The 144,179-nt window shown below is 42.9% G+C and overlaps 3 protein-coding genes and 1 non-coding gene across 11 annotated transcripts; 1 reads left to right on the plus strand and 3 right to left on the minus strand.

Moving 5' to 3' along the window:
• Positions 1-18,273: 18,273 nt before the first annotated feature.
• si:dkey-183c6.8 (protein O-GlcNAcase) lies at positions 18,274-78,610 on the minus strand. 2 transcript variants are annotated; one of them, XM_055938566.1, is made up of 18 exons: positions 78,521-78,610; positions 70,851-70,902; positions 68,618-68,715; positions 68,276-68,331; positions 68,013-68,184; positions 63,372-63,470; positions 41,450-41,564; positions 41,032-41,186; positions 39,526-39,612; positions 38,732-39,189; positions 37,977-38,151; positions 37,748-37,804; positions 37,485-37,570; positions 36,143-36,247; positions 35,913-36,004; positions 35,469-35,652; positions 35,110-35,269; positions 18,274-22,117 (listed from the first exon to the last, which is right to left on the minus strand). In XM_055938566.1, the coding sequence occupies exons 1-18, from the start codon at positions 78,558-78,560 to the stop codon at positions 21,981-21,983; spliced, it is 2,328 nt and encodes a 775-aa protein (XP_055794541.1). In that variant the 5' UTR covers positions 78,561-78,610; the 3' UTR covers positions 18,274-21,980. The 2 variants fall into 2 exon arrangements, with proteins under 2 accessions (XP_055794541.1, XP_055794540.1); XM_055938565.1 differs by having other exon boundaries at positions 68,276-68,406.
• Positions 23,420-23,472, minus strand: LOC129866110 (U7 small nuclear RNA). Its single transcript, XR_008761469.1, has one exon. It is a non-coding gene; the product is annotated as a U7 small nuclear RNA (small nuclear RNA).
• On the plus strand, positions 78,099-84,601 carry ccdc166 (coiled-coil domain containing 166). 4 transcript variants are annotated; one of them, XM_055938569.1, is made up of 11 exons: positions 79,018-79,101; positions 79,204-79,282; positions 79,753-79,871; positions 79,994-80,047; positions 80,746-80,800; positions 81,156-81,300; positions 81,377-81,456; positions 81,723-81,844; positions 81,927-81,981; positions 82,094-82,180; positions 82,302-84,601. In XM_055938569.1, the coding sequence occupies exons 3-11, from the start codon at positions 79,762-79,764 to the stop codon at positions 82,497-82,499; spliced, it is 906 nt and encodes a 301-aa protein (XP_055794544.1). In that variant the 5' UTR covers positions 79,018-79,101; positions 79,204-79,282; positions 79,753-79,761; the 3' UTR covers positions 82,500-84,601. The 4 variants fall into 4 exon arrangements, with proteins under 4 accessions (XP_055794542.1, XP_055794545.1, XP_055794543.1 ...); XM_055938567.1 differs by lacking the exons at positions 79,018-79,101; positions 79,204-79,282 and adding an exon at positions 78,099-78,788; XM_055938568.1 differs by lacking the exon at positions 79,204-79,282 and having other exon boundaries at positions 79,013-79,101.
• A 15,837-nt stretch (positions 84,602-100,438) lies between these two features.
• LOC129865640 (polyadenylate-binding protein-interacting protein 2B-like) lies at positions 100,439-128,152 on the minus strand. 4 transcript variants are annotated; one of them, XR_008761404.1, is made up of 5 exons: positions 127,380-127,528; positions 117,373-117,530; positions 113,533-113,709; positions 101,254-103,164; positions 100,439-101,168 (listed from the first exon to the last, which is right to left on the minus strand). XR_008761404.1 is itself a non-coding variant. In XM_055938573.1 (4 exons), exons 2-4 carry the CDS (start codon positions 117,517-117,519, stop codon positions 103,108-103,110), a joined length of 381 nt encoding a protein of 126 aa, XP_055794548.1. In that variant the 5' UTR covers positions 117,520-117,530; positions 127,925-128,152; the 3' UTR covers positions 100,439-103,107. The 4 variants fall into 4 exon arrangements, 3 of the variants coding, with proteins under 3 accessions (XP_055794548.1, XP_055794547.1, XP_055794546.1); XM_055938573.1 differs by lacking the exon at positions 127,380-127,528 and adding an exon at positions 127,925-128,152 and having other exon boundaries at positions 100,439-103,164; XM_055938572.1 differs by lacking the exon at positions 127,380-127,528 and adding an exon at positions 127,911-128,152 and having other exon boundaries at positions 100,439-103,164.
• Positions 128,153-144,179: the final 16,027 nt, after the last annotated feature.

Consider the following 144,179-nt stretch of genomic DNA (forward strand, 5'->3'; position numbering starts at 1 on the left):
TCACTGACGAGTTGCGGTTTGGTCTCACCAGGGGTGATGGTTCGATTTGCATTTATCGTTGAAGGAATGAGCGTTACACCGAGGCCTGTACTCTCGAGCGGGATCGATTTGGAGGTGGAGGGTCCGTCAAGGTCTGGGGCGTTGTGTCACAGCATCGTCGGACTGAGCTTGCTGTCATTGCAGGCAATCTCAACACTATGCCTTACAGGGAAGACATCCTCCTCCATCATGTGGTACTCTACCTGCATTCTGATCCTGACATGACCCTCCAGCATGACAATGCCACCAGCCATACTGCAGGTTCTGTGCATGATTTCCTGCAAGACGGGAATGTCAGTGTTCTGCCATGTCCAGCAAAAAGCCCGGATCTCAATCCCATTGAGCACGTCTGGGACCAGTTGGATCGGAGGGTGAGGGCTAGGGCCATTCCTCCCAGAAATGTCCGGGAACTTGATTGTGCCTTGGTGGAAGAGTGGGGTAACATCTCACAGCAAGATCCATGAGGAGTATACAGTGGGGCAAAAAAGTATTTAGTCAGCCACCAATTGTGCAAGTTCTCCCACTTAAAAATTTAATGAATTTATTTGCAAATTATGGTGGAAAATAAGTATTTGGTCAATAACAAAAGTTTCTCAATACTTTGTTATATACCCTTTGTTGGCAATGACAGAGGTCAAATGTTTTCTGTAAGTCTTCACAAGGTTTTCACACACTGTTAATGGTATTTTAGCCCATTCCTCCATGCAGATCTCCTCTAGAGCAGTGATGTTTTGGGGCTGTTGCTGGGCAACACGGACTTTCAACTCCCTCCAAAGATTTTCTATGGGGTTGAGATCTGGAAACTGGCTAGGCCACTCCAGGACCTTGAAATGCTTCTTACGAAGTCACTCCTTCGTTGCCCGGGCAGTGTGTTTGGGATCATTGTCATGCTGAAAGACCCAGCCTCGTTTCATCTTCAATGCCCTTGCTGATGGAAGGAGTTTTTCACTCAAAATCTCACGATACATGGCCCCATTCATTCTTTCCTTTACACGGATCAGTCGTCCTGGTCCCTTTGCAGAGAAACAGCCCCAAGCATGATGTTTTCACCCCCATGCTGCACAGTAGGTATGGTGTTCTTTGGATGCAACTCAGCATTCTTTGTCCTCCAAACACGACGAGTTGAGTTTTTACCAAAAAGTTATATTTTGGTTTCATCTGACCATATGACATTCTCCCAATCTTCTTCTGGATCATCCAAACGCTCTCTAGCAAACTTCAGATGGGCCTGGACATGTACTGGCTTAAGCAGGGGGACACATCTGGCACTGCAGGATTTGAGTCCCTGGCGGCGTAGTGTGTTACTGATGGTAGGCTTTGTTACTTTGGTCCCAGCTCTCTGCAGGTCATTCACTAGGTCCCCCCGTGTGGTTCTGGGATTTTTGCTCACCGTTCTTGTGATCATTTTGACCCCACGGGGTGAGATCTTGCGTGGAGCCCCAGATCGAGGGAGATTATCTGTCACGCCCTGGCCTTAGTATTCTTTGTTTTCTTTATTATTTTAGTTAGGTCAGGGTGTGACATGGGGAATGTTTGTGTTTTGGGTGGTTATATGGTAAAGGGGGTGTTGGGTGTAGTGTATGGGTTTGTGTTGAGTGAAGGTGTCTAGCTGTGTCTATGGTTGAGTGTAGGTTCTAGGAAAGTCTATGGTTGCCTGAATTGGGTCTCAATTAGAGACAGCTGGTTATTGTTGTCTCTGATTGGGAGCCATATTTAAGGCAACCATAGGCTTTAGCTGTTTGTGGGGAATTGTCTATGTCTAAGTGTTTAGTGTCAGCACTTATGTTTGTTTAGCTTCACGGTCGTCTGTTTTGTTGTATAGTGTTTGTGTCGTTTTCGTCTTCTTTCTTTAATAAAGAAGATGTACTTTCCACGCGCTGCGCCTTGGTCCTCTCTCAGTCCCGTTGACGATCGTGACATTATCAGTGGTCTTGTATGTCTTCCATTTCCTAATAATTGCTCCCACAGTTGATTTCTTCAAACCAAGCTGCTTACCTATTGCAGATTCAGTCTTCCCAGCCTGGTGCAGGTCTGCAATTTTGTTTCTGGTGTCCTTTGACAGCTCTTTGGTCTTGGCCATAGTGGAGTTTGGAGTGTGACTGTTTGAGGTTGTGGACAGGTGTCTTTTATACTGATAACAAGTTCAAACAAGTGCCATTAATACAGGTAACGAGTGGAGGACAGAGGAGCCTCTTAAAGAAGAAGTTACAGGTCTGTGAGAGCCAGAAATCTTGCTTGTTTGTAGGTGACCAAATACTTATTTTCCACCATAATTTGCAAATAAATGCATTAAAAATCCTACAATGTGATTTTCTGGAATTTTTTTTCTCATTTTGTCTGTCATAGTTTGAAGTGTACCTATATGAAAATTACAGGCCTCTGTCATCTTTTTAAGTGGGAGAACTTGACCAATTGGTGGCTGACTAAATGCTTTTTTGCCCCACTGTACATTTTCATATCTGTAATGTAAGTGATTTTAACTGTTAATTTTATTATGTATTGCTGTAATATCATTGATTTGTTTTCTGTGTCACTGATAGATTACTGATCTCTTTTGTCAAAAGGTTGATGTCCTTTCCGGCAGTATATGCCCAGCAAGCCAGCAAAGTATGGCATCAAGATATGGGTGGCCTGTGACGCACAATGCAGCTGCGCTTGGAAGATGCAAATCTACACAGGGAAGCCGACCAGTTGAGGCCTGGAGAAGAACCAGGGGATGCGGGTTGTGCTTGATGTGACAGATGGACTGAGGGGGGCACAATGTCACGTGTGACAATTTCTTAACCTCTTATGAACTCAGCAGCAGCTTCTGAAAAGGAAGATCACCATGGGTGGCACAGTTAGAAAGAACAAGTCTGAGCTCCCCCCTGCAATCCTCACAACAAGGGGGAGAGAGGCCTTCTCATCAAAGTTTTCTTTCACCCCCGCCACCATTGTAGCTTCTTACCTCCCAAAGAAGAAACACGAATGTGGTCCTCCTGAGCACACTGCACAAAATAGCTGAGATCAGTGATCGTGAGGACAGGAAGCCAGCCATCATCCTGGACTAGAACAAAGGAGGTGTGGACAACCTGGACAAGGTGATTGGAACTTACAGCTGCAGGTAGATGACTGCCCGCTGGCCCCTGGTCATCTTCCATAACAACATTGTGTCCTCATACAATGCCTTCGTGATATGGAACAAGATCAACCCTACCTTGATGCCTGATAAGAGCAAGAGGGTGTTCCTGGAGCAGCTGGGAAAGGCACTTGTAACCCTACACATTCAAAGGGAGCGCCTCCCCTGCAAAGTAGCCTCTGCAGCGCTTGGGAAAGCTGTTCAGGGGGCTGAATCTTGTCCTGATCCACCTGAGGCTGCAGCTGGGGCAGGCAAGAGGTGATGCCAATTCTGCCCCCCAAAGGACTGTAAAACAAATACTATGTGCTGCACATGTAAGAGATACATCTGCAAAGTCCATGCGCACACACACTTGCATACTGTCCTACATGTGCTAATTAGAGTTGATTGATTTTTGTTCTTCACGTTTTTGTTTTGTATCTATTATCTTATTCATTGTTGATGTTTATACACCTTGTGGGTGGGGGAAATGGTTAAAAAAATGGGAGAAGACTAGCATTTTGTAGTTGAATTCCTCATTGTACAGTATAGAAGAATATCAATACGTTGCCCAAAAAGTTCAAGACTGTTATTGTTTCCCTTCAAAACTACTTTCTGCACATTTCTGCTACTTTCTTAGGCTATACAAGTGCTATCTCTTGCTAAAAAAATTATGTTTACACCAATGCAGTACCTTTAGCAATAATAATAAACCTCTACTTTAGTAAAGAAAACAATTATGACAGGTGTGTTGTAATAAAAACGAGTGGTGTCCACTAATTAAATGAAGTCTTTCTGCATTGTGAAGAGGGAAAACCCAGATATTCAAAGTTTGTGATGACTGACAGGTTGTGTCTTCATGCAAAATATATTTGGGGTTTAAAATTCAATTAAGCTGCTTTATTTTAGGGGTTTAGTGAAGGCGTGTCATTTTTTACCCTTAGGACAAGAGGAGTCTACAGAATGTTAAGACTGCACAAAGGTTAACAATGTTGGTTATTAATACATGATTCCATATGTGTTATTTCATAGTTTTGATGTCTTTACTATTATTCTATAATGTAGTAAAAATAAAGAAAATCCCTTGAATAAGTAGGTGTGTCCAAACTCTTGACAGGTACTGTATGTGTACCTGTTCTATGATCATGACAGCAGTGAGTGTAGAGGCCAGTATTCCCAGGGTGTGTGTACACATTTTACTATAGTTGTGAGTACTAGAAGTCCTCACAAGTATATTAAGATGTGTGTGTGTTTGTAGTTGAAAACATGTACAGTTCCTCTGATCTGTTACCTTGAGACTCCTGTTTCCATGGATACCCAGCACCCTGAGCATCATCAGATGGAGAAAGAATGAGGGGATGAGATGGAAGGAGGTTGGAAGAGATGATGGGGGAAGGAGGCAGGAGAGTATGGAGAGAGAGGAATGGAAGAGGGTGGGAGGAGGGGATGGAGAGGGAGGGAGGGAGCGGTTGTGACAGTGAGAGTTTTCTAGAGTTCTCCTCTCACTCTGCTTCCCAAATGGCACCCTATTACATATGTAGTGCATTACTTTTAACCATGGCCCACAGGGCACTATATGTAGGGAATAGGGTACTATTTAGGATGTAGACACAGTTTTCTCCAGATGACATGACACAACACATGCACAGACCCAAACTGTAAGATCTTCAGTTGGTCCAGAAACCTATACACTACCCTGTAAGATGTTCCATTTAAGTGCTATTGATTCATACATCTGTCCCTAATCGATTATCTTAAAAGGGTGTTGTAGGTTTCTAAGAGGGAGAGAGAGATGATACACATGAATGAGGAGAACAAAGGAAACTACACAATGGAGGGGAATAACTTTCTCTCCCTCCATCCATCTCAGCGTTCACTCCTGTGCATCTACTTTTACAATTCCCCTCATTTACCACATCACTCTCCTCCAACACATCTCTGGTTACAACCATGCATCCCTCCACTCATTCTTTCTCCCCCCCATAGCTCCTCTCTGATACCATATCGACAGAATTCCCAGTGGAGCTGCAACCTCTTCCGAATACCCATTAGTCATTAGTGTTGGGGAACGTTACTTTTAAAAGTAACTCGTTACGTTACTGACTATGGAAATTAACTTGCTTCATGGCATTTTTTTATAGGGGGTAGATCAGCGTTAATATTGCAGATTGTGTCTTCTATCAATGTAATTGTCTGCATCCTTTCTAATCCCCCACATATTTTGGGGTAATATATTTTTTGTATATTTATAAATACTTTTTATGGACACACAAGTGATCTAATGATTCTGTGTAACTATGTGTGCCGAGAGTCAGGAAGCAAGCACATGGAGTGAGTGTTTTAATAAATTAATAAATTAACAAACAAACACGAAACACAATCAACGCACCAACATGAATCAGAGTCAATAACACCTGAGGAAAGCACCAAGGGGAGTGACAGATATAGGGAAGATAATCAAGGAGGTGATGGAGTCCAGGTGAGTGTCATGAGGCGCGGGTGCGCTTGACGATGGTGATAGGTGTGCAGGATAATCAGCAGACTGATGACCTAGAGCCCGGAGAGGGAGTATACATGACATTCTGTCTCGTCGTAGCAAAATCTGTAGAGGTGGGATGGTTGTATCCCCCATATATACAACATTTTATTGGTTGCAAGAATTTTGAATAATCATTTAAATTGAAATACTAAGTTTTGAATCCGGAGTCGTTTTGTATATCAGTTCATAAACCATGCATCACGTTGAAAGACAAGTTGCTTACCTTTTCCCCTTTCCACTTGCCTCCTCCATTTTTGCGGAAATGGCTCAATCAGTTGCTTGCAATTTTGGATAGAGCATACATTTCCATATATTTTTGTAAACTGCATGTGACATAGATCCTATTTATGTTTTTTAAACACTTCCCCACCCAAAAACATTTGTGTTTGGGTATCAATTAGTATATTTTAGCCATAATATTTGTTCTGTCTTTTCTGGTGTATTAAACTGAAATAGCAACAAACAATCTATTTCTTGTTTTAAAAATAGCAACATTTTGGAGATTATTTCATTTTCAAATGACCGAAAATGAGGTTGTAATCTGGATAAAGGTAAAAAGGCCATTCTTGAACATGGGGTGAGCCAATCTTACTAACCAGTTCAGATTTAAGTATAGTTTTTATATGACTGAAACCTTTAGTGAGAGGTCTAATGCTTTAATATTTATTAACTTCTGCCCACCCCGAATTCATATTCATAATATATACTGTAAAGTGCCAGTCAAAAGTTTGGACAAATCTACTCATTCAAAGGTTTTTCTTTATTTTTACTATTTTCTACATTGTAGAAAAATAGTGAAGACATCAAAACTATGAAATCATGTAGTAACCAAAAAAAAGTGTTCAACGATTCTTAAAAGTAGCCACCTTCTGCCTTGATGACAGCTTTACACACTGTTGGCATTCCCTCGACCAGCTTCATGAGGTACTCACCTGGAAACCATTTCAATTAACAGGTGTGCGTTGTTAAAAGTTAAATAGTGGAATTTTATTCCTTCTTAATGTGATTGAGCCAATCAGTAGTGTTGTGACAAGGTATGGGTGGTGTACAGATGATAGCCCTATTTGGCAAAATACCAAGTCAATATTATGGCAAGAACAGCTCAAATAAGCAGAGAGAAACGACAGTCATCATTACATTAATAAGATATAAAGGTCAGTCAATATGGAAAATTTGACATTTTCTTCAAGTGCAGTCGCAAAAACCATCCAGCGCTGTGATGAAACTGGTTCTCATGAGGCCCGCCACGGTAAAGCAAGACCCAGAGTCACCTATGCTGCAGAGGAGAAGTTCATTAGAGTTACCAGCTTCAGAAATTGCAGCCCAAATAAATGCTTCCCAGAGTTCAAGTAACAGACACATCACAACATCAACTGTTCAGAGGGGACTGCATGAATCAGGCATTCATGGTCGAATTGCTGCAAAGAAACCACTACAAAAGGACACCAATAATATTAAGAAGAGACTTGCTTGGGCCAAGAAACATGAACAATGGACATTAGACTGGTGAAAATCTGTCCTTTGGTCTGATGAGTCCAAATTTGAGATTTTTGGTTCCAACTGCTGTGTCTTTGTGAGACGCAGAGTAGGTGAAAGGATGATCTCTGCATGTGTGGTTCCCTCCGTGAAGCATAGAGGAGATGTGATGGTGTGGGGTGTTTTGCCAGTGACACTGTCAGTGATTTATTTAGAATTCAAGGCACACGTAACCTGCATGGCTACCACAGCATTCTGCAGCGATAAGCCATCATATCTGGTTTGCGCTTAGTGGGAATATCATTTGTCTTTCAACAGCAAAATGATCCAACAAACCTCTAGGCTGTGTAAGGGCTATTTGACCAAGAAGGAGAGTGATAGAGTGCTGCATCAGATGACCTGGCCTCCACAATCACCTGACCTCAACCCAATTGAGATGGTTTGGGATGAGTTGGAGTGCAGAGTGAAGGAAAAGCAGCCAACAAGTGCTCAGCATATGTGGGAACTCCTTCAAGACTGTTGGAAAAGCCATCCAGGTGACACTGGTTGAGAGAATGCAAAAGTGTGCAAGGCTGTCATCAAGGCAAAGGTTGGCTACTTTGAATAATCTCAAATATAACATATTTTTGGATTTGTTAAACACTTTTTTGATTACTACATGATTCCATATGTATTATTTCATAGTTTTGATGTCTTCACTATTATTCTACAATGTAGAGAATAGAAAACCCTGGAATGAGGTGTTTCCAAACTTTTGACGGGTACTGTATATAAAACCAACTGGGCACAGTAAAAGGAGGGAGCTCACATACAGGGACAAGTGGCTACCAATCTGTTTTACTCACAAAGATACGAACTGGGCAGATAGATTCTATATAAAACTATATGATCACATTGTGTAATTGTAGTGCCCTTTCCTTTATGTTTTTACGAAGACATAGCTGGAGAAATGTCAACTCTTATCAACTGAGCCCACAGTGGTTCCTCCTTTAAAAGTTGTGTCATACTGCAGCACACCTTGCGGGCTGCCGCAGAATTCTATGGCATGTTATTTTAATTGTCACCCATTGTTACCATTAACTCTAGTTAGTGCTAGTTTGACCCCCAGGGGGTATCTTGGAGAAGCATTTGACTTTTTGTAATATTGGTTGTACTAGAGAATGTAAAACCTTTTTTTGTAAGAACAGTAAATGGGATTGATTTTAAGAAATTTTGCTTAATTCATTTTTTTAATATTACAGTGTTTCTATTCCAAGAAAAACTTTAGGAAAATATGGCGCTGTACAACGTGACTGTTGGGAGTACGCTACAGTACTAAGACCATAACATTTCCACACCCTAATTGTAGTCTAACGAATACCCAAATGGACATTCAGTGAAAATAAAGAATCTTGTTGATTTATCAAGACCAGTCCCCATGCTTATCTCAGAACAGTCTTGAACTCTGAATTCCAATAATTCCATAAAATTCCATTCATTTTGAAAGAGCATTTTCCAGTAAGCAACAATTTGTTTACCTTCATTAGCCTACTTTGTTACAATATTTCTGTCATTCAGTGATATTTATTCCCATAATAATTTGTTACGGATCCATAACTAAATAAACATCTGCATTTTGAAAGAGTATTTTTATCATTATTATATTAACAAAAGCGTAAAGATGCGGATGAAGCAATACAGTACTGTACAGTATATGCTTTATCTGACATTTTGCAGATGCATGAGGTCGCCCACAAGCAATTTAAATATTTGGATAATAAAGCATTTAAAGCATTTTGAAGATAGAAGCTGCCTGCATTTCACCCCGTGCATAAAGCGAGGTCCCTACAGAAATGGTTTGTCGAGATCAGTGTGGAAGGACTTGACTGGTCTGCACAGAGCCCTGATCTCAACACCATCGAACACCTTTGGGATGAATTGGAATGCCGATTGCGAGCCAGGCCTAATCTCCCAACATCCGTGCCCGACCTTACTAAAATGCTCTTGTGGCTGAATGGAAGCAAGTCCCCGCTGCAATGTTCCAACCAACATATAGTGCAAAGACTTCGCAGAAGAGTGGAGGCTGTTATAGCAGCAAAGGGGGGACCGACTCCATATTAATGCCCATGATTTTGGAAAGAGATGTTCGACGTACAGCTGTCCGCATACCTCTGGTTATGTAGTGTATTTAGCTTACATTGACTGGACTAAATTTGTTTTTGGTATCTTTAAATTGTCACTGTAATAGACTAGCGTAGGTGATTTGATTATATGGAAATGTTGAAGTTGAAATGGTGCTGGAACAGCGGACGCAGCTCCTGTTTTCTTTGCGACTTTATACATTAACTTCAAGACGAACTCGCTTACCAAGCTGTAGGTCATAAAACAAATGTGTGGTTGAATTTATACCGCCACTGTTGTCTTCTTGTTGTCTCTGATTTTTATATCACAGTGGCGTATGAACGAACAGGTTATAGAGCAAACCATGCAATTGTAACAACACAGGCTGTAATATGTTTTTTTTCTTCCTGGGTTCCCCAGTGATTTTACTCACGCACTGCTGCTGGTTATGCTGCTGGTCCCCAATTAAGGTGCCAACAACCTCCTGTGGTGTGTCTGTGTGTTATAGTGAGGAGGAAGTCTCCATGGGTTCAATGGTATGCTGGTGGCTCTGTTGATGGGGGTGTTCAGCTCTGAAGGAGACTGGTACTGGTGGCTTCTACTGTCTGTGTCGGGGAAGCTGCCTGGTGAGACACATATGCACGTACGTACGCACGCGCAAGCAAGCACACACACCCACCCACATGAGAGCATGCACATGCAAGCACACACACGCACACACTTATTCTAATTTATAACAGATTCGCCTATATCCTCGGTATGTGTTAATGTTTCTCATCCTACTCCATCCTCTCCAACTTTCCTTCTCCAATCTCTTCTTTCTCTCTCTACCGCATCTGTCTGTTCTATTTTTCCTACATCCATTCATTTCTCTTTTCCTCTCTCTGTTATTTAACTCTCTATCCCTTTCTCCATCTCTCCCTCCTCTCCTCTCCCTCCTCCACCCCTATCCCCTCGGTGGCTTTCTCAAGTCTCCATCCGCCTCTCTCTTTTTCTATCTCTCTTTATGGAGGTGACGTGAATCCTATTTATATTTTATGTCTCCATCTCTGATTCTGCTGAACGAGTCTGGTGCACTGGGAGCTTGACGTGCTTAATCTTATTATAGACACACACACACGCACGCACGCACGCACGCACGCACGCACGCACGCACACACACACACACACACACACACACACACACATACACACACAGAGAGAAAGAAAGAAAGAGAGACAGCCTGCAGCAGTGAAATCATTAAGAGAAGTTCATGGCAGACACATTTATCACATCGCCACAGAAACAGCTTTTATCTCGCTGTCGGGGTGTGTGTGCCTGCCTATCTGTGTGTGTGCGTTGCTGCACTCTATTCCCTATATGGTGAACTACTTACCCTATGGTCCCTGATCAAAAGTAGAGTACTAAATAGGGGAATAGGGTGCCATTTGCGATGCTGACAAAATATTAATAAGATCGACATTATCATCCTTTCATCGCCTGGAGGAGAGGAGAGAAAATGAGAGGAGAAGGAGGGAAAATGGGAGGAGAGGAGGATAGGAGGAGGGAGAGGCTGATGAGGAAACAAGAGGAGATGAGAGGAGAGAATAGGGATGATATGAGAAGAGAAGAGAGGAGTGGACCAGAGAGGAGAAGGAGAGGTTGTGGATCAGATCTGTGTTTAGGAGCGTGTATGTGTGTTTCACTGTAGCACCTTTAGGGGGTGCTGTTGGGTGTGGGTCAGATTTATGACTGGGGAACTGGGCCCCACTATGCTCATCCTGGGGGCCACACTCTGCTGGGTTCTGGGGCCGGGACCCTCGCTGGTGAGTTGGCTAGTTTGTGTGTGTGTGTGTGTGTGTGTATGTGTGTGTGTGCGCCCCATCCCCCTAATATGGTATGCCTTATGATTAACGAGACGTGGTGTGATCATAACAACATACAGGAACTCAAGTCCTTCTGTTCACCTGACTTAGAATTCCTCACAATCAAATGTCAACCACATTATCTACCAAGAGAATTCTCTTGGATTATAATCACAGCCGGATATATTCCCCCCCAAGCAGACACATCGATGGCCCTGAACGAACTTTATTTGACTCTATGTAAACTGGAAACCACATATCCTGAGGCTGCATACATTGTAGCTGGGGATTTTAAAAAGGCCAATCTGAAAACAAGACTCCCTAAATTCTATCAGCATATCGATTGTGCAACCAGAGCTGGTAAAACCCTGGATCATTGTTATTCTAACATCCGCCACGCATATAAGGCCCTCCCTTCGGAAAAGCTGAAAACGACTCAATTTTGTTGCTTCCAGCTTATAGACAGAAACTAAAACAGGAAGCTCCCGCGCTCAGGTCTGTTCAACGCTGGTCCACCAATCTGATTCCACGCTTCAAGATTGCTTCGATCACGTGGACTGGGATATGTTCCACATTGCGTCAAACAACAACCTTGACGAATACGCTGATTTGGTGAGCGAGTTTATTAGCAAGTGCATTGGCAATGTCCCAAACCAGAAACCGTGGATTGATGGCAGCATTCGCCCGAAACTGAAAGCGCGAACCACTGCATTTAATCAGGGCAAGGTGACCGGAAACATGACCGAATACAAAAAATGTAGCTATTCCCTCCGCAAGGCAATCAAACAAGCTAAGCGTCAGTATAGAGACAAAGTAGAGTCGCAATTCGACGGCTCAGACACAAGAGGTATGTGGCAGGGTCTACAGTCAAAAACGGATTACAAAAAGAAAACCAGCCCCGTCGCGGACCAGGATGTCTTGCTTCCAGACAGACTAAACAACTTCTTTGCAAGCTTTGAGGACAATACAGTGCCACTGACACGGCCCGCTACCAAAACCTGCGGACTCTCCTTCACTGCAGCCGACGTGAGTAAAACATTTAAACGTGTTAACCCTCCGAAGGCTGCAGGCCCAGACGGCATCCCCAGCCGCATCCTTAGAGCATGCGCAGACCAGCTGGCTGGTGTGTTTACGGACATATTCAATCAATCCTTATCCCAGTCTGCTGTTCCCACATGCTTCAAGAGGGCCACCATTTTTCCTGTTCCCAAGAAAGCTAAGGTAACTGAGCTAAACGACTACCGCCCCGTAGCACTCACTTGCATCATCATGAAGTGCTTTGAGAGACTAGTCAAGGACCACATCACCTCCACCCTACCTGACAGTCCAATTTGCTTACCGCCCCAATAGGTGCACAGACGACGCAATCGCAACCACACTGCACACTGCCCTAAACCATCTGGACAAGAGGAATACCTATGTGAAAATGCTGTTCATCGACTACAGCTCAGCATTTAACACCATAGTACCCTCCAAACTCGTCATCAAGCTCGAGACCCTGGGTCTCGACCCCGCCCTGTGCAACTGGGTACTGGACCTCCTGACGGGCCCCCCCCAGGTGGTGAGGGTAGGTAACAACATCTCCACGCCGCTGATCCTCAGCACTGGAGCCTCACAAGGGTGCGTTCTGAGCCCTCTCCTGTACTCCCTGTTCACCCACGACTGCGTGGCCATGCACGCCTCCAACTCAATCATCAAGTTTGCAGACGACACTACAGTGGTAGGCTTGATTACCAACAACGACGAGACGGCCTACAGCGAGATGGTGAGGGCCCTCGGAGTGTGGTGTCAGTAAAATAACCTCACACTCAACGTCAACAAAACAAAGGAAATGATTTTGGACTTCAGGAAACAGCAGAGGGAGCACCCCCCTATCCACATCGACGGGACAGTAGTGGAGAGGGTAGTTAGTTTTAAGTTCCTCGGCATACACATCACGGATAAACTGAATTGGTCCACCCACACAGACAGCGTGGTGAAGAAGGCGCAGCAGCGCCTCTTCAACCTCAGGAGGCTGAAGAAACTCGGCGTGTCACCAAAAGCACTCACAAACTTTTACAGATTCACAATCGAGAGCATCCTGTCGGGCTGTATCACCGCCTGGTACGGCAACTGTTCCACCCACAACTGTAAGGCTCTCCAGAGGGTAGTTAGGTCTGAACAACGCATCACCGGTGGCAAACTACCTGCCCTCCAGGACACCTACACCACGCAATGTCACAGGAAGGCCAAAAAGATCATCAAGGACAACAACCACCCGCGCCACTGCCTGTTCACCTCGCTATCATCCAGAAGGCGAGGTCAGTACAGTTGCATCAAAGCAGGGAGCGAGAAACTGAAAAACAGCTTCTATCTCAAGGCCATCAGACTGTTAAACAGCCACCACCAACATTGAGTGGCTGCTGCCAGCATACTGACTCAACTCCAGCCACTTTAATAATGTAAACATTTATGAAAAAATGTGTCACTAGCCACTTTAAACAATGCCACTTCATATAATGTTTACATACCCTACATTACTCATCTCATATGTATATACTGTACTCGATACCATCTACTGCATCTTGCCTATGCCGTTCTGTACCATCACTCATTCATATATTTTTATGTACTTGTTCTTCATTCCTTTACACTTGTGTGTATAAGGTAGTTGTTGTGAAATTGTTAGGTTAGATTACTCGTTGGTTATTACTGCATTGCCGGAACTAGAAGCACAAGCATTTCGCTACACTCGCATTAACATCTGCTAACCATGTGTATGTGACGAATAATATTTGATTTGATATACAGAGAGAGGATGGTATGGCAGGGATGACACTGGTAAAGAGTGATAAAATGAACAGTTAAAACCAGCTGTCATGCTGGCACACAGGCATGTGGCTGATGGAGTAGAGCAGCATGGGCTCTCTGTCTCTTTCTCTCTCTCCCTCTTTCTATCTCTGTTTCTCTTTTTATGAGTAACAAGCACCTCAGAGGGAGGGAGAGAGATTTGTCTCCAGCCCTCAGCCCTCTCTCTTCCTCCCTCCCTTCCTTCATTCCTCCCTCTGTCCCTTCTCCCTCCCTCCCTCCATCTGTCCCTCCTCTACCTCCTCTCTCTCTCCATCAAATCATGCAGACGGATATAGAGACCCCTAATATTTGAAGACCTTCAGAACAGACGGGCAGGAAGGCGGATGGACAGACAGAGAGACAGAGAGTCTAGCTCAGCCTTGGTGGATCTGATGAGATTCTAAACATTCAGAGATCTGGTGAAACAAACACACAACTGTCTGACAACTTTATTGAGAGACTGGTCACCATATCTATATTACAAGGTCATATTCACAGCCTAACTCGGAGAGAGTGAGTGAGTGAATCATACTGGGCGACTTCAACCTCCTGATGTATGCCTTCGAGTAGCCCTTTCCTGCAGTCAAATGACCTAGTGGCCTCATGGGTGGAATGTTATTAATATTTTTCATAATTTAACAATGAACAAAAAAACATATTTTCACAGCTGAAAATTCAGTGTTTGTATGTCAAACAATTTTTTAAATATTTCAGTCTCTGCATATAAAGTCTAATATTGGGATGCAAACTCAAAATTAAATACAGTTCAACTTTATCTGACAAGGTGTCTTCTTTTTTGTAAGCCCAATGTGTGTGATGTGTATACTTATGTTTCAAAGTGGATTTGTTTAAGACTACCAAGACATACTCTTATTTAGCCCACTGCAGTAAAAGTTTAAATTCACACCTCTTTTTTTCCACTCCTTTTCTGGGGTGGAGGAAAGGAAGGATATGAATACACAGAGAGGATTCTACATTAGTTCCTACCCAGCTAGCACATTTGGTTCCTTGGAAGGTGATTGCTTCTGTGGACAGGTGTCTTTTATACAGGCAACAAACTGAGATTAGGAGCACTCCCTTTAAGAGCGTGCTCCTAATCTCAGCTCGTTACCTGTATAAAAGACACATGGGAGCCAGAAATCTTTCTGATTGAGAGGGGGTCAAATACTGATTTCCCTCATTAAAATGCAAATCAATTTATATTTTTTTTTACATGCATTTTTCTGGATTTTTTTGTTGTTATTCTGTCTCTCACTGTTCAAATAAACCTACCATTAAAATTATAGACTGATAATTTCTTTGTCAGTTGGCAAACGTACAAAATCAGCAGGGGATCAAATACTTTTTTCCCTCACTGTATATCCACAGTAAAAGGAGTCCTATATCGACATAACCTGAAAGGCCAATCAGCACGGAAGAAGCCACTGCTCCAAAACCACCATAAAAAAGCCAGACTATGGTTTGCAACTGCACATGGGGACAAAGAATGTCCCCTGGTCTGATGAAACAAAAATATAATTATTTGGCCATAATGTCCATCGTTATGTTTGGAGGAAAAAGGGGGAGCCTTGCAAGCCGAAGAACACCATCCCAACCGTGAAGCACGGGGGTGGCAGAATCATTTTGTGGGGGTGCTTTTCTGCAGGAGGGAGTGGTGCACTTCACAAAATAGATGGCATCATTAGGGAGGAAAATGATCACGCAAGGAGGCCTACATCTTCACTCAGTTACACCAGCTGTCAGGAGGAATTTGCCAAAATTCACCCAACTTATTGTGGGAAGCTTGTGGAAGGCTACCCGAAACATTTGACCCAAGTTAATCAATTTAAAGGCAATGCTACCAAATACTAAGTTTTTGTATGTAAACGTCCTGACCCAATGGGAATGTGAAGAAAGAAATAAAAGCTGAAATAAATCACTCTCTACTATTATTCTGACATTTCACATCCTTCAAATAAAGTGGTGGTTCTAACTGACCTATGACAGGGAACTTTTACTAGTATTAAGTGTGAGGATTTTTGAAAAACAGTTCAAATCAAATCAAATTTTATTTGTCACATACACATGGTTAGCAGATGTTAATGCTAGTGTATCGAAATGCTTGTGCTTCTAGTTCTGACTATGCAGTAATAACCAACGAGTAATCCAACCTAACAATTCCACAACTACTACCTTATACACACAAGTGTAAAGGGATAAAGAATGTACATAAAGACAAATGAATAAGTGATGGTACAGAACGGCATAGGCAAGATGCAATAGATGGTATCGAGTAGAGTATATACATATGAGATGAGTATGTAGGGTATGTAAACATAAAAGTGGCATAGTTTAAAGTGGCTAGTGATACATGTATTACATAAAGATGGCAAGATGCAGTAGATGATATAGAGTACAGTATATACATATACATTATATTAAGTGGCATTGTTTAAAGTGGCTAGTGATACATTTTTGATCAATTCCCACCAATGTCCATTATTAAAGTGAGCTGGAGTTGAGTCAGTATGTTGGCAGCAGCCACTCAATGTTAGTGGTGGCTGTTTAACAGTCTGATGGCCTTGAGATAGAAGCTGTTTTTCAGTCTCTCGGTCCCTGCTTTGATGCACCTGTACTGATCTCGCCTTCTGGATGATAGCGGGGTGAACAGGCAGTGGCTCGGGTGGTTGTTGTCCTTGATGATCTTTTTGGCCTTCCTGTGACATCGGGTGGTGTAGGTGTCCTGGAGGGCAGGTAGTTTGCCCCCAGTGATGCGTTGTGCAGACCTCACTACCCTCTCGAGAGCCTTACGGTTGTGGGCGGAACAGTTGCCGTACCAGGCGGTGATACAGCCCGACAGGATGCTCTCGATTGTGCATCTGTAGAAGTTTGAGAGTGCTTTTGGTGACAAGCCGAATTTCTTCAGCCTCCTGAGGCTGCGCCTTCTTCACAACGCTGTCTGTGTGGGTGGACCAATTCAGTTTGTCCGTGATTAGTACGCCGAGGAACTTAAATCTTACTACCCTCTCCATTACTGTCCCATCGATGTGGATAGGGGGGTGCTCCCTCTGCTGTTTCCTGAAGTCCACAATCATCTCCTTTGTTTTGTTGACGTTGAGTGTGAGGTTATTTTCCTGACACCACACTCCGAGGGCCCTCACCTCCTCCCTGTAGGCCGTCTCGTCGTTGTTGGTAATCAAGCCTACCACTGTCTACAATTTTTTTTCTGATGTCTTGGCTGATTTCTTTTGATTTTCTCATGATGTCAAGCAAAGAGGCACTGAGTTTGAAGGTAGGCCTTGAAATACATCCACAGGTACACCTCCAATTCACACAAATTATGTAAATTAGCCTGTCAGAAGCTTCTAAAGCCATGACATTGTTTTCTGGTATTTTTGAAGCAGTTTAAAGGCACAGTCAACTTAGTAAAAGTATTTGATGAAACATTTAATTTGGCCTTACTGCTATTAGCTCATTCAACCGCATTGAATAACAGATTCACTACACCGAACAACAGATAGACCCCCCAAAATAATCTAAAGGAAGTTTGTTCTGAAGTGTCTATCCTATATCTGAGAGATATAAGAAATATCAGGAAATAACTATTTATTTATATACAGTACCAGTCAAAAGTTTGGACACAGTTACTCATTGCTGTTTTTTTCTTTATTTTTACTATTTTCTACATTGTAGAATAATAGTGAAGACATCAAAACTATGAAATAACACATATGGAAGTAGATTCAGTAGATTTTAGGGGTTTCTGCCAACTTCTACTTTTACTTCACTACATTCCTAAAGAAAATAATGAACTTTTAACTTATTTTACATACATTTTCTCTGACACCCAAAGTACTTGTTACATTTTGACAGGAAAATGGTCCAATTCTCACACTTATCAAGAGGCCATCCCTGGTCATTCCTTCTGCCTCTGATCTGGCGGACTCACTAACCCCAAATGCTTCGCTTGTAAATTATGTGTTGAGTGTTGGAGTATGCCCCTGGCTATCCGTCACAAAAAAAACTAACGGAAATTGTGCCTTCTGGCTTGCTTAATATAAAGAATTTGAAATGGTTTATACTTTGATTCTTAAGTACATTTTAGCAATTCCATTTATTTTTTACACTTAAGTGTATTTAAAACGAAATACTTTTAGACTTTTACTCAAGTACTATTTTACCTGGTGACTTTCACTTGAGTCATTTTCTATTAAAGTATCTTTACTTTTACTCAAGTATGACAATTGATTCATACTTGAATATTCCTTTAAGAATAGGGAAGTTATTGGTATTTGAAAGGTGTGTCAATACACTCAGTCACTACAAAGAGGAAAGAAACTACTCAGAGATTTCACAATGAGGTCTATGGTGATTTTAAAACAGTTACAGAGTTTAATGGTTGTGATATGATACAACTGAGGATGGATCAACAACATTGTAGTTACTCCACAATACTAACCTAAATGACAGAGTGAAAAGAAAGAAGCCTGTACTGAATGAAAAATATTCCAAAACATGCATCCTGTTTGCAGCAAGTCACTTACATAATACTGCAAAAAATGTGGCAAAGAAATACACATTTGGTCCTGAATACAAAGCGTTATGTTTGGGGAAAATCCAAAACTACACATCACTGAATACCACTTCATATTTTCAAGCATGGTGGTGGCTGAATCATGTTATGGGTATGCTTGTCATCGGCGAGGACTAGGGTGTTTTTCAGGATAAAAAGAAACAGAATACAGCTATAAGCACATGCAAAATCTTAAGAGGAAAACCTGGTTCAGTCTGCTTTCCAGTTTTGACTTAAATTGGCTTGAACATCTATGGCAAGACTTGATAATTGCTGTCTGGCAATGATCAACAATCAATTTTAAAGAGCTTGAAGAATTTTTCAAAGAATAATGGGCAAATATTGTACAATCCAGGTGTGCAAAGCTCTTAGAGACTTACCCAAAGACTCATAGCTGTAATCACAGACAAAAGGTGCTTCTACAAAGTATTGACCCAGGGGTGTGAATACTGAAATATTTCTGCATTTCATTTTCAATACATTTGCAAAATGCTGTCACACAAAATGTGCAATAAGGGGTATGAAGAATTTGTGAAGGAACTGTAGATGTGAAAAAAATGAAGAATTTTTTTTTTTCTTAAAAAGATAACCTCATGACATGATGAAAGACAAACAGACACTGAAAGGCACAAGGAAAGGAGGAAAACATATTTTAATAGTGTCAACAACAAACAATATTTTTATAAAAAGTTACATTTTAAAACATTGGTATTACTGCAGTAATTTGTAAACACATAGACTTCTTTCTACACAGTAACATGGTAGTTTAACCCTCACACACCCTGAATGAACAGTTAGGCCGGGATTCAGTCCAAAACTGCGTTGTAGCACCCTTGACATTTAAAGGTAATTTTCCATTGAACCAACCTCTGCAGCTTTTACCGTGAATGTGATCTCTGGGAACATTGCCTTTAAAAGGAATGAACACTGGCTATATACATCTAACGACAGACCTCATTACAAAACAACCATTGTTCACTGAAGCAAGCATAGTGAGACAAAGACAAAGGCTCCGTCCCAATGGCCCCCTATTCCCTAAAAAGTACACTACTTTTGACCATAGTGCACTAAATATGGAATAGGGTGTCATTTGGGACAGAGACAGTGATTCAAGGACAATGAATAGTAAGCGCTGCTGTTCTAGAAAAGTAGTCACACAGATAGGAGACGAATGGTTAGGACGTGATCGAGAGAAAAAAACGGACATGTTTGTAGTTGTCACAACTTCCACCGAAGTTGTTCCCTCTCCTTGTTCGGGCGTTTGGCGGTCGACGTCACCAGCTTTCTAGCTACCACCGATCCATGTTTCATTTTTCCTTTTGTTTTGTCTGTTTACACACCTGGTTCCCATCGCATAATTATGTTTCTTATTTAACCATCTGGTTTCCCTTTCTGTTTTGTGCGTAATTGTCTTTCGTGTGTTGGAGTTCGATGTCCTGTTTTGTCCTTGTTTTAATACAGGATTTTTGTTACGCTCTTGTATTGAGTAAATACGGTGTTTTTTACTCTTACCTGTGTCCTGCGCCTGACTCCTTCGCTATCTTCTAGATAGACACTGACAGTAGTGTTCTCAAGCACTCACCTAGTCAAAGATTTTGATAACTAAATCCCTTCCATCTGTGACCTAACTCTATTCGATTTAATGAGAATAATACACTTTATTTATAAAGGTAAAAGACATAGACCGCTGATAGTCTTCTCAATCAAGGCCGGATTCAATCCGAAACCTTGTTGCAGCGTGGTTGTCATTTGAAAGTAATTTCCATGTTGCAGCTTTTTCCTCAAATTTTTGTCACGTGCACAAGTACAGTAATCAATATCAGCAGTACTATAAAAAAAAGTCAAGTAGAACACAAACACAAGAAAGTAATAAAGCTACATATATGGTCAGTTCCAGGGTCCGTGCAAATCCCTTGAATGCGATCTCCGCAAACGTGGGGATATTGCCTTTAAAAGCTGCATTGTCTACAAGCAGGATCGGATTGAATCCCAGCCCAAGTCTCCTCAATAGAAAAGGACATTCTTGGTTTCTAGTGAAGACATGTCTCAGGTATAAAACGTTTAACGGTTGCGTTGTTGTTCTTGTGCTTCTAGAAGATAGAAAGAAAAGGACGTGGTGAATGATGCTATATGTCCTACGCCGAGTAGGATTTATCGGTGTGTGTGTGTGTTTGGGTTTGTGGGCCATTTGATGCACATATTGGTTTTGTGCCCATCTTCATCATCCTTATAACCCTCAGCCTTGTGTATGTTCATATCTGTTTTCGCGTGTGTGTTATGTGTGTTCGTGTGAATGTTTGCCCTCTGTCTTTTCATGCGTTTTCGTGTGTGTATAGACAGCACTGTGTCATGCATTACCCTGTATCACCTGTGTGTGATTAAGCTTACAGTAGTTTTGTTCTATTGTTCCTTTTGTACTACACAGTGTTTATTAGTGCGCATATGAGTGTATGTGTGTTTTTGAGCATGTGCTGTGTGTGTGTGCGCGTGCATGCAAATGAATGTGTGTGTGCGTGCATGCAAATGAATGTGTGAGTGCATGCATGTACGGGTGTGTATTGGGGTGTAACGGTGGCAGTACAGGGACCTCGGGTCGTACTGTGAACTTTAATGAATACATTTATTTTTATATGCTTTGCCTACGCTGCGATGTATGCCTCGAGTAATTCTGTACTGAAAAAAAAAACAATTTCAGGCTATTCCCTTAAAACAACTACAGCGTATGCACACGTTGTAATCAAAATTGTGATCTTAATTGGTGCATTTAAAAACTGTCATTTTGTGAGGCGCAGCCGGTAACTAGTTCTGTACAATGGCGGGAGGTGAGGTCGACAAATTAATTTGCCAATTCACACTCTGTTATGCTTACCACAGATGAATGGACCTCCAGCTCTACAGAGCATATTATTATTCATATTGGATAGAAAACACTCTGTTTTAGAAAACTGTTTGAATGATGTCTGTGAGTATATTAGAACTCATATGGCAGGCAAAAACCTGAGAAAAATCTAAACAGGAAGTGGGAATTCTGAGGTTGGTCGATTTTCAACCAAGACCCTATTAAATACACAGTGACAGCCCATCACATTACCTCGGAGTGGGAGATGAGAAGTACTGTGCTACAGACATGCTCTCTTTATGAGAGTCACACAAGTGCACATCTTTTTCTCTTTGTAAGAAAAACATTATCAGCATAGGCCTATACAATGTCTGAGCCATTTTTACACATTGATTTCACACGCATATTGCACTTTATTTTAAATGTAGTTTTGATGAGTATTCGTGTGTTTTCCCAATCAAGAATACCAACACCTTGTATTTTCTTAAATAAACAAAAAGTAACTAGAATAGGCTAACTGTTGGCATTTCATTTTCCCGCTGCACCGTAACCGAACTGTGACCTCAAAACTGCAATACATACCGAACCCTGGGTTTGGTGAACCATCACACCTCTTGTGTGTACATTTCTGTGTGTGTGTGAGAGTGTATGCATGTGTGTGTGTTCAGAGCAGCCTGCCCAGTACCACTCCCTCTCTGTGTCGTGCCTCTCCTCTGATGATCTCCAAGAAGCCTAGTTTAGCCAGGAAGTCCAGCCTCATGCGATCTGTAGGCTGCACCTCACAGAACACACCATGAGCACCTGTAACACACACACACACCACACGTGCGCACACACAGAGAGAGAGACAAAAAGAGTGAATTAGATGATCGTTGATAGACATATGAGAGCGAGCAGAGAAGAGAAACAAGAACACGTGTCAAATTCATTCCACGGAGGAAAAAACAAAAACTTGCATCTCAGCCATCCGTGGAATGAGTTTGACACCCCTGAACTAGAACAACCAGAAAGACAAAGGTTACTTCCCAAATGGCATCCTATTCCCTACATAGTGCACTACTTTTAACCAGTGTGGTTACATTTGTCCTGTTTCACACATGTACAAGTGTGTAACCTGTACAAGTGTGTGGTGTGAAATGGAAATCTGAAATGGAAAGGAATCAGCCATTATTGACGCTGACCCTGGAGCAATTAGGGATAAGTGCCTTGCTCAAGGGCAGATCGGCATATTTTTCACCTAGTCGGCTCTGGGATTCAAAGTAGCAATCTTTCGGTTACTGTCCAACGGTCTAACCACTAGGCTACCTGCCGCCCTACACTCTAGGTTTTTCGGTTTGTCCCCATAGGGCACAGGTGTCAAACTCATTCCACGGAGGGCCTAGTGTCTGCGGGTTTTCGCTCCTCCCTTGTTCTTGATTGATGAATTAACATCACTAATTAGTTAGGAACTCCCCACACCTGGTTGTCTAGGGCTTTATTGAAAGGAAAAACCAAAAACCTGCAGACACTAGGCCCTCCGTGGAATGAGTTTGACACCCCTGCCATAGGGGAACCTTTTTTGGTGCGAGGTTGAACCTTTTGAAGAGTTCTTCCTAGAACCCTCTATAAACGATTCTACCAGGAACCATTTTATCATCTTACGTTTCTTCCTAGAACCTTCTATGAAGGGTTCTACCTAGAACCCTTTATGAACTGTTCGACCAAGAACCCTATAATCTTTGAAGGGTTCCTCCTAGAACCCTCTTTGAACGGTTCCACCAGCCTTAGCCTTAACTCTTTATTACAATACATTACATATATCATAAGGCCTTTCTTTGAGGGCCTAGTTATACCCTAACAACCCACATGAAAAAATACTATAGTATACTATGGTATAAATCATTGTAGTGTTTTTGATGACTATTGTAGTATACTGTAGTATTTACAGTGAACTATAGTATAAATATTGTAGTAAAATAAAACTGTAGTATATAATATAGTAATTAATGTAGTGTTTCTGCAGATTGTAGTATACTGTAGTATTTACTGAAGTGTGTTTGCGGATTGTAATATACTGTAGTATTTACTATAGTATTTTTGATTTATTATCTTTGACATAGAAGTGAAGGCTTTCTCCTTGAGGAAACCTACTGGAGAAATACTAAAAGAGCATATTTCCATAACTCGTAGGTAGGTAGGACTGGGGTCAATGAAAGATAGTTTGGGTATCTATTTGGTTAACTATTTAACTAAATATTTAGCAGGCTTATGGCTTGGGGGTAGAAGCTGTTCAGGGTCCTGTTGGTTCCTGACTTGGTGCATCGGTAACGCTTACCATGCAGTAACAGAGAAAACAGTCTATGACTTGGGTGGCTGGAGTAGGTCAATTTTTAAGCCCTTATATTTTTATTTGTTTAACACTTTTTTGGTTACTACATGATTCCATATGTGTTTTTTCATAGTTGTATGTCTTCACTATTATTCTACAATGTAGAAAATAGTACAAATAAAGAAAAACCCTTGAATGAGTAGGTGTGTCCAAACTTTTGACTGGTACTGTAGGTAAGATTAAAAATCTATTTAATCCATTTTGAATTCAGGTTTTAACAGAACAAAATGTGGAATAAGTTAAGGCATATGAATACTTTCTGAAGTCACTGTACCTAAAAGTAGGCAGATAGTAAAGTTAAAACACTTGAGAGCTTTCAACTACAAAAACAGAAAATAACATTTTAAAATGTGATCCTTGTCCTAGGACACAGAGGGGTTAAAATACCAAAGTTAAAGTCCATCCAGTGAAGATAGAACTAGCTAGCATCCGTCAACGAGAGGGCCAAGCATTCCATGGAATTTAACAGCTGGAAGAAACATTTACATTTTTTAATTTAAGTCATTTAGCAGACGCTCTTATCCAGAGCGACTTACAAATTGGAAAGTTCATACATATTCATCCTGGTCCCCCCGTGGGGAATGAACCCACAATCCTGGCGTTGCAAGCGCCATGCTCTACCAACTGAGCCACACGGGACCACTGGAGAAACAACCGGAGAGGTCAATCGGTGCCGAGCGGTAACTTGTAGGACTGCTGGCAGCCGGTGATGTAGTGGTAGGACGCTGCTGGTAGAGTAGCTAGCTAGCTAACATTAGCTAGCTGTACAGATGAAGCTTGGCTAGCAAATCAAGTGAACCACAAAATTAAAAGAATAGCGAGCGAAAAGGAGCTGGCTACACTCATACTGCCCCTGACTATTAAACAAAAAGCTAATTGAACAATAAACTTCAGTGTCTCACTCTTAGTGAACTCTGTCGTTGTTCCACAAGATCACCTCAGCCCAACCTACGTGTACCCTGCCAATATCCTTGGAGCCACACTATACGTGGATGCAGACAGTCCTGTATGGGGACGCGGGCAGTTCCAGAACACGGACATGAGCATTGTCACACATAATAAACTAAACCAACTCTTTACAGGGTGTTACATTCATCCCTCACTAGGAAAACCTGATGTCTGGGAAGTACATAAAACATAAGATTAAGCATCACAATGAATTAAACGCAAAACACAGTTTACAACACACATTGAGCTATAAGCTCACTTAACACTATGCAACAGTAAAGCACAGGCATATAAAAAAAAACTCAAACCAAAAAACTCAGAAATATGAGATGTGTCTGGTGCAAGAAAACACTCTATAATGAGGTGAAATTTGTTGCAAAAGAGACTCCTCTGTGTATGACTGATAGCTGAGTGTATTGAGGCATTCGTAGCTGGTCATAAGTGAGTCTAACCATTGGTTTCTCTGAGAGAACTGGGACTAAACTAATCTGAACTAGGGCCAAGGGATTGCAAGATTTCTGAACTGCGGCCAGGGACTACTGACTCGTCAGAGCTAGGGTTTGGGGTTAGTGACTACTCTAAACTAGGGCTTGACACAAGAGACTGTTGCACACTAGGGCCATTTAATTGTCCTCCAGAGGTAACTTCACTTTCCTCTTCAGAGGGGCACTCCGGTTCAACTTGCTGAGAGGGAAGGACTTGTGTACTGGCATTGCTCCAGGGAAATTCCAACACGAACTTCAGAGGATCCCATTTCCTCTTCCGAGCTTCCTTCATCCTCTCCTATAGCGAAGTCCAGAACTGTCTCCTCATCTTCATCAAATGCCAGGGCAGAAACTGAGACTGGCCATTTATGCTTTTGATGACGTATCTCCATCCTCTTTTTATGTTCTATGGTCTCACCAGTCAGCAGGCTAATGGGAAGCAAGTGGTCTCAGTGGAGCGTCCTCATAGGTCCTCCTCTCTTGGGATGTACTTGATATGTGAGCATTCCAGGTAGCCACTGCACTATCACATGAGGTTCAGGTTTCCACAGGTTGGCAATTTTGTGCTTTCCTGGGAGTCTCAAGTTCTGTACAAGGACACAATCACCAGGCTGTAGCTCTTGATGTCTCACCCTCTTGTCGTACCTTGTTTTGTTCATCTTGTTCCTGCTTGAAGCTGCGGTGGAGGCTAGTTGATAGGCTTCCTTTAGCTGTTCCCTTCATTTGGAGGTGTACTTCAGGTAGTCTTGGTCAGAGCTTACATCCTAAGCACAGATTAATGGGCAGTCTAGCCTCCCTCCCAAACATATTGTAGTAAGGGGAGAATCCAGTAGTACTTTTGGTAGACATGGACAAGGTACACCAACTGCTGAATCCATGTGGACATTGTTAGGATCCAAGAGTTCCTATTGAGCAGTGTGCGATTGCATCTCTGGCTGTGGGTTTTCTTGAGGATGGTATGGCAATGTGAATGACTTCTTCATCCCAGACAGCTGAAGGACCTCCCGGATGAGTCTACTTTCAAAGTCTCTGCCCTGATCAGAGTTGATGCAGGAATTCAGGCCATAATGGACATTTAACAAAGCACCTTGGCCACAGTGCTGGCTTTCTGGTCTTTAGTGGCATAAGCTTGGGCATAGCGAGTGAAGTGATCTGTCATTACAGTGATGTTACTAATGTTCTTCATGTCATTCTCCAGAGAGAGGAAGTCTATACACTCCAACTCTAGTGGGGCACAGTGGTCATTTCCTGTTTTCACAGCTCCCATGACACGAGATATCACAGGATCACTCTGCTTGGCTCTCTCAAGCTCTGCAACATACAGCTGAGGCAGGTAAGGACTGTGAGGTTCACGTAGGCATTAGGCAATGCTTCTGGGGTGACTCCTAACATCACGGCTGCACAGTTTTGGACGTCAGATGGTGACACCTCCATAGCAATGGCCCGACGGTTGGCTTTGACACCAAGAACTGGAACTTCAATCCAGTCATCCTCTTGATTGCTGCAGGGGTGCGGTCTTCTAGACAGTGCATCTGCATCAATGTTGACTCAACCAGGATGGTACTAGAGCTTGAAGTAATAGTTGACCAAAGCCACCAGCCATTTTTGTTATGTAGCATCCAACTTGGCAGTGGTCTGGATGTAGGTGAGAGGGTTGTTGTCGATGCGGTCAAGAATCTGTGCCCCATACAGATAGTTGTGGAACTTGTCTGCCACAGCCCATTTTAAGGCGAGGAATTCCAGCTTGTGTGCAGGTTAGTTATTCTCACTGTGTGACACACTCCTGCTGGCAAAGGCTACAGGTCTCCACTCCTCTTCGTGTTGTTGATAGAGCACTGCTCCCAGGCCAATTAAGCTGCCGTTAATGTGCAGCAGGTAAGGCTTGCTTGAGACTGCAAAGGCCAACACAGGAGAGGCTGTGAGGCAGTTCAGGATGTTACAGACGGTATCTTCACAAAGTGGGGTCCAGAGATCTCCAAACGGCTCTCATTCCTTGAAGTACGTAGATCCAGGAGGGGATTTGACTGGTTGAGCTCATGAAGAGGTCACACGATGGAGTAGTAGCCTTCGACAAACCATCTGTAATAACCACAGAACCCCATAAAAGACTGAAGGGTTTTGAGTTTGGTTGGATGAGGCCATGTGCACAGGGCTTCAATCTTGGATGGGTCAGTTGCAATGCCTTTGTCAGACACGATGTGGCCAAGGTATTTCACAGATGTCTGGCAGAACTGGCACTTGTCCACCAAGAGTGTCAACACAAAGGTATCCAGTCGGTCCAACAGCCTTATAAGCCTCTCCTCGTGCTCCTCAAAGGTCATCCGAAAGACTATCAGGTCATCAAGGTGCACAAGCAAATGTATATCCCCCATTACCTTCATCAAGCGCTGGAATGTTGTTGGGGCTCCAGTAACTCATTGTGGCATCTTTTAAAACTGATCAAAGTCGAGGGAACGAATCATTCTGTTTTTTATTTGTCCGCCTCGGTCATGGGGATTTGATAGTAGCCAATTCAGAGAGCCTGCACTGAAAACCATTTGCTTCCAGATAAGCAGTCCACACAGTCTATTCTGGGGTCAGTGTACTGGTCGGGGATGGTCCGTCTGTTCAGGGTGCGATAGTCAATGCATAACCGGATTTTGCATTTCTTCTTCCTCACCACAACTATGGGGGATGCATAAGTGCTCTGAAAGCCATAGACGATTCAAGGAGTAGGAGGGTGTCGTGACTTGACTTTCATTTATATGATGACTGTTATTTACTTAATTCGCTAACTATGTTTAATTGTTACCCGATTAAATTAATTATGTAACAATTAACTCATTAGGAATTTTGTGCACCACAGAAGAAGTTGTTTAACGATTTATTATCTCCAGAATTAAACTCCAGAACTTATCGAAGTTCTAAATCGATAACAGTCACTTATTAATCATTACCTTATATCAGTCTCATTCTGAACAGTCGTGACCTTCTTGGATCCGCAATAACCCCAGCCTTGCTCATCATTCAGTACTACACAAATTTGATTAATGATTTATTTACTAACTAAATAATAACACAGAATACAAATAGACACTTACATGAGAGAAAAGTCCCCAGTAGACTGACAAGATATGACAGCTTGTTACAACATAACTTTAGAGGGGGAGAGAGACAAAGGGAAAGAGACACTTATCGTACATTTGCAAACTACGCTCACAGTAACCATTTACTTTGCACACGAACTACCGCCCATTGGGAGTAAGAAATTAATGTATTTACGTGTTTGAATGGCATCTTTCATCATCTATTTCTGTTGAAACCAAACCTTCTTGAAAGGTGGTTTTGTTGGCTTTATGTGGGCCACTTGTACACCCTCTGATTGTCCACCAGGTGTCACAATGTCCTTCTCAGTTGTCCAGTCTCAAATGGGCTGTTTCCTCAGACAGCTACTTAGCTGTACTAGTGATTGTCTGAGAGGATTTTCTCCTTTCGTCCTCGAGTATATAGTCAAATTTCCAAACTCACTTTACACACGCAGCTGCAGACTGGCGGGGTCCTGATCTGTTACGTTAATTTTCTTCAGCTCGTGTTCAGAGTTTTCAGAGTTTCTAACCATTTCAACATGTGGACCACGGTCTCACATCTTTCTAGTCTAAAGGAAGGTGAGTTTATTCCTTCACCTCGTGTTGGTTCAACGTTTCAACCATTTCCCACATGGAGCTAACTCTCCACGCTTTTCTTGTCTCAAGGTGAGGTTATCTTCACCTCGTGTTGAAATTGAAAGTTTCAACCATTTAAGACGCGTAGCTCCCACCTCACGTTTCCTGGTCTAAACTCGCTGCCCTCACTCGGGGCGTGGCTACTTATTGTTAAAAGTATTCTCAAAATAATTATCTATTTAGAAAACTAAAATCACATTCCTAACAAAAATACGTTCATATTGTCTACACCACGTATTGGATGGAAACTTGACAAATACAGTGTGTACGTATTCCAAATTACGATATTTTCATTATACCATATTTATACATTTTTTAATGACATCACAAAATAAACATTTGTTTTCCACATCTACCTATTGACCATTTCCCACATTCGGATGTTAGAAATATTTGTTCCAAAGTTCCGAGTTTTTGGCTGGCAAAAGTCTCTCTAGACGAAGACAGTCCGATCAAAATACTGAAGGGTAGAGAGAGAACGTTTCTCCCACAGGACAGTCATGACAGAGGGCCTGTGACTTTGTGAATATGGTGCATGCTTTCAACAGAGTGCAGTTCCCCCATCTTCAGCCAAGGTTGTAGAGTCACGGGCTGCATTCCCTCATTTTTTATTTTGACAGTGACGCACCTGCATCCCTGGGAAGGCACTGGTCACTATTATTTGACTAGCCATTGCCCGTTTCGTCAAGGGCTCGACCAGGACAGTGAGGCCTTGCTGCCTTGGTGAACTCCATACAGACTTCAATCTTCAAATTCAAGGGCTTCACAGAGGTGTGTTTAATGAACCCCATGGGTCCCTCCTCCCTCAGAGTGTTCTCTTTCCCTCTGGTGGTAGACCTTTAGGCGATTGGAGCTCTGACGGGGTACACCCTCTTGTGTCGCACAGTCCAGCTTCTCACACAGCTTCTCTAGCACAGAGAACATGTTGTATTTTGTTCCCCAGAGCATGAAAGAGTGTGAATGAAAGAGTGTGTAAAGAGGAAAGTGTGTGTAAAGGCTTTTGGACACCCACCACTTCAGATGGAAATGTGATGGTGACGTCAATGTAGCTGTCGTAGGGGGAGCTGTTTTCACTCAAACCCCAGAGAGTTAAACCCTTGATACGCTGGAGACAAGTAACTGAGATCGGTCTCGTAGAATGAGTGGTGGATGATGGTCACTTGGGAGCCGCTGTCTAGGATGGCTTTACATGGCTCTCGACTCCTTCTTACATTCAGACTGGTCTCTGGGGAGGTGAGGTGGAGTTAATTGTGGGTGGGGTTACAGCTCGCTCATTTACTGCCCCCCTGTACCATTCACTGGTTCTTTGCGGAGGCGAATTAATCGCTGGGCTACTTCCTCTGCATTTAGGGGTGCTCGCACTGTATGGAGGAGTGGGAATCTTATCCACAGTTGTAGCAGAATAAGTTGTCTCTTGGGTGTTGGCCTCTGACCCCGTAACTCGAGAGAAGGTTGTCTCCGCCACTCTTGGGAATGCCGTCACCGCTCTGGGGAACGCCATCTCTGCCTCTCAGTGGTGAGTCGACAACACATCCGAGGTTCAGCGGGTAGGACACGGACTTTCCTCATGGCTGCCATGGACTGTAGATTACCCACTAGCTTCTGCAGCTCAGCGACGTGGCTGTCAGTCTTCACAGGAAAACCTTTCTGGGGGACAGGTTTCCAGTGCGAGTGCCTCTCAGCTTTTATATTCTCCTCCTCACGGATCTCTTGGAGTAGGGTGGGCAGGGATGGGGGGATTGTCCTTCCTCTCTCTCAGCATGAGGTGGATCAGGACCTCACAGCACTACTCTTATCACTCCTTTTCCACTCTGGCATGGTAGAATCTGGAACGGTCTATTCCTCCCTTCATCACAACCTTTTGCAGAAGCTTCTCCATGCGAAGTAGGAAATATTATCAGCTGGCTTCAGTCTCAGACCTCTAAACTCATAATACAGGTCCACACACCAGTGGTGGCAATGCCATAGGTGTGTTCCAGTATCTTCAGATAATCTATTTTTAGTAATAAATTCAGCGGTTGTTTAGGAAAATGATCCCGCTAAAGGGATCCGTAGCGCAGAGAGGTTAACTTCTACTTCATCACAATCCCGGATCTGGGAGCACCCCCATCAGTAAAAAAGCTGACTAGCATAGCGTCACAAGTAAATACTAGCATCTAAATATCATTAAATCACAAGTCCAAGACACCAGATGAAAGATACACATCTTGTGAATCCAGCCATCATTTCTGATTTTTAAAATGTTTTACAGGGAAGACACAATATGTAAATCTATTAGCTAACCACGATAGCAAAAGACACAACTTTTTTTCCCACCATTTTTTTCCTGCATAGGTAGCTATCACAATTTCGACCAAATAAAGATATAAATAGCCACTAACCAAGAAACAACTTAATCAGATGACTGATAACATATTTATTGTATAGGATATGTTTTGTTAGAAAAATGTGCATATTTCAGGTATAAATCATAGTTTACCATTGCCATCACAACTCTCACCAAAGCAACTAGAATAACTACAGAGACCATCGTGTATTACCTAAATACTCATCATAAAACATTTCTGAAAAATACACAGCGTACAGCAAATGAAAGACAAAGCTCTTGTGAATCCAGCCAATATTTCAGATTTTTTAAGTGTTTTACAGCGAAAACACAATATAGCATTATATTAGCTTACTACAATAGCCAACCACACAACAGCATTGATTCAGGCCAACAATAGCGATAACGAATAAACCAGCAAAAGATATAAATTTTTTCACTAACCTTCTCAAAGCTTCTTCAGATGACAGTCCTATAACATCATATTACACAATACATATAGAGTTTGTTCGAAAATGTGCATATTTAGCGGCACAAATCGTGGTTATACAATGAGAAAAGTAGCCAAACTGCCAACAATATGTCGGGAGAAATCTTGGGAGAGGCACCTAGTCTAATCAGTAACTAATCCTAAACTCGACTAAAAAATACAGGTTGGACAGCAAATGAAAGATACATTAGTTCTTAATGCAATCGCTGTGTTAGATTTATAAAATTAACGTTACTACGACATACGTTAACCTTTTCTCAATAGGGGGTGCTGTTGGCACTAAATCTGAAATCGATGCTCTGTTCTAGGGCCTGCCTATAAATGTCCTTGATATTTATTAGTATAGATGCACTTCATACGTCTTCCACTAGATGTCGACAGGCAGTGAGAGAAGAAATGGAGTGTATAACTTGATCTGGGGTCGAATAAAAGCTCTCGGCATGACGTGTCACCAGTTTCCTGTTTTCTGGAGAGCGCGTGAAGGGACCTGGTTTTGCCTTCTGAAAAGCTGCCGTTATAGACGACTAATATCTCCGGCTTTGATTTTATTTGATACATGTGACAATATCATCGTAAAGTATGTTTTTTCAATATAGTTTTATTAGATTATTGAAATTTATTCGGGACGTTACGCGTGTTGCGTTGTGTGCCTTTGTTCAGGAAGGAGAGCTTCGTGCCACTTTGCTACCTTTCCGTGCTAATTGACTGGAGAAGAGGACATTCTAAATCCAAACAACGATTGTTCCCGACAAAGGACCCCTTGTACAACATTCTGATGAAAGATCATCAAAAGTAGGACCCATTTTATGATGCTATTTCATATATCTGTCTAACATGTGAAATTGTCGTTTGCGCCCAGATTTTGGGTACTCTCTCGCTATAACTAAGCTGGATGTCGTAATGAAGTTATTTTTAGAATTCTAACATGGCGATTGCATTAAGAACTAGTGTATATATCATTTCCTATACAACATGTACACTGCTCAAAAAAATAAAGGGAACACTTAAACAACACAATGTAACTCCAAGTCAATCACACTTCTGTGAAATCTAACTGTCCACTTAGGAAGCAACACTGATTGACAATACATTTCACATGCTGTTGTGCATATGGAATAGACAAAAGGTGGAAATTATAGGCAATTAGCAAGACACCCCCCAAAACAGGAGTGATTCTGCAGGTGGTGACCACAGACCACTTCTCAGTTCCTATGCTTCCTGGCTGATGTTTTGGTCACTTTTGAATGCTGGCGGTGCTCTCACTCTCGTGGTAGCATGAGACGGAGTCTACAACCCACACAAGTGGCTCAGGTAGTGCAGTTCATCCAGGATGGCACATCAATGCGAGCTGTGGCAAAAAGGTTTGCTGTGTCTGTCAGCATAGTGTCCAGAGCTTGGAGGCGCTACCAGGAGACAGGCCAGTACATCAGGAGACGTGGAGGAGGCCGTAGGAGGGCAACAACCCAGCAGCAGGACCGCTACCTCCGCCTTTGTGCAAGGAGGTGCACTGCCAGAGCCCTGCAAAATGACCTCCAGCAGGCCACAAATGTGTGTCCAGCAGGCCACAAATGTGTCAGCATATGGTCTCACAAGGGGTCTGAGGATCTCATCTCGGTACCTAATGGCAGTCAGGCTACCTCTGGCGAGCACATGGAGGGCTGTGCGGCCCCACAAAGAAATGCCACCCCACACCATGACTGACCCATCGCCAAACCGGTCATGCTGGAGGATGTTGCAGGCAGCAGAACGTTCTCCACGGCGTCTCCAGACTCTGTCACGTCTGTCACATGTGCTCATGTGCTCAGTGTGAACCTGCTTTCATCTGTGAAGAGCACAGGGCGCCAGTGGCGAATTTGCCAATCTTGGTGTTCTCTGGCAAATGCCAAACGTCCTGCACGGTGTTGGGCTGTAAGCGCAACCCCCACCTGTGGACGTCGGGCCCTCATACCACCCTCATGGAGTCTGTTTCTGACCGTTTGAGCAGACACATGCACATTTGTGGCCTGCTGGAGGTCATTTTGCAGGGCTCTGGCAGTGCACCTCCTTGCACAAAGGCGGAGGTAGCGGTCCTGCTGCTGGGTTGTTGCCCTCCTACGGCCTCCTCCACATCTGCTAACCATGTGTATGTGACCAATAAAATTTGATTTGATTTGAAAAACGTAGCTAGCCAGCATTTATTTGTTTTTGAGCATCTGATGATCTAACATGGTGAGTGATGAACATGAATTTCTCTGGTCCCTACTGTTGCAGTCATGATGCAAGTGGCACTTTGCTGTCAAATTCCCAAATGTTTCTAGTTTGACCAGCTGTTTTCAGCAACTAGTATTTTTTTAAACATTTGGCAGTCATATTGGCAGTTTTGCTAGCAACAAACTATTTAGCTAGCTTCTAGCATAGTGTTTGATATGCAATGTGATCTCCTCATCATGAACAGTGTTAAGTGTCCTGACGAGAATTTAAAAAAATTATAGCTATGCCAGGCAAAATCAAGCATCATCAGCTCATTGTTATGGATGTATCCAAATTAATGTCAATAGGAAACAGCTTAAACAAACTCAAATGCAGCTACTTCGCTTTAATTCTGGCTGTAGAGGTGACTGTGTTAGCCGTAGCTAGTTGGCTAGCTAGGAGGCAAGGGACAAGAACGTTTCCACCAAGCATGGCAACAGAACATATAGAACGAACAACTGGGTTACGACCATAAATATCAAAAGACTGGGTCGCTTCTCTAGCAACCAAAATACGAAGTAGTATGAATTATCTTTTAAAAATGTAAATATCAACACAAAATGCTTATTTCTACCCCTAAATGTGTGCTTCAGTATTATTTTCTTTGCCAACTGTGGTATAAGCGGGACAAACGCCTCCGTTATGCACATTACCTTGGAAAAATTTACTCCGCAAAGGGACTCGCTGACCTTGTGCCGCTACGTCGTCCATTATTTCGTTCATTATTTCCAAGGTAATGTACAGAATATGTCTGCATTTATCCCTTACATAAGTGAATTTGAACTGATAACACCTTCAAATAGGGGGCCTAGATACATAAAGTGCTTTCATTTCTAAATAGTCAAACAGATTTGTATGAAAATATCCTAAAATAAAAAGGTGCTAATATGAAACATTTGATCTCAAATCCAAAATGCTGTAGTATAGAGCCAAATTATAAGTTTTAGCTTCACTGTGCAAATATATACGTGGGGGAGTTTATAACCAATAAATAATTTCATAAATCCTTGTAACTTTTTATACCTGGGCCTAAACCATCGAGGACAGACAGTTGTCCTCAAAAGGCAATGTCTGCATGCACCACACACATCACACTCACCCACACACGTGCACCTGCACACCACACACACACACACATCCCCCGTGGGCTTTCAGTGCAGTAAATAAAGCTGTCAGCGGTTCACACTGACGTCCACGTACACACACACCACACTCACTCAACCCATCGCCACACACACACTCTCACCATTGGCTTTAAGTGCAGTGAGGAGTGCGGTTAGCAGGCAGCGGGTCACACTGACGTCCACCAGGTCAGGCAAAGCGTCCAGGCGGAGCTGGGAGGGAAAGTGGTAGAGAAGAGAGTCTGGGTATTCCCCTTGGTCCTCCTCTATCTGCTGCAACACCTCCTACAGGACAGGAGGGGAACTGGAGTTAGATAATACATAAGAAAGAGGGATGGGGATGGGGTGGAGAGCGGGATGGAGTGAGAGATGGATTGAGTGAAGGGGAGAGGGATAGAGAGCGGGATGGGGGAGAGTGAGTGTGTGTGTGTGTTATGTGTGTGTTCTTACCTGCATGTGTGTGTGTGTGTTTGTTTGTTCTAACCTGTGACTTGGCATGTCCGGTGCGAGGTGGGTATTTATCTCTCATGGCGGGCATCCAGCAGGACTGGCAGCGCTTGGCGAAGGAACGAACATCTACGACGCCCAACACACACCCACACACACCCAGCTCATCCTCCAGCACCATGCTGTACTCAGGACACAAAGCCAAGCAGGGCCCCAGACACCTGCAGGGACACACACACATAGGCACAACATGCATATAAATACACAGGCACACAAACTGCTGATCATTTGTCCTCAAGCTCGCACACTCAGAGACACATACCCCTTTCACACTACTCTGCCGACCTGAACGATGCGTAACAAAGCCAGCTCAGTACAGCTTTGTTCAACTCATAACATAGGAACACACACACACACACACACACACACACACACACACACACACACACACACACACACACACACACACACACACACACACCTGTCTCCAATGAGGTCAGGATGTGCTGGGCTGGAATCAGGGCTCCCCTGGGCTCTCTGTTGAAGCTGGCGCACCATACAATACAGCTCCACCTAGGGGACAGGAGGTATAATACAATAATATATAACAAAAATAATGTATACACACAGAAAGAAACCATACAATACAGAGTCAGTCAGTTGACAGAACGACGTGTGTGTGTGTGTGTGTGTGTGAAAATGTCCTCTCACCTTGTCCTTGTTGTGGTAGGGTCGTATGTTGTAGAGTCGTGAGGTGGGGAAGAGAGGAGGAGGGTGGCTGAACAGTTCACTGTTACTGCCTATAGGGAGAAGCATCTGTAGGACAGACAGAAAATGTCAAACAAGCTGGTGAAAGTAAGCAAGACACAATATATGGAAAATAAATGTATTTTTAAATGAATATATTTTCTTATACATGCGCTTACATTAAACAACATAACACACACAGACTGGACTTTTTGCAAACTGGAAACCAGTTGTGCCAGGAAAATAACCTCTCACCCAACAGCAACAAAACTAAGGAGTGAATCGTGGACTTCGGGAAACAGCAGAAGGGGCACCCCCCCATCCACATCAACGGGACCACAGCATAGAAGGTGGAAAGCGTCAAGTTCCTCGGCATACACATCACTGACAAACTGAAATAGTCCACCCACACAGATAGTGTGGTGAAAAAGGCTGAATCACAACCGGCTGTGATTGAGAGTCCCATAGGGCGGCGCCTAATTGTCCCAGCGTCACCCGGTTTTGCCGGTGTAGGCCTCATTGTAAATATGAATTTGTTCTTAATGATTTGCCTACTTAAATAAAGGTTAAAAAAATGTATAAAATAAAACAGGAGGCTGAAGAATTTTGGCTTGGAACCTAAAACCCTCAAACTTTTACAGATGCACAATTGAGAGCATCCTGTCGGGCTGTATCACCGCCTGGTACGGCAACTGCAACGCACGCAACCGCAGGGCTCTCCAGAGGGTGGTGCAGTCTGCCTAACACATCACCGGGGGCAAGCTACCTGCCCTCCGGGACACCTACAGCACTCGATGTCACAGGAAGGCCAAAAAGATCATCAAGGACAACAACCACCTGAGCCACTGCCTGTTCAACCTGCTATCATCCAGAAGGCGAGGTCAGTACAGGCGCATCAAAGCTGGGACCGAGAGACTGAAAAACAGCTTCTATCTCAAGGCCATCAGAATGTTAAATAGCCATCACTAGCACATTAGAGGCTGCTGCCCTATATACATAGTCTTGAAATCAATGGCCACTTTAATAATGTTTACATATTTTGCATTAGTCATCTCATATGTATATACTGTATCCTATTTCACTATATCTTAGTCTATGCCGCTCTGACATTGCTCATCCAAATATTTATATATTCTTAATTCCATTCCTTTACATTGTGTGTATTGTTAGATATTACTTGTTAGATATTACTGCACTGTTGGAGCTAGAAACACAAGCATTTCGCTACACCCACAATAACATCTGCTAAACACGTTCATGTGACATATAAGATTTGTTTGAGACATACACACACACACTGTCCTACCTGCAACTCTCCGGACACTCCCCCTTTGAACACCCAGGGTTCTGACTCCACCCCCAGTAACTCTGCCCCCGTGGTCGTCCCGCACCCTATCAGAGATGAGAACCCGCCTGTCAATCACACAACATTTAAGGAAGACCATGCCCAATTTCATAACGACCCAATGAGGGATCAGGGTTGAAGGATCAGGGGTCAGAGACAGTGGAGGGGTCAGGGGTTGGGGGTGGAGGATCAGGGTTGAGGGGTCAGGGGTCGCCTCTACTCACAGTGGAAGCAGTTCCTCCAGGAACCCAACGGAGAGCTGTCACTTAACACACGCCCATCTTAGACAGAAAGAGAAAGAGGGGGGAGGACAGATAAAGGGAGAGGTGGAGAGAAAGAAGAGTATAGTAAATCTTACAGTGTATGCTTTATCCAAGTTTAAATGTTTTTTCTGTCCTTAGCCCCTCTCTCTCTCTCTCGCTCTCCTTCTCCCTCCCTCCCCCCTCTACTCACCGAGCCAGCAGATGAAGGCCTTGGCCACCAGTGCAGTGTTTCTGAGGTCCCATACGTAAGGGTAAAGGTCATACAGCACGGCCTTGCTCACTCCACTCACTACACTACTGTGCAGCGCTGCAATCTCCTCACACACACCTAGGAACCCGGCCGCTCGGCCACGCCACTCCTCCGCCTGCAACACACGCACTGACACATGAATTCACACACAAGCATGAAGGCACACACGCATGCGCACACACATTACCTCGTACCCTTGCACATCGACTCGGTACTGGTATACCGTGTATATAGCCATGTTGTCGTTACTCATTGTGTAGTTATTCCCAGTTATTATCTTTCTATTATTTTCTATTTTTCTCTCTGCATTGTTGGGAACGCCCCTTCAGTAAGCATCACTGTTAGTCTACACCTGTTGTTTGCGATGCATGTGACGCATAATTATTATTATTTTTTAAATATTTTTTTTTAACTAGGCAAGTCAGTTAAGAAGTTAGTTCTTATTTACAACGACGCTGGGCCAATTGTGCGCCGCCCTATGGGACTCCCAATCACGGAGAGTTGTAATACAGCCTGGATTCGAACCAGGGTGTCTGTAGTGACGCCTCTAGCACTGAGATGCAGTACCTTAGACCGCTGTGCCACAAATGCAATATATATATATTTTTTTACATATTGTACATACACACACATACATACAGTTGAGATGCCATCACAGATACAGTAAATGGGCACACACAAACACACACACAGACCTTCTGCGGCGGCCCCTTCTTGTCGTTAGCGCTGACCAGGTGGCAGTGTTCTTTGAGCCAGGTGAGGTCCTGTAACAGTCTCTGGGCTGACGGGCCGTGCTCATGGGGAAGGTAGTGGAGACCTACCAGCAGCCGGATTTGGGACTCGCTTAGAGGAGCCTTCCCAACACACAGCACCCCCCCTGGACCCATTGGCTGGCCTGGCCCTTGTTGGAACTGGTTGTTGTGGAGTTTCTTCTCTCTCTCCTCTCCGTCTCCTGCCTCACTCCTTCCTTCTTTCTCCCCCCTCCACACCCCTTCCTCTCCCTCAGGGCTGGAGGGGGGAGGGCTGTCCCCCTGCGGAGGTTCTCTAGGGGGTTTGGGGCGACCTTCTTTGGTGGTGGGGTGACAGTTTTCACTCTCTAGGGTCCCCGACTTTTGACCTGATGACCTCTGGTCTGCCTGTCTGCTCTGGCGACCTGTGGAGAAGTCACACATATAGAACTAGAATGAGTAGAACTTTAGAATTTGAATGATTCAAATTATAAAACTAGAATGAGTAGAATTATAGAATTACAATAAGAATAATTAAAATGAGAATTATAGAATTAGAATGAGAAGATTGATAGAATTAGAATTGACACAGATCTGAATCCACATCAACATCAGGATAAACAGTTGAGATCAAGCTTCTGTGTCTTTTCAGTACCTGACACACACACACACACACACACACACACACACACACACACACACACACACACACACACACACACACACACACACACACACACACACACACACACACACACTACCTGGCTGCAGTGGTTGGCTGAGCTCTCCCATCCAGTCGTGCAGTGCAGTAGACAGCGCCATCTCTGGACAGTACTGGTACTCCTCATCTACACACATACATGTACACACACCATGGTTAGGAACACAGAAAACCATGGTGAAGAATACACCACTCACACCATTGTTAGAAACACATACACACACACACACACTATGGTGAGAAATACACATTCACTCACACAAAACAACAAACACTAATGGATCACTAGTCACTTTCATAATGCCACTTAAATAATGTTTACATATCTTGCATTACTCATCTCATATGTATATACTGTATCTTATACCATATATTGCATCTTTCCTATGCTGCTCGGTCATTGCTCATCCATATATGATGATACACAAATCCTTTACTTAGATTTGTGTGTATTAGGTAGTTGTTGTGGAATTGTTAGATTACTTGTTAGATATTGCTGCACTGTCGGAACTAGAATCACAAGGATTTCGCTACACTGCTAACCATTTTGATTTGATATGACACACATGGTTTGTCAAAATGTATGTGAAAAGTAGTTCAGTCAGAACTTGAGTAAAATGTATATATGATGATGTCATACTATTTTTTGCAAAGCAAATATAATGAGCCAGTCAGATCATTTATCACACTGGCCTCACCCCCAACCTTCTATCGTAACCTTGGTGATAGCAGTTAACCTCCATGTAACCATGGTGATAGTGGTTACCCCTAGGCGTGTGGAGGCACTGAGTGTTCTGATTCTCAGCCCACTCACCCGCTCCAGTCCTCTCTTTATCTCTCACTCCTTCTTTCCCTCTCTCTCCCTCCCACTCCCTCTCTCCCTCCATTGTCTCTTTATCCGTTCTCTTTCTCCGTTATTGTCCATCACTCTTCTATCCTTCCTTTCTGACCTCACTCGGTTCATGTCTTCTTTTCTACACCCCTTACTTGTCTTTTTGATCTCATGCTTTTGAGCTTAATTTCTCTTTCCTCTCTTGAATGCCTCCGTCTTTCCTTCCCTCTCCCTTCCCTCTCTCTCTAATCCCTCTATGATGTTGTCACTGTGGATAACGTCAGTCTAAGGGTCTACTGCTCTGATAGTGTCAGTGGACCCTGTGTGTGTGTGTGTGTGTTTATCTATAACACCCTGTCGCTTATCTGTCCAAAAATATTTAGTTGACATCAACCTTCCTCCTCTCTCGCAACTATCCTTCCTCCTTGCCTCCTACCTCACTCATCCACTATCCATCCCTCTCCCTCCTCTCGCCCCCCTCCCTTCCTCCCCCCAATCCCTCTATGATGTTGTCACTGTGGATAACGCTAGTCTAAGGGTCTGCTGCTCTGATAGTGTCAGTGTACCCAGTGTGTGTGTGTGTGTTTTTCTTTAACACCCTGTCTGTCCAAAATTATCCTTCCTCCCTGCCTCCTCCCTCCCTCACCCATTATCATCCCTCTCCCTCCTTCCCCCTCCTCTCTTCCATCTCCCTTCCCTCACCCCTTTTCTTACCCTTCTTCTCCTCCCTCCCAGTGCGGTACCAAGTCCCCAGCGTGTGCAGGGGTATGTAGTTGGCCTCGAACTCGCAGTTGGGGTTAAGCAGCAAGCCCCGGAGTTGGGTGGCAAGCTGGGGGTAGCGACCCTTGAAGGGACCCAGGAAGAGACGTCTGGAATCAGAGTCACAATAAGAGTCAACCTTATTCACCAAGTACCAAGAAAAGGGGTGAGGGAAGGGAGAGGGAAGAGAGGAGGGGGAAGGAGGGAGAGGGATGATAGTGGGTGAGAGAGGGAGGAGGCAGGGAGGAAGGATAATGCACCAATAATTTGATCTGGTGAAATGGTGCTGACAATGTCTTACAATAAACAAAATATACCGACAAAATATCGAAGACCTTATATTATCTTCCCATCTCAATTTATCTTATCCTACCTGGAGTCGTAGTCATTTGCGTGCAGGTTGTCCCACACCAGAGGAGGGCGCTGTAGGACAGACTGTACTTCAGACAGACCCTCTACACTCAGCTCTCTAGAGATTACCTTACTACCTGAGGGGAGAGAAGCAAAATGACATATATTATATATTATAATATATATTACATATACAGCCTGGTCCATAATTAGTGGCACCCTTGATAAAGATTAGCAAAAAAGATGATACAATAAATAATACAAATAGTGAGCTATATTCTATGCCCCCCAAAATTGATAAACAATAAAAAGTTATATTTTTTATAAAAAAGATGGTCAAAAGTATTGACACCTCAGTTTCAATACATTTCAGTACCTTTCAATACCCCACCTTGCGAGGATAATGGCACTTTTTCTAAAATGTTTTTTGAGATTGGAGAACACACTGTGAGCGATCTAAGAGGTCAGACACACCAAAAAATCTCAATGCTGATAGGTACTTAGCACAGTAGGAGGCCGTTCCTTCTCTTGTTAGAACAAAAGACGTACTGTGCTGCGTACCAACCTGGTACCGACGAACCTGTCGTTTCTACTTGCAGAATCGCAATGCTCGTCAGTGGCGGATAAATTGACTTTGAGCCAATCAAAGAGCAAAAACCTCCACGTGAGAGAGTCGACAGGAGTGACAACAAAAAGGGGAAAAAAGGACACTTTTCTCAGTGTAATCCCACTCATTTCATCAGAAGGATAGGTAGTTAATGAACATCCCCAAAGTATAAATATACTGTAGAACAGCTAATGTAATGAAGCAGAGCCAGACGGAATACCTGCCTAGCGCAGGGATGCGAGTGCATCATTGCACCTAATTGAGTGGTTTTGCACACCCGTGACCCATTATTTGCTCTTATGATTCAGAGGCATATTAAAACACTGAAACTGGAAATGCATCTCTCAGTAACATATTCAAACAACAAAGAAAATCTTTCTATTTCAAGCCCAGATTGAAGTAGAATTCATTTAACTGTGATCAATCCATGATAAGGACATGCGCATTAATAAATTGAGGGAACACATTTTTATATTGAGGGCCTGGTTTTTATATTGGGGGAAAAAAGGGAACAGAAGAAAAATAACGAAGGAATGGATTAGCCTGGCCTGTTTTTTTTCTCTCACCGACGGGGCTCTGTACAATTGCTAAAACTAAAACAATAAATCTGCATAATACATATATTTTTTCTAGAGCAAGTCTTTACATCTAACTAAGGATTTTAGTGCTTGAAGAAGGATTTTTTTGTCAGGTGTGATAAATGTGCACTAGTTCATTAGTTAGCTAGCAAGCCACACCTCAAATGAAACGAATGGGGTGGCAAATCCAGCACAATGCACACAACCAGTTTGCTTGCTAGCTAATGTTAGCATCGCCATTTGCCAGTTAGCACAACATAGCTAGCTAGGACCGACAACTGCTTCATTCAAAAACGAATGATCGTTCCTGTATATTTCCCCTCAAGCAGACACAGTGATGGCTCTCAAGGAACTACACTGTAAATGCTAACTGAAAACTGTATATCCTGAGGCTCCATTTATTGTAGCTGGAGATTTTAATAAAGAAAATCTGAGGGAAAAAAATGCTACCAAAATTGTATCAATATCTCCTGTGCTAATCGCTCATCAAGCACTCTTGACCATTGCTACACCCGCTTCCGGGATGGCTACAAGGCAAATCAGATCATGCCTCCCTTTTCCTCCTCCCCTCCTATAAGCAGAAGCTTAACCTTTTCACGTGAATTCCAAATATCTCTAACCGTCACCCCTGCGTGAGTTTTTTCATGCGCGTGATGTCAGAATGCTCTCACTGTTCCAAAATGTGATTGTTACGCAACAGGACAGTTACCCGCGCTGCCTTCAAACCAAGGTACACTGCCTGCTAACTATCAATAGGCTATGTTTCAACTTGTCAATTTCAAATGATTTTCGAACAAGTTTTATTTTCTAACCACAGTTTGAATTGAGGTGTGATTCACCTCCTCATTAATTCGCATAAGTAGCCCATTTCACTCTTGCAACAATTTATGTTTGAGGCTTTACTGAGCGGACAAACTTCTCTCTTCAACGTGAGCCCAAGCACTTCGCCAGTGTTTCCCCAGATCAAGTATGAAGACATTACGCATCTCTAGTCAGAACAGGCCTTGCACAAACATTTTCCCCCAGCAAATTTTCTGGCTGGTGCCCACAATGCCTTCTTAGTTTTTTGTCTTACAAATTGGACTTTGGACATGTGTGCGTTCATATCAAAGTAAGTGGCTTATTATCTGTATATCGTGTTGTCGTTTCTGCTGTAGCACACCATATGTATATATGGATCATAATGTATTTACTGTTTTATTAACATGTTTTCTAGTTTTGGTGACAAATCATGCATTCCGATTCTTGCATAGATTGTAATGGACACATATGACGTGTGCAAAATACTTGAATGTTGTACTGATTAGAATGAGATAATGCTAAGCTATTTGCCGGATATGTGTGGCACCATGTTTGTTGACATACAATGCATTGTGTTTGTCACGTTAGCGTCTGTCAGACCAAAGATGTTATAACAAGGGATAGTTCACTCGTCTGACTTATGGTGCTTTCAAGACAACTGTGAACTCGGGAAAAAAATACTAGGTAAAATCATGACAGGTCGGAAAGGTCGGAAAGTCGGAGCTCTAGAAAGAGGCCAGAGTTCCCGAGTTGGAATTCCGAATTGGATGACCGTTTCTCCCCCTACGGTTAGGCTAGGCAGTAAGCTTGTATTTGATGTGATGATCTGTAAGGTGAAAACATTTGATTTGCTTTGTGATTTGTCAAAAACGGTAACAACAATGGTGTTTAGCCGTGTTTGTTGTGTTATACGTTCTGTTGCTACTGTTCCAAATCCCGTATTTGAGATTGTACGCTGCAGGGACCACTCAACAATGATCACAAATATGTGATTGTACGCATCAAAGGGTTAAACAGCAGGTACCCATGGTAAGGACTGTTCGAAGTTGGTCTGACCAATTGGAATCTATGCTTCAAGATTGTTTTGATCACGCGGACTGGGATATGTTCCGGTTTGCCTCTGGGAATAGTAAACTGAAAGCGCGAACCACCACATTTAACCACAGCTAGGTGACTGGGAGCATGGACGTCGTGTACAGTACAAACAGCCCAGCTATGCCCTCCGTAATGCAATCAAACAAGCAAAATGACAGTACAGGGACAAAGTGTAGTCGCAATTCAACAACTTAGACATGAAAAGTATGTGGCAGGGACTCCAGACAATCACAGATTATAAAGGGAAAGCCAGTCACATTGAAGACATCATCCCCTTGGTCCCGGACAAGCTAAACACCTTCTACGCCTACTTCAAAAGAAAACAGTGGCCCCAACGCAGGCCACTGCCGCTCATGAGGACTGTGAGCTCTCGTTCTCCATGACCAATGTGAGTAAGATATTTAAACATGTTAGTCCTCGCAATGCTGCTGGTCCAGACGGCATCCCAAGCCATGTCCTCAAAGCTTGTGCAGACCAGCTGGCTGGCTGGAGTGTTCAAACATATTCAATCTTTTTTGATTATGGACATATTCAATCTATACCAGGCCGTTGTCCCCACTTGCTTGGTATTTATATTTAGGCAGCGATTACTCTTCCCGGGGTCCAAACAGGAAACAAAACACAACAAATAAAATACATAATACAATATATAATACAGTGCAAAACAAAATGTATAAAAATGTCTCTCCACAGACCCCGTCGTCCCATAAGGTGTTCTTTGATCTGTGTTTTGAATCTGGTTTATTGCTAGCTTGAGTTACCTGGGGTGGCAGAGAGTTCCATGTAGTCATGGCTCTATTTAATACTGTGCGTTTCCCAGCCTCTGTTCTGGACCTGGGGACTGTGAAGAGACCTCTGGCTGCATGTCTTGTGTGGTACTGATGAGTGTCCGGACTGTGTGCCAACTGCTTGAACAGACAGTTTGGTAGCTTTAACCTATCAACACCTAGCACACAAGACCAATAGTGATGCAGTCAATCTCTCCTCAACTTTGAGCCAGGAGAGATTGACATGCATACCACTGACATTCACCCTCCATGTACATCTAAGTGCAATACGTGATGCTCTGTTCTGGACCAACGGCAATTTTACTATGTCCTTCTTTGCCGCACATGACCACACAACTGGACAGTAGTCCATGTGTGACAAAACTAGGTCCTGTAGGACATGCCTGGTTGATTTAGATGTTAAGAAAGCAGAGCAAAGCATTATCATGGACAGACCTCTTCCCATTTTAGTAACCATTGAGTCTATATGTTTTGACCATGGTAGCTTGCTATCTAGGGTTACACTCAGGAGTTTAGTCTCCTCAACTTGCTCAATAGCCACAGGTCAGTGGAAGGTCATTAGTAAAAACAGAAAACAATAATGGGCCAAGCCGGCTGCCCTGCGGTACACCCCACTCAACCGAATTTGCAATAGAGAAGCTTTTTTCAAAAAGTTTTCCAAGCACCGGCAAGAGGCTGTTTGGTTGGCTGTTTGAACTATTAAAGGGTGCTTTGCTATTCTTGGGCAGCGCAATGACCTTTGCCTTCCCCCAGGCCTGAGGTCACACACCGTATTCTAGGCTTAAATTGAAGATGTGGCAAAAAGGAGTCGCAATGTATTCCACTACCAACTTCAGAAATGTACCATCCAGATTGTCGGTACTAGGTGGCTTGTAAGTATTTATAGATAACAACAATTTCTTCACGTCTTCCACACCAACTTCGCAGAACTCAAAACTACAGTGCTTGTATTTCATTATTTTGTTCGTTTTGCATGAATATGAAGGATCAGCTTTTTTTGCTTGCATGTCATGCTTAAGTCCGCAAATCTTGTCAACAAATAAAGTTATTAAAGTGGTTGGCAATATCAAAGGGTTTTGTTATGAACAAGTCTGCCTCAATGGAAGACGGAACCAAGTTCGCTTATTTGCTTAGAATTTAATTTAAGGTACTCCAAAGCTTTATACTATCATTCTTTATATAATTTCTTTGTTCCATAGAATACTTTCTTCTTCTTTTTGTTTAGTTACAATGCCATCAGAAACTATTCATACCCTTTGACTTACAGCGCATTCGGAAAGTATTCAGATCCCTTCCCCTTTTCCACATTTTGTTGTGTTACAGCCATTTTTCAACATGAAAACATGTTTAGACATTTTTGCATATGGCCTCCCGAGTGGTGCAGCGGTCTAAGTCATTGCATCGCAGTGCTTGAGGCGTCACTACAGACCCCTGGTTTGTCCCCAGGCTGTGTCACAACTGACAGTGACCGGGAGTCCCATAGGCATTGTGAGGGTTTGGCCGGGGGGGGGGGCTTTACTTGGCTCATCGTGCTCTAGCAACTCCTTGTGGTGGGCTGGGCATCTGCGGGCTGACTTTGGTCGTCAGTTGAATGATGTTTCGTCCGACACATTGGTGCCGCTGGCTTCCGGGTTTAGTGGGCGTGTGTTAAGAAGCGCAGTTTGGCGGGTGATGTTTTGGAGGATGCATGACTCAACCGTCGCCTCTCCCAAGCCTGTTGGGGAGTTGCAGCGATGAGACAGGATTGCAATTGGACATCACAAAATTGGGTAAAAAAATTAATAAAAACTAGTTTTATTAAATTTAAAAAAATGTTGCCACGTTTATGAGAAATTAAATACAGAAATCGAATTTACATAAGTATTCACACCTGAGTCAATACTTTGCAGAAGCACCTTTGGCATCGATTACAGCTGTGACTCTTTCTGGTTAAATCTCAAAGAGCTTTCCACACTTGGTTTGTGCAACATTTGCCAATTATTATTTTCAAATTCTTCAAGCTATGTCAAATGAGTTTTTAACCATTGCTAGACAACCATTTTCAGGTCTTGCCATAGATCTTTAAGTAGATTTAAGTCAAAACTAACTCGGCCACACAGGAACATTCACCGTCTTCTTGGTATGCAACTCCAGTGTATATTTGGCCTTGTGTTTTAGGTTATTGTCCTTGTGTCTAGTGGAAAGCAGACTGAACCAGTTCTTCCTCTATGATTTTGCCTGTACTTAGTTCCATTTCTTTTTTATCCTGAAAAACTCCCCAGTCCTTAACGATTACAAGCATACCCATAACATGATGCAGCCACTACTATGCTTGAAAATATGGAGAGTGGTAGTCAGTAACATGTTGTATTGGATTAGCCCCAAACATAACACTTTATATTCACAACAAAAAGTGAATTGCTTTGTCACATTGTTTTGCAGTTTTACTTTAGTGCCTTGTTACAAATAGGATGCATATTTTGGAATAATTGTATTTTCTACAGGCTTCCTTCTTTTCACTCAATTAGGTTAGTATTGTGGAGTAACTACAATGTTGTTGATCCATCCTCAGTTTTCTCCTATCACAGCCATTAAACGCGATGGTGAAATCCCTGAGCGGTGTCCTTCCTCTCCGGCAACTGAGTTAGGAAGGACACCTGTATCGTTGTAGTGACTGGTGTATTGATACACCATCCAATGTGTAATTAATAACCACCATGCTCAAAGGGATATTCAATATCTGCTTTTTTATTTTTACCCATCTACCAATAGGTGCCCTTCTTTGCGAGACATTGGAAAACCTCCCTGGTCTTTGTGGTTTAATCAGTGTTTCAAATTCACTGCTCGACTTAAGGACCTTACAGATAATTGTATGTGTTGGGTACAGAGATGAGGTAGTCATTCAAAATCATGTGAAACACTATTATTGCACAGTTTGCGTCCATGTATCTTATTTTTTTACTTAATCAAATGTTTACTCCTGAACTTAAGGCTTGCCATAACACAGGAGTTGAATACTTATTGACTCAAGATTATTTCAGCTTTTCATTTTTTATTTAATTACATTTGTAAAAACCTTCTGAAGATACTGTATATTTTTTCAATTTACTGTATGTTTGCCAATCTGCTGTGTTGTCAGACTTATTTGCTATTCCCTTTGCCTCATTCCTCTCAGCCATACAGTTTTAAAATTCTTCACCTATGCATGGGGATTTGGTAGTTCTAACAGTCTTGATGGGCACATGCCTATAAGTAACCAGAAGAACCAATTTCCTAAATACTTCAATTGTGGCGTCAGGTTGTTCCTCATTACACACATCAGACCAACAAATATTTTTCACAACTTTGACATCGCAAAACCTCTTGTATGATCGCTTATACACCACTTCAGGTCCAGACTTTGGAACTTAGTTTTTTCTAGATATGGCTATTATATTATGAATCACTATCCGATGGGTCTGGATAGTGCTTTAGGGAAGATTTTGGTCGCATTGGTAAAGATGTGGTCAATACACGTGGATGATTTAGTTCCAGTTCTGTTTGTAAATACCCTGGTATGTTGACTGATAACCTGAACCAGATTGCAAGTATTATTTACAGCTTGAAGCTTATTTTTGAGTGGACAACTTGGTGACAACCGGTCACCCAGACAATATACCTCTCTGTTGATATCACATACATTATCGAGTATTTCACACACAGTCCAAATACTGACGTTTAGCATTCAGTGGTCTATAGCAACTTCCTATGAGAATAGGCTTTAGGGGAGGCAGATTAACCTGTAGACATCTGACATGAGATCCTCTCTCAGCCTAACACGGAACCTAAACCGGCTGCGCACGTGCGCCATCGTGCATACATTTATTTTGTCCCCCTACACCAAACACGATCACGACACACAAATTAAAATATCAAAAGCTCTGAACCAATTATATTTATTTTTGGGACAAGTCGAAAAGCATTAAACATGTATGGCAATTTAGCTATCTAGCTTGCACTTGCTAGCTAATTTGTCCTATTTAGCTAGCTTGCTGTTGATAGCTAATTTGTCCTGGGATATAAACATCGAGTTGTTATTTTACCTGAAATGCACAAAATAGTTTAATCTTGGCTTCATCAGACCAGAAAATCTTGTTTCTCATGGTCTGAGAGTCCTTTAGAGTCCATAACTCCAAGCGGGCTGTCATGTGCCTTTTACTGTGGAGTGGATCCATCTGGCCACTCTACCATAAAGGCCTGATTGGTGGAGTGCTGCAGAGATGGTTGTCCTTCTGGAAGGTTCTCGAATCTCCACAGAGGAACACTGGAGCCCTGTCAGAGGGACCATCGGGTTCTTGGTCACCTCCCTGACCAAGGCCCTTCTCCCCCGATTGTTCAATTTCTTTAACCTCATGGCTTGGTGCTGACATGCACTGTCAACTGTGGGACCTTATATAGACAGGTGTGTGCCTTTCCAAATCATGTCCAATCAATTGAATTTACCACAGGTGGACTCCAATCAAGTTGTAGAAACATCTAAAGGATAATCAATTGAAACAGGATGCACCTGAGCTCAATTTTTCGAGTCTCATAGCAAAGGGTCTGAATACCTCTGTAAATAAGGTTCTGCTTTAATTTTTTCTAAATTGACAAAATATATATATTTTTAACTGTATTTACTTTGTCATTATGGGGTATTGTGTGTAGATTGATGATGATTTTTTTTTATTGAATCCATTTTAGAATAAGGCTGAAAAAGCTGTGGGGTCTGAATACTTTCTGAATGCACTGTATTAATATGGGATTTTTTTTGTATATTTCTGGTTTCCTTGTTTGTTTTTAGTACCCTTCGGAGAGGCTGATCCAAGGTAAACATGTGTGATAGAAAAATTACCCGATTTGTTTGATATTAATAATTAGCTATTAATACAAATAGGAGGATATTTCTGTCCTGTTACACCGTACCTAAACCGGCCGCGCGCCATCGTGAGCAAATTGATTTTGTCCCCCTACACCAAACGCGATCAAGACACGCAGGTTAAAATACCAAAACAAACTCCGAAACAATTATATTAATTTGGGGACAGATAGCATTAAACATCTATGGCAATTTAGCTAGCTAGCTTGCAGTTGCTAGCTAATTCGTCCTATTTAGGTAGCTTGTTGTGGCTAGCTAATTTGTCCTGGGATATAAATGTTGAGTTGTTATTTTAACTGAAATGCACAAGGTCCTCTACTCCGACAATTAATCCACACATAAAACGGTCAACCGAATCGTTTCTAGTCATCTCTCCTCCTTCCAGGCTTTTTCTTCTTTGGACTTATATGGCGATTGGCAACTAACTTTCATAAAAGGTCTATTACCACCACCAACCTCCGTTTGTCTTTGTCACCCACGTGGGTATAACCAATGAGGAGATGGCACGTGGGTATCTGCTTCAATAAACCAATGAGGAGATGGGAGAGGCAGGAATTGCAGCGCGATCAGCGTCAGAAATAGAACTGACTTCTATTTTAGCCCTCAGGCAACGCAGATGCTCGTGGGTGCAATAATTAAATAACATGTAAGTCTAAATGTATTTTGCAGCGCACGCGACGCGAGCGGTGTAGTCAGCATGCTAGTGTCTGTGTTTTTATGGTCTCCACTCTAGTTCCCTGCAGCTAATCTGGGCGTATGGTCATAAGAGATGGCTTGAGCTGACAAATGAGTTAAAGACTGCATTACATAGACAAGATGTGGTGGGTGTAACCGAGATAGCCAGGAGTTTAGAACAATTCCTCATTGTCTCTAAATTATCCTTGCATCTGGGAAACTAAACCAGGGTGGGGTTAAGACAACCCATGTGCAGATAACAACATGATGAACCCAGAGTGGCTTATGATGCTCCTTGGTCTGCATGAGGGGGGTTGAACCAACCATGACTGAGCATTGTTAGTGTCAGCTTTATATTAGTACTCTACATTTGTGTAAAGGTTTGGTTACTCGGTCCAACACTCAAGGGTGGGAGGTGGGGTGGGTCAACCAGCCTCATTATTGCAATAATTAAATTGATATTAAATAAAGATGATTGTTTGAAGAAATGACCAAATCTTTTTCGGTCCTGAATTTCCACGACACGTCAGTGACATTTACATTTGAGCCAATGGTACTGAGTGGGCTGCTCACATTGGACCTCTTCATAAGGCAGATAGTTTCCACTGTGCAAACAGTGGAATTAAATTCTATGGGCATATGATTATTGCTGACAATACCCTTTGAGCTCACAGTTAAAATAACATAGATTAGGTTACTTACATTTACTGCAGTTCCAATTCTCCAGGATATAATATGATTTCCATGTCCTCTGCTGCTTATTATGACAGGGAGGACTGGAGCGCTACCAAACCCAGACAGTTAGTCTCTTGAGCAGTTCGCTATGTTGATGTTAAAATCTGGGAACCCCTTCGTTTAGGATGAATCCTGACTCTTTTAAAATAGTGTTGGTTGCCCCCACAGCAAGTCACTGGAGTGTTTATGGACATATTCAGTATTTTTGGTTAATGGACATATTCAATCTCTCCCTATCCTTGTCTGTTTTCCTCACTTGCTTCGTTGTACACCACTATTCCTGTACGAATGTATGGCAACGCACATCTCCAACTCAATCATCAAGTTTGCAGACGACACAAAAGTGGTAGGCCTGATTACAAAAAACGATGAGACAGCCTACAGGGAGGAGGTGAGGGCCCTGGCAGAACGGTGCCAGGAAAAAACCCTCCCCTTCAACGTCAACAAAACGAAATAACTGATTGTGGACCTCAGGAGAGAGCAGAGAGAGCACGCTCCACCCACATTGATGAGGCCGCAGTGGAGAGGTGAAACGCTTCAAGTTCCTTGGTGTGCACATAAGACAACCTGAAATGGTCCATCCACACATTGTGGTGAAGAAGGTGCAACAGTGCCTATTCAACCTCAAGAGGCTTAAGAAATTTGGCTTGACCCCTAAGACCCTCAAAAAGTTCTACTTATCCACCATTGAGAGCATTCTGTCAGGCTGTATCACCGCCTGGTACACAGGGTGGTGCGGTCAGCCCAAAGAATCACCAGGGGTACACTGCCTGCCCTCCAGGACATCTACAGCACCCGGTGTCACAGGAAGGCCAAGAAGATGATCAAGGACCTCAGTCACCCGAGCCACGGCCTGTTCACCCTGCTACCATCTAGAAAGCGGAGACAGTACAGGTGCATCAAAGCTGGGTAGAAAAGACTGAAAAACATGTACAGTACATAATCATTGAACACTGGTATCTTCAGTAATGTTTATATACTGTTTAACCCACTTTATATGTATATTCTGTATTCTAGTCAAGGCTCATCCTAGACAACTACCACTGTACACACCTTTTCTATTCATATGCTGTCCATACTGTTGTCATGACGTTGGCCTGGGGGTAGGTTTATGACAGTCATAAATACCTCTTTCCCCCCTCCCCCGTTCCTCTTCCCTACTGATGTGACATAAGAAAACCCCTTGGTTAACATAGAGATTCTGGGAACATCAGAAGTTGGGGGAAATGAACTATATTCTGGTAATCCGACCAACTGAACATATGCGGTGGTACAGAAGGTATATTATGTCAGTTCGGTTGCCCTCTGACACATTCTCATCAATGATAGAATGACATAAACTCTACTGTGGAAAGTCTAAACGTCAGAGGTATCGGATTCACATGGAATTGTTGTTTAATTCAAATGTTTGAATATGAAATCATTTGTGAAGAGATGAAATGTAATATTAGCTTCCAAATGAGAGATTTGGGTTTTCATAAGTTTGGCCTCTACTCAACCAGTGGCCCGCCCCTGTGAAGAGACATGGGTTACAAACTTTTCAGACACACCCCTCTCCCTCCACTATAAAAGCCATTGACAAAAATATAACTTCCTGTTCCGGGGACACTAGGATGACGATCCGATGTCAGAATGGTTCAGATAATAACTACAGAACTAAGCCAACATCAGCATGGACTTTGGTTGTAAATGGTATGAACTTTGAACTCGTATTCACTACAGAAGTGATACCTCCTAGCCGTTGAGTTAGCAACAGCTGCTACAAACGCAGGTTAGGAAGGACAGTCAGAGTATCCCGTTTACTCCACAACAACGTTACCACATATCCAGTGACCACCAGAGACATTCTTCAAAGGACAGAGGACTCGGGTTGGCGATATGGTCTTCATCTACCACCAACCTACTGAAGCGCAGCTCAGAGTAAATATTTATTGCATTTTCCTTTTTCAAATGGGCGGTAATTTAGAATGCATAAGATACTGTATTTACGATAGCACAGCTCGCCTATGTTCCAGTCTCCCGCTCTTTCACTAAAATCCCGCCCCTTTTCTTTGTGTAACAAGCTGTCATATATATTCCGCCCCCGCTAGGGACGTTTGCCTTTATGACGGCAATTTGTTCTCAAGTTAAGATTTAATTGTGTATGTGTGATTCTGTGTGATTAGTTAAGTATTTAGTAAATAAATAATTAAACCCAATTTTGTATTGCTGATTCAACTTGTTAGCCAGGATTCTTGCAGATAACCAAGGATTTACAACTTTCAGATGAGACTGAATAAAATGACGATTAATGTGACTGCTATGGATGTAAAATATTACTAAATCTTTAAGAGTTTATTCGGAAGATAACAGCTCTATAAATATTATTTCGTGGTGTCCCTCTCTAGTTAATTACATTTACATGATTAGTTCAATCAGGTAATATTAATTACGGAGAAATTATTTTATAGAATAGCATGTCATAGCAATTAATCTGGCATAGCCAAAGACACGACCCTGTCTATACACACAATCATATACTGTTGAAGTCGGAAGTTTATATACACTCTGGCCAAATACATTTAAATTCCTGTAACGGCATTCCTCCTCCTCTTCATCTTCGGAAGAGGAGGAGTATTGAGGGAACCAAGGCGCAGCGTAGGGAACAGACATATTTTATTAACGAAACACGAACTTGATTAAACTAACAAAAACAACAAACGGTGTAGACAGACCTAGACGACGTACTTACATAAAACAAGAAAACGCACGAATAGGAACATAGGCTACACAAACCGTAAACAGTCCCGCGTGGTGTACAGACACAGACACGGAAGACAATCACCCAAAACGAACACTGTGACAACGCCTACCTAAATATGACTCTTAATTAGAGGAACGCCAAACACCTGCCTCTAATTAAGAGCCATACCAGGCAACCCAAAAAACCAACACAGAAACAGAAAACATAGAATGCCCACCCAAACTCACGTCCTGACCAACTAACACATATAACAAACTAACAGAAATAGGTCAGGAACGTGACATAACCCCCCCCATAAGGTGCGAACTCTGGGCGCACCAGCACAAAGTCTAGGGGAGGGTCTGGGTGGGCATCTGACCACGGTGGTGGCTCAGGCTCCGGGCGAGGTCCCCACCCCACCATAATCAATCCTAGCCTCCATCTCCCCCTAAAAATGTCCACCCTCATTTTACCCCCACAAAATCCTCTTAGTAACATCAATGACAGGGACAGCACCGGGACAGAGAGATAGATCAAGACAGAGGGATAGCACAAGACAGAGGGATAGATCAGAATATAGAGGTAGCTCAAGATAGAGAGGGAGATCAGGATAGAGGGGCAACTCCGGACTGAAAGGCAGCTCCGGACAGAGAGACAGCTCTGGACTGAGGGGCAGTTCTGGGTATATAGCCGTTTCTGGCTGAAGGGCAGCTCATGGCTGACTGACGGATCTGGACGCTCATGGCAGGCTGACGGCTCTCGACGCTCATGGCTGGCTGACGGCTCTCGACGCTCATGGCTGGCTGAAGGCTCTGGACGCTCATGGCTGGCTGACGGCTCTGGACGCTCATGGCTCTCTGGCGGCTCTGGACGCTCATGGCTCGCTGGCGGCTCTGGCAGATCCTGTCTGGTTGGCGGCTCTGGCAGATCCTGTCTGGTTGGCGGCTCTGGCAGATCCTGTCTGGTTGGCGGCTCTGGCAGATCCTGTCTGGTTGGCGGCTCTGGCAGATCCTGTCTGGTTGGCGGCTCTGGCAGATCCTGTCTGGTTGGCGGCTCTGGCAGATCCTGTCTGGTTGGCGGCTCTGGCAGATCCTGTCTGGTTGGCGGCTCTGGCAGATCCTGTCTGGTTGGCGGCTCTGGCAGATCCTGTCTGGTTGGCGGCTCTGGCGGATCCTGTCTGGTTGGCGGCTCTGGCGGATCCTGTCTGGTTGGCGGCTCTGGCGGATCCTGTCTGGTTGGCGGCTCTGGCGGATCCTGTCTGGTTGGCGGCTCTGGCGGATCCTGTCTGGTTGGCGGCTCTGGCGGATCCTGTCTGGTTGGCGGCTCTGGCGGATCCTGTCTGGTTGGCGGCTCTGGCGGATCCTGTCTGGTTGGCGGCTCTGGCGGATCCTGTCTGGTTGGCGGCTCTGGCGGATCCTGTCTGGTTGGCGGCTCTGGCGGATCCTGTCTGGTTGACGGCTCTGGCGGATCCTGTCTGGCGGGCGGCACTAGCGGCTCCTGTCTGGCGGGCGGCACTAGCGGCTCCTGTCTGGCGGGCGGCTCTAGCGGCTCCTGTCTGGCGGGCGGCTCTAGCGGCTCCTGTCTGGCGGGCGGCTCTAGCGGCTCCTGTCTGGCGGACGGCTCTGTAGGCTCATGGCAGACGGGCGGCTTTGCAGGCTCATGGCAGACGGGCGGCTCAGACGGTGCTGGGGAGACGGATGGCTCAGATGGCGCTGGGAAGACGGATGGCTCAGATGGCGCTGGGGAGACGGATGGCTCAGATGGCGCTGGGGAGACGGATGGCTCAGATGGCGCTGGGGAGACGGATGGCTCTGGCCGGATAAGGCGCACTGTAGACCTGGTGCGTGGTGCCGGAACTGGAGGCACCGGGCTAAGGACACGCACCTTCATGCTAGTGCGGGGAGCAGGGACAGGGCACACTGGACTCTCAAAGCCCACTCTATACCTGGTGCGTGGTACCGGCACTGGTGGCACCGGGCTGAGGGCAAGCACATCAGGATTAGTAGGGGGAGAAGAAACAGTGTGTACAGGGCTCTGGAGACGCACAGGAGGCTTAGTGCGTGGTGCCGGAACTGGAGGCCCCGAACTGGATACACGCACTACAGGGAGAGTGCGTGGAGGAGGAACAGGGCTCTGGAAACACACTGGTAGCCTAGTGCGTAGTGTAGGCACTGTAGGTACTAGGCTGGGGCGGGGAGGTGGCGCCGGAAATACCGGACCGTGCAGGCGTACTGGCTCTCTTGAGCATTGAGCCTGCCCAACCTTACCTGGTTGAATGCTCCCGGTCGCCCGACCAGTGCGGGGAGGTGGAATAACCCGCACCGGGTTATGTAGGCGAACCGGGGAAACCATGCGTAAGGCAGGTGCCATGTATGCCGGCCCGAGGAGACGCACTGGAGACCAGACGCGTTGAGCCGGCCTCATGACACCTGGCTCAATACCCAATCTAGCCCTACCAGTGCGGGGAGGTGGAATAACCCGCACTGGGCTATGCACTCGTACAGGAGACACCGTGCGCTCTACTGCGTAACACGGCGCCTGCCCGTACTCCCGCTCTCCACGGTAAGCCTGGGAATTGGGCGCAGATCTCCTACTTGCCCTTGGCCCACTACCTCTTAGCCCCCCCCAAGAAATTTTTGGGCTTCCGTGCAAGACGCGTTCCCTCATAACTCCGGTTCCTCTCTCTCTTTTCCTCCACTCTCCGAGCTGCCTCCAGCTGTTCCCATGGACGGTGATTCACTTTAGCCCATGGTCCTTCTCCGTTAAATATTTGCTCCCAACTCCACAAGTCCTGTATACTCTCCTGTTGGTCGAAATTCCGCTGCTTGGCTCTGGATTGGTGGGTGATTCTGTAACGGCATTCCTCCTCTTCATCTTCGGAAGAGGAGGAGTATTGAGGGAACCAAGGCGCAGCGTAGAGAACAGACATATTTTATTAACGAAACATGAACTTGATTAAACTAACAAAAACAACAAACGGTGTAGACAGACCTAGACGACGTACTTACATAAAACAAGAAAACGCACGAATAGGAACATAGGCTACACAAACCGTAAACAGTCCCGCGTGGTGTACAGACACAGACACGGAAGACAATCACCCAAAACGAACACTGTGACAACGCCTACCTAAATATGACTCTTAATTAGAGGAACGCCAAACACCTGCCTCTAATTAAGAGCCATACCAGGCAACCCAAAAAACCAACACAGAAACAGAAAACATAGAATGCCCACCCAAACTCACGTCCTGACCAACTAACACATATAACAAACTAACAGAAATAGGTCAGGAACGTGACAATTCCGTTTTTCACAATTCCTGACATTTAATCCTAGTAACAATTCCCTGTCTTAGGTCAGTTAGCATCACCACTTTATTTTAAGAATGTGAAATGTCAGAATAATAGTAGAGAGAATGATTTATTTCAGCTTTTATTTCTATCATCACATTCCCAGTTGGTCAGAAGTTTACATACACTCAATTAGTATTTGGTAGCATTGCCTTTAAATTGTTGAACTTGGGTCAAACAAGTTGGGTAGCCTTCCACAAGCTTCCCACAATAAGTTGGGTGAATTTTGGCCCATTCCTCCTGACAGAGCTGGGGTAACTGAGTCAGGTTTGTAGGCCTCCATGCTAGCAAACACTTTTTCAGTTCTGCCCACAAATTTTCTATAGGATTGAGGTCAGGGCTTTGTGATGGCCACTCCAATACCTTGACTTTGTTGTCCTCAAGCCATTTGCCACAACTTTGGAAGTATGCTTGGGGCCATTGTCCATTTGGAAGACCCATTTGCGACCAAGCTTTAACTTCCGGACTGATGTCGCTTCAATATATCCACATAATTTTCCTCCCTCATGATGCCATCTATTTTGGGAAGTGCACCAGTCCCTCCTGCAGCATAGCACCCCCACAACATGATGCTGCCACCCCCGTGCTTCACGGTTGGGATGGTGTTCTTCGGCTTGCAAGCCTCCCCTTTATCCTCTAAACATAACGATGGGCATTATGGCCAAACAGTTCTATTTTTGTTTCATCAGACCGGAGGACATTTCTCCAAAAAGTACAATCTTTGTCCTCATGTGCAGTTGCAAACCGTAGTCTGGCTTTTTTAATGGGAGTTTTGGAGCAGTGGCTTCTTCCTTGCTGAGCGGCCTTTCAGGTTATGCTGATAACGGACTTGTTTTACTGTGGACATAGATACTTTGTACCGGTTTCCTCCAGCATCTTCACAAAGTCCTTTGCTGCTGTTTCTTGGATTGATTTACTTTTTGAACCAAAGTACGTTCATCTCTAGGAGACAGAACGCGTCTCCTTCCTGAGCAGTATGACGGCTGTGTGGTCCCATGGTGTTTATACTTGCGTACTATTGTTTGTAAAGATGAACGTGGTACCTTCAGGCGTTTGGAAATAGCTCCCAATGATGAACCAGACTTGTGGAGGTCTACAATTTTTTTCTGAGGTCTTGGCTGATTTCTTTTGATTTTCCCATGATGTCAAGCAAAGAGGCACTGAGTTTGAAGGTAGGCCTTGACATACATCAACAGGTACACCTCCAATTGACTCAAATGATGTGAATTAGCCTATCAGAAGCGTATAAAGCCATGACATCATGTTCTGGAATTTTACAAGCTGTTTAAAGGCACAGTCAGCTTAGTGCATGTAAACTTCTGACCCACTGGAATTGTGATACAGTGAATTATAAGTGAAATAATCTGTCTGTAAACAATTGTTGGAAAAATTCCTTGTGTCATGCACAAAGTAGATGTCCTAACCGACTTGCCAAAACTATAGTTTGTTAACAAGACATTTGTGGAGTGGTTGAAAAACAAGTTTTAATGACTCCAATTTAAGTGTATGTAAACTTCTGACTTCAACTGTTTGTGATGAGTCAAAAAAGTTTTTAAAAAGGGTTAATGCAGACAGTTAAATAGTTAACCAAATAGCTACTGACCAACTATTTAGCAGGCTTATGACTTGGGGGTAGAAGCTTTTCAGGGTCCTGTTGTTTCCAGACTTTGTGCATCAGTACCACTTGCTGTGTGGTAGCAAAGAGAACAGTCTATGACTTGGGTGGCTGGAGTCTGACAATTTTTATGGCCTTCCTCTGACACAGCCTTTGTATAGAGGTCATGAAGGGCAGGGAGCTCGGCCCAGTACGCACTACCCTCTGTAGCGCCTTGAAGACGGACATCAAGCGGTTGCCATACCAAGCGGTGAACCATCCAGTCAAGATGCTTTCAATTGTGCAGTTGTAGAACTTTGAGGATATGAGTGCCCATGACAAATATTTTTAGCCTCATTAGGGGGAAGAGGAATTGTCATGCCCTCTTCACAACTGTGTTGGTGTGTATGGAACATGATAGATCCTTAGTTATGTGGACACCGAAGATCTGGAAGCTCTCGACCCGCTCAACTTCAGCTCCGTCAATGTAGATTGGGGTGTGCTCGGGCCTCCGTTACCTGTAGTCCATGATCAGCTCCTTTGCCTTGCTGACGTTGAGGGTGAGGTTGTTTTTTTGGCACCACACTGCCAGGCCTCCTCCCTATAGGCTGTCCATCGTAGTCGGTGATCAGGCCTAGCATTGTCGTGTATTCGGCAAACTTAATGATGGTGTTGGAGTCATGCTCGGCCACGCAGTGATGGGTGAACAGGAAGTACAGGAGTGGACTAAGTATCGAGGGTCAGCGTGGTGAATGTGTTGTTACCTACACTCACAACATGGGGGCGTTGCATTAGGAATTACAGGATCCTGTTGCCGAGGGAGGTGTTCAGTCCCAGGGTCCTTAGCTTAGTGATGAGCTGGGAGGGCACTATGGTGTTGAAAGCTGAGCTGTAGTCAATGAACAGCATTCTCACATAGGTGTTCCTTTTGTCCAAGGAAAGGACAGTGTGGAATGCAATAGAGATTGTGTTATCTGTGGTTCTGTAGGGGCAGTATGCGAATTGGAGTGGGTCTAGGGTATCCGGGAGGTTACTGCTGATGTGAGCCATGACCAGCCTTTCAAAGCCCTTCATGGCTACCGATGTGAGTGCTACGGGGCTGTAATCATTTAGGCAGGTTACCTTCGCTTCCTTAGGCACAGGGACTATGGTGGTCTGCTTGAAACATGTCGGTATTACAGACTCGGTCAGGGAGAGGTTGAAAATGACAGTGAAGACACTTGCCAGTTGGTCCGAGGCATGCTTTGAGTACACGTCTTGGTAATCCGTCTGGCTTTGTGAATGTTGACCTGTTTAAAGGTCTTGCTCACATCAGCTACAGAAAGCGTTATCACACAGTCGTCCAGAACAGCTGGTGCTCTCGTGCATGCTTCAGTGGTGCTTGCCTCGAAGCGAGCATAAAAAGGCATTTAGCTCGTCTGGTAGGCTTGCATCCCTGGGCAGCTTGTGGCTGGGTTTCCCTTTGTAATTCGTAATAGCCCTGCTACATCCGATGAGCGTCAGAGCCGGTGTAGTAGGATTCAATTTTAATCCTGTATTGACGCTTTGTTTGTTTGATGGTTCGTCTGAGGGCACAGCAATATTTCTTATAAGCGTCTGGATTAGTGTCCCGCTCCTTGAAAGAGGCAGCTCTAGCCTTTAGCTCGATGCGGATGTTGCCTGTAATCCATGGTTTCTGGTTGGGATATGTATGTACGGTCATTGTGGGGATGATGACGTCGATGCACTTATTGATGAAGCCGGTGACTGAGATGGTATACTCCTCAATGCCATTGGATGAATCCCAGAACATATTCCAGTCTGTGCTAGCAAAACAGTCCTGTAGCATAGCATCCGCGTCATCTGACCACTTCCGTATTGAGCAAGTCACTGGTACCTCCTGCTTTAGTTTTTGCTTGTAAGCAGGAATCAGGAGGATAGCATTTCGGTCAGATTTGCCATGGAGGGCGGGGGAGAGCTTTGTATGCATCTCTGTGTGTGGAGTAAGGGTGGTCTCAAGTTTGTTTTTCTCCTCTGGTTGCACATGTGACATGCTGGTAGAAATGAGGCAAAACGGATTTAAGTTTGCCTACATTAAAGTCCCCGGCCACTAGGAGTGACGCTTCTGGATGAGCATTTTCTTGTTTGCTTATGGCCTTATAGAGTTGGTCGAGTGGGGTCTTAGTGCTAGTATCGGTTTGTGGTGGTAAATAGGTGGCTACAAATAATATAGATGGACTCGGACTCATGGACTCATTAAAGAAAAAAGCTTCTTCCAGTTCAAGGTGAGTAGTCGCTGTTCTGAAGTCCAGAAGTTATTTTCGGTCATAAGAGACAGTAGCAGCAACATGATGTACAAAATAAGTAAAGAAATAAGTTACAAACAACGCAAAAAAAAAACGAACAAAATAGCACAGTTGGTTAGGAGCATGTAAAACGTCATCCTTCCTCGCCGGTGTGATTTTGCTGCTAGCTTACAGCTGAAGCCATCATCAACTCACTACCCTGGGCTACAATTCACTACCCAGTAATGACGTCATTCCTCATTAAAGAGACAGCGCACACGTTTATAAAATAAGCTACTTCTCTGCAGCCAAAACAAGCTCAATAATGCAATGCATGCACACACTCATGTGTGCAGTCATGTGAATACGCCGAGGCTACATCTTGATTTACCCACTTTATCAGTAGAGATTTATCATTACATTTTAGTCATGTAGCAAACACTTATGTAGAGCGACTTCCAGTTAGTGCATTCATCTGAAGACAGCTAGGTGAGACAACCACCTACCACAGTCATAGTAAGTAAATTGTTCCTCAATAAGGTAGCTATCAGCAAAGTCAGAGCTAGCAAGAAGGAAAAGATTCAAGTGCGAGTGTTAGTTCACGAAAGGCTTTTATTTAAAAAAAATCATAAATGATTACCATTATGTTGTTATATAGTTAGATTTGTACAATCAGACTTTTTTTTTACCATTGTATAATTGATTCATTAATGCATACATGGCTGTCTCTGAAGAATGTTGACGTAAAAAATGCCAAATGTAATGATAATGAACTCATTAGCTGCCCAACGATTGAACAGAGCAGTAGCTGAGTTTCTGTTTGGATCAATTGCCATTCTGTGACTTTGGTTAATGTGCCTTCTTGCAGTGGTACCGTTTCGGTATCATTTTGGTATCGAGTATCGTTATGGTAACAAGAATCACGATACTAATCCTGGTATCGGTATCCAAGTCTAAATTTTGGTATCGTGACAAGACTACATCTAAGTTCCTCTCGGCATTCAGTATCCTTGGTATGTCTGATCCTTTAGATCATTCCTCCATAAAGATTATTTCCTGCCCACGACTGGAGTTTGCTAAATGGCATTGGCACTTGGATTTTAACCGGTGCTATGGTCAGATCACATGAATATAGAGCTCTTTGGCCACGCACACCAGTGGTGGGTTTAGCGTTGAAATAAGGATGCATAAGTAAAGAGGAAGCCCATTTTTACTGTCAAATATGGTGGAGGATCTTTTATGTTATGCAGCCTTTTTGCTTCCACTTTGTGTAAAATGTGTAGAGCACGTTGTGAGGGATCTTAGACTATTCCTCCAAACAGATTCTTTCCAGATCCTTGATATCCTTTGTCTGCTCTTATGCAATTCAAAACACAGGGTTTCAATGGGGTTCATGTCTGGAGACTGAGTGGTCAATTAACAATTTCTTTGCGGATTTTGATTAATGCTTGGGGATATTGTCTTGCTGGAAGATACAACTGCAGCCAAGTGCCAGCCACATGCCAGAGGAAACCAGGTTTTTGGGCTAAAATGTCCTGCTACTTGGTAAAGTTAATGACACCGTTGACCTTAACAAGCGCCCCAGGACCAGTGGAAGCAAAATAGCCCCATAACATCAAAGATCCACCACCATATTTTACCATAGGTATGAGGTACTTTTCTGCATATGCTTCTGTTTTTCAACGCCAAACCCACCACTGGTGAAAAAGGGCTTTGGCCATGCACATGTCATCTGACCATAGAGGGAGGGATAGCGAGAGAGGAAAGGTATCATTGTAATTGCCATATCATTGTAATTTACAGAATATAATATATATTTTTTTTAATCTAAAGAATAGAAAGCCTGTCTGTCTCACCGGTCCATATGATAGAGATGTTAGGCAGCAGGTCCTCTCCAACAGTCATCAAATATGGAGACTTAGATACACTGGGAGAACATAGAGATCCACAGTACTCTAGAGAGAGGAGTGGAGAGAGAAAGGGAGGAGGGAGGGTGAGCGAGGGAAAGAGGAGAGTAACATAATATCATTATGCAATTACTTAATTAGAAGAGAAGCAGTGGAGACTCCTCAGAGGATGTCAGCAAATAATTGATTAAAACACTATGTTTTGCAATGAAAGTCTACAGTAGCCTCAACAGCACTCTGTAGGGTAGCACCATGGTGTATCCTCCTCTGGGTACATTGACTTCAATACAAAACCTAGGAGGCTCATGGTTCTCACCCACTTCCATAGACTTCCATAGTAATTATGATAACTTCCCGAGGACATCCTCCAACCTATCAGAGCTCTTGCAACATGAACTGAGATGTTGTCCATCCAATCAAAGGTTCAGAGAATGAATCTAGTACTGAAAGAATAATTTCTTTCAAAATGAAGGAAAAGCAAGAGATTGTCATTTTTTTCACGTTCAGTTTCACTTACTTAGCTAGCAAATGCAGCAAGCTAATTTAGCCTACTCAAACACCCTGATCAAACAGAGGGATACTATGTTAGCTAGCTGGCTATGACTATCCAACACAACACTGGAACCCTTCCAAGTCAAGGTAACCTTTTGGTTTTAATAACTTATTGCCACAGGGCCCGCCGGTGTAAGTGCAAAACTGCTTACTGACTGTACACTAACGTTACTGCATGATTATAGCGGTTTTACTAACGTGTTAGTTCTATTAGCTATGTTAACTATGATGTTGCTTCAGCTAATGTGGTGACAATGATGTAGGCTGTGTGTAGCGGTTATGATACGGTTTGGCTTCGAAAGGTTTTTTCGCCTGGTCACATACAGCTAATGAGTTGTGCATTGAAGTCTAAAAGTGAAGGGAAAAGGTAAGAGGAGAAAAGTGTATAGATGCGAGAAGGAATACAAAGAGATTTGGAGTTAGATAAACTTGGATTCTTAGGCAGGGACATATTTAGGATGCTACCCTCCACAGCATGGCCTTCGCTCCAGATCAAAACACCAAACCTACAACCTAATTTTGGCCGAAAATACCCAGAGGGATTACTGCTACCAAGGTTTCCTTTTTCCAAGCTTGTTCTAGCAAACAAACAGCAGAGACCCGAGGACACCATCCAACCTGGAACTGAGTGAGTAATGTTTGGTCTGATGCTATTTTGAAAGCAAAGAAAAATACAAAAATAAATGAAAAATAAAAGTACATTACAATTATATATTTTACTTTATGGGGATGGGATGCTGAGTTAAGGCTGCCAGGCTTGCTAGGACAGACCAGATACAACTTCAATTAGCACTGGGGTTTGAAGTGAGAGGTGTTAAGGCCTTTGGGCCCAACAAGTGGCCGGAGTCTTTGAAGCCCCCTCCCGCTGTTCAAAGACCATCCACTGGCATTTTCTATAAGAAATATGCCTCCAGAAATGACTCATGACTCCTTCATGACTTTCAGCCTCCCATCCTATTCTAACCACCTCTCGCTGGCTTTGTATTCATGTTACCTGATGAAATTGCTGCACAATATGATCTTGTTGCCATCTAGTGCACATTCAGATGTCATAAATCAGCAATGCAGAGCTCTCCCTGTCCTATGCCATTCCTTGATTGTATTACTGTTGATAATATCTGGAAATGTGCATGTACATCATCTACTGTTGCTAGCCCCAATTCTGACTTGTGCTCTGATATCTGCTTCAATGATTTCTTCTCTCGTAAAATACTGGGTTTTCTGCACGTTAACACTAGAAGCGTATTACCTAAAATGGATCATTTGAAAGTGTGGGTTCACAGCTCCAATTCGGATGTGTTGGTCATTACTGAGACGTGGTTAAGAAAGAGTGTTTGGAATACTGATGTTAACCTTTCTGCTGATAACATTTTTTTTCAGCAAGACAGATCTTCCAAAGGTGGGGGATTGGCAATCTTTACCAAGGATCACCTTCAGTGCTCAGTTGTCTCCACCAAGTCTGTCACAAACCATTTGATTTGCTGGTTTTAAGCATTAAACTTTCAAATAGATCTTTGTTGACTGTTGCTGGGTGCTATCGTCCTCCATCAGTACCGGCTTGTACCCTACCTGCCCTAAGCTCTCTCCTGGCCCCTTACACTAAGTCTGAACTGCTAGGTGACCTAAACTGGGACATGCTTAAACCACCTGACCAAGTCCTAAAGCAATGGGACTCCCTAAATCTTTCTCAGAGTATTACCAATCCCACAAGGTATGACTCCAAACTTCCAGAAAAGGCTACTCTGCTTGATGTTATCCTCACAAATAATCCTGATAAGTATTAGTCTGTTTTTTTCTGTAATGACCTTAGTGATCACTGTTTCACAACCTGTGTTCATAATGGCTGCTCAGTGAAATGCCCTGCCCTGATTTGTCATAGACTCTTGCTAAAAAACTTTAATGAGCAAGTCTTCCTTCATGAACTGGCCTCTAAAATGGTAGCGAATCAGCATGATCCCCTCTGTCGTAGACGCTTGGACCTTCTTTTTTGATATTTTCAGTGGTATTGTTAACAAACACACTGTGTTGTTGTATGTGTCGAACTGCTTTGCTTTATCTTGGCCAGGTCGCAGTTGCAAATGAGAACTTGTTCTCAACTAGCCTACCTGGTTAAATAAAGGTCAAATAATAATTATTATTATTTATTTTTTAATCTCTGTATACCCGTCGCAAGACGCACTGGTTGATGCTTATTTATAAAACCCTCTTAGGCCTCACTCCCCCCTATCTGAGATATCTACTACAACCCTTATCATCCGCATACAACACCAGTTCTGCCAGTCACATTCTGCTAAAGGTCCCTAAAGCACACACATCCCTAGGTCGCTCCTCTTCTCAGTTCGCTGCAGCTAGCGACTGGAACGAGCTGCAACAAACACTCAAAATTGAGAGTTTTATCTCAATCTCTACATTCAAAGACTCAATCATGGACACTCTTACTGACAGTTGTGGCTGATGTATTGTTGTCTCTACCTTCTTGCCCTTTGTGCTGTTGTCTGTGCCCAATAATGTTTGTACCTTGTTTTGTGCTGCTACCATGTTGTCATGTGTTGCTGCCTTGCTATGTTGTGGTCTTAGGTCTCTATGTAGTGTTGTCTCTTGTCGTGATGTGTGTTTTGTCATAAACAAACACACGTTCAAAAGTTTGGTGTCACTTAGAAATGCCCTTGTTTTTGAAAGAAAAGCAAAAAAAATTGTCCATTAATCTAACATCAAATTGGTCAGAAATACAGCGTAGACATTGTTAATGTTGTAAATTACTATTGTAGCTGGAAATGTCCATTTTTTTTATGGAATATCTACATAGTCGTACAGAGGCCCATTATCAGCAACCATCACTCCTGTGTTCCAATGGCACGTTGTGTTGGCTAATCCAAGTTTATAATTTTTAAAGGCTAATTGATCATTAGAAAACCATTTTGCAATTATGTTAGCACAGCTGAAAACAGTTGTGCTTTTAAAGAAGCAATAAATCTGGCCTTCATTAGACTAGTTGAGAATCTGGAGCATCAGCATTCGATTACAGGTTCAAAATGGGCAGAAACAAAGTACTTTCTTCTGAAACTCATCAGTCTATTCTTGTTCTGAGAAATGACAGCTATTCCATGTGAGAAATTGCCAAGAAAGTGAACATCTTGTACAACGCTGTGTACTACTCCCTTCACAGAACTGCGCAAACTGGCTCTAACCAGAATAGAAAGAGGAGTGGGAGGCCCCGGTGCACAACTGAGCAAGAGGACAAGTACATTAGAGTGTCTAGTTTGAGAAACAGATGCCTCACAAGTCCTCAACTGGCAGCTTCATTAAATAGTACCCGCAAAACACCAGTCTCAACGTCAACAGTAAAGAGGCGACTCTGAGATGCGGGCCAGTTTCTTGGCAATTTCTTGCTTGGAATAGCCTTCATTTCTCAGAACAAGAATAGACTGACGAGTTTCATAAAAAAGTTATTTGTTTCTGCCCATTTTGAGCCTGTAATGGAACCCACAAATGCTAATACTCCAGATACTCAACTAGTCTAAAGGCCAGTTCTATTGCTTCTTTAAATCAGGACAACAGTTTTCAGCTGTGCTAACATAATTGCAAAAGGGTTTTCTAATGATCAATTAGCCTTTTAAAATTATAAACTTGGATTAGCTAACACAACGTGCCATTGGAACACAGGAGTGATGGTTGCCGATAAATGGGCCTCTGTACGCCTATGTAGATATTCAATAAAAATGAAAAAATAAAAATAAAAATCAGCCGTGTCCAGCTACAATAGTCATTTACAACATGAACAATGTCTACACTGTATTTCTGATCAATTTGATGTTATTTTAATGGACAATTTTATTTATTTTTTCTTTCAAAAACAAGGACATTTCTAAGTGACCACACACTTTTGAACGGTAGGCTGTCATTTACAATTTACCAAAAGGCCTCCTGCGGGAATCCCCGCAGTTCCTTTGGAACTTTTGTTTATTTGTTTGTTTGTTTGTTTGTTTATGTGAGAAAGTGAAAGTGAGAGAGGATACTACACACATATCAACTACACACCTGTTGGACAAAACAGGAAGATGGGCGGCTCTCCCAGGAATCGGTAGATCTCATTGGCAACTGAAACCTGGGCGTGAGCGAATGAGGAGAAGGCTTGACTGTCAGCCTGACACAGGGAGTGGTCGATGTCATCAAAAAGGATCGCAAATGCCTGGCAACCCAACTTTGACACCTACAGAGAGGAGAGATAGTAAGGCAGGGGTGTAGGTATGCATGCGCATGCCTGTGTGCGCATGCAATTGTGTGTAGGTGCGTGTATGTACCTGTCGTAGCTTGCGTTTAAGCAGGGAGAGGTCGCAGGAAGAAGAGAAGACAATGTCTTGACCAGGAGAGAGAGAGTACACAAACCTCAGACCTCTCTTCTCTGACTCTACTATCAAAGTACGCAACTGACCTGCAAGAGAGGAGCGAGGAGGAGTGGAGAGAACAAGGACAGCACCAGGAGAGATACATTTAGTTTAAAGCAAAAGTGAAAGATGGAGGGAAAAGGGATGAGATGAGGGTATGGGGAGATGAAGGGGTGGGAAGGTGGACTAAAAGAGAGATGTAAACAAATAAATGAAGGGATGAAAGATGGATGAGTGAGGGATGGGGAATTCCCTTACCCTCCTCTTCAGGGGAGTAGACCTCTCTCCAGAGTAGTCTGTGTTTCAGATCATCTTTAGGACCGTACAGATAGGTGTTCAACTCCCACCTCTGCATCCTAACAGAGAGAAAGGGAGAGAGTCCTTTACAGTGATAATGATCCAGTATCCGTTTCTGGAAATCTTTTGATATCATGGACGGTCAAGTCCTTGCACGAGTAGCTCCGTCTATACATTTGAGAGTTGATACATTTCTCCAGGCCCATCCCTCAGCTTTTTACCAAAATAAAGTCAACCACCGCTTTGTTTTTGTTTCAACTGCGGATCATACTCACTCCCTCCTTATCCCTTTCCATGTCCTCCTATGTCAACTATACAGATTTAGGATCTTACTTTGAGACAGTTTGCTACAGAAGGAAAATAATCCTGCAGCAACCGGGAATGTTAATTACAGTGGGGCAAAAAAGTATTTAGTCAGCCACCAATTGTGCAAGTTCTCCCACTTAAAAAGATGAGAGGCCTGTAATTTTCATCATAGGTACACTTCAACTATGACAGACAAAATGAGAATAATTTCTTTTCTCCAGAAAATCACATTGTAGGATTTTTTATGAATTTATTTGCAAATTATGGTGGAAAATAAGTATTTGGTCAATAACAAAAGTTTCTCAATACTTTGTTATATACCCTTTGTTGGCAATGACAGAGGTAAAACGTTTTCTGTAAGTCTTCACAAGGTTTTCACACACTGTCGCTGGTATTTTGGCCCATTCCTCCATGCAGATCTCCTCTAGAGCAGTGATGTTTTGGGGCTGTTGCTGGGCAACACGGACTTTCAACTCCCTCCAAAGATTTTCTATGGGGTTGAGATCTGGAAACTGGCTAGGCCACTCCAGGACCTTGAAATGCTTCTTACGAAGCCACTCCTTCGTTGCCCGGGCGGTGTGTTTGGGATCATTGTCATGCTGAAAGACCCAGCCTCGTTTCATCTTCAATGCCCTTGCTGATGGAAGGAGGTTATCACTCAAAATCTCACGATACATGGCCCCATTCATTCTTTCCTTTACACAGATCAGTCGTCCTGGTCCCTTTGCAGAAAAACAGCCCCAAAGCATGATGTTTCCACCCCCATGCTTCACAGTAGGTATGGTGTTCTTTGGATGCAACTCAGCATTCTTTGTCCTCCAAACACGACGAGTTGAGTTTTTACCAAAAAGTTATATTTTGGTTTCATCTGACCATATGACATTCTCCCAATCTTCTTCTGTATTATCCAAATGCTCTCTAGCAAACTTCACACGGGCCTGGACATGTACTGGCTTAAGCAGGGGGACACGTCTGGCACTGCAGGATTTGAGTCCCTGGCGGCGTAGTGTGTTACTGATGGTAGGCTTTGTTACTTTGGTCCCAGCTCTCTGCAGGTCATTCACTAGGTCCCCCCGTGTGGTTCTGAGATTTTTGCTCACCGTTCTTGTGATCATTTTGACCCCACGGGGTGAGATCTTGCGTGGAGCCCCAGATCGAGGGAGATTATCAGTGGTCTTGTATGTCTTCCATTTCCTAATAATTGCTCCCACAATTGATTTCTTCAAACCAAGCTGCTTACCTTTTGCAGATTCAGTCTTCCCACCCTGGTGGAGGTCTACAATTGTAATTCTGGTGTCCTTTGACAGCTCTTTGGTCTTGGCCATAGTGGAGTTTGGAGTGTGACTGTTTGAGGTTGTGGACAGGTGTCTTTTATACTGATAACAAGTTCAAACAGGTGCCATTGATACAGGTAATGAGTGGAGGACAGAGGAGCCTCTTAAAGAAGAAGTTACATGTCTGTGAGAGCCAGAAATCTTGCTTGTTTGTAGGTGACCAAATACTTATTTTCCACGATAATTTGCAAATAAATTCATTAAAAATCCTACAATGTGATTTTCTGGATTTCTTTTCTCATTTTGTCTGTCATAGTTGAAGTGTACCTATGATGAAAATTACAGGCCTCTCTCATCTTTTTAAGTGGTAGAACTTGCACAATTGGTGGCTGACAAAATACTTTTTTGCCCCACTATGTGGATAAAATTCAAATTGACATTTTTGTATAGGTTGATAAAAGTCTGACATTACAATCTTCAGAAACCTTTTTAAACCTCTAGTACACAGCACGTTTAAAATGGCATGCATTGCAGGAAAGTTCTCCTGCAATAGGGTGATCAAATTAAGATCCTACATCTGTATGTTACCTTTCTGTTTGTCACCAAGTACTCACCACTGGAAAAGGACCTTCCTCTGCTCCATAGACCAGGGCCTCCCATAGAACCCTGAGACACAGACAAGCACACGAAAGAGAGAGAAATGAATGCTAGTGTACATTTAAGCAGTTTTGCCATTCAGACCTATATTCATATTAGTACATGCACAGTATTTGTTCGAGGACACGCATTGGTGAAGTGGCCATATAGATTCTTACCCTGGTGGAACCACCCTGATCGCTGCATTCACCATTCTATTTCACTTGACGTATCTATCTGGCCTTTCTCCAATAGATGGGGGTTTGGAATAAGTTAGAAAATGACCGGTCCAATCAGCATCCTCAGAAACAATGGGTTTAGGACAAAATCCCACATGGCCAATCACTGTGCTTTGAATTAGGTTATTCATCCTGTGATTGGTTAAAGGTGATCCGATCGCAGATAAGTTGGTTTTGAATAGTGTCCCTCATTACAGACCGTTTCAATGAGGAGGAATGCCAGACTGGTGAAGTGAAATGGAATGATGAACACAGCGTTCATGCCAGTTCCACCACACTAACAAATTCCTGCCTATGAGGTAACCCCTCATCTGCAAATACAGCACAGAGCATGCCATACAATTGTTCATATAGAAATGGGAGCATCACCATTGTCCATAGCAAGCTAGCACATAACATTCTGAGAACCTCCGGTGTCAACTAATACAGTTGCTTTTTCTGGCGAGTGGGAGTAACTTATCGTCGTCACATAAACCACCAAAAGCACACCCATTTCTGTTTCAAAATTGAGAAAGAGGCGGAATTTGACAGTTTTTCATGCCTAAAGTTGCCCTTAAAGTTATTTGTTAATTTTCTTGGTATCTCATTACTTTAACAGAACGTTTCCTAAAAGTTCAAGTATGGATACATTTCATTTCTATGTTGGTAATGTTCTAAGAACGTTCTCCAACTGGTTTGACATTGGGAATGTTCTCAAATAGTTCAGAGAATGTTAAGAAACAACGTTCTTCTCTGGGAATTGCAGTACTTCATGATAAAAGGTTCCTACTGGTACGTCATGGTTCTTATTAAGGTCATGTTCTCAAATTGTTCAGAGAACATTAAGAAACAACATTCTTCGTGGGAATTTCAGTACTTCCACAAGTTCCCATGTGGTTCTTATTTAATGTCACATTCTGGGAACGTTAAAAAAAAAAAAAAAAGTGTGACTTGATCGATGTTCTCAGAATGTATGGTTCTCTTTAATATTCTGTGAATAATTTTTTTTTTTTTTTTTAATTGTACACATTACATCAACAAGCTCTAAAATACCTTCTAATAACATGAAGAAAACATTCCATGAACATTCTAAGACTGTGACGTATACATTCCGTTCTCAGCGTCAACAAAACTCTCTCTATCCTCTGTCTTGTTCAAATGAAAAACTCACAAGAAGCGGGCGAGCGGAGCAAGCAGAGTCAGGCAGGGGGAAAGGACCAGCCAGGCGGAGCAGTAACTTTTTGCTAGCAGGATAGTCCATATCTCCAATCATTTTTGCTGATAGCGATGTTGTGTTTCCATAAGTGGATGAATTGGTTCATTTTAGCATGTATGTAAAGCCTCAACCCATAGCTACCTCTTCCAATTCAAATGAGCTAGAAATAAAAATAAATATGACAACATTTAGATTATTTTGTGTGACTACAGCGCCAGCAGTAAAATGCAAAAATAGAAACATGTTCTAATTGAACGATAGGTAAAAGCGGACAACCCTCCGCCCAGCTTCGGTTGGGACATTATAATTCAAAACAATGTATTCTAAAAATAAAAAAAAATCACTTGCACGCTCGCCTATGGTGAGTTTAGGCCATAAGTGTGTTCATCTGTGTTGGTCACGCCCACTATTTAGCCATACCTGATCTTAAGGAGTGCTTGTTTCTTTGAAATGGGGTCTGTGAATAGACTAAAATTAACAGCTTTGTATGCATGAAAACCTGGTGGCGCAGTGGACTAATTCCATGGATAGTGAACAGAAGATCAGGGGCTCGAATCTCACTGATGCCATGTCAAAATAAAAAAGACATGTGTTCGAATGAATAATGTTTCCCATCTGTGCTTGGAGATTAAAAAAGTTAATCCATATTAAGATAGTAACATGCTAAAAGTCTTACTGAAACGTTCAGTTAATGTTAAGAAAGCATTAAAAGTAACCTATATTTTCCGTAGTCAGAGCGTTAATAAAACCTCCCAGGAAAACGTAAGGAACCGGAGTAAAACGGTCTCAGAACCTCCCTGCAACCTAAAAATAAACGTTTCCAGAACAGACAAAATTTTCACTTCTGTTCTCGTAACATTTTTAAAAAGTTACGTTTTACCGGTCAGGAAATGTATGACTTCGTTCTCACAACAAATGTGAAACCAAAAACATACCTTCACATATCTTCAAAATAACCAAATGTGCTAGCTGGGTAGTGTGATTATAAGAGCCAATTTATGCTTGATCCAAAATTGTGGTCGGAGGCGCCATATGGATGGTGTGACGCAATTGCGGAGCCTCCGGAGGTATGCAGAGGCCAAATTAAGCTCAGTAACGCATTGCCCTGCGCCTCTCAAATATTGTAACAATGCTGAGGGCGCCGTATAGCTCAGCATGAACATGATTGGTTGATGGTAGGTGAGGGCGGGAAGTCCTGTATAAACACAAACTCACTTCCTTGACAAGTTTCTTCACAACAGCCATGCGCTGCTCTGCGAAGTGAAAGAAGTAGGAATGCCCTGACTTCTGCAGAGGCCATATCACAGTAAATGCTGCAAGGACAATGCAGATGGCGGATTGACCATGCAGCACCTTTAATAAGAGTGCATGCTGTGTGTAAGAAGGTAAGTGGGTCAGTAGCAGTGGCGTGTATGCATGTATGCCAAGGGAAGCCAGGCTTCCCAAAAACATTTACCAAGAAGATTTTTTTTTTAAACATATCTTTCATCACTCTGTGTTTCAGAATTTTCATTAAATTCGCAAGAGGCTGAATGTATCTCACAGGAGAAAGCATCCAAGCGAGCAAAATAGCGGCCCTCTGTCTCTCTACGTGTAGGCCATCTATCTGAAGCTGTCTGGTCCAAACGAGTATGTTACCACCTGTTGTATTGAAGGGAAGCTAGCGAGCATCTGGACTCCCTTGACAATTTTTTTATTTTTATTTTTTTGCCAATCAGCGTTGAGTTCGACTGTGAAAAATCCTGGTGCACCAAAAAATAGTGTCAAGGGAAGCCATCTTGGATTTGGCGTCACTCCTATCAAATCTCAAAACTTGCAACAATTCAAGTTTTTCTGTCAATGACGTATGCTCTCAAACAAATCTCATTGTGTTGTCTTCGGGTGGCTAGCTAGCCAGCTAGCTAAAAGTAGCCCTTTCCTAAATTAGCCATGGACGGATATAGGGATTTGGACTTGGACTTATCCGTACTGGCCAATGATTATAACGGCGATTCTGATCCAACCATTAATTCATACATTGTTCTGCTGCTGGCCTGAGAGGATGGACGTACAATATGTAGCTATATGTAGAATGCCAGTGTTAACTAGCTAATGTTTCCCATGAATGGAAGTTGGCTTAGCAAGCATTTTAGCCAGGTAGCCTAGGACAACAAAATGCAAGCTTGTACTGTATGACAGTCTGCCGTTTGGTCAAAATGAAAGAGCGGAGGATGGCATTGGTGTTTCCATACAAGTAGGGTGAGTCAACATGTTTTCTACTTGTACGCACACAGAAATCAGAACCATGGACAGCCACATCATATTTAGCTTACATTGATTGGACTAAATTGTTTTTGGTATATTTTAGTTATCACTGTATTAGAGTAAGCAAAATCCAAGATGGCGTAGCAGTGAGGCGTCTTTGTCTTGTCGTGTCGTGTCCCGTGTATATATCTTTTTAGATATTTTTTCTTCGCATATATTTTTTTCTATTTTTCTTAACCTCAACTTCAACATACTCTCCTGCAACCCGCCTCACCCAATGTGGTATGGATCTGCTATTTTCTTTACTTTAGAACCGGAACCCCGAAAAGAAGCTAGCCAGCTAACAAGCTACTAGCTAGTAGTCAGCTAGCCACTGCTAGCGGTCATCAGCTAACCTTTAGCCCGGACAACTTCTGCCAGTCTGCACAGTGCGATTCAACCCATAGGACTTCTTCTCCATATCTCCGGATTCCTACCGCAAGCTCTGAACCTTTCCTCCTGGATCATCGCAGCTAGCTAGCTGCTATCCGATTGACTACCCCTGGCTAACGTCTCTGTTCCGAAGCAAGCACCAACGCATGCCTCTCCCTAATGTCAATATGCCTTGTACATTGCTGTTTTGGTAAGTGATTATTGTCTTATTTCACTGTAGAGCCTCCAGCCCTGCTCAATATGCCTTAGCTAACCCTTTTGTTCCACCTCCCACACATGCGGTGACCTCACCTGGTTCAAATGGTGTCTCTAGAGACAATACCTCTCTCATCGTCACTCAATGCCTAGGTTTACCTCCGCTGTATTCACATCCTACCATACCTTTGTCTGTACATTATGCCTTGAATCTATTCTACTGCGCACAGAAACCTTCTCCTTTTACTCTCTGCTCTGAACGTACTAGAAGACTAGTTCTTATAGCCTTTAGCCATACCCTTATCCTCCTCCTCCTCTGGTAATGTAGAGGTTTATCCAGGCCCTGCAGTGCCTAGCTCCACTCCCATTCCCCAGGCGCTCTCATTTGTTGACTTCTGTAACCGTAAAAGCCTTGGTTTCATGCATGGTAACATTAGAAGCCTCCTCCCTAAGTTTGCTTTATTCACTGCTTTAGCACACTCTGCCAACACGGATGTCCTAGCCGTGTCTGAATCCTGGCTTAGGAAGGCCACCAAAAACCCTGAAATTTCCATCCTTAACTATAACATTTTCCGACAAGATAGAACTGCCAAAGGCGGCGGAGTTGCAATCTAATGCAGAGATAGCCTGCAGAGTCCTGTCTTATCATCCAGGTCTGTTCCCAAACAATGAGCTTCTACTTTTAAAAATCCACCTTTCCAGAAACAAGTCTCTCACCGTTGCAGCTTGCTATAGACCACCTTCTGCCCCCAGCTGTGCTCTGGACACCATATGTGAATCGATTGCCCCCCCTGGCTACCCCTACCCTGATCAACAGCCCTGTACCCCCCACAGCAAGTTACCCAAGCCTCCCCCATTTCTCCTTCACTCAAATCCAGAAAGCTGATGTTCTGAAAGAGCTGCAAAATCTGAACCCCTACAAATCAGCCGGGCTAGACAATCTGGTCCCTCTCTTACTAAAATGATCCTCCAAAATTGTTGCAACCCCTATTACTAGCCTGTTCAACCTCACTTTCGTATCGTCTGAGATCCCCAAAGATTGGAAATCTGCCGCGGTCATCCCCCTCTTCAAAAGGGGGTGACACTCTAGACCCAAACTGCTACAAACCTATATCTATCCTACCCTGCCTTTCTAAGGTCTTCGAAAGCCAGGTTAACAAACAGATCACCGACCATTTCGAATCCCACTGTACCTTCTCCACTATGCAATCTGGTTTCAGAGCTGGTCATGGGTGCACTTCAGCCACACTCAAGGTCCTAAACGATATCATAACCACCATCGATAAGAGACAATACTGTGCAGCTGTATTCATTGACCCAGCCAAGGCTTTCGACTCTGTCAATCACCACATTCTTATTGGCAGACTAAACAACCGTGGTTTCTCAAATGACTGCCTCACCTGGTTCACCAACTACTTCTCTGATAGAGTTCAGTGTGTCAAATCGGAGGGCCTGTTGTCCGGACCTCTGGCAGTCTCTATGGGGGTGCCACAGGGTTCAATTCTCGGGCCGACTTTCTTCTCTGTATACATCAATGATGTCGCTCTCGCTGCTGGTGATTCTTTGATCCACCTCTATGTAGACGACACCATTCTGTATATCTCAGGCCCTTCTTTGGACACTGTGTTAACTAACCTCCAAATGAGCTTCAATGCCATTCAACTCTCCTTCCGTGGCCTCCAACTGCTCTTAAATGCTACTAAAACTAAAATGCATGCTCTTCAACCGATTGCTGCCCGCACCCGCCCGCCCGTCCAGCATCATCTACTCTGGACGGTTCTGACTTAGAATATGTGGACAACTACAAATACCTTGGACAACTACAAATACCTAGGTGTTTGCTGCCAATGACTGGAACGAACTGCAAAAATCACTAAAGCTGGAGACTTATCTCCCTCACAAGCTTTAAGCACCAGCTGTCAGAGCAGCTCACAGATCACTGCACCTGTACATAGCCCATCAGTAAATAGCCCATCCAAATACCTCATCCCCATACTGTTATTTAGTTATTTAATTTTTTGCTCCTTTGCACCCCAGTATCTCTACTTGTACATTTATCTTCTGTACATCTATCACTCCAGTGTTTAATTGCTACATTGTAATTATTGTGCCATTATGGCCCATTTATTGCCTTACCTCCCTTATCTTACCTCATTTGCACCGCACCCACTGTATATAGACTTTTTCTATTGGGTTATTGACTGTATGTTTGCTTATTCCATGTGTAACTCTGTTGTTGTTTGTCGCACTGCTTTGCTTAATCTTGACCAGGTCGCAGTTGTAAATGAGAACTTGTTTTAAAACTAGCCTACCTGGTTAAATAAAGGTGAAATAAATTAAAAGCAGAGGTTATATTAATGAAATGTTGTGAAATGTTGAAATTGAAATGGTGCTGGAATAGTGGAAGCAGGTCCTGTTTTTCTTTGCGACTTGAAGTAACTGTGGTTCTAAATCTCTGTGGTTCCACAGTGATTTTACCCACGCACCTCTAATGGTCAGTAGTGAGGAGGGGGTATTCTGGATCCAGCTGTGTGTGCAGTCACATCATTATCTTTTCTATCAATGTTTTTCTCCATGCTCCTTTCAGATTGTCTCGTTATCTCTCGCCTTAGAACCAAAGAGAGAGACTGACTGACTAGTGGTTCCCAACTCCAGTCCTCAAGTACCCCCAACAGTACATCTTTTTAACCCTGGACAAGCACACCCGATTCAACTTGTCAAAAAATCATTAGGCCCACAATGAATTGAATCAGGGCTGCGTTCAGTACGTTTTTAGGTTATGGAAGATTCAATTGAATGGAAAAGGTGCTGTACTGACTGATCAATTGACAATTGGGGAGGAGTTGGTTTGTGGGTTGAGGTAGGCTGTCAGCATGGCCACTGCCTTTTAAATACGTCACTCATTGCTTTAAGACACACCCACCAAACGGGAGCAAACGTACCTCAAAGTCTGTTCAAGAACGTTTTGGATAAACGTGTCTGTCAGTACAAACCGTTCTGCAAGGTAGCAAACGTTCAAGTGAACTGAACGCACCTCGGGTGTTTTTTTTGTCAGAGGCTACAACAAAAATGTGTGCTTTTGGTGATACTCGAGGACTGGAGTTGTAAACCACTGGACTAGCAGGCTTGATAGATGGCAAACTAACTGGGACACCAATGATGAGAACATTATGAGAATAAATATGAATGTGAGGTTATGCCTGATTGATCATAGGGCTACAATACCTACCACATCTCAAAGCTTTACAAACAATTAATATATTGTGTTTTTATGCATGGTATTTCATATGAACTTCTCCATGAAAATTACAAGATCAGATAACCAGACGACCGTTGTCCTTACCTTCCACAACCCCGCAAAGGAACTCGCTTCTCCCGTCCATCTTCTCTGTCGCCAGCTGCTTTCACCGTGCGCCTTGCCTCTCTCCAGCAATCCAACCGACCGGAGCAGTAGCCTAGCCTACCGAACGTTTCCTAGTACAGTCTCAGGTCAGACGCCGGAGTGGTTCTCCATTTCCATCCTTTCCATCGGTGCCACCACGGCTGGCTCTCCCTGCTCAGCTAGCTCAACCCTCGCACAGGCGCACTCACCTCCTGCACGCAAATGCAAGGTGTGAGGAATGGAGGATACTATTTCCTCGTCTGTGTCGATATGAAACGTGTACTTTTCAAAATACCGCGCTATTTGTTATTTATATGAGATATGTTTAATTTATACAAACGAGCTATATGTAATACAAATTGCGACGTCTATTGCCTAAGTAAACGGCTGTCAGGCAAGGCAAAGCCGCCCGCTGGAGACTTGATAGTAGGGCGATTGTCTGTCCGTTGCCCTTTTGAGTGGATCTTTACGGTAATGCAATGTGAAATCAGATCACCGAACGGTGGTAATGATGGTTCATGTTCGGCAGCAGGGCAAATGCGGTCAGTGGAACATTTGTAACATTGTAACTCCAGGCTCGGACTGATCCGTGTTTTTATATTATATAATGCGGTCTTTACGACCTTGATTATTTTCTTTTTTAGGGAACGTGATTACCCTGTAGAAATGTGTTGTCTGTGTAGTTGTCTTGGCAACAAGGGAGCGTTTTAAACAAACGTGGAGGTGAGACATAACTAGATGTTTGCTACTTTTGGAGCTATCAAATTACACTTTATAACTAGAGATGTATTCAAAGCTATATTTACACCCAATGGAAAGTTGATAGAGAGCTGAGACAACAAATGCGAACAACACAGCCAGCGTTGAGTGTAGTCTGATCAGTGATCATTACTGAGGCGGTTAACTAGTTAACTAACTTGCAACGCTTTCGGTGACCCAGTGCTCTCTTGTAACGGGTTTGTTAACGGGCGTGGGCGGCGGTATGGTGGGCTCATGCTTGGCTAAGGTTACATAGGCTACTGGTGAGATGTGGTGGGCGGTAAAGCAGCGATATGGAACATGATGATGCCATTCAATCAAATGTCACTGTTTCTGCAAAGAATGGTCCCTATAGATGACGTGTGTGTGTGTGTGTGTGTGTGTGTGTGTGTGTGTGTGTGTGTGTGTGTGTGTGTGTGTGTGTGTGTGTGTAGGCTACTAGAATGCCCCCTAAGAAGAAAGGAGAGTCTGCCCTTAAGCAGGATACATCTGGACAAGGAGTAGAGGACTCAGAACACCCTGGGTCTGACAAAGAGGCTCTGCTACAGAGAGAGTGAGACCTGTCTGTCTGTCTGCTAGCCTATCTGCCTGTCTCTTTCTCTCTCTCTATGCCTACCTGTCTGTCTGCTTGCCTGTCATCATGTGACTCTGTACTTCACTTCCTGTAACCTACAGGTACGACAAGCTAACCGACACCTTGAACAACCTCAAGAGGAAGGTGGAAAAGTTGTATCCTTTAAATCCCAGACTTCACAACAGTGACAGAGTGGAACCAGAAATCGGCCCAGGCATTACTAACACATCTGACAATTCAATTTAGATAGGCCCACTGGGCAAATGATAACCAGAACATGTGGCATTTGCTTGAACTGCATTTGCCTTTATGGCCAGTCTGTTTCTGCCTAACTAGAACAGGCACTGATAAAGCCACATAATGAACACTATTCCTGGAAGTTGTCCGCACAAGACCACCTGTTCAGAAAGTCTGGCAGATGGCGTCCCAGTCCAGGATGATTCCCAAAGCTTTCACTTTGCACACTGCAGGTAGACAGCCAGGATTGAGTTGTCACAGTCACACACAGGACCGCTAAATTGTAAACTGTTGTGGATTAATCTGCATCCATTTTTGTTTAAGTGAAGGGCCCTTTAAAATAGTTACCCTCCGTTCCAGGATTTGGGTCAATTTGAATTGAAATCATTTAAAAATCAGGAAGTAGTCTGAATTAAAAACGTTTTAAATAAATAGCTTCTACATTTCAGTTATCATTGAAAATAATTGTAAAAAGGCCCTTCTTTAATAATGGAATTGGAATTTAATTTTACTTCCTGAATTAACTGCCTTCAATTAGAGTTGACCCACCCCTGTTTATGTGATAGCTTCTCAAGAATACTTTCCTCACTTCCCTTAACTGCGGCTGCTGTACCAGACGGCGTGAGAATGAGTTCCTACAGAATGAGGCCAACCAGACTCGCATGGAGAGCGTGAGTGACAGTAAAGGCTGACACTCTTTCTCCCATCTCTCTCTTTCCCATCTCCCTCCCTATAAAATCTAATCAAATTGTATTTGTCACATGTGCCGAATACCACAGGTGTAGACCTTACTGTGAAATTCTTACTTACAAGCCCTTAACCAACAATGCAGTTCAAGAAATAGAGTTAAGAAAATATTTACTAAATAAACTAAACTAAAAAGTAACACAATAAAATTAAAATAACGAGGCTATATACAGGGGGTACCGGTTAGTTGAGGTAATTTGTACATGTAGGTAGGGGTAAAGTGACAATGCATATAATTCCTTATCCCTCTCCTCCTGACCCCATCTCTCGCCTTCTCAGCAAGAGTACATGTCGTACATGTCCAAGCGGACCCAGAAGCGTCAGAGTGCCATCGTCACCCTTAGCGACCAAAACCACCAGGCGCTGGAGGCCCTGAAGAGGCAGAGGGAGGAGACTGTGGACAAATACCAGGAACAGGCCAATGGTGAGTCAGCAGGAAGTGCCAGGGGCCAATGGGGGAGAGAGCAGGAAGCTAACTCTAATCTAACCTATCCTAACAGAGCTGAAAAAGGAGATTCTGGAGAAGGAGAATGAACTGGCGCTGTTAAATATTGAGATTGCTGAGCTCCGAGAATTTAAAGTATGACACTTCCTCACCCTTTCCTCCTACCCCCCACCCCTCTTCTCATTCTCTGCTCTGCCTTCTCATCTCCTCTTACTTCTCCTTTCCTCTCCTCACACACCACCACTTAGTGTGCCGAATATATGATCTACTAATATTACACATCTTATTATAATCTTATTTTAGATTAGTACCCTTTGCATGGCTGTAAGCATATGTGTGTGTGTGTATACTGTATAGACATGGCTGTTCATGTGTGTGCTTTAATATTGTGTGTGTAACAGAGCCTGCAGCAGCAGCAGCTGGGGCGTATAGCAGAGCTAGAGAGGGAGGTGACCAGTATGCACTGTCGTCACTCTGAATCCCTGCAGGCCCTGAAGGCTGGCTTCCTCAGTGAGAAGGAGAGGTAAATGGGAAAAGTGTGTGTGCATGACTGTAAATTCCTTTGTTTAAATTTATTATTATTATTATTATTATTATTATTATAGGTACGAAGCACAGGCCAAACAAAAAATACAGGCCCTGGCCCTCGCCGCTAATAGGGTGAGTAACACAAACATGCACGCATGCATACGCACATCCACAAGAACACGTGTATACAAACACACACCTCCATACCCACCTCTACCCACCCCCTCTCCTCTCCTCCCCCTAGGAGGCATCTCGCTGCCTACTGGCCCACACTAGAGCTGTGTCCCTGGAAAATCAGCATCTGAGGGAAGAGCTGCAGCAGCTGATCCAGGTATAGCCAAACGATGGATGCATTGATTCATTGATGAATTGATTGATTGGTTTGATTCATTGATGGATTGATTGATTGGTTTGATTCATTGGTTGATTGGTTGGTTGGTTGGTTGATCCAGAGAGCCCACTCCCTGAGGGGCCTCCAGGACCAGCTCCAGGCCCAGAGGCAGCAGCTCCTACTGGAGAGGGAGTACGTCAGGGAGCTGAGGCGCCTCCGAGCCACCCCGGGGCCGACCCCACCAGGGTCCCACACTCGGCCACTGGGGGTAGACAGAGGGAGAGAAGACACAAGACACCACCGCACGGCAGATACCTGAGAGATAATACATATGGAATCATATAGTAACCAAAAAAGTTTTACATCAAAATATATTTGAGATTCTTCAAAGTAGCCACCCTTTGCCTTGATGACAGCTTTGCACACGCTTGGCATTCTCTTAACCAGCACCTGGAATGCATTTCAATTAACAGGTGTGCCTTGTTAAAAGTTAATTTGTGGAATTTCTTTCCTTATTGCTTTTGAAGGTGCCTTCAAACCTGTTAATTGAAATGCATTCCTCATGATGCTGGCTGAGAGAATGCCAATAGTGCAAAGCTGTCATCAAGGCAAAGTGTGGCTACTTTGAATATATTTTGATTTGTTTAACACACTTTTGGTTACTACGTGATTCCACATGTGTTATTTCATAGTTTTGATGTCTTCACTATTATTCTACAATGTAGAAAATAGTAAAAATTAAGAAAAACCCTTGAACGAGTAGGTGTGTCCAAACTTTTGACTGGTACTGTATATAGATAGATAGATAGATCTGTGTGTATGTATGGATGTATGAAGGCAACATGTAAATTGTTGGTTCCATGTTTCATGAGCTGAATTAAAGGATCCCAGAAATGTTCCATAAGCACAAAAGCTTATTTCTCTCAAACGTTGTGCACAAATTTGTTTACATCCCTGTTAGTAAATATTTCTCCTTTGCCAAGAAAATGCATCCACATGACAGGAGTGGCATATCAACAAGCTTATTTAAACAGTATGATCAGTGCACATTGTGCTGGGGACAATAAAAGGCCTTTCTAAAATGTGGAGTTTTGTCAGACAACACATTGCCACAGTGAGAGTGCAATTGGCATGCTGACTGCTGGAATATCCCCCACCATAAGCCGCTTCCAATGTAATTTTAGAGAATTTGGCAGTAAGTCCAACAGGCTTCACAACCGCAGATGACTTACGTGTATGGTGTTGTGTGGGCGAGCAGTTTGCTGATGCCAACGTTGTGAACAAAGTGCACCATGGTGGCGGTATGGTTAAGGTATGGGCAGGCATAAGCTACGGACAACGAACATAATTGCATTTTATTGATGGCAATTTGAATGTACAGAGACCTTGAGATCCCCCATTGTCGTGCCATTCATCCGCCGCCATTACCTCATGTTTCAGCATGATAATGCATGATGATAATATACAGCAAATTCGAACCTATTTCTTCCAACATTTTATTATTGTGATCTACTCCTGTTTTTAAGGCCTCAACCTCCCCCAGTAGCCCAGGCTATAGATCCATTTTTTTTAACTGCTCGCTCATGCTTGTAAGCCATGCTCTATCTTCTGGAGACATAGATATAAAAACGTCCCCCTTCAATGTTACATTTGGAATTTTAGTCGGCGGCTTCCCTCCCGTTTCGCTTGCAGAACTCGAGGAAAGGTCTTCTCTTGTTCACTTCGATGTATCCGTTTCTTTTTCGAGCGTATCAAAATGCTGATCAATAAATAGTTCCAGATTCTCTATATTATCCAGAATGTTTGTTTCGTAGTTATCAGCTAATCTTCAATTTTGTGATTAATTCATGGGACAAGCTGTGCCTACCTTTCAGGTGTTTGTGTGAGTGTATGTTTATTCTGTACAAGCTTCCTTCTTTTCACTCTGTCAATTAGGTTAGTAATGTGGATTACAATGTTGTTGTTGATCCATCCTCAGTTTTCTCCAATCACAGCCATTAAACTCTGTGACTGTTTAAAGTCACCATTGGCCTCATGGTGAAATCCCTGAGCGGTTTCCTTCCTCTCCAGCAACTGAGTTAGGAAGGTTGCACTGATAATACAGTTTTGTATAGAATTGCCATGAAAAAAAAATACAGTTTTGTATTGAATTGACATTAATTATTTTTTTTACCAAAGTGTAACTAATAAGTTCACCATGCTCAAAGGGATGTTCAATGTCTGCTTTCTTTTATTTTTCCCCATCTACCAAGAGGTGCCCTTCTTTGCGAGGCATTGGAAAACCTTCCTGGTCTGTGGTTGAATCTGTGTTTGAAATTCATTGCTCGACTGAGGGGCCTTACAGAAAATTGTATATATGGGGTACAGAGATGAGGTAGTCATTCAAAAATGATATTAAACACTATTATTGTACGCAATTTATGTGACCTGTTTAGTACATTTTTAATCCTGAACTTATTTAGGCTTGCCATAACAAAACGGTTGAATACGTACTGACTCCAGACATTTCAGCTTATAATTTGTTATTATTTAACTTTGAAGTTATGGGGTATTATGTGCAGGCCAGTGACAAAAAAACTACATTTAATCAATTTTAAATTTGGCTGTAACAAAACAAAATATGGAAAAAGTCCAGGGATGTGAATACTTTCTGAAGGCATAGGCATTCCTTTTGTCCAGGTGGGTGAGGACAGTGTGGAGTGCAATAGAGTTTGGGTGATCTGTGGATCTGTTGGGTCGGTATGCAAATTAAGTGGGTCTAGGGTGTTTGGGATAATGGTGTTGATATGAACCCTGACTAGCCTTTCAAAGCATTTCATGGCTATAGATGTGAGTGCTATGAGGAAATAGTCATTTAGGCATGTTACCTTGGCATTATTGGGCACGGGAACTATGGTGGTGGTCTGCATGAAACAAGTTGGTATTACAGACAGGTTGAAAATGTCAGTGAAGACACTTGTAGATTTTGAGTCTGATAAAGCCTCATACTGACCCCTGGTGGTAAAAATGAAGGATTTACTTAATTTTATACTCCTTTTTCTAGTTTATATTTTATTTTATGCACTTTTAGATTATTTTCGTAGGAAAAGTGCTAGTACTACTACTACTCTCTGCTTACGGACGGCAAGCGGTAATGGTGCATCAAGTTTGACACCAACAGAATCCTGAACAGCTTCTATTCCCATGGCATAAGACTGCTAAATAGCTAACAAAATGGCTACATGGACTATCTGAGTTGACCTTCATATTTTATTCTTAATTTTGCATTGGCTTTATGCACACTCACAGAGCCCTACACACTACACACACTGATACTCTAACACACATATAAACACTGACTCCATAATTTGCTCACATACACATGTAATATGCACATACATTTATACTGACTCCATATCTACCTCTATCGATCCAGTATCCCTGCACATTGTATGGTACTGGAACTGACCCTGTATATAGTATCCTTACCTACTTTATTGTGGTGTTCATGTTTTTATATATTGTGTGTTTTTGTTCTACCTTGTTATTTTAGTATTACATTGTTATTGATTACTGCATTGTTGGGGTTAGAGCTTGCATGAAAGGCATTTATTTCACTGTACTTGTGCATGTGACATTAAAATGTGAAACTTGAGTAGTAACTATTTATTACCAAGAGAAGAACAAAAACAAAGGATGAAAATGAAAAGCTATTTGTTGTCTATGTCGATCGAACATGGCGTCAATCAGTGACAAATCTTTTTTTTTTTTTTTGTAAAAATACAGAGAACATTTATGACAATTCTTCTGTACTTTGACTTCGGTCGGGTAAGTACATCACTGAAGTAAAAGTTAAGTGGAGAAAGCATCCTTCAGTTTGTTGAACCTGCTCCTCGATCCACACCATTCCACTGACTCTCCTATTCTTGTGAGCCGGATTAATCCTAAAAACAACCAGGTGAGCACACACACACACACACACACACACACAACTCCTATGGACATATTTTGCCATTGGAAATGTGTTTTTTAAAGAAAATATTCCTGACGTTTGCTGAGATCACATTCATGGTATTTAATGCCAGCTCAAACTTAAATTACCTTTGAAAGTCAAGTGCAGTGCACTTTTCAACGATGCACCTTTGATTGAATACCAGCCTAGGGATCCTTTGAAATCTAGGGGTGGATTGCAGACATCACAACAACAATACATTTTGTCTTTGTTCCCAGATACGGCTGCCACCAGAAGCCTCCTGTCTGAAGATTAGTTTCAGTGCTCCATCTGTCTGGATGTGTTCACTGAGCCAGTCACCATCCCATGTGGACACACCTTTCGCAAGAACTGTATCAGTGAAAACTGGGACAGCAATGACCAGTACAAATGTTCACTGTGTCGGGACTCAAATTGCATGTCAACATATCATTCAGAGATGTTGTTGATCAATTGAAAGCAAGACACATTGCTCAATACCCAGACCTGGTCCCTGTCCCCACCCTGCCCCCAGGGGGTGTGATGTGTACTGAACAAAAATATAAACCCAACAGGAAACAATTTCAAAGATTTTACAGAGTTACAGTTCATCGAAGGAAATCAGTCAATTGAAATAAATTCATCAGGCCCTAATCTATGGATTTCACATAACTGGGCAGGCGCACAGCCATGGGTGAGCCTGGGAGGGCATAGGCCCACCCACTGGGGACCCAGGCCCAACCAATCAGAATTCGTTTTTCCACATAAAAGGGCTTCATTACGAACAGAAATACTCCTCAGGAAAATTGATCTTTTATTTCAGCTCATGAAACATGGGACCAACACTTGTCATGTTGTGTTAATATTTTTGTTCAGTGTACTTTGCCTTGCCTTATATTCTCACAATACACTGTGGAGTGATTCGATTGAACACCTTTGGATAGCATTGTTTGTCGCTCAAAAGTAGCCGACCAATGGCTGTTTCTAACTGAGTGCTGCTGCAGCCGGTACTGTACTACTGCACCGCCATAGCTCTGCGTGTGATTGATTGAGACTGATCACGTGGACTTCGGAGATCAGTCTGTTTTAATGTATCAGAGTCCTCTGATGAACAAAACACTGTGTCATGACTTTTGTTTATTACATCTAACTTGTCTGAAGACAACCGAAAAAGCATGCCTACCTCTCACAGTGCATCAAAATGATTTGAGCATGAGCACGCAGGGTGAAAACGTAAGTATGCGCTCCCCTATTGGGGCTGCATACTATCTAATCAACATTCTATATGAATATATGAACCTGGTGAAATTCAAAGTATTTTAACAACTGTTACATTAACCGCTCTTGAATTTCACCAACCTTCTAAAACAAAACATAAAGAGTCTACCAGGCTGAAGGCGTAAATCTGAATTCAGCTCAAAGCTACCCATAGGGTTCAGGGCAAGTGAAAGATGGTCCTCAATTGCCCCTATATGCATAGTGCCTCTTACACTATATCTACATGTAAAAGGTCAAAAGGTATTTCTGTACTATGTTAAACTTGCACCTTCTGTGGGGATTAACTCAATTAGTCTTTTGACTGGTTTAACTACCTCCCCGCCCTTGTGTGATCCCCTGCCACTAGACTGCTTTATCAGGTGCATTACAGTGGACTGGACTAGGAGCCATGGTGACTAATGGTGGTGCTGGGCATAGATTAGTACTCAATAGAGGGTTTGAAGGAGTCAGCCCCAGGATCTCGGAGGTGCTTTCCAAGTTATCTTCCTCAGGCATGGGAGATTCCTCTGGTCCTGTATTTCCATCTGATGTCCAGAGCTCGGAGAAGTCACTCTACTACATCTACGTTGACCAAAGGTACAGCAGAATCACTGTCATCGAAGTGCGCTCTAATTATTGATTTCAAATGGCAGGAAGTTCACCTGCAGCAGTAAATTTCTTTGAACACCTTCTCTCTGCCATCGTGGTCTTGGATTCTATACGTGTGAGTTTGTGGATTGACTCAAGTCACTGTGAATATCTCAGGATTCCACTTGTCAGCCAACTTGCGGCGGCCCCTTTCACCCTTGTTGTCGATGAGGACACGATCCCCAATGGACAAGCTGATGCCTCTAACACTCTTATCGTACTCTCCAGCTTGTCGTCTCTGTTGCTCGTTAGTGTGTCTTTAGGCAACACTCATAGCTTCATCCCATTGATCAGAGTCTCTGTATACTGTTGCAATCCACAACAATGGAGTCGTCCAAAACATTGCGAAACATCACATCCACTGGTAACCGAGGGGCCCCACCAAACATGAGAAAGAATGGAGTAAAACTGTAGTCTCGTGAACAGCGGCATTTTAGGCAAATGTCAATGACTGCATTTTTTCAGGCCAGCCTTCTTTGGCTTTAAGGGATAGACTGCTGAGCATGCGGCCTAGTCCTGTTGAAGCATTCGTGGGGTGATACGCCATGGTTCTTGACTTTTGGACATCGGAGAGCTTAAGTAGTTCTGATTTTAGCTCGCTCTCGAAGTTCGCGCCCTTATCTAGGCATAAATAACAGCATATCGAATGCGTGACCCGGGCTGGCAAATCCTGGATCATTGTTACATTAACTTCCGCGACGCATACAAAGCCCTCCCCCGCTTTCCTTTCGGCAAATCTGACCACGACTCCATTTTGTTGCTCCCAGCCTATAGACAGAAACTAAAACGTGCTCAGGTCTGTTCAACGCTGGTCCGACCAATCTGATTCCATGCTTCAAGATTGATTCGATCACGTGGACTGGGATATGTTCCGGATAGCGTCGAACAACAACATGGATGTATGCGCTGATTCGGTGAGCGAATTTATTAGCAAGTGCATCGGTGGTGTTGTACCTACTGCGACTATTAAAACCTTCCCCAACCAAAAACCGTGGATTGATGGCAGCATTCGCGCAAAACTGAAAGCACGAACCACTGCTTTTAATCAGGGCAAGGCGACCGGAAACATGACCGAATACAAACAGTGTAGCTATTCCCTCCGCAAGGCAATCAAACAAGCTAAGCGTCAGTATAGAGACAAAGTAGAGCCGCAATTCAATGGCTCAGACACGAGCGGTATGTGGCAGGGTCTACAGTCAATCACGGACTACAAAAAGAAAACCAGCCTAGTCGCGAACCCCAATGTCTTGCTCCCAGACAAACTAAACAGCTTCTTTGCTCGCTTTGAGGACAATACAGTGCCACCGACAAGGCCCGCTACCAAAACCTGTGGGCTCTCCTTCACCGCAGCAAACGTGAGTAAAACATTTAAACGTGTTAACCCTCGCAAGGCTGCCGGCCCAGACGGCATTCCTAGCCGCATCCTCAGAGCATGTGCAGACCAGCTGGCTAGTGTGTTTACAGACATATTCAATCAATCCCTATCCCAGTCTGCTGTTCCCACATGCTTCAAGAGGGCCACCATTGTTCCTGTTCCCAAGAAAGCTTAGGTAACTGAGCTAAACGACTATCGCCCCACCTCCTCATCTCCTCGCCTCACCTCCATCATCATGGATTGCTTTAAGGGTGCATTCACAAGGGTGAATTCTCAGCCCTCTCCTGTACTCCCTGTTCACCCATGACTGCATGGCCATGCACGCCTCCAACTCAATCATCACGTTTGCAGACGACACTACAGTGGTAGGCTTGATTACCAACAACGACGAGACGGCCTACGGGGTGGAGGTGAGGGCCCTCAGAGTGTGGCGTCAGGAAAATAACCTCACACTCAATATCAACAAAACAAAGGAGATGATCGTGGACATCAGGAAACAGCAGAGGGAACACCCCCCTATCCACATCGACGGGACAGTAGTGGAGAAGGTGGAAAATTGTATGTTCCTCAGGGTACACATTACGGACAAACTGAAATGTTCCACACACAGAGACAGCGTGGGGAAGAAGGCGCAACAGCGCCCCTTCAACTTCAGGAGGCTGAAGAAATTTGGCTTGTCACCTAAAACACTCACAAACTTTTACAGATGCACAATCGAGAGCATCCTGTCGGGCAGTATCACCGCCTGGTATGGCAACTGCTCTGCCCACAACTGTAAGGCTCTCCAGAGGGTAGTGAGGTCTGCAAAACGCATCACCGGGGGCAAACTACCTGCCCTCCATGACACCTACACCTCCCGATGTCACAGGAAGGCCAAAATGATCATCAAGGACAACAACCACCCGAGCCACTGCCTGTTCACCCCGCTATCATCCAGAAGGCGAGGTCAGTACAGGTGCATCAAAGCTGGGACCGAGAGACTGAAAAACAGCTTCAATCTCAAGGCCATCAGACTGTTGAACAGCAATCACTAACATTGAGTGGCTGCTGCTGAAGTGATAGCTATACTGTATGTCAGCACCGACTGGGAATGCTCAACTGAGATGCAAACAATCCAGCTTTGTTCCATCATCCAACAGCTGCTTCCTCCTGGTATTGATACTTTGCCTGAACATGAGGAACTTTGAGATCTCCAGCTGCACGACCCTGTGATATAAGATAACCTCTTTCATCTTCAACAAAAAACGGCCCACTAGACGAGACCGATATGCTGTTTCTTCCAAAGTATTGTTACTGATGAAGCAGTGGGACCGCTTGATCCTAAGAGAGGGGGCTCTGCACCGTGTCATTAGGGAGAGCCACACAACCGGATACATTTCCAGTACATCTTAACAGAGGCATTGAGACTCAAAGCAACCTTGCAGAACATCAAGGCCAAGCTAGAACTCTAGCCCAAGCCAGACAGACGTTTTTCTGGCCTGCAATGGAGAGAGACATCGAGGAGTATGTACGATGCTGCCAGAGATGCGTTCTAACACAGACTCCAGAGCCAGCGGCCAGACCCCGTCAGAGATCATCAATAACTGCTCTCCCATGGAGTTGGTGTGTTTGGATTTTTGGACAGTGGAAGACAGTAAGAAGAACTCAGTTTATGTTCTGGTGGTGACTGACCGCTTCACTAAACTTGCCCAGCAGTGGTCAAGGAGGCTATCTCCTGGGGATATGAAACTCACCAGAAGGCATCTTTTACCTCATCATTCACCATTCCAACAGCCTCACGCAGAAGTGCTTGGTAAGACTCCCTCATCAGTCTCTGGGCGACCGTTATTGCGACGAGGTCGCGGCTCAGAGCATCTGCTACTGTATTCTTGCTGCCTGGGATGCGCTTCAGATCAAAGTTTGCTCAAAAGCATCCAGTTTGGGTTTTTTCATCATGATATATGTTAACAAGTTACTATCTGTCCAGACAGTGAACTCGTGCCCCTTAAGCCAGTGACTGAATATCTCACACACACTACATTTCAGTGCTAGAAATTCAAGTCTGTGTACTGGATAACTCCTCTGCTACTTGCTCAGGGTCTTGCTAACGAATGGTACTGTATGGGACTTGCTTTATCTTCAGCTCCAGGCACTTGACAAAGCACAGCTTCGAGACCACCCAAAGAGGTGTCCCTGAAGAGAATGAACAGCCTCTCAAAATCAGGGTGAAGCAGCATGACAGTTCAGAAGAGCATCCTTCAGCTTCTGGAATGCAACAACACACTCCTGTCCAATCCGATTGTTAACTTGCGGAAAATCCCACTGTTGCCCTTCTTCCCATCTCTTCTGCTTCTCTTTTGACCCCCATTGAGTGCAAACAAGGGCATGGCTATGGCAGAACAGTTAGGAATAAAATGCTGGTAATATAATACTATACTCAAGAAGGATTTCAGGCTCCGCGCAGAGTGAGTGCATCAGTCCACTTTCATCAGCTGAGCTTGGCTCATCTTGGTAATGGCCTCCACCTTTTCAGGGTCCACCGGCACACGGTTCTCGTTAATGATATGTCCAAGTAATTTCACTGTGGAATTTCTTGGGTGTTAGTTTGAGAAACACAACTTCAAGATGCTGCAGAGCCTTTTCCTCAGTGGGTGCAAAGACCAAGTTGGCCAGGTAGCAAAGAAGACTTGAGAAATGTAGACACTGAACAAAAACAAAAACAGTCAACAATTTCAAAGATTTAGCTGAGTTACAGTTCATATAAGAATACATTGCAAGTTGAGGGATTTTCACAACAGTAGCCTGGTTATAAAAAGTCTATTGTCCTGCTAATAGGAAATGTAGACAATAGTAAAAATATCCTTGAATGAGTAGATGTCCAAACTTTTGACTGGTACTTGCTTAATTAATTTGATTAATATTATCATGTTTCTATTCCATGAATAACCAAAAACCCTCTGAGTTTCTGCTAGGATGGAACGGAAAATGTGGAGCTGTACAATGTGATGTCCGGCAGTACAGTACTGGGCTATTTAGCTAAAGAATCAGAGTGTCGTGCTTGTCTCAGAGCAGCACGAAACAGTGCTAAAATAGTTGTAGGCTTTTGCTTCTAACTTCAATATTCTCCTTAAATAAATAAGACCTACACCATTTTTAACAGTATATCTAAAAATAGTTGATGTGACTCTCCGCCAATAATTACATTTAGAGGATTGGAGGACTATATGAATATCTAAGGGACATTTTCCATTAGATATTCTCAGATATTTTCACAGATCCTAAGGGGCTTTTATATCATTCTAAATTAATAATAATAAATCGCTTTGTTCAAAAAGTAACACCATTTTGGAGATTTCGTTTTCATTTAACCTAGTGTGAGAGAAAAAGGCAATTCTTGAACATGGGGTGAGACATTCTCACTAATTTGTAAATAAAGCCTAGCTCTGCTATTATACAATTCTTTAGTAAAGGTTGAATAGTCTATTGTTCAGCTAATAGCCCATCCTGCTATGCTTGTGAAAAACTAATAATAATACTTTTTCCTCTTTCCACGTTAAAGATTCCAATAGACAAAGTGTTTTTAGCCATAATCGGCCCCAACCCCAATTAATACATTTGGGCACAGTCGATAGCGTGCTGAACTTTGGGCTAGAATAACTACATACATTTGCTTCCCCGTAATGTTTTATTAGCCATCTTTGCTGAAGTCACCAGGGACGGGTGGCCCGCGTCAAATTTGTCATTGGAACCACTTGATATGATTGGTCATATAAACACCTTGAGACACAAATGCATAATGAGTGCTCTAACTCCCCCTTGTGGTGGTCTGGAGCAATGAAGCTGGGTACCTCTATGTCGCGGGGTGTAAATTCGCAACTTTTACAGGATGAACCACTGTAGAACGCTTCTGTCTATTTCAGCTGGTCAATATATGTAGGTAATCCTGTCTAACGTGGCTTTAAAAGAAAATATGTATTGGATAGTAAAACATAAGACTCTATGCAAGTATCCATTTCAATAGAATGTTACCACAACAACTGTTTCAGAGCACCCGTCTGAATGTGCCAGAGCGCAGAATAACTGATGAATTTATGAAAGTTCAACACCCGTTGAATATGGCCGGTGTCAGTAAATGTCAGCAAAAAAGCACAATTCAATTGTTGCCAGGAGCACAGTTACAGTCACCAACGCTCTAGATAACATGAAAACAGCCTAACCAGCTCTGCTAGGGTGTGTAAAATGGTCAGAGTTTGTGTGGGGGCTAAAGCTTAAGTTGATTCTTATGGCATTACACACAGTCAGTGTGAACCAGAGTGACTTGACACAACGGGTCAAGCAAGCTGTACAAACAAAACGGTTACGACACAGAACTTCTTATCTCATGAAAGGGGTTGCAGTCTGTCGTGAAGCATTCATCCATGTATATGGGAAAGAGTATAGCTACAGTTTCAGATATTATATGTTTCTAATTTTGCCAAAGTTGTTTTCATTTCAAGTTGAAGCTTACTGTTAGCTAGCTAGCTAAGCAGAGAAATGTGAATTCCTTCGTTCCACCATCCCCTTCCTTAGTTACATCATCGCTGCAGGGAATGTACAGATGGATCCCGGAAAGGTGAGAGTGGTGGGTGGATTGGCCTCAGCCTATGTCCAGAGTGCAGCTGCAACTTTTCCTGGGATTTGTCAACTTCTATCGCCACTTTATCCGGGGTTACAGCACCCTGGCTTCCCCCGTCTGTACTGACCTCTCCAAAGATTCAGTTCACAATGTCCCCAGCTGCTGACCGGGTGTTCCAGGACCTCAAGCACTGCTTCACCATTGCTCCCATATTGGTTCATTCTGACCCGTCCCGTCAGTTCGTGGTAGAGGCCGATGCTTTGGATGTCGGAGTGGGGGCTGTCCTGTCCCAGCGTTCTGCCCTGGAACTCAATTTACATCCCTGCGCCTTCTTCTCCCATCACCTCAACGCCCCGGAGAGGAACTACGATGTAGGGAATCGTGAGCTTCTCGCGGTGACGATAGCGTTGGAGGAGTGGAGACACTGGTTGGAGGGGGCGGAACATAAGTTCATTGTGTGGATGGACCACAAGAACCTGGAATATCTCCGCACCGCCAAGCATCTCAATTCCAGGCAAGCTAGATGGGCCCTGCTTTCCACCTGGTTTAACTTCTCCCTCTCCTACCGACCAGGATCCAAGTACATCAAGCTGGATGGCTGTCAGGCCGCTATATCCCTGCAACTTCACCCTCGGATCCGAGACCATCCGTCCAAACTCATTTCTGGCGACGGCACTCATCTGGGGAATAGGGAAGCAGGACTGTGAGGCACAGCGTTCCCAGCCGAATCCCGAGTGGGGGCCCATATAACCGGATGTTTGTGCCTGACGCTGTCCACTTCTCGGCCCTGGAGTGGGCCCGTCTCCGCATTCGTCACCGCCTGCACGGTCTGTGTGCAGAACAAGACTCCTTGGCAAGCTCCGGCTGGTCTTCTTCAACCACTGCCTGTCCCTCACTGTCCCTGGTCTCACATATCCCTAGACTTCATCACTGGTCTTGCCCAGTCTGAGGGCAACACTGCCATCCTGACAATAGTGGACCGGTTTTCCAAAGCCGCCCACCTCATTCCTCTCCCCAAGCTACCCTCCACCAAAGAGACTTCCAGCTCATGGTGCCGCATGTCTTCCGGATCTATGGACACCCGGTGCACATGGTCTCAGACCGAGGCCCTCAGTTTTCGTAATGGTTCTGGAAGGCGTTATGCACGCTCATTTGGTCGTCGGGCAGCCTGTCCTCCGGGTCCCACCCTCAGTCGGAGCGAGCCAATCAAGACCTGGACACGACTCTTCGATGCCTTGTCTCCTCCAACCCCACCTCCTGCAGCCAGCAACTCATGTGGGTTGAATACGCCCGCAACACCTCCCCTGCTCTGCCACTGAGCTCTCGGCTTTTGAGTGTTCCCTGGGTTATCAGCCCCTGTTCTACCCGGAGCAAGAGGAAGAGGTCGGAATACCCTTGGCCCAGATGTTTGTCCACCGCTGTTGCGGGACCTGGAAGAGAGCCCGGTCGGCTCTTCTCAAGACCACCTCCAGGTATCGATGACAAATGGACCACCACCGGATCCCGGCTCCCCTGTATCGTCTCGGGCAAAGGGTATGGCTGTCCAGTCATGACCTGCCCCTTCCGGTGTAGTCCCGCAAACTTTCCGTTTTCCATTTCTTTTTACCCTAAAAAACTCCCCAGTCCTTGCCGATGACAAGCATAACCTGATAACCTCATAACCTCATAACATGATGCAGCCACCACCATGCTTGAAAATATGAAGAGTGGTACTCAGTGATGTGTTGGATTTGCCCCTACATAATGCTTTGTATTCAGGAAAAAAAGTGTATTTCTTTGCCACATCTTTTGCAGTATTACTTGTGTTATTTTACCTGAAATGCACAAGGTCCTCTACTCCAACAATTAATCCACAGATAAAAGGGTAAACTGAGTTTGTTTTTAGTAATCTCTCCTCCAGGCTTCTTCTTCTTCTTCTTTGGACTTTATATGGCAGTTGGCAACCAACTTTAAGGTGCATTACCACTAACAACTGGACTGGAGTATGGATCTCAGTTCATCTTTCAATCACCCACGTGGGTATATGCTCCTAAAACACAATTAGGAGATGGGAGAGGCGGGACTTGCACCGCCTCAAGCATCACAAATAGAACCACGCGAGCGGTGTGGTCAGCATGTGAGTATTGTGGAGCAAATACAATGTTGTTAATACATCCTCAATTCTCCTATAACAACCATTAAACTGCCGTCAGAGCTTCAGGGAGAGGAGATGGACACACAGGGATCAGTCATGTTTTACAACACAAGTATTTTTTATTTTTTTTACACTTGATCATTCTAAGACTGACATTCTAAGTTATTGTGTGTGAGTCATGTGTTAGTATCCAAGATGGCGTAGCAGCGCAGATGTGGTTTGTTGTCCTCTCGTTTACTTTTTGTATTTTGCGTCTTTTTTGTATATATTCCAACTTATTTTTCAATCTGTTTTTCCATTTTTTTATTAAATATACCTTCCGGTAACCCGCCTCACTCAATGTGACACGGATCCGCTATTTTTTTAAGACCCTATAGCCAAAACTTTCATCAGAAGGTAGCCAGCTAATTAGCTAAGTTACTAGCCATTTAGTCATTGTTAGCCACTGCTAGCGACCTTTACCCTCTGCTCAGGTACCAGCCATTTTTTTTGCCTGGATAATACCTGCCAGCCTCGGACTGTTTTTCTCCACTACAACGCCAGATTCCTGCCGTAAACCCCGGACCATTGATCATCACAGCTAGCTATCTTCAACTGAGTGACCCAGCCCCGAAGCTAGCCCTGAGCCAGGCGCATCTCCTGGCTAGTAAACGAAATTCCCACAACTACAATAGCTCTTTCGCCATCTGGCCCGGTACCTTCGTCGACACAGCGCCCCGCCGTACCACCACGACCGGTCCGCATTCCATCAGCTGTGCCTTCAACCAGTCTTTGCCTGACGACGGAGCAGACGCTTCTACTTACCCCGGACTGCTAACTTTAAACGCTGTGTCTCCTGCATGCTAGCGTAGTAACGACTACCTAGCGGTTTCCTTGTTTCATCTATTGCTGTACACTGGACCCTATGATCACTTGGCTACATAGCTGATGCCTGCTGGACTGTTCATTTATCACGGCACACCACTTTGTTTACCTTTGTTTATCTGTCGCCCTAGCCCTGAACTCAGGCCCTGTGTGTAGTTAACCGACCCTCCCTGCCCATTCATCGCCATTTTACTTGTTGTTGTTGACTTAGCTGATTAGCTGTTGTTGTCTTACCCGTTGTTGACTTAGCTAGCTCTCCCAATCAACACCTGTGATTGCGTTATGCCTCAATTTATGTGTCTCTCAAATGTCAATATGCCTTGTATACTGTTTAGGATAGTTATCATTGTTTTAGTTTACTGCGGAGCCCCTAGTACCACTGTACATGCCTTAGATACCTCCTTTGTCCCACCTCCCACACATGCGGTGACCTCATCCAGTATAACCAGCATGTCCAGAGATGCAACCTCTCTTATCACTCAGTGCCTGGGCTTACCTCCACTGTACCCGCACCCCACCATACCCCTGTCTGCACATTATGCCCTGAATCTATTCTACCACGCCCAGAAATCTTCTCCTTTTATTCTCTGTCCCCAACGCACTAGACGACCAGTTTTGTTAGCCTTTAGCCATACCCTCATCCTACTCCTCCTCTGTTCCTCAGGTGATGTGGAGGGTAACCCAGGCCCTGCGTGTCCCCAGGCACGCTCATTATTTGACTTCTGTAATCGAAAAAGCCTTGGTTTCATGCATTTTAACATCAGAAGCCTCCTCCCTAAGTTTGTTTTACTCATTGCTTTAGCACACTCCGCCAACCCCGATGTCCTTGCCGTGTCTGAATCCTGGTTTAGGAAGGCCACCAAAAATTCTGAGATTTCCATACCCAACTACAACATTTTCCATCAAGATAGAACTGCCAAAGGGGGAGGAGTTGCAATCTACTGCAGAGATAGCTTGCAAAGTTCTGTCATACTTTCCAGGTCTATGCCCAAAAAGTTCAAGCTTCTAATTTAAAAAATTAATCTCTCCAGAAATAAGTCTCTCACTGTTGCCACCTGTTATAGACCCCCCTCAGTTCCAGCTGTGCCCTGGACACCATATGTGAATTGATTGCCCCCCATCTATCTTCAGAGTTCATTATGTTAGGTGACCTAAACTGGGATATGCTTAACACCCCAGCAGTCCTACAATCTAAACTAGATGCCCTCAATCTCACACAAATTATCAAGGAAACCACCAGGTACAACCCTAAATCCGTAAACCTCATAGATATTATAATGATCAACTTGTCCTACAAATACACCTCTGCTGTTTTCAATCAGGATCTCAGTGATCACTGCCTCATTGCCTGCATCCGCTATGGGTCTGCGGTCAAACGACCACCCCTCATCACTGTCAAACGCTCCCTTAAACACTTCTGCGAGCAGGCCTTTCTAATCAATCTGGCCCAGGTATCCTGGAAGGATATTGACCTCATCCCGTCTGTCGAGGATGCCTGGTCGTTCTTTAAAAGTAATTTCCTCACCACCTTAAATAAGCATGGAGAGTGATGGAGTGCTGCATCAGATGACCTGGCCTCCACAATCACCCAACCTCTACCCAACTGAGATGGTTTGGAATGAGTTGAATTGCAGAGTGAAGGAAAAGCAGCCAGAAAGTGCTCAGCAGATGTGGGAACTCCTTCAACACTGTTGGAAAAGCATTCCAGGTGAAGCTAGTTGAGAGAATGCCAAGAGTGTGCAAAGCTGTCATCGAGGCAAAGGGTGGCTTCTTTGAAGAATCTAAAATCAATAAAACACTTTTTTGGTTACTACATGATTCCATGTGTGTTATTTTATAGTTTATGTCTTCACTATTATTCTACAATGTAGAAAATAGTAAAAATAAAGAAAAACCCCTGAATGAGTAGGTGTGTCCAAACTTTTGACTGGTACTGTATGTGGAGTCCCAAAAACCAAGGCATTAACGTTATAGGGAATGGGGAGAGCGGAATGGAATGTGACTGGAGCGGAGATCTGTGTGGTTCATAAATTAAGGAAGGGGGTAGTAGAATCTGGGGAACAATACCACTCCGCTGTGTAGTGATATCAGGAAATAGCTAGTTGGAGAGGAAGGACAGCTAACTGTGTACAATATAGAGACTACTATGAAGTTAAATTGAACGTCACACACCCAGATCATGGTGGTAGTAGCAGAGATAGTCTGGTCATTTCAGACACTATTGTGAACTTTCAGTGAGGGGTTCATCAAAGAAGGTACGATTGAAGGATGCTATAGTAACAGCATGGAACTGGACTAGAGCGCAAATTAGGGGATTTTGAGGTATGCATCATGGGCAGTGTTAGTAGTAGCAGGGGTTACCTTAGTAACATTGTTGGGGTATCATCTTCTGAGGGCATTGATGTGAAACGTATTTACAGTGCTGAGTTACCTCAAGATGTAAATAAGAATTTGTTCTTAAGTGACTTGCTAGTTACATTGCAATGTCTGAATACCAAATAATGAGAAGTGCATAGGAAAGATGTGCGTAGGAAATGGGTACATTTCCTTAGTCTGAGTCGGCCCCATGTTGAACAGGGTTGTAGTAAATAGCCACATAGGTAGTATTATACCCTGTTCCCAATAACACACCATGGCTGCGTTTGAAATGGCACCCTATTCCCTACATAGTGCACAAACATATGTGGTCCAAAGTAGTGCACAAAAACATGTGGTCCAAAGTAGTGCACTATCTAGTGAATAAGGTGCCTTTTCAGAGGCAGCCCATCAGTTTCTTATTCATCCTCTTCCTCACCAGCCACTCATGTCCCGCCCAGTGTAACAGTCGCTGACTAGCCACCATCATCATAATTAAATTTATTATCATCTTTCAAGTTAAATCTATATTGTATATTTATTTTTTATCTTCTATTGCAAATTAAAAACATCTAGATACACCCTTCATGTCATTTCAAATTCCACAATTTTGCTGAAGTTATACATGCATTATTTCAATACACTGCACTTTCTGAATAAAAAAATATATATAACTATGCTAATGAGGGCTGTTCTACAATACATTTCTCCATAAACCTTAGGAATAGTAACTTCTTAACCTTCTCTCAAGTAGGGCGTAGAAGGTCCATGTATCCAATGATGTGATAATAGCAGTGATGATGTAGAACAGAGCAGCCTCATATAAACCAATCTCACTGAAAGACATTCAAGGAAACCTTCCCACTGTGTGCGCGTGGGTCTCAGATGAATGGGAAGGTCAAAGCAACTTAAGACTATTTTTGACGTTGGTCCTGGTTGAGATCTGCATACCTTTTTTTCCCCAATACCTCTTTTCCCCACTCCCTTCTTTACCTCCATCCTTTCATTGAGATTAACAACCTTATTCTATCAAATCACTGATTTTAACAAGTTCACATTTTATTAAGACCACCAGACATAACTGCAGTTTCACATTTTTATTCATCTTTTTGTATTGAAATTCGTACTTTGGGTCGTTAGGACTTTTTCCAACGCAAAATCCATTATTTTCATGTAAATCCAACTGGCAGACAATTCCTATTGGTTGACTCAGGGTGCACGTGGCCTGTGGTTGGTCAACCCTAGCTCAAGTCCCACCCATTCATTTTAAACCTCCGAGACACTAACCTAGCGTTTCCCCCCCCCCCATAAATGGTACCCAACTGCCTATGTAGTGCACCACTTTTAACCAGGACCCTTTGAGAGCTCATAGGGAGTGCTATGGGCCCTAGTTAAAAGTAGGGCACTATGACAGAAGAACAAGAGGCTGCACTGCAGTACCTGGTTCGAATCCAGGCTGCATCACATCCGGCCGTGATTGGGAGTCCCATAGGGCGGCGCACAATTGGCTCAGCGTCGTCCGGGTTTGGCCATGGTAGGACGCCATTGTAAATAAGAATTTGTTCTTAACTGACTTGCCTACTTAAATAAAGGTTCAATTTAAAAAAATAAGGGCATAGGGTGCTATTTGGGGGACACATCCATTCCCGTTTTGACCACAGGCTACGGAAACCCAAGAGACAAACACCTTGCTCCTCTAAAAACGAGATTGATTAACAGATAAACCTGATAATGTATTGATCAACATTATTGATCCAACAAAGTTAAACATGATGCTTCCATTCCTTCAGTACTGCGAGAGGCAATGGCACCCTATTCCCCATTGAGTGAACTACTTTTGACCAGAGCACAGGTCAAAAGTAGTGCACTATAAAGGGAATAGGGTGCCATTTGAGACCCATTCCAGGGAACGGCCTAGTTACAAACCAAACACCAATACCCTAACCCATGCACTCTGGTTCCCCATCACGTGACACCTCAAATTATGCACTTCTTTAGATCAGGACGCCAGGTTCTGATTAAAAGTAGGACTATATTGCGGCGTTTAGCAGCCCAATTCTGATAATTTTCACTAATTGGTCTTCTGACCAATCAGAACAGCTCAAAAATATTTGATTGGAAAAGATCTGATGTAATTGGTCAAAAGACCAATTAGTGGGAAAAAAATATCCGAACTTGAGTGACTGTGTAAGCGCAGCCTACGGGGAATAAAACTTCAACCTTTTCACCCACAAGGAGGTAGTGAACAATGGTGTAGGGCAGGGGTATTCAACTCTTACCATACAAGGGTCAGAGCCTGCTGGTTTTCTGTTCTACCTGATAATTAATTGCACTCACCTGGTGTCCCAGTACTAAAATCAGTTCCTGATTAGAGGGAAAGATAAAAAAATGCAGCGGAACTGGCTTCGAGGTCAGGAGTTGAGTTTAAAGGGTGTAGGGGATAGGAAAGATGAGTAATTGGTTTGGAACCGGGCTCATGAGAAATAAAAACAGCTCTACACAGAGTGAGTCTGTATGATGATGATGTGATAACAGGAAATGAGACAGAAGAGTAATGTCATATTGTGACCAGAGGTCCGTCGTAACAGAAATCTAGAACGGCCAACTGTGTCGTCCACGTTGGCTCCAGTCGTCGTTCATCAACAATAATTACATTCGTAGTTGGATTCCAATTAGAATGGTAACGTTGTGGAACATTCTGGCGCCAACAAAGCTGCCATGAAACGTATAAATGCAGATCTCAAAATGGCACCCTATTTTTACTAGGTAGTGCACTGTATGGTGGAACAGGGTATCATTTGCAATTCGCTTGTTGTATTAGCATGGAACTTTTAGGTGCCAACATGGCAACCATGAAAAGTAAAAAATAAAGTCGGAAAATCAAGAGTTTGCAATTTCTCTGTATATGTATGCCTTTATATGCGTCCGAAAAAGCACCCGTTTTCCTATGGAGTGCACTACTTTAGATCAGGGCCCACAATGGTAGGGCCCTGGGCCCAGATTCACAAAACATTAAATCTATATTTAAGAAGAAATGTCTTAAGGGGAAAAAAAGTTAAGAAAGTTAAGCAAAGTTGCGATTCCTCAAAAAGGTTATTGGAAATGTTATTGCACATTTTCTCCCTAAGTAAAAATTAAAGACTTTATTTTTAAGTATCTAATTTCATTAATTTCATCATAAATAATATTTAAAGCAATTGAACATGTTTATTTCACAAACTTAATCTAAAAGTTTCAGTATTGATAATTTTAAACCCAAGTTTTAGAACAGTAATAAATATGCGAACATGATTGCCATTGCTTGCTAAAACGGTTGCCTAGCAACAAACATCTTAAGAAGATTGAGAAGTTCATAAGAAAATCATTAAATCTTAAGATAATGCACTTAAGAATAAAAACAAGCTAGTTTGTAAGTTTTTACGTTTAGAAGTGTTTTGTGAATCTGGGCCCTGGTCAAAAGTAGTGCACTACATAGGGAATAGGGTACTATTTGGGATATATCCCTTGAATGCAGCAGCAGCGCCCTCTATAGGGCTCTGTTGATACTGATACCCCGCCCCTGTCCTTTAACCTTTTAAACAAGTTGAAACAAATAAAATAAAAATCTTAAAGAAAATAAGTTCCCCCACCCCCTTACAGGTTTCTACCTACACACCCTGGACCTGTGTGTGTTTTGCGGTCAAGGCCGCCAGAGTCTCTGCAAGGTTATGTGAACGTGAGTGTTTGTGCTCCCTGGGGTTGAGGGGGACTCCTAGTATTTCACTCCCGGAACGAACTCCTTCGCATCAGGGTTCAAGTTGCTTTTCCTCTGCAGAGATAGATAGATGGAGTGGGGGGGGTTGAGGGATGGAGGAGTGGAGTGATTAAGGAGAGAGAGAGAGAGAAAGTGTGAGAACCCACAAATTGTACAAACTAATTTACATTTTACAACGACAAGACCATTGTTGTACAGAATATGGTGTGTGTAAGTGAATGGGTTTTCCTTAAAGTGTGTGTGTTCCATGCAGAAGCATCACCACAACGCATAATATTGTGGAGAATTTGGTAGTATGTCCAACAGGCCTCACAACCGCAGAGCGGTTTGCTGATGTCAACGTTGTGAACAGAGTGCCCCATGGTGGAGGTGGGGTTATGGTATGGGCGGGCATAAGCTACAGACAACAAACACAATTGCATGTTATTAATGGCAATTTGAATGCAGAGATACCATGACGAGTTCTTGAGGCCCATTGTCGTGCCATTTATCCGCCGCGATCACCTCAGGTTTCAGCATGATAATGCATTGCTCCATGTCGCAAGGAACTGTACACAATTCCTGGAAGCTGAAAATGTCCCAGTTTTTCCATGGCCTGCATACTCAGACATGTCACCTATTGAACATGTTTGGGATGCTCTGGATCAACATGTACGACAGCGTGTTCCTGAGAGAGGAGTGGGACAACATTCCACAATCAACAGCCTGATCAACTATGTGAAGATGTCGTGCTGCATAAGGCAAATGGTGGTCAAATCAGATAATTCTTCTGATCCACGCACCTACCTTTAAAAAAAATGGGCCGAAATTCGCCCAACTTATTGTGGGAAGCTTGTGGAAGGCTACCTGAAACGTTTGACCCAAGTTAAACAATTTAAAGGCAATGCTACCAAATACTAATTGTGTGTATGTAAACTTCTGACCCACTGGGAATGTGATGAAAGAAATAAAAGCTGAAATAAAGCATTCTCTACTATTATTCTGACAATTCACATTCCTAAAAAAAAAATGCTGATCCTAACTGCCCTAAAACAGGGAATTTTTACTAGGATTAAATGTCAGGAATTGTAAAAATGTATTTGGCTAAGGTGTATGTAAACTTCCAACTTCAACTGTCCATACACATACAAAATATCGATATGCATGTATATCTTACAGAAATTGGTTCAAATATCGCCAAAAATATATTCGCAGAATACTGTAGCCTAGGCCTATATAAATAATTGCTCATATGGGCAGAATATTTTATATAAATTCATTCATATGGTTATATAAAAGGCTGAAGGCTAAAAACAGACTATACTATATCTATACAAAAGGAGGGGGGGGGGGGGGGGGGGGGGTGTCTTGAATATTCCATCTGTAAACCAGTACTTAAGAGTTGCATGTGGTTGTAAAGATCTGAATTTTGGCTTGCTGGAGGAACAGCTCTCCATTGTAGCCCTTACAGCTGTCAGGGATGACGAGTTCAGAGAGGGATGTAGCTACAGGGGCCATGCCGGTTAGTTCTTTTGTAGGTGCGTCAACTTCATGTTTTTCCAGAGAGAGCATTTCTCCCCAAATAGACACAGGCCATCCATGTGTACCACAGTCCACAACTTGGTTGGTTTCTTCTTGGGTCTCCATGCTTCTCTCCTTCAGGACATTCACCTTTCGGATCTGAAGCCGAGCACTCTAGATAACCATCAGTGAGGATTAGGCAACTTCGGCATAGGAAAGCATCATACTCGGTGCACTTCCAAAAGGACATGTATATACACAAAAGTATGTGGATACCCCTTCAAATTAGTGGATTCTGCAATTTCAGCAATACCAGTTGCTGACAAATGTATAAAATCGAGCACATAGCCATGCAATCTCCATAGCTAAACATTGGCAGTACAATGACCTTACTGAAGCGCTCAGGGACTTTAAAACGTGGTAGTCATAGGATGCCACCTTTCCAAAAAGTCGGTTCAAGTCAAATTTCTGCTAGAGCTGCGCCGGTCAACTGTAAGTGCTGTTATTGTGTAGTGGAAACGTCGAGGAGCAACAACAGCTCAGACGCAAAGTGGTAGACCACACAAGCTCACAGAACGGGACCGCCGAGGGATGTAGTGCGTAAAAATAGTCTGTCCTCAGTCACAACTCACTACAGAGTTCCAAACTGCCTCTGGAAGCAACAACTGTTCGTCTGTAGAATCATGAAAAACGGGTTTCCATGACCAATTAGCCGCACAAAAGCCAAAGACTACCATGCAATGTCAAGCGTCGGCTGGAGTGGTGTAAAGCTCATCCCAATTGGAACAGAGCAGTGGAAACTCGTTCTATGGAGTGAGGAATCACGCTTCACCATCTGGCAGTCCGATGGACTAATCTGGGTTTGGCGGATGACAGGAGAACGCTACCTTCCCCAACGTAGAGTGCCGAAAATAAAGTTTGGTGGAGGAGGAATGATGTGTGGGGCTGTTTTTCATGGTTCGGACTAGGCCCCTTAGTTCCCAGTGAAGGGAAATCTTTACACTACAGCATACAATGACATTCTAAACCTTTTTCAGGTCTGTGCTTCCAACTTTGTGGCAACAGTCTGGGAAAGGCTCTTTCCTATTTCAGCATGACCATTCCCCCGTGCACAAAGCAAGGTCTATACAGAAATGGTTTGTCGAGATCGGTGTGGAAGAACTTGACTGGCCTGCAAAGAGCCCTGACCTCAACACCATCAAACACCTTTGGAATGTATTGGAACGCCGACTGCGAGCCAGGCCTACAGCCCACAATCAGTGCCCGACCTCCTTAAAGCTCTAGTAGCTGAATGGAAGGAAGTCCCACAGCAATGTTCTACTGGAAAGCCTTCCCAGAAGAGTAGAGGCTGTTATAGCAGCAAAAGGGGGACTAATGCCATATTTAATGCCCAGGATTTTTAAATGAGATTTGACGAGCAGGTGTCCACATACTTTTGGTCATGTCTGTCGGTGTCCCCCTTCATGCACCAGGATATTTTTTTCCAAGCACAGAGGAAGAATTCAGGTTCCATTGCTTGTTCTGACCTCCTCTAAAAATAATAAATGCTGAGGGTAGTAGTGCAAGATCTTTTAAAGCACACTATATGGATTATTAACATGAACAACTTGCAATTCAATTGCTGGACTATTCAAAGCCATCTATCCAACCCCCTATCCAACTCAGATCCGGCAGTTCAGAGGATAGTTTCAAAGGTAATCAACTAGGCCTAATTATTGTTCATTAGCAGCATACTTTAGTTTGTGTGCCTATTATTTTACATTTAAGTATGACCTAAAGAGAAACGTATTCTGTTGTCATGGGAATGTAACACATTCCCCCCCAAAATGTACTTATCCAAAATCGTGCATAAAAAAATGTGCACCTTGTATTAATGGCAGTGTTTTGTCTATCAATATAAAGCATTTATCCGTGAAATTAGACAATCAACTTGAACCCTGTTTCAACAAATTTTATTACAATGTTATAGTCTTGTGAATCTCATGCATATTTTTTGATTAAAAATGGGAGAAATTGACAAATACTGATTTCAAAACAAATGGACTACATTCTCATTCATATTATCAAGACATGAGGTGAGAATCAAAACGTTTTTAAAAGATGCCCTTGCCTTCAAAGTTAAACCTCAGATAGAGCTTTAGTATAATAGCCGTTAAGGTCAACTCATTAAGGGATTCTGTTCTTTTGAAATAGCCTACATTTTCCGTATCATAATGAAACGACATAGGCCATTACAAAATCCATTTGACCTATGGGTCATTCTTGGGCTGCGGAAATATATTTTAGAAGTATACTATTTTTTTAAAAGCTAAAATGCATTTTCTGAACACCCCACAACATTAACTACATATTAAACCTTCAAGAAAACATATTCCCCAACTCCGACATTAAAGCCCTTTTATTGTCAATTTGTCTGATATGGACACATTTATCTTCAACCCTGTCACAGACAATATGGACGTCGTCTGAATATAATTATAAAAAGATACTTGTTATAAAAGCAACATTTACCTAATGCTCATGTGTTCCCCAAACCAACTATTATAATATACAATTCATGTAAAACCTCAAATTTACTATATTAAACCCTGAAATACACAGTCAGCGAGCTCATTTAAATAAAAAAATGCTTTCAATTCAGAATTAACTAATCTTCTTCAGATTGTGCTTAACATTTCAGACTGAGCTCAGAAAGCATTAAATTCATATTCTTCTTTGCCATTTTATTTACCAAATATTGTCATTTGACGGGGTTGAGACTAGGGTTGAAAACTGTGAAAGGGTTAAAGAGACATCAGTTTCCATATAAATTAGTTTACTATCAAAATCCCTCTAAGATTTACCCCAAAACATTGCATTTCATTGTATGCAACCACGTAATAAGGACATTAGATATATTTAGAATACTCTGGGTTTTATTAACCAAACTGCAGTAAATATCTAAACAAATAAAAACCATCACGCATTAGAGTTATCAAAAAAGTTCGTGTCAAACTGTAGGAACATTTTCCAAGGGCGTTTAGAAATGCTAGAACAGCTAACTACAGCACTACTGTCAGCATGACTATCCTTCTCTGGAGCACCATATTCATTAATTCATGGTTTTCTTCCTGAGAGTCTGGCCCACACATCTCTCTCAACGAGGCGGGATGTCACACGCTGCGGGGGTGGAATCGTCGACACCGGTGCCGCCACCCATTGACTCTACCGGCAACCCCTGTATATATATTCCCGTTATTATGATTTACTGCTGCTCTTCAAATTATTTTTCCTCACCTCTTTTTTTTTTTTATTTAGGGGGGGGCATTTTCTTAACTGCATTGTTGGTTAAGGGCTTGTAAGTAAGCAATTCACTGTAAGGCCTACACTTGTTGTATTCGGCGCATGTGACAAATTTGATCAAGGACTTCATCCAATTGACACCAGTGGATGTCGTCTTGAGAAGGCCAGAAAAATTTGTTTGGTCCTACATGACGCAAACATTTCACTTATATACACTCATTCCATCCGTGCCGAGGATGATGCGTGCCTGAATACAGGTCATCATATTCCACTACACACACCACTAACCAAAAAGACTTGGATTTGTCTACAGCTTGTGGATTTTCCTCATTGGCTGGCTGTTCTGGAGCAGCCAGGACCTTCTGCCTGAAATTGAAGTGATGTGTGTTAAAGCATGTACAGCTTAGGTCCTTCTTTGTTGAACAAAGGCAGCTGACATCACGAGACATCAGCTCACCAGGAGCAAGGATGATGACCTGGTGTATTCTCATGGTGGAGGGCAACGCTTTCAATCGGGCTTGGCATCATCTCCATCGCACATGCTCATTTCCTCTCCTTGCTTCTTTTGTATGCTGTTCCACTGGTCTCGTTCACTTAAAACACTGATACTTATCTTTTTCCCTGCCTCAACATTTCTTTCCCATCTGACACGCTCTCTCAAGATATTGTTCCCTTTTTTCTGGGTCAGCATTTTGACGTGCTCGACACTGCCTTTGTCTTTCTGCTGCTGATGTGGGTGCCATCATTCCCTAGACGTTTCAATGGATAATGTTAAAGCAAAGATTCTTAGAATATATACACTATAATCCTTGAGTAATTTAGGATCTAGAGTGACTTAAAAAGGAACAACCGAAGTTAAGTCTTGCCCAACTCTCCTACCACCAGGCTATTTGCCTTAAAATATATTTTGTTCACATGGAACACATTACAGCATGTTTATAAGTGAATATAAACAATATGTATAATTCATTTGTTTAGATGCAATATCCATAAATAACACAACCCTGTTACAATGAAACGTGACGGTTGAGTTTTTTTGGCTCAAATGGCCTCTGCTCCTCAAGTGGAGAAAAACAAGATACCCCATGTGTGCATGATATTGATAGATTTATACTTCAACCCATGAATAGACATTGATAAGTACTAGTTTTCCATCTTTATTTCATCTAACATGGTTGAGTTGGTCAGCTCGACGATCCCCACCGGACTTAAAAAAAACACATGTGATTACTTGCCCGTTTCTGTACCATTCAGTTGAAAAAAATGTCACTTCCTGTTAATGATTGCACATAAGGGTGAATTGACCATTTTTATTGGTGGAGTTTGGTTGGCATGACGGGGTTGAGTGTAGACTGAGGGACAGAGCTAAAATTGTGTGATTTTAAATCAATAATCATGAAAGTATTTTTTTATCAAATAAATGCAACAAAACAAATGTTTGCATTAATGGCAAAAGTTAATTATGTGCACATTTAAATATTAATTTCCCAAGTAAAAATTAAGTGAACCGCTTAGGGGACATGACAATTGTCAATTGTTAAATCCACTTCAAAGCAGTGTAGATCAGTGATTCCCAAACAGTCCTCAGGACCCCAATGTGATAATTAGTTGATTATTTGAGTCAGCTGTGTAGTGATAGTTTTTTTCCCCTAAAAGCTGCACCCCTTGTGGTCCCGAGGATCGAGTTTGGGAAACACTGATGTAGATAAAAGGGGATGAAAATTATTTTTAAAACCACGGATTGTGTGCCAGAGGGTGAATGGGCAAGACAAAATATTTAACCTGTTGAGGACAGAGGGCGCTGTTTTCACTTTGGGGGAAAACGCGCCCAATTTAAAACGGCCTCGTACTCAATTCTTGCTCGTACAATATGCATATTATTATTACTATTGGATAGAAAACTCTAGTTTCTAAAACAGTTTGAATTATATCTGTGAGTAAAACAGAACTCATTTGGCACAAACTTCCTGACCAGGAAGCGGAAAATCTGAAATCGATGCTCTCTTCTAGGTCCTGCCTATAAATGGGCATGATACGTATTAGTATACATGCATGTCATACACCTTCCCCTGGATGTCAAGACGCAGTGAGAGAAGAAATGGAGTGTTTATCTTGGTCTGAAGTGGAATGAATCCTCTTGGAATGACGTGTCACCCATTTCCTGTTTTCAGGAAGGCGCGAGGTTGGACCTGGAATTGCCTTCTGAAAAGCTTTCGTTACAGGCGACTACTATCTCCGGCTTTGATTTTATTTGATACATGTGACAATATCATCGTAAAGTATGTTTTTTCAATATAGTTTTATTAGATTTTTGAAATTTATTCGGGACGTTAGGCGTGTTGCGTTGTGTGCCTTTGTTCAGAAAGGAGAGCTTCGCGCCACTTGGCTAGTGCGCTTGCTAATTCGAGAGGGAAAGAGGACGTTCTAAATCCAAACAACGATTGTTCTTGACAAAGGACACCTTGTACAATATTCTGATGGAAAATCAGCAAAAGTAGGACCCATTTTATGAACTAGTCGTTTGCGCCCAGCTTTTGGGTACTCTCGCCATACCTAAGCTGGATGTCGTAATGAAGTTATTTTTAGAATTCTAACACGGCGATTGCATTAAGAACTAGTATAGGAAATGATAGATGCACAACATGTATTTTTTAGTTATGTTTATGAATAGCTAGTTGGTCAGAATATGTGTGTCAGAAAAAAAATCTGGACGTTGTGGGAAAAAGTAGCTACGTTAGCACAATGTATAACCACTGATTTCAGCTCTAAATATGCACATTTTCAAACAAAACATAAGTGTATGTATAACCTGACGTTATAGGACTGTCATCTGATGAACCTTATCAAGGTTAGTCAAATTATATATCCTTTACTGGTTTGTTACGATCTCTAACTTTTACTGCTGGGAAACGGCTTGTGTTTTTGGCTATTGTGGTAAGCTAATATAACGCTATATTGTGTTTTCGCTGTAAAACACTTAATAAATTGGAAATATTGTCTGGAATCACAAGATGCCTGTCTTTCATTTGCTGTACACTATGCATTTTTCAGAAATGTTTTATTTTGAGTATTTAGGTATTTGGCGTTGGTGTCTAATTATTCTGTCTGCTTTCAGTGCAATTTCTGATTATAGCTGCAATGTAAACTATGATTTATACCTGAAATATGCACATTTTTCGAACAAAACATGGATTTATTGAACAACATGTTATAAGACTGTCATCTTATGAAGTTGTTTGTTGGTTAGTTAGGTTGGCTTTGTGCATGCTACCTGTGCTGTGAAAAATGTCTGTCCTTTTTTGTATTTGGTGGTGAGCTAACAAATATACGTGCTGTTTCCGCTGTAAAACATTTTAAAAAAAATCGGACATGTTGGCTGGATTCACAAGATGTGTACCTTTCATTTGCTGTATTGGACTTGTTAAGTGCCTTTGAATAGGGTATAGTACAAGGTGCCATGCGCACCAGTTTGAGTGTTTCAAAAACTGCAACGCTGCTGGGTTTATCCACAGTTACTTGTGTGTATCAAGAATGGTACACCACCCAAAGTACATCGAGACAACTTGAGAACTGTGGGAAGCATTGGAGTCAAAATGGGCCAGTATCCCTTTGGAACGCTTTTGACACCTTGTAGAGTCCATGCCCCTACGAAATTGCGTCTGTGCTGGGGGCAGAAGGGGGTGCATTAGGTGGTCGAATGTTTAGAGTAGATAATATTCTGCCCATATGAACACATTTATTTTAAGCAATATAAACAGAGTATGACTCAAGTTTTAGTGAAACCTCTCATGTCTCAAAGAAAGCTTAGGCTATCTGTTACTGCACTCCAAGTGGACAGTATGTTGGAGGAAGATTGAAGCTTTCTATTGTGTGGAAATGGACCTGAAGTTGATTTTGTCATCCTTTTTTTATGACCAGATGTTGTATGTTAGTCTGTTTAACCACATTCTTTTTTATCTGTTTAACAATTATGTTTTTTTACACGTGTCAAGCGTTATAATTGTTTTCCTTCACTCCATTCTGTATGTCTGGTCATGCATACATGATTTAACGGAAAGCAGCAAAGAGAAACATTGTTTAACATGCTTTAACTTCTTTGGGACAGGGGCAGTATTGAGTAGCTTGGATTAAAAAGGTGCCCATAGTAAACTGCCTGCTACTATGTCCTAAAAGCCAGAATATGCATATAATTAGTAGATTTAGATCGTTTTAGAAACTTCAGAGTGTTTTCTGTTTGAATGATGTATGTGAGTATAACAGAACTCATATGGCAGGCTTTTTTAGTGTTTCAACTCTTTGCCTATCCAAGATACAGTGGAAATGGGGTCATGTTGCACTTCCTAGAGCTTCTACTAGATGTCAACAGTCTATAGAACCTTGTTTGATGCTTCTACTATAAAGGAGATTGAATCAGAGGTCTGGCAGAGGGCCACAAGCTTGTCACACGCATTCACATGAGGTCACTTGCGTTTCATAGCATTTCTGAAGACAAAGGAATTCTCCGGTTGGAAACTTATTGAAGATTTATGATAAAAACATCCTAAAGATTGATTCTATACTTAGTTTGACATGTTTCTACAGACTGTAATATGACTTTGTCTGAACTTTCACCTGGACCTGCCAGCGCGTCGTCAGTTTGGATTGTGTACTAAACGAGCGAACAAAAAGGAGGTGTTTGGACATAAATGATGGACTTTATGGAACAAATCAAACATTTATTGTGAAACTGGGATTCCTGGGAGTGCATTATGATTAAGATCAAAGGTAAGTAAATATTTATAATGCTATTTCTGTCTTCTGTTGACTCCAACATGGAGGATCTCTCTTTGGGTTGATTGGGCTCTGAGCGCTGTACTCAGATTATTGCATGGTGTGCTTTTTCGAAATCTGACACAGCGGTTGCATTAAGGAGAAGTGCATCTAAAGTTCCATACATAACACCTGTATTTATCAACAATTATAATGAGTATTTCTGTAAATTGATGTGGCTCTGCAAAATCACTGGATGTCTTGGAAGCAAAACATTACTGAACGTAACGCGCCAATGTTAACTGAGATTTTTGGATATAAATATGAACTTTATAGTCCTGTGAGTGTCATCTGATGAAGATCAAATGTTAGTGATTAATTTTCTCTCTATTTATGCTTTTTGTGACTCCTCTCTTTGGCTGGAAAAATGGCTGTGTTTTTCTGTGGCTATGTACGAACATAATCGTTGTGTGCTTTCGTCGTAAAGCCTTTTTGAAATCAGACACGTTGGCTGGACTCACAAGTGTAGCTTTAATTTGGTGTATTGCATGTGTGATTTCATGAAAGTTAAATTTTTATTGCTAGCGTCCCACATATCCCAGAGAGGTTAATAAAAGACTCAGACAGGATATAAAGCTGGCTTCACATTTTATAACGCTACAAGGAAACTCAACACATCTTGGCGAAGTTGATTGCGTGAGGAGGGTCTGTAAGCTGTGTTTCCACAGAAAATTTTCCTCGACAAAAAAGACACGTAAAATGCTGTGCGTGTGTTCAGCACTTCCCTCTACCGCCATATTGTCTGCGTTTCCCCCATTACCAACTGACAGGCCTTTAAGCTGTTGCTGGATCTGGCTGACGTGTGTGTGTGTGTGTGTGTTCCATGCTCACCGCCATATCCTCTGCGTTTCCTCTGTCACTGACTGACAAGCCATTGAGCTGTTGCTGGATCTGCCCCACCCCTGAGGGGAGGTCTCTGGCCGGGATGAACCAATCCTGGTCCTCCTCATCTAACATCTCCTGGAAACAACGCTCCAAGAACTCCTGCTCCAACAATTCCTCTTCAACCTAACAGTGACAAAGGAGAGAGGGTTTAGTATCTACACTGGACAAATATAAAAACATGCAACAATAAGATTTTACTGTGTTACAGTTCATAGAAATCTGTCAATTAAAATAAAATGTATTAAACCCTAATCTTTGGATTTCAAATGACTGAGAATACAGATATGCATCTGTTGGAGACAACCCTGATGAAAACAGCTTGTCTGTCGAAATGTTGGTTATTAGGTTAAATTATTGCAACTGAGCTCCTAGTGTGCGGCTCGCCTTTTCTTTTTCAATTGGTCACAGATCCCGTACCTTTAAAAAAATGTTTTTTTTAAAAAGGTAGGGGCGTAGATCAGAAAACCAGTCAGTATCTTGTGACCACAATTTGCCTCATGCAGAGTGACACATCTCCTTCACAGAGTTGATTAGGCTGTTGATTGTGGCCTGTGGAATGTTGTCCCACTCCTCTTCAATGTCTGTGCAAAGTTGCTGGATATTGGCGGGAACTGGAACACACTGTTGTACACGTCGAACCAGGGCATCAAAACATTCTTCATGGGTGACATGTCTGGTGAGTATGCAGGCCATGGAAGGACTAGGACATTTTCAGCTTCCAAGAATTGTGTACAGATCATTATGCTGCAACATAAGGCGATGGCAGCGAATTAAAGGCATGTCAATGGGCATCAGGAACTCGTCACAGTATCTCTGCCCATTCAAATTTCCATCGATATGCAAGTGTTCGTTGTCCGTAGCTTATGCATGCCCATACCATAACCCCACCACCACAAGGAACTCTGATTTGCTGATGTCAACGGTGTAAACACTCGCCCACACGACACCATGCACATCTACAATCTGCCCAGTACAGTTGAAACTGGGATTTGTCTGTGAAGAGCACTTTTATTTCAGCTCATTAAACCAACACTTTATATGTTGCATTTCTCTTCAATATATATGGAGGGAGACAGAAGCAACGCTCCAGGAACCCCTGCTCTGAAAATTCCTCCAAGAGAGAGCGGAGGAGGATATAGTTGATATGCACTCAGTGACCAGTTTATTAGATAACCCACCCTGTTCACAAAAAATGGTTCGCTCCTACAGACAGTGAGTCACGTGGCCATGGATTGCTATATAAAGCAGGCATTCAGTTGCTGTTCGATTGAACATTAGAAGAATGGGCAAAATGAGTGACCTAAGAGACCGAGTGTGGTAGGATCGTCGATGCCAGGCACGCCATTTCCAGTATCTCAGAACCGGCGGGCCTCCTGGGCTTTTCACACACACGTCTAGGGTTTACAGAGAATGTCACGAAAAAATTATATTTTTTAAGTATGGTTTATTTCGACTTTATTTAACCAGGTAGGCCAGTTGAGAACAAGTTCTCATTTACAACTGCGACCGGGCCAGGATAAAGCAAAACAGTGCGACAAAAACAGAGTTAAACAAACGTACAGTCAGAAAAATCTGTATACAGTGTGTGCAAATTAAGTAAGGAGGCAAGGCAATAAACAGGCCATAGTGACAAAGTAATTACAACTTAGCAATTAACACTGGAGTGATAGAGGTGCAATTAGAAATACTGGTGTGCAAAAGAGCAGAAAAAGACCCAGTCACCTCTGCTGCAGAGGATACATTCATTAGAGTTAAAAGCCTCAGAAATTGCAGCCCAAATAAATGCTTCACAGAATTCAAGTAACAGACACATCAACTGTTCAGAGGAGACGGTGTGAATCAGGCCTTTGTGGTCAAATTGCTGCAAAGAAACCACTACTAAAGGACACCAATAAGAAGAGACTTGCTTGGGCCAAGAAACACGAGCAATGGACACTACACCGGTGGAAATCTGTCCTTTGGTCTGATGAGTCCAAATGAGATGTTTGGTTCCAATCGGCGTGTCTTTGTGAGACACAGTAGGTGAACGGATGATCTCCGCATGTATGGTTCCCACCGGAAAGCCTGGAGGTGTGATGTGTCGCGGTGCTTTGCTGGGGACACTGATTTATTTAAAATTCAAGGCACACTTAACCAGCATGGCTACCACAGCACTCTGCAGCAATAGATCATCCCTTCTAGTTTAGTGGGACTATCATTTGTTTTTCAACAGGACAATTGCCCAACACACCTCCAGGCTGTGTAAGGGCTATTTGACCAAGCAGGAGATTGGAGTGCTGCATCAGATGACCTGGCCTCCAATCACCCGACCTCTACCCAACTGAGATGGTTTGGGATGAGTTGGACCGCAGAGTGAAGGAAAAGCAGCCAAAAACTGCTCAGCATATGTGGGAACTCCTTCAAGACTGTTGGAAAATAATTCCAGGTGAAGCTGATTGAGAAAATGCCAAGCATGTGCAAAGCTGTCAAGGCAAAGAGTGGCTTCTTTGAAGAAGCTCAAATATATTTGGATTTGTTTTACACTGTGTTACTACATGATTGTGTTATATCATAGTTTGACTTCACTATTATTCTACAATGTAGGAAATAGTAAACCTTAACCTTTCTGGTGCAGGGGTCCCGCTAGCGACCCACCGACAACATCCGGTGAAATTGTAGAGCACCAAATTCAAAATACAGAAAATGTAATATTAAACCTTCATGATAAGACAAGTGTCATACATGATTCTTTAGCTTAGAATCTTGGCAATCTAACCGCATCGTCGGATTTCAAAAAGGCTTTACGGCAAAAGCACAGCATTCAATTATCTGAGGTCAGCGCCCCACAACAGCATATTATCCAAACAAGCACAGGCGTCACAAAATCCCAGATAGCGATAAAATAAGTCACTTACCTTTGAAGATCTTCCTCTGATCGCAATCACAAGAGTCCCAGGAACACAATGAATAGTCGTTTTGTTTGATAAGTTCCTTCTTTATATCCCAAATAGTCAGTTTAGTAGGTGTCATTGAGTTCAGTAATCCACCCGTTCAGAATGCAGACATAGGAGTTCCAAAAGTTACCAGTAAAGTTTATGCAAACAAATCAAACAACGTTTCTAATTCATTATTAGGTACTCTAATATCTAAATAAACAATAATATTTCATACGGAGCAAACTATTTTCAATAGGAAAGGAAAAGAACGCAGCGCACGCCCTTGGTCACGCGCTCAATGAGACTAGTTTTGCCATAGGACTTCCTGAGGATAAAACAACTATTCCTTGTTGGTTTTTCAGAATACAAGCCTGAAACCACGTATAAAGACTTGACATCTAGTTGAAGCCATAAGAACTGCAATTTGGGAGGCATAAGTCTTTGGTTTCAATAGCTTAAACTTGGAATTGCCTGGCAGGTCAACAGAAAAAAAAATTGGTCCTCGGGTTTGCGCCTGCCAAATCAGTTCTGTTATACTCAGACATAATTATAACAGTTTTAGAAACTTTAGTGTCTTCTATCCAATACTACCATGCATATCCTAGCTTCTGGGCCTGAGTAACAGGCAGTTTACTTTGGACCTCAGTCATCCAAAATTCCAAATACTGCCCCCTCTCCCTAACAAGTTTCACATTCAATACTTGACTGAGGGAGCTTACAGATGTCTATGGGGGACAGAGGAAGGGGAAGTCATTCATTTCAAACAGAGCAAGTCCATGTAACCTTTGATTTGTCGCCACATTTTAATTTAGGATTGCCTAAAGGGGTGAACACTTATGCAACAATGATATTTTACTGTGTGTGTACCAACCTGTCTGTTGTACGCATCCTCGTTCTCCATCCACATGTACTCAGCGAAGGGATCGTCTCCTCCCTGTTCACCCTCTCCTGCATGGCCATTGGCTACAGCCTCCATGCCTTCCTTCCCCGGCGTCTTCGCTACCTCGGGACCACTCATCTCCGACGGCTCTGATTGGGCGGGATGGATTGATGAATGTTTTTTTTTTTTTTTTTGCTGGCTACTCACTAGCATGTGGGCTTGTGCTTGAGAGATTGTTTATGAGACCTGTGTTAATTTTCTATAATGCCTGCTACAATAAGTTACTCATTATTAGTGAATGTACATGATTGAGAGAAATGCCACAATATTTAACCATTCATTAAGCAATGAATAATGCAAGTCTTGGCACTATAGGCTCTGCTCCTTCAGGGTAGCTCACTGCCAAGCACAGACCCATTGACTTTCCACACTTTCACATTACAGCCTTATTCTGAAAATGATAAAGCAAAAATATTTCAGCAATCTACACACAATACCCCATGATGACAAAGCGAAAACAGGTTTAAGTCTGGTCTCTGGCTGGGCCACTCAAGGACATTCAGACTTGTCACGAAGCCACTCCTGCATTGTCTTGTTGCTGTGTGCTTAGGGTCATTGTCCTGTTGGAAGGTGTACCTTCTCCCCATTCTGAGGTCCTGAGTGCTCTGGAGTAGGTTTTCATCAAGAATCTCTCCGCACTTTGCTCTGTTCATCTTTGCCCAGTCCCTGCCGCTGATAAACATCCCCACACCATGATGCTGCTGCCACCACGCTTCACAGTAGGGATGGTGCCTGGTTTTATCCAGATGTGACGCTTGGCATTCAGGCCAAAGAGCTCAATCTTGGTTTCATCAGACCAGAGAATCTTTCTCATGGTCCGAGTCTTTAGGTGCCTCCAAGTGGGCTGTCATGTGCCTTTTACTGAGGAGTGGCTTCCATCTGGCCACTATCATAAAGGCCTAATTAGTGTGGTTCTGCAGAGATAGTGGTCCTTCTGGAAGATTCTCCCATCTCCATAGAGGAACTCTGGAGCTCTGTCAGAATGACCATCGGGTGACCAAGGGGTCTGAATACTTACCGAATGCACTGTATAACTGTATAAGCCTCGGATCTCCCGAGTGGCGCAGCAGTCTAAGGCACTGCGTCACTGTTGACCCAGGTTCGATCCCAGGCTGTCACAACCAGCCGTTACAGGGAGTCCCATAGGGCGGCGCAAAATTGTCCCAGCGTCATCTGGGTTAGGGGACGGTTTGGCTGGGGGGGGGGGGTGCTTAACTTGCGCTCTAGCGACTCCTTGTGGCGGGCCGTACGCCTGCAGGCTGACTTCGGTCGTCAAGTATGAATGGTGTTTCCTCTGACACATTGGTGCAGCTGGCTTCCTGGTTAAGCGGGCAGGTGTTAAGGAGTGCAACTCTCCCATTGGAGAGTTGCAGCGATGAGACAAGATCGTAATTTGGAGAAAGAGGTAATATACAAAAAAATACATAAAAAAAAATTACATATGCCTATGGGCTAGGCTACATGAGATGTTTGACTGATTTGAAATAGTCACAAAAAAAAGGCATGCGCTGTTGCTTGCACACACTGGGCATCATTCACAAGTGCTAAGTTAATATTGTCACCCATCAGACTACTCTAATTAAATATGGTCTTTATATACTCAATATGTGTGAACTTAGTTTTGATTTAGAATGTACCGTTATCATGCACCTGTCTCGGAACAGGGGCGTGGGGGAAAACAATATGTAATCTATGCACTTAAATAGCGAATGGATGACTCTTTCCTGTGGTTAATTTTCATGCCAGCCTGGTAGACTATATTGCTGTTGCAAAGCACTTAATATTAAGAAAGTTCATAAATAAATAAGTAGGCTAAGCCTATAGAAAGCTGATAGGATCTGCTTTTTAATAGGCCATCAAAACACTGTTCTCACGCAAATCCATAGCCTATAGAAATGTTGCAGAACATGAGCTCATTAAGCGTTTGATTTGATTTTCAAAACATTGATGTCAGAGTGATTAGAGGGACAATGGTGCTGAGTACAAGGCAGTTAGTCATTAGTGGACTACCACACTTGCTAATCGGCAGCACCAGAGCTCAGAGAAGCCTAGTTACAGTGATTAAATGGTCACAGAATTTGACTGCGGCCATGACTCATTACCGCCACAAAGGCGGTCACACGGTCACCGTAACAGCCCTGGGCATGACCTTTGCTTAGCTGCAGTTGATAACCACTGGAGTGGAGTCTTGTCAGTTTTTTCTTGTAGGCCTAGATGTTGGTGTGTGTGATAAAAGAGCCAGGCCATCGGTGAAGCCAATGTCTCTTGCCTGATCTTCTGTTGTTCACTGGATGACCTAGTCTATTGCCAGGTTGAAGAGTAAGGCAGATAACACACAACCTTGACGAACTCCGGACTTCACAGCAAAGCTTGTGTTGTTTGTTCCCAGTGTGCATGAAAAGTTGCTGTAGAAGTGCTTTATGAAGTTAACATGTCTGGATTCCATCTGCAACACATTTCATCAGCCTTTTGAAAAGACTTGATTCAAAGAAAGTTTACTCAACTCTCACACAATATCCTCCGACAGCAGCTGACCAATCATGATAAAATATGTGTTGCGGAAAAAATCCAGACATTAAAAGAGAATTCAACCATAAAAAATAAAAAAAAAGTATTAAACTTATTAGAAAAATCATAAGACATGAACAAAACGCATCAGTGATTTGTATTTTCCTGCAAATTTCTGAAACGACACAGTAATGCCCCGGCGTGCATGTGCACAAATATGTCTACACTTTGTGTAGCCATTACCGATGATGCTAATGATAACCTTCTAGTAGATGGAAAGGCTTTCCCAAAAACCTTCTCAATTACATGTTAACTACAAAGTAGTGTATGCCTACCTGTCAGAATATCATGATTATTTGCATCACTACAATGGCGCTGGAGGAGATGGCTGACGTTTTACGGTCCCCAAACCAATTGTGCTATTGTGTTTTTTTATTGTTGCGTTATTTGTAACTTATTTTGTACATAATGTCTCTGCCATTGTCACTTATGTACTGTAATGTTTTTCTTAACTGCATTGTTGGTTAAGGGCTTGTAAGTAAGCATTTCACTGTAATGTCTACACCTGTTGTAGTTGGCGCAAGTGACAAATAAAATTTGATATTGTAGTTTATTTACATTCAAACCGTCAACAACCACTCCAAGAGGGAAGAAACAATACTAAAACCATATGTCTGCACTTTAAACACTGTGATGAAACTAGATAAACAAGGTGTGTGTAGCTTTGTCAATGTTGTTGTAAGAGTTCCATTAACCCCGATAATGACAAATTGAATACATTTCGATAAATGTATTTTGTTTAATATCATTCCAATCATAAAAGGGTCAAAAGTAGTGCACTAGCCTATAAAGGGAATAGGTTGTCATTTGAGACAAACGCATATAGGCCTAATTTTAGCAGCTTGTTAGGTTAGAGGGAGGTAACACCTGTGCAGGGCCGAATAAACACCCTAGAGCCGATGTCCGTGCCCCGTGGAAATCTTACTACCATAATAAAACATCTCCATCAAACTGTCAGTTTAAAATACAGATCTGTTTTTTTCCCACCACATCCGCGAATGTCGCACTTCTACATCAAATTTTATTTGTCACATACACGTGATTAGCAGATGTTATTTATTGTGGGTGTAGCAAAATGCTTGTGCTTCTAGCTCCAACAGTGCAGTAATAGCTAACAAATTGCACATATAGCCAACACACACAAATCAAAGTAGGAATGAATTACGACTATATACATATGGACGAGCGATGTCAGAGCGGAACGGACTAAGATACAGTAGAATAGTATAGAATACAGTATACATATATGAGTAATGCAAGATAAATATTAAGTGGCCCTGTGTGGCTCAGTTGGTAGAGCATGGCGCTTGCAAAGCCAGGGTTGTGGGTTCGTTTCCCACGAGGGGCCAGTAAAAAAAAAAAAAAGTATGAATGTATGTACTTGTAAGTCGCTCTGGATAAGAGCGTCTGCTAAATGACTTCATTTTTTTTTACCGTTATTTTACCAGGTAAGTTGACTGAGAACACGTTCTCATTTGCAGCAACGACCTGGGGAATAGTTACAGGGGAGAGGAGGGGGATGAATGAGCCAATTGTAAACTGGGGATTATTAGGTGACCATGATGGTTTGAGGGCCAGATTGGGAATTTAGCCAGGACACCGGGGTTAACTTCTTGCAACTATAGGGGGTGCTATTTCGCATTAGCATAATTAACTCTACAGATTAAACTGCCTAGTACTCAATTCTTGCTCGTACAATATGCATATTATTGTTATTATTGGATAGTAAACACTCTCTAGTTTCTATAGTCGTTTGAATTATGTCTCTGAGTGAAACAGAACTCATTCTACAGCACTTTTCCTCCCAGTGTGTGAGATTTAGACATCTTGGCCTCTGGTTCCAGATCAGTTTTTAAAGTCTCTGTTAATCCTATGAGATACAAACACTGCCCACGCCTTCCACTAGATGTCAGTAAGTGATGACAATTTGAATGGAGTCTATTGCGCAATCACAGGCTCTATAAATGACCAAAGACCGGAAGTAGGATTCCTTTGGAGTCTGCGCTCTACGCAAGAAGGATATCTGACTGGCCTTTTTCCGAGTCTTGGTTTAGCCAGTAATATAGCGTCGGTCATGTTTTTACTCGTTATAGGTGTTAGAAACATCATAATGTAGTTAATTTAAACCGTTTTATAGCAATTTATATCCGTTTAGTGCGATTTTGAGGCATTGCTTTGTAATAGACTTTGAAGCTCCGGGCACGTTTCGGGGTCCCGGTCGTACGTTACTGAGCATTTCGACGGACAAGTGGACATCTTTCGACCAAAAGAAGATTAGACCCAAGAAAGGATTCATTGCCCAAGAATCTGATGGAAGATTGCCTCATAGTAAGAAATCTTTAAGATGATAAATCGTTGTTCTGTAGAAAAATGTCAAACGCACGTTCTGCCATTTTGTTAGATGTAGCTTTGCTTGGCGCAACCTGTATTGAAAAGTAAGGATAATTTAAAAAATGTAATTCCGCGATTGTATTAAGAATTAAATTGTCTATCAATCGCTGTCCACCATATATTTTTTAGTCAAGTTTATGAGTATTTTTGTATAAGACTAGATCACTGTCTAATCACTGTCCACTGCGACCTGTACGCTCTCGTTGGCTGGCCCTCGCTTCACACTCGTCGCCAAACCCACTGGCTCCAGGTCATCTACAAGACCCTGCTAGGTAAAGTCCCCCCTTATCTCAACTCGCTGGTCACCATAGCAACGCCCACCCGTAGCACGCGCTCCAGCAGGTATATCTCTCTGGTCACCCCCAAAACCAATTCTTCCTTTGGCCGCCTCTCCTTCCAGTTCTCTGCTGCCAATGACTGGAACGAACTACAAAAATCTCTGAAACTGGAAACACTTATCTCCCTCACTAGCTTTAAGCACCAGCTGTCAGAGCAGCTCATAGATTACTGCACCTGTACATAGCCCATCTATAATTTAGCCCAAACAACTACCTCTTTACCTACTGTATTTATTTATTTTGCTCCTTTGCACCCCATTATTTCTATCTCTACTTTGCACCTTCTTCCACTGCAAACCAACCATTCCAGTGTTTCTTTACTTGCTATATTGTATTTACTTCACCACCATGGCCTTTTTATATTTTTATTTATTTATATATATATATATTTTGTTTGCCTTCACCTCCCTTCTCACCTCACTTGCTCATATTGTATATAGACTTATTTTTCACTGTATTATTGACTGTGTGTTTGTTTTACTCCATGTGTAACTATGTGTTGTTGTATGTGCCGAACTGCTTTGCTTTATCTTGGCCAGGTCGCAATTGTAAATGAGAACGTGTTCTCAATTTGCCTACCTGGTTAAATAAAGGTGAAATAAAAAATAAAATAAATAAATAAATAAATAATATGGTGCACGACATTTTCTGACCAGCTGTGCTACTTTTGTCATTGTCTAACCATGATTTTGGTGGCTAAATATGCACATTTTCGAACAAACTCTATATGTATGTTGTAATATGATGTTACAGGAGTGTCATCTGAAGAATTCTGAGAAGGTTAGTGAAAAATTTTATATATTTTGGCGATATTTACGTTATCGCTCTCTTTGGCTAGAATCAATGCTCTGGTAATGTTTGCACATGTGGTATGCTGATATAACGATTTATTGTATTTTCGCTGTAAGACACTTAGAAAATCTGAAATATTGTCTGTATTCACAGGATCTGTGTCTTTCAATTAGTGTATGCTGTGTATTTTTACGAAATGTTTTATGATTAGTAATTAGGTAATACACGTTGCTCTGTGTATTTATTCTAGTCGAGTTGTGATGGTGGGTGCAATTGTAAACTATGATTTATACCTGAAATATGCACATTTTTCTAACAAAACCTATCCTATACCATAAATATGTTATCAGACTGTCATCTGATGAGGTTTTTTCTTGGTTAGTGGCTATCAATATCTTTATTTGGCCGAATTGGTGATAGCTACTGGTGGAGAGAGAAAATGGTGGACAAAGAAAAATGGTGTCTTTTGCTAACGTGGTTAGCTAATAGATTTACATATTTTGTCTTCCCTGTAAAACATTTAAAAAATCTGAAATGGTGGCTTTATTCACAAGATCTGTATCTTTCATTAGGTGTCTTGGACTTGTGATTTAATGATATTTAGATGCTACTATTTAATTGTGACGCTATGCTAGCGATGCTACTCAGTGTGGGGAGGGGTGGGGGGTGCTCCCGGACCCGGGGTAGATACTCGTGAAAGGTTAAATACATTATATCTCAGATATAAGACAGACACTTCAGAACAAGCCTAATTTCGAGTATTTTGGGGGGGGGGGGGGGCAATGGCAAGGCCAAATGAAATTAACAAAATATATTTACACTGCTCAAAAAAATAAAGGGAACACTTAAACAACACAATGTAACTCCAAGTCAATCACACTTCTGTGAAATCAAACTGTCCACTTAGGAAGCAACACTGATTGACAATAAATTTCACATTCTGTTGTGCAAATGGAATAGACAAAAAGGTGGAAATTATAGGCAATTAGCAAGACACCCCCAAAAAATGAGCGATTCTGCAGGTGGTGACCACAGACCACTTCTCAGTTCCTATGCTTCCTGGCTGATGTTTTGGTCACTTTTGAATGCTGGCGGTGCTCTCACTCTAGTGGTAGCATGAGACGGAGTGTCTACAACCCACACAAGTGGCTCAGGTAGTGCAGTTCATCCAGGATGGCACATCAATGCGAGCTGTGGCAAAAAGGTTTGCTGTGTCTGTCAGCGTAGTGTCCAGAGCATGGAGGCACTACCAGGAGACAGGCCAGTACATCAGGAGACGTGGAGGAGGCCGTAGGAGGGCAACAACCCAGCAGCAGGACTGCTACCTCCGCCTTTGTGCAAGGAGGTGCACTGCCAGCGCCCTGCAAAATGACCTCCAGCAGGCCACAAATGTGCACCCTTTTAACGTCCCATTTTTTGAGCAGTGTATATATACACACACTAAGGGGTCTTCATTTTGAAAATAGCATATGGATCCTTGGTATTACCTTCTTAAAACAATTCCGTATAGCTTAGATGAAGGGGTGTTAAGAATTCATAGGCCAAAGGAAACTATTGATCCTCTGTGGCTAGATTATGCTCTCTGGTGTATTTTGAACATTGAGAGCAGGCTCCTGTGGTTGGAATGTTAGCCCTCCTGGGCCCAGGGGATTCAGCCCCTGTATTATTTTGGCCCTGCACATGTGGCACAAGTAGTTTTTAATTAGCCATCTACCCACAGTGAGAGAGTGTATCTCAAGACTCAGGTGAGAAAACTGGCAGGTGCTTTTTCCCTTGCTACATGCTGCTACTAAATAAAGAATGTCACATAATAGCAAGCAACATATACCTACTACTGCAACTGTAGCAGGCTAGCTACATTTTTCATCAGAGTAGTCTTATATCCAAGTTTAAATCTGTATCCCATGCAGGTGTGATAAAATACATACGCTTCAATTTAATCCCACTAAATTATGCAAATAAACCCATAGACTGATTAGCATTACCTGGCAAATGTATTTCCATCAATGAATGGCAAAAAAAGCATTTTGCAAATGAGATTTGTTTTTCTCTCCCAGACAACTTGACGGGGAAAATTGTATTAATTGGCTTTTCTAAAAAATAAATATAAACAATGGCAAAAAGTGACATGGTCAAAGGAAAAAAATCTGGCCTATGATGTCAACACAACGGGCCATGTAATGGTGCTTATGTAATTTTACCTTTACTTAACTAGGCAAGTCAGTTAAGAACACATTCTTATTTTCAATGACGGCCTAGGAACAGTGGGTTAACTGCCTTGTTCAGGGGCAGAACAACAGATGTTTACCATGTCAGCTCGAGGGATTCGGTCTTGCAACCTTTCAGTTACTAGTCCAATGTAGCTAGCTGGGACACACTTTTCACACCACCTCAAAACAAAGTGATTTTCGTAGCAGGTTAGGAGAGAATTTTTCAAAGCCTAACCGTAGTCTCCTAACCTACTACGTTAATTCTCCTAACCTGCTATGAAAAATTAACTTCGGAATCGAAGTGGCATGAAAAGTGTGTTCCCCATAGCTAGCCAGCTAGAGACTTGCATGAGTGTAGCAATTGCATTCAAATCTAAATCAAATGAGTTGGTCACATACAGATGTTATTGCAGGTGTAGCAAAATGCCTATTTCTAGCGCCGACAGTGCAGTAATATCTATCAATTTCACAACATATACCCAATACACACAAATCTAAGTAAACGAGGCTGATATATATATATATAAAATAGGCAGTTATATAGAGATCTAGTGTGCTACAGTAGCTAGGCTACTCAGCTACAACACGGGCAAGCCTATATGCTAGTCATGACACCCACCCAACGTTTGCTTGGTGCTGTTGAATACATCAACATCAGTCCTAACAGACGGTTACATTTCCAGTTCTCGTGCCTTAGTTAGTAATATCATGCTAATGAGGTGCAGGACAATGAGCTAGAGCTAGCTAACGTCACAAATGAAACCACGTGTTGTATTTATTTTACAATCAACAATGCCAGGATTACACCTGTAGGTTGCTACTGGCTTTCTATCTGATTATCCACATTTGTTTTACTAGTCTGGTGTATTCATTTGGGAAACAGTTTACGATTTAAGAACCAAAACGTCAGGTTTCTATTGGACAAATGTATTTAGACCACTGCTCAATCGGCGGTATTAATACACCACTGGGTTTTTCTCTGCCTTGTGAAATGCTTAATTCTCGACTAAGACTTTGGCTAAATCTTCTAAATTCGTGGTGGTGGATTAAATGCTAGCTAGTTATAGTACCCTGCCTCCCATTGCTAGTTTATAATAAACCAGTGTCACAGCTTGTCAAAAAGGCTAGTTAGCTACATTTGTCCCAAAGGGCTAACATCAAGGTTGGTTACAACACACAGGTAGTACATTAAGTTATAACATAATAGTTACATGAAATTAGCGAACTGTTAGTTAAAAAGAGAGGGTTTAGCTAGGTAATACTAGCGGGCTACACCATGACCATGCGACCACCACCACGGATGGGCCTACAAGGAAAACATAACGGAACGCTAGCTAGGAGTTAACTAGCTAGCTAAATTTCACAAAACATTGACAGTGAACATGTTTTGGAAAATGGAACAGCAATATTAAATTATAGAACTCCACAAAGCAATGTAACAACGCGTCGGATTCCATTCACATGGCACAATGGATTGATGCGTCAGAGACGCAACTAGTTAGGAAAACTAGCAATGCTAGCTGGCTAGTTAAGTTAATGGGATTTAGAAAGGAAACCGCTCAAAACGCAAGATTCAGCGTTCAACTGCGTGGCTGTGAAATCCACGTACAAACTGACAGTGGGTGTTCGGAAGTAGTACCTGGCATCTCGTGCTTTCGCGTTACTTCAAGCAGACAAATTAACGTATTTCCAACAACACACTTTCCAGGCGAGGCTAGCTAACGACATTAGGAACACCGTGGTCGGTATGCTTGAACAAACATCAAACACGCGCCCCCTCCCGTCTCTTTCACCAAAAACACACGCGCGTGTAGCGGAGTGGTAAGAAAAGGTAAGTATAAGGGCTTTATTTGTTGAATATTGGAATAGAAACAAAAATACCAGACTATTACTAAACAGTTGTTGCTTGTGACACAGTGGATAGCTCCAGTTCAAAGCAATGCTAGTTTTTAAAAAAAGCACTTTGTTGGCTAGCAGAGTAAACAACGTTATGTTAGCTAGCTAACGGACAATGCAAAGTGTGTTTTCAGAAAACCACTAACGTTATATACTTTATAGTTACATACTTAGCTTTGTTTTGATATTCAACTGTCAAGCAAAACGAACAATGGGGGCATTCTTAATAAAAATAAACAGGCACAGCTATTAACTTAGCAACATAGCGACTTACCAATAACTACTCACCAACCAAGTTGAGATGTGATAAACAAAACCCGTCTTAAAAACTAAACGACGCCGGCGTCTCCTGTCTTCCCGGAAATGCGAAAGAACCACACCACAAAACAATTGAATACATCCGTTTTAAGCCTCGTAAATATGCGTCTTTGTCAGTTTTCTCCCATTATTGGCCATAGAGAGACTCGAAAATCACGATTTGTCCCACAAAGGCGAGCCAGGAAAACGGTCACGTGGTACCGATTGTCCAACTGTACACACAGAACCTTCGTTAAGCCCCGCCTCCTTTGTTACTGTTGCAACCTCAGACAACATTTTCCTGGGAAGCTCAATTTCCATAGCCGTGGGAAGTAGGGGTGCTGACAGGGTTGGGTAGGTTACTTTCTAAGTGTAATCCGTTACTGTTACATGTCCAAAAATTTTAATCAGTAACGTACCTTTTGGATTACCACAAACTCAGTAAGTTAAGATGATTACATTCCGTTACTTTTAGATTACTTTCCCCCTTAAGAGGCATTAGAAGAAGACAACAATGTATGTTACCAATTGAACAATATCTATTGCAGGATAAATCAATGTTAAAGTTTACATAGCTGGCCATATATCGATGTTACATTTTACTTTATGGGTTGGTTATGTAGGCTTCTTCTAACCCATTGCTTTCTACTACATATAATAATACGATTAAATTATATATTTACATTAGAAACCAAAGTCTATCAGAATTCCAGTCATTCCAATTCATGTTATACCCCTTGATCTTCAAGAATAGGACTTGGAAATATGGAAGTATAGATTAACCAAATTGTTTTACCCGAGCATGACCCCAAAACTAAGGATTTATTAGCCAGCCCTACTCTACTCAAATTGACTCTTTGATTCAAGTTGAAAAATAAGTGCTGCGCTCATGGACTGGCATGCTTTAAGCACTACTGAAAAGTGCTATTTACATGTGAAAAATGCCATGTGCTGCATTTGCTATAGGCCTATTGTTTACCTTTTTGTTGGTGACACTAATATGCAGCTGTTTATAGGGCAAATCCATGAAACAATAACAAAACGGTTGCCCCACCTCTGTTTTGGTAAAAAGCTGAGGGGTGGGCCTGGAGAAATGTAACCACCCAGATTAATAGACAGAGCTATGTATGCAAGGACTGACTATCCATGATGTAAAAATTATTGTGTTAACCATGTTATGAGGATATACAGTGTTTGTTTACATTTACAATGTTTGCAAACATTGGAGTAAAACACGCTTATATTTTGGGTTCTCATGGAGTGTGACAGTTGATCTAAGCTCATGAGGCATTTATAAGTTATATTCTTCAAGAATCAATCGATTCATATATGCGCTACCGTTCAAAAGTTTGCGGTCACATAGAAATGTCCTTGTTTTCCATGAAAACATACATGAAATGGGTTGCAAATTGAATTGGAAATATAGTCAAGACGTTGACAAGGTTATAAATAATGATTTTTAATTGAAATAATAATTGTTTCCTTCAAACGTTGCTTTCGTCAAGGAATCCTCCATTTGCAGCAATTACAGCCTTGCAGACCTTTGGCATTCTAGTTGTCAATTTGTTGAAGTAATCTGAAGAGATTTCACCCATGCTTCCTGAAGCACCTCCCACAAAGTGGATTGGCTTGATGGGCACTTCTTACGTACCATACGGTCAAGCTGCTCCCACAACAGCTCAATAGGCTTGAGATCCGGTGACTGTACTGGCCACTCCATTATAGACAGAATACCAGATGACTGCTTCTTCCCTGAATAGTTCTTGCATAGTTTGGTGCTGTGCTTTGGGTCATTGTCCTGTTGTAGGAGGAAATTGGCTCCAATTAAGCGCTGTCCACAGGGTATATTATGGCATTGCAAAATGGAGTGATAGCCTTCCTTCTTCAAGATCTCTTTTACCCTGTACAAATGTCCCACTTCACCACCACCAAAGCACGCCCAGACCATCACATTGCCTCCACCATGCTTGACAGATAGCGTCAAGCATTCCTCCAGCATCTTTTCATTTTTTCTGCGTCTCACGAATGTTCTTTGTGATCCGAACACCTCAAACTTAGATTCGTCTGTCCATAACACTTTTTTCTAATCTTCCTCTATCCCATGTCAGTGTTCTTTTAGCCATCTTAATCTTTTATTTTTATTGGCCAGTCTGAGATATGGCTTTTTCTTTGAAACTCTGCCTAGAAGGCCAGCATCCCGGAGCCGCCTCTTCACTGTTGACATTGAGACCTCTGTTTTGTGAGTACTATTTAATGAAGCTGCCAATTGAGGACTGTTAAGTGTCTGTTTCTCAAACAAAACACTCTAATGTACTTGTCCTCTTGCTCAGTTGTGCCACAGGGCCTCCCACTCCTCTTTCTATTCTGGTTAGAGCCAGTTTGCACTGTTCTGTGAAGGGAGTAGTACACATCGTTGTACGAGATCTTCCGTTTCTTGGCAATTTCTTGCACGATTTAGCCTTCATTTCTTAGAACAAGAATAGACTGACGGGAGGCCGAGCTGTTGCCATACCAGGCAGTGATGCAACCTGTCAGGATGCTCTCAATGGTGCAGCTGTAAACCCTTTTCAGGATCTGAGACCCATGCCAAATCTTTTCAGTCTCCTAAGGGGGAATAGTTTTTGTCGTGCCCTCTTCACGACTGTCTTGGTGTGCTTGGACCATGTTAGTTTGTTGGTGATGTGTACGCCAAGGAACTTGAAGCTCTCAACCAGCTTCACTACAGCCCCGTCGATGAGAATGGGGGCGTGCTCGGTTCTCCTTTTACTGTGGTTCACAATCATCTCTTTTGTCTTGATCACGTTGAGGGAGAGGTTGTTGTCCTTGCACCACATGGTCAGGTCTCTGACCTCCTCCCTATAGTCTGTCTCATTGTTGGTGATCAGGCCTACCACTGTTGTGTCATCGGCAGACTTAATGATGGTGTTGGAATCGTGCCTGGCCGTGCAGTCATGAGTGAACAAGGAGTATAGGAGGGGACTGACCACACACCCTTGAGGGGCCACAGTGTTGAGGATCAGCGTGGTGGATTGTTACCTACCCTTACCACCTGGGGAGGCCCGTCAGGAAGACCAGGATCCAGTTGCAGAGGGAGGTGTTTAGTCCCAGGGTCCTTAGCTTAGTGATGAGCTTTGAGGGCACTATGGTGTTGAACGCAGAGCTGTAGTCAATGAATAGCATTCTCACATAGGTGTTCCTTTTGTCCAGGTGTGAAAGGTTAGTGTGGAGTGCAATAGAGATTGCATCATCTGTGGATCTGTCGGGGCGGTATGGAAATTGGAGTGGGTCTAGGGTTTCTGGGATAATGGTGTTGATGTGAGCTATGACCAGTCTTTCAAAGCATTTCATGGCTACAGACTTGAGTGCTACGGGTCGGTAGTCACTTAGGCAGGTTACCTTGGTGTTATTGGGCACAGGGACTATGGTGGTCTGTTTGAAACATGTTGGTATTACAGACTCAGACAGGGAGAGGTTGAAAATGTCAGTGAAGACACTTGACAGTTGGTCAGCGCATGCTCGGAGTACAGGTCCTGGTAATCCGTCTTGCCTTGCGGCCCTGTGAATGTTGACCTGTTTAAAGGTCTTACTCGCATTGTCTGCGGAGAACATCAACACACAGTCGTCCGGAACAGTTGATGCTCATGTTTCAGTGTTACTTGAATCGACGTGAGCATAGACGTTTTTTAGCTTGTCTGGTAGGCTCGTGTCACTGGGCAGCTCTCAGCTGTGCTTCCCTTTGTAGTCTTTGCTTGTTTTATGGTTCATCGGATGGCATAGCGAGATTTCTTTTAATCTTCCGCTCCTTGAAAGCGGCAGCTCTACCCTTTAGCTCAGTGTGAATGTTGCCTGTCATCCATGGCTTCTGGTTGGGGTATGTACGTACAGACACTGTGGGGCCGACGTCATCGATGCACTTATTGATGAAGCCAGTGACTAATGTGGTGTACTCCTCAATGCCATCGGAAGAATCCCAGAACAAACAGTCCTGTAGTTTAGCATCTGCTTCATCTAACCACTTTTTTATAGACCGAGTCACTGGTGCTTCCTGCTTTAATTTTTGCTTGTAAGCAGGAATCAGGAGGATAGAATTATGGTCAGATTTGCCAAATGGAGGGCGAGGGAGAGCTTTGTACACGTCTCTGTGTGTGGAGTAAATTAAGAGTTTTTTCCCTCTGGTTGCACATTTAACATGCTGATAGAAATTCGATAAAACTGATTTAAGTTTCCCTGCATTAATGTCCCAGGCCACTTTGAGTGCCGCCTCTGGATGAGCATTTTCCTGTTTGCTTATGGCGGTATACAGCTCATTGAGTGCGGTTTTAGTGCCAGCATCGGTCTGTGGTGGCATGTAGACAACTATGAAAAATACAGATGAAAACTCTCTAGATAGATAGTGTGGTCTACAGCTTATCATGAGATACTCTACCTCAGGCAAGCAAAACCTTGAGACTTCCTTAGATATCGTTTACCAGCTGTTGTTCACAAATATACATAGGCCCACGCCCTGTGTCTTACCAGAGGCTGTTGTTCTATCCTGCCGATAGAGTGTATAACCCGCTAGCTGTATGTTATTAATGTCGTTGTTCAGCCAAGACTCTGTGAAACATAAGATATTACAGTTTTTAATGTCCCGTTGGTAGTATATACATGCTTTCAGTTCGTCCCATTTATTTTCCAGCGATTGAACGTTGGCTAACAGTACAGATGGCAAAGGCAGATTAGCCACTCGTCGCCTGAACCTCACGAAATCTCTGTTTCTTTCTCCAACGAATGACGGGGAAGAGGGCCTGTTCGGGTGTTTGGATTATATCCTTCCCGTCCAACTCATGAAAGAAAAATTATTCATCCAATTCGAGGTGAGTAATCGCTGTTCTGATGTCCAGAAGCTCTTTTCGGTCATAAGAGGTGGTAGCAGCAACATTATGTACAAAATAAGTTACAAACAATGCGAAAAAACAAACGAAATAGCACGGTTGGTTATGAGCCAATAAAACGACAGCCACCCTCTCCGGCGCCATCTTTCACATACTGTAATTAAGAAAGTAATACTAAGTGCATGGTGTGTAGAAAGCTTTTAGTAGCCCATGTGCCTCACCCTAATAATTTAGTCCTTTTCGCCCTCATAACTTAGTCTACTGTTCTAACTTGGTGGTGCACATGTAGCCTATAACTGATTTTAGATAAATGTCATCATCGAATATTGTAAGAGCTTTTATTGTCTGCTTATATGCTCCCTTTATGTATCCTAGTGTTCTGACTTGGTGTACAGGGATAATACTGTAAGAACAGCCTATGTTCTGAATTCTGTTGCTCTACATTTCAAAAGTGCTGAACAAATAGTTATATTAACTATGTCCGTCTTAGCTCGTTCATTAATGTCTTAATCAAAATTACTGGATTGCCTCTTATCTCTTATCCACTCATCATTCCCTTATGCCATAGTTTGTACATCTCAATTATCAGTAGAAACCATACTTGTTTAAGCAAGTCAGCCATATCAGGCTGAATGCTATTCAGGAAACTCTTGGGTAGGTTGTGGCGGACTGTCATTACAATTGCTTCACTGGGAATCTGGTAAAATTATATTTTTAGTGTCGCTTGCCACTGAATAGCTGAGGAACACACAACTCTGTTCTCTTATATTGAGGCGGAGTTGAGGATTGATAACTGGTTGCGTGATTTGCTAACAACAACATTGAGAGACCATATTTGTAAAAATGTATATTCGGAAAATGCTTATCTGTCCCTATATTTGTCCTGTACAATTGCGGTCCTTCTGCAGGGTTCTGAAAATCATACTTTTAATATAAAGCGAATGTGCTTGTGTCAATTGAATCTCAGATTACGTAGTACCTTAAAGGCCACTAAATCTCCAGTTGAGCAACACAAATAAGAAAAAAGTTTTTATTAAAAGTATGAATTTCAGCACCCCACGGAAGGACCGCAGTTGTACAGGACAAACATCGTTGTAAGCGTTTTCAGACAAAAGTGGGTCTATCTTTTTTGGGTATTTTATTAGTATCCCCATTACATGCTGACCAGACCGCACGCCTGCGTGCACCATCTCGCGCATGTTGATTTTGTCCCCCCCCCCCCACCAGATGTGATCAGGACACCCAGGTTGAAATATCAAAACGAACTCTGAACCAATTATATTAATTTGGGGACAGGTCGAAAAGCATTAAACATGTATGGCAATTTAGCTAGTTAGCTTGCACTTGCTAGCTAATTTGTCCTATTTAGCTAGCTTACTGTTGCTAGCTAATTTATCCTGGGATATATACATTGAGCTGTTATTTTACCTGAAATGCACAAGGTTCTCTACTCCGACAATTAATCCACACATAAAACGGCCAACCGAATCGTTTCTAGTCATCTCTCCCCCTTCCAGGCTTTTTCATCTTTGAACTTATTGCAGTTGGTCCAGAACAGAACAGCACGTATTGCACTTAGATGTACACAGAGGGCGACTGTCAACATGCCTGTCAATCTCTCCTGGCTCAAAGTTGAAGAGAGAGTGACTGCATCACTATTGGTCTTTGAGCCAGATGTTGACGTGTTGAAGGTACTAAACTGTCTGTTCAAGCAGTTGGCATACTGTTCGGACACTCATCGGTACCACAGAAGACATGAGGTTTCTTCACAGTCCCCAGGTCCAGAACAGAGGCTGAGAAATGCACAGTATTACATATTAAAGACTACATGGAACTCTCTGCCACCCCAGGTAACTAAAGCTAGCAATTAAACAAGATTTTTAAAAAAAACAGATAAAAGAAGACCTTACGGTACGACAGGGACTGTGAAGAGACACACAGACATTTATATGTATTTGGTATTGTATTATGCATTGTATTAAGTATTGTATTATGTAGTGCTATGTGATACATGGTTGTGAAACGGCTGTGATATGTGGTTGTCTCGCCTGGCTATCTTGAGATGAATGCACTAGCTGAGAGTCACACTGGATGGGAGTGTCTGCTAAATGACTAAATTGGAATGTACCAATCAAAGGTTTGGACACATCTACTCACTCAAGGGTTTTTCTTTATTTTTACAATTTTCTACATTGTAGAATAATAGTGAAGACATCAAAACTATGAAATAACACAAATGTAGTAATCAAAAAAGTATTGATTGTGTTGTTCAATAAACAATGAATTTATGAATGTGTTGTTCAATAAATGTCTATGGGCTATAGCAGTAAAGGCCAAATTCAGTGTTTCTTTCAAATGTTTTATTTATATTTTTATACCTACAGGGGTCCAAAAATTCTAAATCAAATGGCTAAATGATACATTTTAGGACCATGTTTAAACAATTCCATTTGTTAGTTTAGTAGATATTGCGATCTAAGGGATTCAACCTAAGTGGCAGCCAGGGAAACAACGTGTCCCAGGCAGTTCTCAATATATCATTTTCTGCCTGAGGGGGGCATTGTTAACCTGGATTATTTGAATTATCTAGTGACCAGTGCTTGGAATAAATTGCTCTCGTTGATAAGACAGACCTGGTTGACATTAAATTCACATTACACACTGGAAGTATGAACTGGAAGTGTAACTTATTTTCAAATTGTTTAGTAATGGTTGAGCTGTGTTAATATCAGAGATAGGCCTATACCCTGCCCAGTCTGTTGGGGAGAGCTAAGGGGACTGTAATTCCTTAGGTGCTAGTTCACTCTGGGGTGCTGGTTTGCACAGATGATAGACAACGGAATCACTGTTGATTTGTACTTTAATGATGATTAATTTCAGTTTAGTACTACAGAGCACAGCTTAAATTTCACTAGACACTTGATACGTTTTTATTTTATTGACAGGTTGTATTTAACCAAGTTGTGTGGACCACAGGGTGTACATGTGTGTGTCCAATGTCCAGGGTCTTTCTCACTCACTGCCTCATCATTACCTGGGAGCTAACACATCTTTAGTAAGCAGCACCTAAAGAATTACAGTCCCATTGGCTGACCCCAGCAAAGGCTAAATACTAGGCCTACATGGAAACAAAACCACATTCTACTGAAATGCAACTAATCCTTCCAAGTGTTACATGACTGGGCGGAATTAAGAAAGGTGTCATTAAATTATTTGCAATATATCAAGCTCCCTTTGTCACACAATCACACACCAACAGAATAAAGGATATTTATTCAAACAGTCATTTATTAATTAACAGAAAAAGCAAAAACAACGACATAATTTGAGCCATAGTCTGCCATTGCAACAGTCTGGCTCTGACACATTTTTGTAAACTGGAGTATGGGCTTGAAGAATCCCATACGAGAAATAAAAAATGTTCTTCAATATACAATGCCTTCAGAAATTATTCACAACTCTTGACTTTTTCAACATTCTGTTGTGTTAAACAGCCTGAATTTTAAATTTATTCAATTTAGGTTTTGTGCCCATTGATTCTTGAAGAATGTAACTTATAAATGCCTCATGAGCTTAATTAAAAATATAAGCTTGTTTTACACCAACGTTTGTAAACAACGTAAATGTAAACAAATAGCCTCGTAATTCCAAAGTGGAATTATGTTTTTCAAAATGTTTACAAATGAATACAAAATGAAAAGCTGAAATGTCTTGAGTCAATAAGTATTCAAGTAAAAAGTATTCAAGTAAAAATTTGCTTAACAAGCTACATAATAAGTTGCATGGACTTACTCTGTGCAATAATAGTGTTTAACATGATTTTTGAATGACTACCTCATCTCTGTACCCCACACATACACTTATCTGTAAGGTCCCTCAGTTGAGCAGAGAATTTCAAACACAGATTCAACCACAAAGACCAGGGAGGTTTTCCAATGCCTCGCAAAGAAAGCCATCTATTGGTAGATGGGTAAAAAGGAAAAAAAGCAGACATTGAATATCCCTTTGTTGGTAAGCGTTTCATGGTAAGGTAAGGTCTGTTGTATACACCTGTTGTATTCGGCGCATGTGACAAATACAATTTGGTTTGAAGTAATTAATTACACTTTAGATGCTGTATGAATACACCCAGTCACTAAAAAGATACAGGCGTCCTTCCTAACTCAATTGCCGGAGAGGAAGGAAAACGCTCAGGGATTTCACCATGAGGCCAATGGTGACTTTAAAATAGTTACAGAGTTTAATTGCTGTGATAGGAGAAAACAGAGGATGGATCAACAACATTGTAGTTACTCCACAATACTACAGACTGCACCTCCACATGCCCCTGCCATCTGTGCGGGAAAGGGGGCCACTTCTTCAGAACCTGCCCCAGTTTCTATGCCGGGCCAACAACACCAACCCCAAATAACCCAAATCCCAACGCCCCAACCCCCTCCACCAGACAACAGCAACGAAGACCCAGACCTTTCCTTAGGCATAGACCTTTTTTAGAGAGGCCATACAACCGGAAGAGCACTCACCTCACAACTCCAGTTCTTAGACGACCCAAACTGGATACAAATTACAAAATGGAAAAGACCAGACAAACAACAGACCAGAGCAGAAGACCACCCCAGAACCCAAACTCCGACACCAACAAACACGACCCGCCAACCCCACTACCCCCTTTGAGAAACCGTCTCCCCCTCCAAGACCCCTCACCATACCCCTCCTGCCCCTTACTGTCCCTGATTCCCCACACCCACCACCAACTGCCCCTGGCCCCCCTACCATACTTCCTACTGCCTCTGACTGCTCCCCCTTGCCCCTTAGCGACCCAGATCCACACCCTTAGCACTCCCTGCCCCTGATCCCGCACAGCAGCACGCCAGCCTCAGTCCAGACCCCCAGGACCTTCTGAGCCATTTTCGCCACCCTCACCCCTCCTATCACCCTACATTCCTCCATCCGGGCAGGTTAGGGGGCCACCGGGGAGGCACGTCATGATCCAGCACCACTGATCCGCTAGAAGCACTCATCCAAATCTGCAATGACATAGCCAACATCAGACCCGGACCATCTTCATAACCCATTATGCACCTGACAATATCCACCCTCAACACCAGAAGCAGACACCGGTGGCTCCTCCCCTCCAACACCAACGTGGGTGAGTTCCTCAGGTACATCCTAATCCATGATTGACATGTTCTTGCTCTCGCCAGGTCTGAAAATGTAATCCCTGACAAGCAAGGCAGTGCACTTCTCAGACCACAGGAAGCTGACCGTGTCCGTAGATTGGGAAGGCCTAATGAGAGTAGGTAGGGAGGCTAGTGAGAGTGAGAGTAGGTCTTGGAGGATGAATAGATCTATCCTTCAGGACCCAGCAGTCAAGCTCACCTTCTCCAGATGCTACCTGGAGTGGAGAACTTTGAAAGAGCTATTTGACTCCCTGATAGAGTGGTGGGAAATGGTCAAGGTCAGGACCAAGGGCTAATTCGGGGGAATAGGGCAGAGGAAATCTAGGGAAAAGAGAGTTTTGACCACAACAAGGCCCTCCAACGTCTTAGACTCATCCAGCTAAAGGGGTGGGATATGGCCAGAGAGCTGGCCAAAACCAAAGAACACATTTCCACCCTCTAGCACGAAGAACAGAAGAAGATCCAGCACAAATCCAAACTCCAGGGTCTGGAGGAGGAGGAGAAATGCACCTGCTTCTTCTTTTGCAGGGCACGGTCAAAGCAAAAACCCATGCTATCCCTATACACAACCAAGGGATCTCCGTGACCAATAGTGAGGACATGGTACTGGGGGTGGCCCATTAGTTCAACGGTAGGCTGTATGACAAAGCTCTAATGGCCACCTTCCTAGATGGGCTACACTGAGTCACTGAGAGTGGCGAGAGTGAGAACCCTGACCTAAGCGCCAAGGAGCTCACCTGGGTCGTGCACTCCCTGAACAAACACGAGGTGATGAGAGTTTGGGGTCACCTTCACAATGACGGGTAAGTTCCTGGTCCTGAAGGCCATCATTCTCCCCATTCTCCTGTACCTAGGCAGAGTGTTTCCCCCAGACAGAGCGACCAGCAAGAAGATAGAATGCATGATGTTTACGTTTGTGTAGGGGAGCCAGATGGAGCGACTCAAGCTCAGCACCATGTAAAAAGCAGTTGAGAACAGGGGGAAGGGGGTCCCAGACATCCTTAACATCATTAGGGCAAAGGGACTATCCAACTTGGTCACCAACATCCACAAGACAGACAGGAAAGCCAGCTACTTCGAACGGTACTTTGCCACCCCCATCCTCAGAACCCTCAGACTCAGCACCATCGACCACACTGTCCTAACGGCTGGGCAGGCTGGGCAGGCATTCTGAAAGTACAAGGACATCATGGCCCACATCTGCTCCAAGGACACCATTGCCTACCTGAGAGCCAGATCAGCCGTACAACTAACAGGCATGGTTAAACGTCAAACACCACGGCATCACAAACAAACAGAAAGACGTCTCATGGATGGCTGTTCATGGTTGCCTCCCCATTATGGAATTAACGTATAGACGGCACATAGCACGTACAGAAAGCTGCCCCCACGGATGCACTGACACTGAAAATATCTATCACCTGTTTGTTGAGTGCACCATGGCCAGGCGGGTCTGGGCCTTGTTTGTTCCCTCGTTTCCACCAAACAGGTTGCTAACCCTACCTTGCTTGACGGCGGAGAATATCCTGAACGGTCCTCCCGGCGGTTGTAGCACCACACAGCTCCACCAGCAGTAGAGGATCATCGGCACTGTCAAGTAGGTCCTGTGGGAGACAACGAACATCAGGGTCTACCAACAACCAACCGTGGAACGAACAATGATGAGGAGGAGGATCACCCAGGGGGGACCAAACACCAGACCTGTGGGAAACAAGAAACATCAGGGTCTACCAACCATGAGGATCATGGTTGTTGGTTGTTGGTAGACCCTGGCGTACCACAGGGGAGTACCATCACTTGTGGGCTACCTTGTGTGCCTGCTTGCTGCACAGGTTGTCCTTCTTCCCCTCTGCAGATCCAGCACCAGTACTAGCACCAATCTAGATCCCATTGGCCAGTCCCAGCACCAGACCACCAGACGTGGCGCAGAGGACGGACCAAACACCAGACCTTCACCTGGAGCGAGCGGACCACAAAAATAGCCCCCCTCATCTTCCTCTTTCTAAAAACAATGGTCTAGACTTTCATAATTCACAGAACTATTAACTAACAGATCCTCCAGTTTTTTAATTTGACCTTAATTTAACTAGGCAAGTCAGTTAAAAACAAAAAAAAACACAATTGAACTACGGGTCTAGGGCTCCCTTGCAGGTCTGCTTACTCTTCAGGTTGTCTTTCCTCCCCTCTACATATCAGCACCAGCCACAGCAGGGCCGGTGTTATGGGCGGGCCTTAAGGGCCCTGGCTGTCACGTTCCTGACCTATTTCTGTTAGTTTGTTTTATGTGTTAGTTGGTCAGGACGTGAGTTTGGGTGGGCATTCTATGTTTTCTGTTTCTATGTTGGTTTATGGGTTGCCTGGTATGGCTCTTAATTAGAGGCAGGTGTTTGGCGTTCCTCTAATTAAGAGTCATATTTAGGTAGGTTGTTTCACAGTGTTCGTTGTCGGTGGTTGTCTCCTGTGTCAGTCGCACCATACGGGACTGTTCGGTTTGTTTGTTAATCGTCATTTTTATGTGTAGACTATTTTCCCTGTTCGTGCGTTCTTAGTGTTTATGTGAGTTCGTCGTCCAGGTCTGTCTACACCGTTTGTTATTTTGTTTAGTCAAGTGTATTTCGTTTCGTGTTTTTTCCGTCTTGTTTATTAAAATCATGTCTTCACAATCCGCTGCTCCTTGGTTCCATCACTACTCCTCCTTTTCGGTTGAAGAGGAGGAGGACCGCCGTTACACTGGCCCGCTCTACCGTACCTCCTTGCCCGTCCAAATAAAATATTGAAATATTATTAATTTGACCAAGACGTGCACTGACAGAAAGACGCATCAATCTCAGTTAAAGCATCCTAACGAGTGAAACAGTGCCCATCTGTCTCAGTATGTGTAGACCATGTACTGTATCTGGCATTGTTTGAATTTTTTATTGTTTTTGAAGGTTAACTAAATTTGATTTGAAATGTTTTTTTTTTTTTTTAAATAACCCTCCCCCACAAATTTTTGCCCTCTGAACAGACTAAATTCATTTGGGCATGAAATCTATAAGGCGTCGAAAGCGTTCCACAGGGATGCTGGCCCATGTTGACTCCAATGCTTCCTACAGTTGTGTCAAGTTTTATATATTTTATTTTATTTAACCTTTATTTAGCTAGGCAAGTCAGTTAAGAACAAATTCTTATTTACAATGACGGCCTACCAAAAGGCAAAAGACCACCTGCGGGGACGGGGGCTGGGATGTCCTTCGGGTGGTAGACCATTCTTGATACACACGTAAAACTGTTGAGTGTGACAAACCCAGCAGTGTTGCAGTTCTTGACACAAACCGGTGCGCCTGACACCTAATACCATACCCCTTTCAAATGTACTTACATTTTTTTGTCTTTTCCATTCACCCTCTGAATGGCACACGTACACAATCCATGTATCAAGTGTCTCAAGGCTTAAAAATGCTTATTTAACCTGTCTCCTCCTCTTCATATACACTGCCTGAAGTGGATTTAACATGTGACATCAATATGGGATCATAGCTTTCACCTGGATTCACCTGGTCAGTCTACTGTATGTCATGGAACGAGCAGATGTTTTTAATGTTTTATATTTGTATATTTGCCATACATTTTTTTAAACAATACAGTCCATACTGTATATTACAAATATATTTTAAAATACACTGGACAAAAATATAAACGCAACATGCAACAATTTCAAGGATTTTACTGAGTTACAGTTCATATAAGGAAATCAGTCAATTGAAATAAATTCATTAGGCCCCAATCTATGGATTTCACATGACTGGGAATACAGATATGCATCTGTTGGTCACAGATACAGTACCTTTAAAAAAAAGTAGGGGCGTGGTCAGAAAACCAGTCAGTATCTGGTGTGACCACGATTTGCCTCATTCAGCGTGACACATCTCCTTTGATAAGCCCTTCAATTGAATTGAATTTAATTGAATGTTGAATTGAATGTTGTCCTACTCCTCTTCAATGGCTGTGTGATTAATTTGCATTGATGTCAGAGTGGTTAGAGGGACAACAGAGCCCTGAGTACCAGGCCATTAGTGATGGTTAGGGTACTACCAACGCATGTCCTGAGTGCATAAGAGGAGATTACCGTGACTCAACAGTCAGGTGGAATTTTACATGACTTCCGGCGTGGCATTAATACGGTCACCACAACAGCCCTATGTATGAAGTTGCTGGATATTGGCGGGAACTGGTACACGCTATCGTGCACCTCGATCCAGAGCATGCCAAACATGCTCAATGGGTGACATTTCTGTTGAGTATGCAGGCCATGGAGGAACTGGGACATTTCACATTCTGGCATCTGCCCGGTACAGTTGAAACCGTGATTTATCCATGAAGAGCACACTTTTCCAGAATGCTAGTGACCATCGAAGGTGAGCATTTGCCCACTGAAGTCGGTGACGATGCTAAACTGCAGTCAGGTTAAGACCCTGGTGAGGATGATGAGCACGCAGATAAGCTTCCCTGAGACGGTTTCTGACAGTTTGTGCAGAAATTCTTCACTTGTGCAAACCCAGTTTCATCAGCTGTCCGGGTGGCTGGTCTTAGAGTAAGCCTGTGTTTCGTGTAGGCTCACTCTGGTGTGTGATGTTTTGATAACTATGTAAATCTCTCTTGGACAAGGTTACTTTTATCAATATATTTGGGTCTATTTACTCTCGGATTTGAAAATGCTAATTACAATCAGAGTAGACATCATGCAAAACTACAAATCTCTGAAAGCTACTGCATGTCACCTCTAATTATACCTTTGCTAACAGGTACAGTATTGTGTCGATTTAAAACTTCCACAAGACAGTTCACAGAATTGTCCATTTAAAGAAATGTATCCTATTTATTCATTACTTCATTTAGCTAACATTAGATAGTTAATCCAGAGATTCTTACCTTTGCCTTGATTCGGCAGTCTCATCCAGATCATTACATTTACATTTTAGTAATTTAGCAGACGCTCTTATCCAGAGCGACTTACAGTAGAGTGCATACATTTTATTACATTTTACATACTGAGACAAGGATATCCCTACCGGCCAAACACTCCCTAACCCGGACGACGCTATGCCAATTGTGCGTCGCCCCACGGACCTCCCGGTTGCGGCCGGCTGCGACAGAGCCTGGGCGTGAACCCAGCCCAGCCTGGGCGCAAACCCAGAGACTCTGGTGGCGCAGCTAGCACTGCGATGCAGTGCCCTAGACCACTGCGCCACCCGGGAGGAGACAGATCATCATGCCATTTGTAGTTCTTCATGGTAGCCACATTAGCAGCTAATACAGGCGAATATATTGATAAAAGTCACGTTGTCCTAGAGAGGTTTACACGGTTATCAAAACGTCACATCAGGACAAGCCTACAAGAAACGCATCCCCTATTTTAAGTGTTTCTAATGTTGCAATATTGTTATATTGTGGTATTATACATTTTGTATTGTAGATATGTAGTGGTAGAGTAGTGGTGTAATAATGTGTTAAGATGTACTGTTTTATTGGTATGTTTTTGTGATATAATTGCCTTAATCTTTTTGGAACCCAGGAATGCTAATGGAGAACTTTAATAAATACAAATACCTGTCTTAATCACTCCATTCTGCTGCTCTCTCTCTCTCACTCTCTCTCTACTCTTCTCATTGTCTCTCTCTCCCAACCTTCCTCTCTCTTACACAATGGCCAGACTCCATGTCAGACTCTATGTCAGGGGGCAGTGGTGTGTGTGTTGGGGGGAGACAGAGAGGGGGGAAAGGCTGGGACGCAAGACACACACACACACACCCAAGCAGACTCAGGACAAGAAGGCACCCATTAACACAAAAGTATTCATACCCCTTGGCTTATTCCATATGTTGTTGTTACAGCCTAAATTCAAAATGTATTAAATATATATTTTTCCCTCACCCATCTACACACAATACCTCTTAATGACAAAGTAAACAAGTGTTTTTAGAAAGTCCTTCAAATCTATTGAAAATGAAATACAGAAATATCTCATGTACATAAGTATTCATACCCCTGAGTCAATACTTTGTAGATTCACCTTTAGCAGCAATTACAGCTGTAAGTTTTTCTAGGTAAGTCTCTACAAGCTTTCCACACCTGGATTGTGCTATATTTGCCCACATATATTTTCAAAATTCTTCAAGCTCTATCCAATCGGTTGTTGATCATTGCTAGGCA

The sequence above is a fragment of the Salvelinus fontinalis genome, chromosome 11 (assembly GCF_029448725.1).
Source record: "Salvelinus fontinalis isolate EN_2023a chromosome 11, ASM2944872v1, whole genome shotgun sequence".
Lineage (NCBI taxonomy): Eukaryota > Metazoa > Chordata > Actinopteri > Salmoniformes > Salmonidae > Salvelinus > Salvelinus fontinalis.

Excerpts from the sequence above, each read along its gene's own strand:
- ccdc166 (XM_055938567.1), top strand. The coding sequence starts at position 78,453 with ATGGTATTTCATATGAACTTCTCCATGAAAATTACAAGATCAGATAAC. Across the intron at positions 79,872-79,993 it reads GAGGCTCTGCTACAGAGAGA|GTACGACAAGCTAACCGACA; the intron begins GTGAGACCTGTC and ends TGTAACCTACAG. Across the intron at positions 81,982-82,093 it reads TGGCCCTCGCCGCTAATAGG|GAGGCATCTCGCTGCCTACT; the intron begins GTGAGTAACACA and ends TCCTCCCCCTAG.
- si:dkey-183c6.8 (XM_055938565.1), bottom strand. The coding sequence starts at position 78,560 with ATGGACGGGAGAAGCGAGTTCCTTTGCGGGGTTGTGGAAG. Across the intron at positions 39,190-39,525 it reads CAGCCAACCACTGCAGCCAG|GTCGCCAGAGCAGACAGGCA; the intron begins GTAGTGTGTGTG and ends ACTTCTCCACAG. Across the intron at positions 22,118-35,109 it reads CACTGCACTTAAAGCCAATG|GTGCTCATGGTGTGTTCTGT; the intron begins GTGAGAGTGTGT and ends TGTGTGTTACAG.
- LOC129865640 (XM_055938571.1), bottom strand. Across the intron at positions 113,710-117,372 it reads AGGATGCGTACAACAGACAG|GTTGAAGAGGAATTGTTGGA; the intron begins GTTGGTACACAC and ends TGTCACTGTTAG. Across the intron at positions 103,165-113,532 it reads GAAACGCAGAGGATATGGCG|AGGAAAAGCAACTTGAACCC; the intron begins GTGAGCATGGAA and ends CTATCTCTGCAG.